We start from the raw sequence: 132,804 nt of genomic DNA, 5'->3' as shown, positions 1-132,804 counted from the left end.
CTCAAAGTTGAGCACCATGGAAACCATGCATCGTTTTTAGATTTAGATATCACCGTTGAAAACAATATTTTTAGATATAAACTTTTTGATAAGAGAGATGCCTTTCCCTTCTTCATTGTAAGGATGCCACATGCCGACAGTAACATCCCATCGTGCATTTTTTATGGATCCGTCTTTTCAGAAATTTTACGGATAGCACGTAGCACACTCATGTTTGAAGATCTGACTCCTAGAGTCATTGAGCTTTTCATTCGAATGCGAAACCAGGGTGCTTCAAACGCTTTCTTGAAGAAGCAAGTTGTCAAATGTTTTTCCAGGTTTCCTGACTGTTTTATGAAGTATGGGAAAACCGTCGAAGAATTTTTACATATTTTCAAATTGTGAAATTGTTTCTTGTGTATTGTATGTGTGAATGTTTTTTTGTTTTTGTTTTTTTTTTTTTTTTTCTGTCTAAAGAATTAGCATTAGCATCGGAAGTATTCATTTCCTACTTTTCTTTGCCCTGTGCAGTTCTCCCGTCGCGGCACGCCGAACCGGGTTCTCGGCCAACTTACAATTCTATTCTTTTCAGTTTTTGTGTGATTTTTTCTATTTTTATGTAAGATTGTGTTTGTTGTAGTGTCTGTTTGTTGTCTGTTATTTATTTGGAAGCTGGTGGTCAGTTCCCTTTTCTACTATGTTTTCCGAAGGCGACTGAGTGTGGGCCCTTAAACACGTGGAAAGTCACTATGCCAGTCACAAGTCTGGGACTTCGGGTTTTGTTTTGTTTATGTATCCTTTTTTTTTTAATTTATTTGATGTGTTTGCTTTTGTATTTGTCCCCATTTTGTATGTATTTTGATGAACTTACGGAAGTGTGTTTATCAAAAAAGTTTTTTGCAATTCATTGTTTCTCCACTATTACTTTTCTTCTATCTTCATTTGGATTAGGTTTTTCTTTCACATACCACTATTTAAATTCCCTTTAACTTTTTGCTAAATTACCCTCTGTTTCGGAATGATTAAAAAATAAAAAATACCAAAAAAATCGTAAATACACACAATTAACAAAAATATTCTTAACTTTTTTCGTTTTTATCAGTTTGAGTTATTTATATATCAATACTTTTCTTTTTCTAAAATGACAGATATTACATATCTTCACTATATATATATAGTATATATGCTGCTCTGCCACCCAAATCTCCTGAAAGAAGATAGTTGGACAGAAATTCTTTGAATTTCTTCACATATATATATACCATTCGACGCATTTTTCAATCTAGATTCTAAATCACATCAGTCTCAATAGGTAAAAAGTTAGATTTCAAAAGACTTAAACCTTTCCGGACGCATGATTTCACGGCTATATGACGCGAACAAAAATTTGATTTTTGACTGGCTTCACTAAAAATATTGCAATAGAAAGTGATTGATAAAAGATATCATGATAAGTAACACCTCGTTTTTTTCACATGTACAGTAATAGGGGTTTTGAAATACCAAAAAAAAATTTTTAAATATGGCTGACACTTTGTCACGTGACCGAAAAATCAGCAGATTTTTTTTCGGAAAGGCAAAATTTTTGACTTTGAATAAAGAAATAGAGTAATAAAAGGCATTTGCTTTACGCCTTGAACTTTGAATATGATTTAGAGAATTGAATTACTAACCGGGTAAAAAAAATTTCATGTCATAAGCTTTCCAAGAATCTGAGTAAAGTGATTTTTTGTCCAAAATTTTGAGCAATTTTTCCCTTACAGATTTAGCCTGAGTAAATTTACAACAAACATTGAAAATTTATAATTCTAGTTGTAAACAAGATATCGAAAAGCGGTTTTTTGCAGGTTACGGGAAACTTATCTCAAAATCATTATTCAAAACCGTGTTATTGTATTTTGGCGCGAAAACTGTTAAAATCTTTTACAAAGCTATGGGCCACCCGGTGGCCCGTGCGTCATATAGGAACACGATTCATGGGCCACCCGGTGGCCCGTGCGTCCGGAAAGGGTTAAATTTGACATGTGATTTTGGTGATTTTGACTCAAAATGTCAAATTTCAACGTCATCAAAACGAAAAACAATTTACACCATTCGAAAGCTCGTCAAAAACTATACAGTTTAAGACAATTAAACGGGTATATTCGATTTCTCAGCCTTGCTTGAGAAAATTGAGATCGTAATTCCTTATAAAATGAGGCATTTTTTCAAAAATGACGTCATAGAAGAGGCCCCCCTGCGGCACCCCTAATCACGCCATCACGCAAAAAATTTTCTCCATCACGCATCATGAAAATCGCTAAAATTTGTCATCACGCAAAAAATAGCAAAAAATAGCCCAAATCACACATCACGCCTCAAATTTTTGCCCTATCACGCATCACGCCAAAATCTTGATCACGCCATCACTCAAGAAGAAAGTCCCAATCACGCCATCACGCAAACCGCTGGGGGGGGCCTCATAGAAGAGCTACGGACCTCAATAACTTTTCATATTCAACTTTTACTTATTGAGATTGATGTGATTTGAAATACATCAAAAAACCCTTCGAATGGTATATAAAACTTTAAAATTTTGCAACATCAATTTTTCACTTTTGCTTGTGACGTCATCAATTAATAAATTATTCTCGGACACGTCCAGTAAAGATTTTTAAACACGCCGAGTAAATTTTTCTGACTCTCTAAACTATAAAGATTTCAAAATAAGTACTCAATATTTGTCCCTTGAGTTTTCAACTATTCACTTTTTTTGATGTCATCAGCTGCCTGTCTATTATTTTTTTCAGTCCGTGATTCTAAGGCTTAGTAGGTTTTTTCAATTTATCTTCAATTTACTGAAGAAAGCGGGAATTTGATGCATGAGTTAGATTGTGTTCTTGTGAGTGTTCTTGAAAAGCTTTGACTTATGCCAATATCTTACCGTGAGATCAGGTAACTTGCATCATTAAAATACAACTACGCAGCTCCGCTTGCCGCTCTACTCTACCATTTTTGTTTTGATTTAACTTTGTATTTTAATGACCAGCCAGGTCTTTCATTTGAGGGCTAGGCGGCAATCACAAATATCTTCATTTCGCGTCCTCGTTGGATCTAAAAAGTGAGTCGGTCGGTCAGTCGGTTGGTCGTAAAAATTTTAGGGTTTCCATTTTTCCATCCATTTTTGGAGTGCATTTTTGGAGGAAACTGCCAGCCAGCCAGCCAGCACGCAGCAGCCAAAACAACCGCGTGTAATGGGTGGTTTAAAATTATGACCTTTGAACACTGTGACCTCCGACCCCAAAAAGGCGCATGTAATGATAAACAAAGTCAAAATGCTACGAATGCGCTAGAAATTGCTCGCAAAAAATTGGCAGAATAAAGTTTTTGAACAAAGGAAAGGTCATTGACATAAAAAGTCCGACAAATTTACCGACTCACCAACAGTCAGGATTAACCGCCTAAATAGGAACAAATTTTTTGATTTCACAAATATTCTTATCTAGGATATAGGTACTTATCTAGGAATAATTTTTATTCTAAGCTAGGAACATTTTCTTTCTTCTCCAAATTTTTCCTTTCAAAACAAAGTCGCATGTTCAAGTTATGACTAACAGATGTAATAATACAAAGTGGTTTCTTCTTCCAAAAATCAGCACTTTTGGTGGGTGGAAGGGTGGAAAATCTTAGCTTTTGTAAAAAATATCTTAAATAGGAACATTTTAAGGCTCTCTTTCGACACTGTCAAAAAGAAGGTACAAAAAATGGCTGTTTTTGCACCATCTTTACACCCCTGACTAGTTTTGAAAATTACAGACTCATAAATGTCTACTAGGACCTTCAGTGATACCCATGGTTAAGTTAAAAGGTCCGTCTTCGGACCCATGCTGGTCCCGTAACTGTAAAAGGTTTACTTAAAGAGATAAAGCTTTTGAACTGCGGTCCTAAAAAGGACAATGAATTGTCCTAACTGAAAGGATAATGAGTTATCCAAGATCAATAAGTCTTGATAGGGTGCTCCGATCGAGTCAAAATTTGGTACACATCTAGAACATTATCCTACAACAAGATTCCAATTCTAAAATCTTGTAAAAAGGTCCAAAAATGGACAATAAATTGTCCTAAATGTTGTAAGGTATGGGCAATTAATTGTCATGAAAATCAACTTTAAAACAAAAATTCATTCAAGATCCTTACAGATCAGGCTCAAAATACCTCAAACATAAGATAATTAAAATTAAAATCGTTGAACGGCCCCTCTCGTGGACAATCTGTTGTCCTAAAGGCAAATGTATTTTAATTAACCACTTTTTGTGCTTTAATTAACCACTTTTTGTGCTTTAACACTAGGGATTCAACCATTTTTATCTTTTCCAAAATAGTGCCAAAACTATCAGCTTATTTAAGCTAAAATTTTGCACAAAACTGTATGAATGGTTCACAATTAATTTTCAGGTAGCAAATTTTGGTTATTCGGTCCCAAAGAGGACAATAAATTGTCCTTTTTGTAAAATATCACAGTTAAAATTAAGGACAACTTTATTGTCCTTTTTTGGAACCCAAGAGCGTAAAAAGTGGGCCATTTTACTATTAGGAGTTAAAACAACCATTCAGCTTTAGTTTAAACTAGGTTTGGTATAGACTAAGCTTAAATGGCCCTTTTTAGGACAATCTTTTTGTCTGGACAACAAATTAGCCATATTTGGGCCATTTAACCCCCTGGGGTGATTTTAACCATCTTTTACCCTTTCTAATGTTAATATAGAGGTTTTCTGAGATTTTCCCTAATTTTTTTTATGTAATTTGGGCAAGTTATTACAAAAACCTTATTTTAAGCCATTTTTGGCATGGTGCATGATTTGTACCTTCTTGATGACAGTGTCCCTTTACCAAAAAACGGGATTTGATGTGTAAATAGACCATTAATAAGCAGTGGAATCTGCCTGGAAACTTTAAAATGCAATAACTCAATACTGCATTGATGAATCTTTCTGAAATTTGGAACACAGTTAGAAAATACCTAAATGAAAACATAGATAATAATTGATACATGCGACGTTTTTTAGTTTTAGTATAAAATAAAAATTTCTAAAATATTCTAACCTTAGAATAAAAATTATTCCTAGATAAGTACGTCTACCGTGAGATTGGGTAACTTGCATCAGTGGAGGCTAATATCAGTCTGGGAAATCCTCTCAATTGCACGCTTATGTTCTGAGGCCGTAAGCGCGCAATTGCAGGGTTATAAAAATGGCAGAATTTTTAAGCCTGTAATTACACGCTTATCGAAATTGTTCTGAAACGGGCAGTAAGCGTTAAGCAAGATTGACGGGTGACGGCCGGGTGACGGCTTTTGCGGTAAGCGTGCAATTGCACGCTTTAAAATTTCCTATATTTTTGACACGCAATTCCTTCTGAAAGCTCTGTTGAATTTCAAAAGCCTAGGACAGTTTTAGTCAAAATTTATCGTAGAAGAAGATTCCGTAAAAATGGATTGCCCGTTAAACCATGCCTTCGCCCGAATTAGAGAATTCTGAACCCCTTGAAATCCCTAAGCAATTTCAACCAGGGCGGGAGCGGGCGTAAATTGTAACCATGCAATTGCACGCTTACGCCCTCGGAACATAAGCGTGCACAATTGAGAGGATTTTTTTTTTTTTTCTTTTTTTTTTAATATAATGAAAATATATCTTTAAAAGATTAATCCTAGAATAAGATACAAAAAGTATTCTTTTAGGCGAAAAAACAAAAGTGGACAAAAGTACTTCAAAAAGTATTGAAAAAATTGACTTCAAAATACTGTTGGAATAATAAGAAAAAAAAACAAAAAAAAACAAAAACAACAACTCAAATGTAGCTTATAGCTTCAGTTATTTTAATGTCCTGATTTTCAACCATTGTGATGCTGTTCTTTGGAATTCTGCTGCCACGGATGCATAGGACAGTTGACCTTGCCAATGCAAAAGAAATCTTTGTTCTCTGAAAATTTAAAGGAGGAGAAAATTGAGAGGATTTCCCAGACTGAATATGCATAGCCCTCAATCAAATGAATGACCTGGCTGGTCATATTAAAATAAACTACATTCAGCTCCGCTCGCAGCTCTACTCTACCATTTTTGTTTTGATTTAACTTTGTATTTTAATGACCAGACGGGTCATCGCTATGCATGTTAGCCTCCACTGTGCACTGATCTGATGCAAGTTACCCACTCTCACGGTTATATAATGAATTCCATATGTGACTAACGGACATTTCCACTGCTTTAGCAGGCTAGAAGTTAAGCTTGAAATTAGGAATAAAACTTCTTTTGGTGTGGTAACTATCAGTGGGGGTCAAAGTTTCAAGAACCATATAAAACTTTTTCTCTTGACTTTCACTTGGTCAGAAATTGCAATTAATAGGCCCGTGACTAACCTTCACAAAAATTAACATCTAAAATGGGACACTTTTACAAACAGCTGTAAAGTGCTGTTCCTAAAGCTACAGTTTGGGTTTTTTGCCTAAATTCACTAGAGCAAAGGTTGAATTTTATGTTTCAAAATTAATTTTGAAAAAAAAATGTCAAAGTAAGAAAATTTGACAAAAATTGGGCAAAAAATGCTGTGACTAACGGACATTTAAAAACGTGACTAACGGACAAAACGGTTTTTTAATGATTCTGACGAGGCAATCCAACCATTCCTATATTTGGTGCTTTAGGGGTGAAATGTTATATCAGTAGAATGACAAAAGCCTAAAAGAATGGAAGAATTCTCATTTTGCTCTGTGTGGTACCATTCCTGTCAAGTTCATAGATCCCGAAAATTTGAAAATTTTGAAATATAAAGATCTGTTGAGTTTTTATGGGTGTTTTTTGCACTGCATTGTTTCTTTGTTGAATCAGGACAAAGACAGACAAATTGGGTAAGGGTATTTTATTTATTTACTTTGGAAAAGGATTATTCTTCCTATTATGACAACTAGTCCGTTAGTCACGAAAATGTAAAATGCACACACAAAGAAAGGATTGACTATTTAACATATATCTATGGGTAAAATGGGTAAATATAGTCAAAATAGCTTTAATAAGAACAAAATACATGGTTTTTTAAGCGAGTGCCGTCTATTATATTCTCCGAACTCTGAATTTTAAATCTATTTCGTGACTAACGGACAATTGCCATGTTTACTAACAGAAAACAACTTTTAGTGAAAAAATACTTCATTTTTGGTAAGTTTAGCCTCAATTTGTTTGCAATAAGGTGTTGATCGTGTTCAAAAAAGAATGACATAATTCAACTTTTTTAGTGATGATTTTAAAAAGCCTATAAAATGTGATATTTTGTGGCTACAGTTAAAAAAATTAATTCCCACGTCCCAAAATGACAAAAATTTCTTTTGCATTTGAAATGAAATTTCTAGTGATCTTCAGTTGCTAGTAATTAGCCTTTAAAGTGTGTGAAAGATTGTGGCTAATTCTACCAACTAATTTCAAAAAGGTGTAGCAACTTCAATTTAAAAGATCAGTCACCCAAATTTTGCACAGGTTATATTGATTAATAAAGTTTTGAGATAATGTGAAAAAATGAGGGCTATTGATCCTTGAAAGTGAAATAATGTGGTTAATAGACTTAAAATGCACCCAGAGACAAAAGTATTGAATAAAAAAGTATAATCGTGGAATTTGAAATTTTTTTGCTTGAGATGAAACTTATTGAATGGTTTTGTTTTCATTTTCTAAGGATACAGCATCAGAAATGTGAATTTAAGTGGCTAAATACTCCTTGCAATTGTGATGTTTGACTTGAGAAAAAACGTTTCAACAGGCATTTTACGTACTGACTTTATTCACCATGTAAAAAAGCTGTAGTTATGAAATTTTGGGATATTGTGCTAAATATGTGGCTAATTCCATAGAAACACTTTTTGTAATACTTCCTGTATGATTTTGTGTTAAAATGTGTGGTTATTTGCATACTTAGTAACTAGTAGTTTTTCTTCATTTTAAGCCTAATTTATAGATTTTCCCTGTCGTTTATTGCCACAATTAATCACATATCAATTTTAAAGAAAGGCATGCAAGGTATCAAAAGAAAGCCAATGAAATTTTCAAAAGTTTCAACAAGGTTATTTTTTTCACTCACGATGTGAAAAAATGTGGGTAGCCTTTTTAACAATCCGAAAATTTTAGTAAGTCTTTTTAGCCACGTAGAATCACAGGGCAACTATTAGTTGATACTTTTGAATTCAGAAAGTGAAAATTTGATCATCAAGCTATAGTCTCATACAATTCAGGTCTTTGGAATTCTTTTGTGAATGGGTGTGGCTACCATTTAAAATAAGGACCTTTTTTCAAAAAAGTGTGAATATTAGCCGCATGATTTCACAAATTAGTAAGTAAATACTTCAAATATGTTCTATTTTTTACTAATTTTTCAAGAACACCAGATTCATTATTTTCATCACTAGTATTTATTTTCTATATTGTATTTTTAATTATTGAAAAAATATCAATACAGCGAGTTCGAGCCACAATTTTTCACATTTATCACTTGAAATTCTTTCACATAAGTATATCTTAGAAAAATTCAATCTGTGATCTTCAACTTTGAACCAGTTCCAAATGTGGATATTCAATATGTGCTTAATTGAGGCTATCTCAAAAAATGATAGAAAAAGGGTAATATTAGCCTCAAAACTACACATTTTGATAAAAAAGAAATTCCAGTGAATTCCTAGAGTCCTAATCCACAATCCTGTATTTTCCTCTCTCTCATGAAACATTTGCTAAGAAGTTACAAGACATTATCCAAAATCAACAAAAATTGCATTTTTCCAATGTGTCATTCTTTTTTGAACAGAATCTGTTAGAAACCAACCATTTTGAAAAAGTGATCTTATGAAAATTTCATCTCAGGTAAAATGAGTTTCGTGACTAACGGACACTTTTTGATGAGCCTCTTGTGAGCTACCCACTCAACCTTTAGGGCTAAAATTTTGCACTTATTTTATGGTCATAGTACTTCTGTTTTTAAGACAAAAATAAAAGAAACATGCAGCTTCCCTTGGCTTTCATTGGAACTTTTCTTCTTATAAGTGTGACTAACGGACAGTCGAGTAGGCATGCATAACAGCCAGAAAAAAAACAAATAGGAGTTAAGCAAAGCAGATTTTGAATATTGATATGTTTTCTATAATGGTTGTCAGTACTCTATCACAGATTTATGTACTGATACAATCATATTTGGATAAAAAAAGTTTCTGGCAAAGTTCTTGGTTTTTTGAAGCAATTTTGTATTTTTTGGTATTAAAGGCTTCACCCCAGCACAGAAGCGTGAAAAATGGACTTTAAAGAAAAATTTTCTGGATTCTCACACTTCAACATATTTATATTCAAGAGAAAATGAAAACTTATGTTATTTCTGAATTTGAAATTTTGACCTAGATGTTAATTTTCTCATGGAATTCATGATATATATCCTAGATAAGAATATTTGTGAAATCAAAAAATTTGTTCCTATTTAGGCGGTTAGTCCTGACTGACCAACTCAATTCTACTCAATTTTCGAGAGTCGGTTGGGCAACGCGAAACGAAGGTATTTGTGATTGCCGCCTTAGGGGTCGTCGACATTCGACTTTCGAATTTTTTAACGGCATTTGGCCGTTATGGTTCTGACCCCCTCCCCCCCTCTACGTTAACGGCCATCAAATTCTCTAAAGTTAAAAAATTGTCCAAAATCGATGAAACTCTAAATTTTCTCCTTCACTTTCCTTCTCGTTGTTTCGTATCGTCAGCCATCTTTAATATTGCTACGGCTTCGCTCAGTTTACATTTTAAAAATAACGGAGATAATTTCTAAACTTTTTTCCGAAAGTTGCGCGAATTAATTATCTCCGTAATCATAATCAAAAGAATAGCGCATTTCAAAGAAAAAAGACCAACCGTCTGCGAAATTCAAGGGCCGCGCGGACCGTCTAAACAAATGGAGCACGAGACATAAAATTATTCTAAAAAATAGCGAAGTGAATACTTTAGGTATGTGACTTTAGCAGATCTTAGTTGATAAAGGGAGGAAAAGAAATATGGAAAGTAACATTTGTATGGAATAAACGTCTCAAAAATCAATATTTTCAGGTGAAAAGAATTGATATGTGGTGAGTTGACCCCTAAAGAGATTTTCGGCCTTCCCTTAACGGCACATGGTCGACCCCCTCCCCCCCTTAACGGCCAAATGCCGTTAAAAAATTCGAAAGTCGAATGTCGACGGCCCCTTATGCATATGTTATAGCCTCCACTGATGCAAGCAAGTTACCCATAATCGCACGGTACTTTATATATGCTCCTCACATCAAATATACTAATCTATACTAATTCCCAGGCGGGCTGAAAGCTCCTATCCTCTACTCAGCACACTGTATATAGTCAGACAGTTACATCAATATGCCTTCTTACCTGTCTTTAAAAATATAAATAAAAGTAATCACGGAAAAGGACGTGAAAAAAAAAGACATAAGTGTGAGAACAGAGTAATCAAACTCGTTAGAAAAAGTACCATTAGAAGTCATAAAAAATCAACCTGAATAAATGCAATCAAAATCCCAGAGAACTTCATAATTCCCCAAACAACATTATATTACTATGTCAAACTCCCATTACATAAATTTTACAATTACGTCAGAGTAGACTACGCTCGCCACCGAAGAGGTTTATTTGGAAAGGGTAATTACATTTTATTATTCGCTTCTTTTTTAAAGATTGGCCGGGTTGGAAAAGTATGAATTTCTTTGTGCATATTTTACCTATTCCAAATATTTAGGAGGCTGAGTTTTAAACAAATGGTCAAGTTGAAACAAACGATAAATGTATCAAGGTCTGTTTTATTTACCCCCTGGTGACTTAACAAAAGAGACTTAACTCGATGTTACAATCCAATTACTGAAAGTTTGTCTCGGCCTTTTTATAATGAGCGAGACATACGTTCTCTGATTACGCAATTTTCATATTGACATTTTCGAGGCATTTTGATGTAACTGTCAGAAAATCTGCCGTACGTCCGTATACTATCTTTGCTTTCTGATTTGAATGATGGCGCTACTTTTTCTCCCATCAGAATTAGTAAAGGCAAAAAGTAGTTGAGCTCAAGGTCCTCCTGGACTACACACTGTACTGGCCTAAAAAAAGGTAAATAAAATAGCAAAAATAAAAAAATAAAACCTGAAATTTCCACCACTTCCATTTGCTCCTGTTTTCTTTTCATAACCCTACTACCCTATCTTCCATTTGGATTTCTGGTTAACTTAAAAGTAATTAGACTGAGCTAACATTTTATATTAATTTACTTTTGATGGTTTTGATTAATAACCTGTCATCAAAAGTAGATTATAGACTTTTTCTTATCCTGAGACCCTAAGTAGGCGCGTGGCTCACACGAAAAGATTTGTCTTTACAGACAAACATCTGCAAAGTCCGACAGCCCTTCACAGTTTAAGAAACTAGACTAGGACGTAGGTGACTTAAATCCATGATGGGAGAACTTGTTGCACATTTTCAGTGGGGTCGAGCTGTTGTATAAATCACATTACAAGGTATATAATTAGATTATTGAAGTATTCATGATATGCATCACTGCAATGTCTTCTCACATTACATCACGGACCCAATAGCTGATTGGTTGTAAGTGACGTAAAATCAGTCAATACGTCACTTTCAACCAATCAGCTGTTGGGTTCTTGGAAGACATTGCAATGGTGCATATCATGGATAGCAGAAAAGTATCGCCGGTCCTGTGCACAGATATCTAAGCCCGAAGGGCTAGATTTGCAACTTTAAGCTTTCTCCAGCAAAAAAAAGTGAAGCAAAAATTTGACTTTTTAAATTTCGTGCCGATGGATAGGATCTAGCATTTTAATTGTTTTCGGAGCGCGAGATCAAAAAACGTAGACGGCAAACGCTATTTCACATCTCTCAAACTGGTGAAATTGCATATTTTAGTCACGTGACTCTGGTAGGAAATCCTTCCAAAGATGAGCTTCACTTTTTGATAAAAGCCGCAAATCTAGCCCTTCGGGCTTTACAGATATCTGTGGTCCTGTGGTACCTACCAATGAAGTATAAGCCCGAAGGGCTAGAAGTCAATCTCTTTGGTAGGATTTGAAGCCAACAAATCCTACCAAGGCTGCGCGGCCTTGAGCGACCCGCCTGGTTTTTACACAAATGACAGATTGAAACTAAAATTTACCGCTTAATTTTGAAAAATATATCACTCGAAAACAAAGGAATTGCTAGATTCAATCCGTCATCAAAAATACGGCGCATATTTTAAGGCTTCAATTTTTCTTGCCTGAGAAAGGTTAGAGATTGACCTCTACCCCTTCGGGCTTGAAGCTCAATGGTACCTACATAGTTGGCTCCCATATGTTGAAACATCTCCCTCCAACTGGATTTCCCTCGAACAGGAAAAGACTTTTTAAAAGTAAAAGTCAACCATCAGGACATCAGGCTGTGTCAGGTCATCACCACAAACACTCGCACTGTGAGCATTAAACTTTTACTGCCGATGACCTACACTACCTGCTGCTGCAAAAGAAATCTGTCTGACAGTCTGAGGATATTATAGGTAAATTTCTTATTCACTCTACTCTATCAATTTTACAGTTTTTATTTTTTGACCTAGCTACGGGGTACCGTGCGTGTTGTGAGATATTGGGTAACTTGCATCATCACACATCAGTGACAGTGGAGGGAAACTTGCATAGCCATCAAATGCCTGACCAATCGAAACAGCAAAACTTCCAAAACAAATGAACTATATGCAGCTCCGCTGCTCGCAGTTCTTCTTTTATCAGTATAGACTTAAGAGCCATTTTTTTTTAAATCTTCAGAATAAAGAAAGTCTGATACCTCACCCTCTTAGATTTTGATGAAATTTTGACCAAATTATCTATCACACACGAGACGTAATTAATCGAACAGTTCGATTACCGAACTAATCGAACTTTGTCCAACTTAATCAAACGACAAAAGTTCGATTAAATTCTTTAATCAAACTTTTTAAAAGTCGCTAAAATTGTGAGTATTCGATAAGTTCGACAAAACTTATAAAGTTCGACAAAGTTCGACAACGAGAAATGTTTGACAAATTTGACAAAAAACTCCGTTCCATAATAAAGTTCGACAACAAGAAAGGTTCGACAAATTCGACAAAAAGCTCTGTTCGAAAAAGTTTGGCAACAAAAAATGACCTCCTTTGGGTTTGGTGCCCACTGGTCAGGGGGATGTGAGGGTACACGTCTGCACTGTTGGGTGTTCTTCAAAATTCCTCAATGTGTTGTCAAAAGCCGGCAAAAATTGCGAAAAATGACCTCCTTTAGGTACTGGTGAAACCAATCGAGGCCTCTACAGCCCTCCACAGCCCTTCATACCGCTTCGGATACCCTCTGCCTTGCTTTTCCTCAAAGCCAGCACCCTCCATCAGTCATCCGAAGCCTTTAAAAGGCTTGAAAAGGCGGAAAGGCTTGAAAATTGGTCAAAATTGGAAAAAAAATGATCTCCTTTGGGTACAACCGCGGATGGCCCCTGGGGGTCCCAGCCGGTGTGCCAGGGGGTCCGATCGGTGCTCACTGGTCAGAACGGATGTGAAAGTACACGTCTGCACCGTTGGGAAAGTTCCTAAGAGTGACGTCAAAAGCTTGGCAAAAATTTCCAAAAATGACCTCCTCAATTGAGGCTGCTACACCCCTTTCTCACCAGGAAAAATCGTCGGTGAGAGGGAGAAGACATAACTTGGACCCCCCAATATGGACCCCCTCAAAAATTTCAAATTGCCACGACACCACGCGGTCGAATTGTATCATGGTTACCACATGTTTAATTTCATAGACTGGCTATTTATTTGTATTTCTTGAAATAAAATCATTTCATTATCAAAAATAACTTTGAAATTATGTTTTAGAACATTTAAAGGTCACACGTGTCTTAGACACAGGGCACAGGTCATACAAATTACAGACCAGAAAAATTGTAACGCGCTTGTATCATATAATTTATAACATGAAAATAATATATGCAATGTAAATTATGTATACAAAATATGCTATTCAGAAGATTTCAATGACAAATCATCAATCCCAAATATTGACAAAAATGACACTTAAGAGCCATTTTTTTTAAGAGTCTTCAGGGTGTGATACCTCATCCTCTTGGATTTTGATGAAATTTTGACCAAATGATCCATCACACAAGAAAATAAGACCCTGAAAATTTCACCTTGATATCTCAAGTAGTTTTGAAGATACAGCGTCTCAAAGATAGGCTACTAAGCGGAAATTGACCCCTAAAAATCATGAACTCTGGTGGGGAGCAGATTTTGAAAGCCAATGAATTTTTATTCAAGTACATTAGAAAGCTGATTTACAGTGGATTCCAAGAACTTTTTGTAGGGAATCAGAAAAAATCAAATTGAGTCTCCAAAATTTTCCCCAAAAATCTCTAGCACCTCCTGTAGAGGGCTTCAAACTTTGTGTAATCTGGGTTTGGAAGCACTTTTAGCTGTCTGCTGATGGTCCTTGGAGACTTTTTTGAAGCAAACTTTTGACCTGGAGTGGTTTACTGGTGGGTTTTGGCCACAAAAATAACATTTTCAGGATTTCTATTTTTGCGTAACCGTCAAAAATGGCCGAAAAAATTGCTATTTTGGCTGATCTGGAGCAAAATTCAAGATGGCGTATCTTTTTGAACCCCCTACAAATTTTTTTGAAACTTTCAGTAATGCTTCCTTAGTAGGTCTAGTTTATAACCTCAAAAAATCTCAGTGGGGCCTGGAAGTCTCTTAAAGATATGATCAATTGAAAATTAGCTTAACTTCGTTGTTTTTTCCCTCCTAAAATGCTAAATCAGGCCCACTTAAGGGCTCTAAAGGTAAATTTTTGTCAAAATATTGGTTGATCTTCTCTAGCCAACTAATCATTGGCATTAAGGGAACAACTGTAAAAAAATTCAGGTCATTTACATTAACAGATGACATTTTATGACTGTTTCTTTATTTTTAAGTATAGAATATGTAAAAAAATGGGACTGATATCTGGCCTTTCCTACCATTCCAGGGCCTTTATTTTCAGGAAAAGCCTCAACCTTTCACAGTTTGGTGAATATTATTCTTAAATATAAGCAGGTTACTTCAACTAAATGGGTTTAACAGTACTTAATTCCTATTCAAAAACTTTTTAGACTCATTCAGAAATCCTACTTTGACAATAATTTGCGCTTTACCGCAAAATTTCTAAGTCCAAGTGTCGTGATTAACTTTAGACTGTCCAATATTTCTTGTCCAGAAGATTTAAACATCATTGTTTGCAGTATCTCATAAAATATCACCCTAGTAATGTTGCTTAGTTATTTAAGAATCAACAAGTAAGGCTGTCAGTGTACACAAATATAGAGATATTGGACAGTCTAAAGTTAATCACGACACTTGGACTTAGAAATTTTGCGGTAAAGCGCAAATTATTGTCAAAGTAGGATTTCTGAATGAGTCTAAAAAGTTTTTGAATAGGAATTAAGTACTGTTAAACCCATTTAGTTGAAGTAACCTGCTTATATTTAAGAATAATATTCACCAAACTGTGAAAGGTTGAGGCTTTTCCTGAAAATAAAGGCCCTGGAATGGTAGGAAAGGCCAGATGTCAGTCTCATTTTTTTACATATTCTATACTTAAAAATAAAGAAACAGTCATAAAATGTCATCTGTTAATGGAAATGACCTGAATTTTTTTACAGTTGTTCCCTTAATGCCAATGATTAGTTGGCTAGAGAAGATCAACCAATATTTTGACAAAAATTTACCTTTAGAGCCCTTAAGTGGGCCTGATTTAGCATTTTAGGAGGGAAAAAACAACGAAGTTAAGCAAATTTTCAATTGATCATATCTTTAAGAGACTTCCAGGCCCCACTGAGATTTTTTGAGGTTATAAACTAGACCTACTAAGGAAGCATTACTGAAAGTTTCAAAAAAATTTGTAGGGGGTTCAAAAAGATACGCCATCTTGAATTTTGCTCCAGATCAGCCAAAATAGCAATTTTTTCGGCCATTTTTGACGGTTACGCAAAAATAGAAATCCTGAAAATGTTATTTTTGTGGCCAAAACCCACCAGTAAACCACTCCAGGTCAAAAGTTTGCTTCAAAAAAGTCTCCAAGGACCATCAGCAGACAGCTAAAAGTGCTTCCAAACCAAGATTACACAAAGTTTGAAGCCCTCTACAGGAGGTGCTAGAGATTTTCGGGGAAAATTTTGGAGACTCAATTTGATTTTTTCTGATTCCCTACAAAAAGTTCTTGAAATCCACTGTAAATCAGCTTTCTAATGTACTTGAATAAAAATTCATTGGCTTTCAAAATCTGCTCCCCACCAGAGTTCATGATTTTTAGGGGTCAATTTCCGCTTAGTAGCCTATCTTTGAGACTCTGTATCTTCAAAACTACTTGAGATATCAAGGTGAAATTTTCATGGTCTTATTTTCTTGTGTGATGGATCATTTGGTCAAAATTTCATTAAAATCTAAGAGGGTGAGGTATCACACTTTCTTTATTCTGAAGATTTTTAAAAAAAATGGCTCTTAAGTTATGTAAATAAGGACATTATCAAAAAATATGAGGTGTATACACCAATTTACGACAAGTGTTTTTTTTTCATGCTCAATAGGATGCTGGCGGTGCAAATGGATATAGATTGTGATGCAATGAAAACATTAAATGCTCCAAGAGAGCTGTTTTAGAGATATGAAAATAGTACTTTTATTACTATTTTTATTTTTATTTTCGTATGAACAGAGCATTACATAACTTCAAGTTTTGAAAGGACGTGTTTCTTCCACGAGAAAGACGTTAACTGTCATTTTCCTGACAAAGTGACACTTTTCAACAAAAATATTGACAGGGCACTTAAGTGGGATACCTGCAAGCTTTATTTACACCAAATATTTTAATTGTACCGAATGAGATGCCTTTGATATAAATAGATAAATATTGTCAAGAGGCAAACACTGGGAAGCGCAGTTTTAGAGATACCATTTTCATCAATTATTCTATTGTCCTTATGTTGACAAAATGACCTATTTTTACAAAATAAGGATCAGATGGTCAAATATAAAGCTTCTTTAATCAACCAAAATGCTTTCCCGCCATTTTTGAGGGGGTCCATAATGTGGTCCATATTGGGGTCCATAATGTGGTCCATATTGGGGTCCATAATGGGGTCCATATTGGGGTCCATATAGGGGGGTCCAAGCTATGTCTTCTCCCTCGGTGAGAGCATGCAATTGAGGCCTCTATAACCCTCCACAGCCCCCATAGCCCTTTGGACCCCTTCGGATACCCTCTGCCTTGCTCTCCCTCAAAAAGCCAGCACCCTCCACCAGTGCTCCGAAGCCTTTAAAAGGCTTGGAAAGGCTTGAAAACTTTTGGAAAAAAAATTGGAAAAAATGACCTCCTTTGGGTACCACCGTGGACGGCCCCTGGAGGTCCCAGCCGTGGCTCCAGGAAGTTCAATTGGTGCCCACTGGTCAGGGGAATGCAAGGGTACAGTCATGCCTGCACCAGCGGGGGCACTTCAAAGTTCCTCAAAGTGTCCTCAAAGGCCGGCAAAAAGTGCGATTGGGTTTTCTCAAATTTTTGTTCGATTAAACTTGACAAAGTTTGATTAAGCTCGATTAGTTGGGTTAAGTTCGATTAATGTAATCGAATCGTTGAGGTCTCTGTAAAAAAAGTTCAATTAAGTTCGAACTTAATCGAACTTTGTATTTTGAGAAATTTGTGAGTATTCGACTAAAGTTCGACAACCGAACTTAGTCGAACATTAATCGGCCAACAAAGTTTGATTAAGTTCGACAAAGTTCGATTAAAAATACCGTTCGATTGGTTCGATTAGTTACGTCTGGATCACACAAGAAAATAAGCATAGTTTGCAGAGGGGTATGAACCCCCCTAGGTTTATTTCATCCCCCCTATATACCCATCCCCCCCCCCTTTTGTAATGAAATCTTATCCCCCCTTTTTTTTTACAGAAAATCCGTTTCGAAGGAAACTCGCTTTCCCACCTACCAGCAAAATTATCAACAAGAAAGAGTATGAAGTATTATAGTCACGAGCCAACAATGACAGAATATAACTAGCGTTTTTCATTAATCTTTTACTTTAAAACACAAACTGTGACAATTTGTATTTGATTAGAAAATTGACCAAAATTTCCAACCCCCCCCCTTATTTATTTGATCCCCCCCCTACATTCCCATCCCCCCTAGTTTTTTCGGCAGATCTCGGTACCCCCCCTACAAAGGCCCTCCAGAAAGTTGGCATCCCCCCCTATTAAAAAGGGGGGGGGTGCAAACTATGATAAGACTCTGAAAATTTCACCTTGATATCTCAGGTAGTTTTGCAGATATAGTGTCTCAAAGATAGGCTACTAAGCGAAAATTGACCCCTAAAAATCATGAACTCTTGTGGGGAGCAGATTTTGAAAGCCAATGAATTTTTATTCAAGTACATTAGAAAGCTGATTTACAGTGGATTTCAAGAACTTTTTGTAGGGAATCAGAAAAAATCAAATTGAGTCTCCAAAATTTTCCCCGAAAATCTCTAGCACCTCCTGTAGAGGGCTTCAAACTTTGCGTAATCTGGGTTTGGAAGCAATTTTAGCTGGCTGCTGATGGTCCTTGGGACTTTTTTGAAGTAAACTTTTGACCTGGAGTGGTTTACTGGTGGGTTTTGGCCACAAAAATAACATTTTCAGGATTTCCATCTTTGCGTAACCGTCAAAAATGGCCGAAAAAATTGCTATTTTGGCAGACCTGGAGCAAAAATCAAGATGGCATATCTTTTTTAAATATAAGCAGGTTACTTCAACTTAATGGGTTTAACAGTACTCAATTCCTATTCAAAAACTTTTTAGACTCATTCAGAAATCCTTCTTTGACAATAATTTGCGCTTTACCGCAAAATTTCTAAGTCCAAGTGTCGTGATTAGCTTTTAGACTGTCCAATATCTCTATAATAGCGTACACTAACAGTCTTACTTTTTGATTCTTAAATAACTAAGCAACATTACTAGGGTGATAATTTATGGGATACTACAAACAATGCTGTTTAAATCTTCTGGACAAGAAATATTGGACAGTCTAAAGCTAATCACAACACTCGGACTTAGAAATTTAGCGGTAAAGTGCAAATTATTGTTAAAGTAGGATTTCTGAATGAGTCTAAAAAGTTTTCGAATAGGAATTAAGTACTGTTAAACCCATTCAGTTGAAGTAACCTGTTTATATTTAAGATTATTATTCACCAAACTGTGAATGGTTGAGGCGTTTCCTGGAAATATGGGCTCTGGAATGGTAGGAAAGGCCAGATGCCAGTCTCATTTTTTTACATATTTTGTACTTAAAAATAAAGAAACAGTAATAAAATGTCATCTGTTGATGGAAATGACCTGAAATCTTTTTCAGTTGTTCCCCTAATGCCAATGATTAGTTGGCTAGAGAAGATCAACCAATATTTTGACAGACATTATCCTGTTAGAGAGCCCTTAAGTGGGCCTGGTTTAGCATTTTAAGAGGGAGAAAACAACGAAATTAAGCAAATTTTCAATCGATCATATCTTTAAGAGACTTCAAAAGCCCACTGAGATTTTTTGAGGCTATAAACTAGACCTACTAAGGAAGCCTTGCTGAAAGTTTCAAAAAAGTTTGGTGTTGCCTTAGAAAGATACGCCATCTTGAATTTTGCTCTAGGTCTGCCAAAATAGCAATTTTTTCGGCCATTTTTGACTGTTACGCAAAGATGGAAATCCTGAAAATGTTATTTTTGTGGCCAAAACCCACCAGTAAACCACTCCAGGTCAAAAGTTTACTTCAAAAAAGTCCCAAGGACCATCAGCAGCCAGCTAAAATTGCTTCCAAACCCAGATTACGCAAAGTTTGAAGCCCTCTTCAGGAGGTGCTAGAGATTTTCGGGGAAAACTTTGGAGACTCGATTTGATTTTTTCTGATTCCCTACAAAAAGTTCTTGAAATCCACTATAAATCAGCTTTCTAATGTACTTGAATAAAAACTCATTGGCTTTCAAAATCTGCTCCCCATAAGTTTTCATGATTTTTAGGGGTCGATTTTCGCTTAGTAGCCTATCTTTGAGACACTATATCTTCAAAACTACTTGAGATATCAAGGTGAAATTTTCAGAGTCTTATTTTCTTGTGTGATAGATCATTTGGTCAAAATTTCATAAAAATCTAAGAGGGTGAGGTATCACACCCTGATAACTCTTTAAAAAAATGGCTCTTAAAACTCGTATATCAAGATTACTTACAGGATTTCGAGTACGGGCCGATTTTACTTTTGTTGGACCTACCCCGGTGGAGGTCCTATAAATTAACCTATGTTTGTTCGTCCGTTCGTCCGTTCGTCCGTCCGTTTGTCTGTTACCAACTTTTCTCAGGATTGAATCATAGGAATCTTTTGATTTTTGGTATAAAGGTGCAAAATGGTGGTGGCCAAAATGTGACGGAGCCCGATTTTCGAAAAAAAAATTTGGGGGGCAAATTTGGGCCAAAAAGCGGCTAAAAAACGGGTTTTTTGTACTTTGTGAAAAATTGGATCATTAATTTTTTCTGAATTTTTGCATGGAAGAAGGGTACCATCATAGGTAAAAGATGGCTCAAGCAGATTTTTGCAAAAAAATTTTGTTGGCTCAAAAAACGCATGTTTATCTATAAGAATCACTATTAATAAGCATACATCAATGTTCTTATTCAAATTACTCAATTTTTTTATGAGATAGATGTTTTTTTTTTTGCTCACGAGGGGCTTACTTTTGAAAATATGTGTGTTAAACATGCAATTTTGGTTGCTTGGCGTGTTTTTATAGAAAAACTGGCCAAATTCGATATTTTTTATAAGCACATTATCAATTACTTAGGTATTAGCTTTTCTCGAGATTAGCTCTTTCATTCTTTATGATTTTTTGCACAAAGATGCATAACTATAAACCCTTGAATGCGTCGAAGCCCGATTTTCGGAAAAAAAAATTTTGGTCCAATTTGAGCCAAAAAACGGCTAAAAAACGGGTTTTTTGGACTTTGTGAAAAATTCGATCATTAATTTTTTCCAATTTTTTGCATGAAAGTAGGGTACCATCATAGGTAAAAGATGGTTCAAGCAGATTTTTGCAAAAACATTTTGTTGGCTCAAAAAAACTCATGTTTATCTATAAGAATCACTATTAATAAGCATACATCAATGTTCTTAGTCAAATTACTCAATTTTTTTATGAGATATATGTTTTTTTTTGCTCATGAGGGCTGAATATGTGTGTTTAGAGACGAAATTTTGGTTGCTTGGCGTGTTTTTATAAAAAAACTGGCTAAATTCGATATTTTTTTATAAGCACATTATCAATTACTTAGGTATTAGCTTTTCTCGAGATTGGCTCTTTCATTCTTTATGATTTTTGCACAAAGATGCATAATTATAAACCCTCGAATGTAACGGACCCTGATATTTGAAAAAAAATGTTTTTGGGCAAATTTGGGCCAAAAAACAGCTAAAAAGGGTTTTTGGACTTTGTGAAATATTGGTTCGTTGTTTTTTTTCTGAATTTTTGCATGAAAGTAGGTAAAAGATGGCTCGAGCAGATTTTTGTAAAAAAATAATTTTTTAGCTCAAAAAACGCATGTTTATCTATAAGAATCGCTATTAATAAGGATACATCAATGTTCTTAGCCAAAGCAAATTACTCAATTTTTTGATTAGATAGATGTATTTCTTGCTCACGAAGTCTTGAATATGAAAGAATATTTCAAGGGCATGAAATTTTGGTTTCTAAACGTTTTTTTTATTAGAAACAAATGATTAATTTTAATAGATCGTCACTATTTGTTTTGAATGATTGTTTAACGGTCATACTCACGTAGATATCAATTATATGTGTTAAATGCATAACCAGGTAGGTCCATAAAAGTATCACTTGTTTTGAGTGGTTTCATTTTCGATTTCAAGCCAACATCTTAGCAACAGGGTGCTGGCCCATAGTTACAGGGGTTTGTGCAAAAAACTAAACATAAAAAAATTTTCCAAATCCCCCATTTCGATTACAGTAAAGCAATTAAAAATGAGACTTTTCTATGTTTCACTTTTTTGCACGTATTCTTCAAAATGACAATATTTAAGATTTTAAATTCTTCTTTTATTCAAATGATTTTTTACAGCGCTTTGTTAACAATCTAACTCTCGCGTCAAATTCCCACCTTCTTCAGTAAATTGAAGATGGGAAAAAAAACCTAAGCAACGGATCACGGATTGAAACAAATATATGAAGGGTGGAATTTTACAGCCGCCCGTCGTGCAAGGCACTGAGCACGTGCGTTTGGTTTGGGAATGCGAAACACGAACGCGAACTACCCATGTCTAAACTTTTCAATATATCTCCAGAACTAACAGATTTTTTGAAATTCTGTAAAAAGGTCTAAGTTCCTGAATAGTTTTACTATGTTCTGTGAACGAATCATAACCATCAATCAAATACTCATTCATCTATTTAAGATTGAAGACAAAAATTTGCGAAGAAAAATAATGCTTTTTTAAACACTTTTTCCACCGAAAAACAAATAACTTTTACAGACTTACCTTCCCCAAACATTGAAGAAGCCTCTACTAATTAAAGTAAATGAGATAATATAAGATAAAACCTTAAAATCAATCAGGATTTACAACCTTTCGTCCAAAGCAAAAGACGTGCTTTTGTCGCCGCCATCTTGTTTTAGAATGAGAATTCTAGAGAATTCCATTCGTTTCCAGCCCCCGCGGTCTTTTTTTCATCCAATCAGATCGCGCGATTTCACTTTCGCTTTCTCTAGTCCAATAAGACTGCGGGATTTGAGTCATATGTGACATCTCTATTAAAAAACCCGCGTGAATTAAAACAGAAATACAGGGGGTCACACTACTGGCTACAGAAACTGAAAGCAAGCAAGGCCAATATTTTTGGTTTTTCTGAAGGACAAAAGGTGTAGGAAGCTTTGCTGAAAGAGGGATAAGGCTGGAACAATCTATTTAAAAGATATGGACAAAAAAAGGCACTTTTTTGGGTGATAATTAAAATTCTAATTGGAAACTTTAATTCTCTTACCCCCGTCTCGGTCCCCCCTGATATGAGCAAGGGAACCATGTTGGCCACCCCTACTGAAAATTTCAGATCAAAACAAACAAGGAATTAATTCCTGTAACTCGATGTAAATTGGAAAAAGCTGGTTTTTGACTGTTTCTGATCCTAAAGTGCTATTTTTTGGTAAAAGCTATGCAATTTATGTTTGGATTTCTAGAAAGCTTACCCATTCATTGTCAATATATTTTTTATTTGAAAGTAATCTCTTCATGGAATAAAAAGATATAGTCAAATCTTGTAGGGTCATTTTTCAAAATTTTTTTGCCAAATTCGATTTTCGCATTTCGCCATTTTACCCTACGCAAACGCACGTGTGAGAGGCCACGGGTGTCAAAAAGAAGGGCCTTTTGAAATGTGGCAACCTCATTGGTTAAAATTTGATAAACAGCTGCGAAGGAGCGCTGGGAAGCAATCAGTAGAAGAGACCACTTTCGTTTTTGTTGCAGATTTCGATATAAACTTCATGTGTTGTGTCAACTTGTCAGCATTGTATTGTTTTAAAGGAAAAGATAAAAGAGGTAAGACTAGCCAAGTTTCTAATCCTGATGTGATATAGGAGTTTAAGTTTAGACTGTTAGGAGAATGGCGCTGTGGTGGTCATTGACCTTGGCTGCTGCACAGGCGTCTGAGGTTCAATTCCCACTCGCAGTGGTTCACTCGGCAAGTAAATGAACCTTAGACCCCAGGGTCAACCCATGCCATGTGAGGACCCTCCTGACGCCTCGGAAACTTCTGGAGTTTTCGGAGCAGCTAAAAAAACACTATTTCTGTCTCTGGAAAGTTCCTGAGCTCTTCCGGTGCTTTCGGAGCAAATGATTTTTAACACATTCTAAAGTCTAAAAAACCGTTTTTAAAAACATGGTTACAAAAAAATATTTGTCACTTCCCTTCCGTGTCATTTCCTACGTAAAAGGCAATGGACTTTGGTCAAAAACAAGAAATTAGCGCATGTTAAAAACGTTGTTGATTACATTATATTGATCACATTAATTATATTCGAAAGAAATATATAAAATATACCAAAAAATGTGAGGTTTCCCTACCATGAGTTACTATCGTAATTATATCGCAGATATCTTGCTCTGGAACACCGGAAAGGCTCTGGAATCTTCTGGTGTTCCGGAGCGCGAAAAAAACCAGTACTTTTTGCTCCAGACCTTTTTGGAGCGCCGGGAGGGTCCTGCCATGTGAGGGGAATTGGGCAGGGTAGTTAGTTCAAGGTGCTGATGGGGGTGTTAATTGAAAGCACCTACTACAGTACAGTTGCGAAAATAGGCCTCAAAGCCTCCCGCGACTCAACCAAATAGAAATAAAAATAGAGAGAATTTGTTTGATTTTTTAAAACTTTGTATTTTAATGACATTCAATTGAGGGCTATGCATGGTAGCTTCGACTGATGCAAGTTACCTGACTTCACGGTATGCAGGCATAATGTATTCATGAAATAAAAATGGGGGGTTTAGACCCCTCTGCACACTATGGTAGAACGGTTGATGTCAATCTCAACTTCATCAAGAGTCAGGTTCTTGTCAGGTGATGCCAGTTTTTGTTGAAATTTGTTTTTGTTTTTTCATTTTTTGAAATTTCATTGATCATTACGCATACAGTAAATAATTTCTTTCTTTAAATTTCTAAGCCAATGAAAATATGAGCAAAGAAAACTGTGCTAGTGCGCTTTTCTTGCATCTTGGCTACCAAGTCTGTTGCTGAAGCTGTTCACTTTAGGGTATATATTTTTTTGAAGTCTTAAGTCCAAAGAAATTCAGCCCAATGGGTATTTTAAAGATTTTGAGTTGCAGAGCTTGAATCTCTGGGAAGGGTCTTTTAAATATATTAATCCATAATGTGACGTTTTTGAGAATATCTCCCTTTCACTTTGATACACCCATTACCTTTTTCCTTTTTGTAACCAAACTAGCAATCGCAACAGTACCCTGTGGTCAAAAATTAAAACACTGTTCACCTTTTTGAAACAGATTTTTTTTTGCAATCACTTTTCCATTATTTTTCAGACATATTTTGAGGTCTGAAAAAAGATCAAAATGGATAGATTTCTGGACTTATTAAACACTGTTAAGAAGAAAAGCAATTCACGTTTTCACTCTTGTGAACCAGAATTGATTGAGTTGATGCGTCAGATTGATGAAATGATTGAACTCAAAAAAGAGGAGTGGAAGAGCGACATAGAATCTCTTGAAACCAGACTTCATGAGGCACACAATGAAAATCGAATACTCATCAAAGAAATTCAATTGTTAAAAACTGACTTGAAAGATGAAAAGAAATCACATGCATGTACGCTAACCCAATATGAAAAAGATGTGAAATTATTGAAGGATGACATGGCTAGATTGAAAAAGAAATATGTGGAACTTCAAAAGAAAATTGAGTACACAAAGAAAAAGAATGCAAAGGTTATAAACCAAAATGAAAAATTGGAAAATGTCAAAAATGGGGAAGGTGGTAATCCATTGAATTGTGAGATTTATCAGAATGAAATCTTGATTTTGAGATTGAAGCTGGAGTCTTTGTCTTTAGAGAATAATAACATGAGAGTGTTAATGCAAGAACAATCCAAACAAATCACCGAAAGAAATCATTATTCTGAATTAAGTGTTCCAGAAGTAGCAATGTACCGAGAATCTGTTGAACAAGTTTCCAGGGAGAGTGCTTTTGAAGCACCAACTCATGATATTGCATCCTCTTATGTTTTTGAAGCTAACTCATCAGAAAGTTCTGAAGAAGGTGTTGACGTTCTTTCTAACGAGATAGAAAGTATTGTTTTTCAACCAAACTCAGCAGAAAGCTCAAAGACAAATAATATCAATAATGCTCGATCACGTAATAAGGGAAGTTATGTTTTTCAACCAAATTCAGTTGCAAACTCAATGGAAAGCAATGTCAATAATGCTCAATCAAGGAAAAAGAAAAGCTACGTTTTTGAACCGAACTCAGTTGAAAGTTCCAAAGAAAATATTATCAATAATGCCAGATCACATGTTAAGAACAGCTATGTTTTTGAACCAAATTCAGTTGCAAGCTCGAAAGAAAACAATATCAACAAAGCCCGACCTTATGATAAGAAAAGCTATGTTTTTGAACCGAACTCAGCAGCAAGCTCAAAGGCAAATAATATCAATAATATTCGATCACGTGAAGAGAAAAGCTATGTTTTTCAACCAAATTCAGTTCCAAGTTTGAAAGAAAACAATATCAATGATATTCGATCACGTGATAAGAAGAGTTATGTTTTTGAACCAGCTTTACCAGCTATGCCAAAGATTTCTGAAGAAGACTTTGTTGAAACTTCCAAAAGTTATTTGTTTGAAGCAACCAAAGCAGAATCTTCAGAAATCGTTCTAGTGACCAAAGAGGTCAGTTCCCATGCACAACCTGGGCCCTCTGGAATGAAGAAAGACCGCATTGATAGAGATCGTCGTTCAACCATCCTTGAATCACCACAATTGTTGAACATCCAAACACTCGATGATGAGCAAACACGACAAAGAAACAACTCTATGATTAAATACAAATTTGGAGGTCATTCTCATGAGACTGGGTTGGAATACTTAGACCCTGATAACACTTTAGAGGATAAACTCCATAAAATCTTCTCTCAATTTGAATCGGTTACAAGTAGCATGTTACTATGATTTTTATGGGTCGGGGGTATATCAACTTTAATTTTGCTTATCAGGGGGGGGGGCACGCAGTTACTGCAAGACATGATGTGTAGTAAGTGCTTTTTCAACACTTTTTTTCAGGACCACCACCCTTTGCAGTTACTACACCTTGGTAGTAACTGTTTTCTGAAAAGATTTCCAGGTACCACCCCTGTTTTTGAGTGATATCATCAAAAACGTGCTCGAAATTACCCTAAATTGCGATTATTTTTCAACCTAAAGCCATTTTGTGCTAGATTTTCTATTAATTTACTTGGATAACAGCTGTTGAGAACATTTTAATGATAATTACGGAAAGCATAATTTCAAAGTTGGGTCTGAGAAAAATTTCAATTTTTTTTTTGAAAAATTTTGAAAGTTCTTTAAAAAGAATTAAAATATAAGCACTTACTACACCAAAAGACCTAGTTTTAGTGTTTGGCACCACCCCAAACAGCAGTTACTACACTGTGTAGTAACTGTTTTCATAACTTCTGAATACAGTACCACCACGGTATTAAGTGTCATACTGTTTTGTAGTAACTGCGTGCCCCCCCCTGTGTTTATAGCATTTTCTTGGTTCGGCCAACATACATGTTTTTGAAATCTTGAATATTCGTAATTTTCAAATACTTCAAATACATCCTTTGACCAATGGTCTTTGCTGGAGAAATTGTCCCAGAGAAATATTCAATATCTTATTTTGTTTAATTTTGTTGTTGCATCTGGTTGCATAATATATTTTAGTTTATGTAGTTTGTTGATAATGTCTAACATTTAAGTAGGATGGTTTTTAATGAGAAATTAATGTATTGAAAAGTTCTAATATTTTTAGTAATTTTGGAGGCAAAATGAATTTAAAGATCCTTTTTATTTATTTCTTATAATTTCATTTTTGAGTGTTTTGAAGTGTATTTGGAATCTAAGATTTTGTGTGTTCAAATTTTATGAATTTGGATTGAAGTCGCATTATTGGAGTATCATTGCATCCTAAATCAGGCCGCACTTAAGAGATTGTTGGTGTGCTATCACCCGACCCTAGATTTTTGAGCTTGAAAAGTTTTTGAAAAATTTGAAGATCTATGAAATTTCGAAAAACAACAGTTTGTTTACATTTAGGTAATTTTAAAAGGGAATTGGACAAGCTAGAAGGGCATTTATGATTCTTAAACTAAAGATAGAATGGGACGGACAAGATACGGCTTTTGACTTCGCGAAAAAAATAGCAATATTTTATTTTGGTTCGACATTTGAAGGGAGGGTCGGTCGGGTGACGGCAAACCAACAAGTCCAGCCTTAGGAAACCGAAAAAAAAAATCTGGCAAATTCTCTGGTACGTAGTGCATTTTCACTCCGGAAAAAAGTCATTTGAAATTTTAGGAAAATAATTTTGTTATTCTTATTTATTATTTTCTTTCAGCTAGAAATAAATAGCAAAAAAATACCTTAAAATGGCTCTACCAATGGCTGGACAACAACAATTTCAAGTGGACCAGGTATGAAATTCATGTTGATGATCGAAAATTTGTTACAGAAGTTTTCCTTCCATACCACTCTTTAATAAGTAAAGGATTTCTGCGGCGAAAAACCTGTCTTGTTAACTTCAAGAAGATGGTGACAAAGGAATCATGCAGGAATCATAGATAACCTGTCTTGTTAACTTCAAGAAGATGGTGACAAAGGAATCATAGATAAAATTTGAATTAGGAGAAATCTAGAAGCTGACTATTTGCTAAGATTCAAGAGCCTGAACTTTTCTGAGCTCTTTTTTTGCGTTCTTTTTGGACCTACCTCCGGGTGCCCCGGTGGAGGTTCTATAAATTAACCCATGTCCGTTCGTCCGTTCGTCCGTTCGTTCGTCCGTCTGTTACCAGCTTTTCTCAGGATTGGCTCATTAGTTTTTTCTGATTTTTTGCACAATGATGTAAAACGGCAATGCCTAAAATATGACGGAGCCAGATTTTTGAAAAAAAATATATTTGGGCAAATTTGGGCCAAAAACTGCCTAAAATAGGGTTTTTTGGACTTTGTGCAAAATCCTGTCGTTACTTTTTTCTGATTTTTTGTACAAAGATGGAGGGCAAGATTCTCTAAAGAATGGCTGAAGTGGTTTTTCCCGGGAAATTCTTATTCGCCTTAAAAGACGGATTTTCGTATTTTGGGGAAATTCCCTTTAACCAAATAAGAAAATATAGCTTTTCTCAATGTTGACTCATAATTTTTTCTGATTTTTTGCACAATGATGCAAAATGGCAATGCCCAAAATGTGACGGAGCCAGATTATTAAGGAAAATTATTTTGGGCAAATTTGGGCCAAAAACAGCTTAAAAGGTTTTTTGGGCCTGAATGGTTTAAGTGATTTTCGTATTTGGGGAAATTCCTTTTTACCATTTTACATTATTCAACACACAAGCTTTATTTTTCCATTCTGAATTTTTGTACAATTATTGTCACTTTTTTCTTATTTTCATCTGATGTTAATCATTAAGTAGGTCCATTCAGCATGTTGCTTGTTTTGTTTAAAGTCAACTTGGCTTTTTTTAACAATGCACGAAAATTAACAGTTGTCCTTTGCCTATTGTCTTATCCGAAATTTTACCATTAATCTACCGATTTTTTTTCTTCAGTTGAAGACATTTCTGACAACATACAATAAATTATCAGAAACATGTTTCTCAGATTGTATTCAAGATTTCACCACCAGAACAATTTCGTCAAACGAGGTATGATCTTTTAAACAGGTACTTTTTCTTCGACTCTGCTAATTTGGCACTGTTATTGTGAATCAACACTAAACTATTTCACTCGAATATGATTTTCGATTGCTGTCTTTCTTCATCCTCTGTCAAATCCTTTTTTCTAACCCCTTCAATATTTTTCAGAATACTTGCGCAATGAATTGTACTGAGAAGTTTTTAAAGATGGCACAACGGATCGGGATCAGATTCCAAGAGCTACAAGAATTAAACATGGGTGGAGCTGCGGCAAAATGATTTCCTTATACTTGATGGCATTATCTTGGCGTTTATTTTACAAAAAAGAGGTTTTATATTATTATGGAGTGTTTGTAACAAAATAATCTTGGACTGAACAATATAGAGTACAGATGAATGAAAGCTAAGCGCAGTCATGATCTTTGGAAACTTTTCCAACGGACAAAGCCCTGTGGTGCGTGTTTTTTTCAAAGACTATTGATGAAATGACGCAATGGTAATAATTGTGATGTATAACTCTTTATACAGTACTTGAAACTTGAAAAAAAGGTAAATGAAACTATTTTCCTGAGCAATGGAAAGCTACACGGTTAGAATTTTGCTAGTTTCTTTAGATTCTTTATTTAGCGGTGTCTAACGCAACTTGTTGGAATCTATTTGTTAATTGAATGTTTGGATATTACAAACCGACTCAAATTTATCCGTTCTTTTAGTCAACTTTTTATCGCCGTCCAGATTATGACGTCTTCTAAAAGCAGTCTAAAAGCAGTCCATGATTTTCAAGCAGATACTATTTCTAAAAGGGGAATGATTCGCAAATTTTCCAAAGCCTGGCCTCATAAACTGAGATGAAATTTATATGATTTGATTTTGTAGAAATTGAGAATCCCTGGTTTTCAAAGCTGCATTAAACCGAGGCTCCTTATTTTGAATTAGGTCTCATTTCTCATGTGTGTTAAAAATATATTTTTTTCTATACCCTTGTAAAAATGTATACGGACTTTGTTTTTGTGGAATTCCGAAAGCAAGTGTAAATGCATAAGATAAATTTATATTCGAAAATAGTAAATTTTTGAGTAAATAAACAAGGCCTGTGATATTCACAAGTAATATACAATATTTGAAAGTTACTTACTTCCTTTTTATCTCTCAGACTTATTCTCTGTAAAGGTTAGTATAGAATGATTTTTAAGTTTCGTAGATTTTGACAATGGTTGATGGAACATGTACTCCAAAAATTTTTGGATTTTAGATAAGTTCGATACGTTTGATATTTCTCATTTCATGACCTATGGTAAGAACTTTTGAAGGGAAAAATACTTTTAATAAAATGAGAGAATATTGATGAAAATCACATGGATGATAAAGTACTATATCATCAATTGAAATAGGAAAAAAAACTAATCTTCTTCTGAAGATAACACAGGTATGTGAAAAATGAATTTCGAATGTGCTATTCCCATTTATCCTGTACCTATCATTTTCTCTTCCTTCATGATTATTGCTTTGTTCTTTGTGATATTTCTTTGTTGTTTATAAAAACTGGTTTTAATTTTTTACCCAACACTTTTATACATATTCTTCTTTCAATACAAATCAACTTCATCACCTTTTTGTTTTGATATGAGGGTATAGATTTAGAGGAGTTTATTCTGATTTCCTTCATGAAAATTAATATCACTTTTATTGTTGGCTGGACACGTAAAAATTGATTTTCTTTGTTTTTCTTTTTTTCAGCTTATGGAGAACTTACCCAATTATTGAAATTAGCTAATAAAATTATTCATGATTAATTGACATAAAATCTTTTTCAGTGAGGTATTACTTAATCGTATATCGTGTATATCGTATTTTTCAAAGTTTATAAAAACTGCAAATATATTTTTTGAACAGACTTAAATTTTACCCATATATCAGCCTTGACTTAAAATTATAATTCATTTAGTTTTGGTTGCAGTTTTGGTTGTGGATTTTTGAAGAAAGAAAGATATCAAGTATTTAGCCTTTCAAAATCTCACGCGGTCTTTGTTTTTTCTTTTCAAGCTGGTGATTTTTTCTTCTGTTGATTTGATAGTTTGAATTTTGAACACTCTCAAATAATGGTTAGCGTGAATGAAGCGTTTGTAAAGGAGCAAGGGCTTTTAAGTTCCAGATTTATTAATATGTTATACCTTAAACTTGAGTTTTTTCTTATCAAAGACATAATATAGTTTGTAAGAGCTTTGTTGAGATGGGTTCTTCCTTTATTTCTAAAGTTGAAAGAAATAAGTGAGATTTATCAAATGGACGCCATTCAAATTAAGAGTAGGGCTATGTCGAAGAACAAAAAACTTTCCCATACCAATATTACCCCTTGTCACTTCTCTTTTATTGTATTTGATCGTCTTTTTCTATTGTTTAATAAAGATGTTTTTACTTAAGAACTTCAGGACATCCGTCTAAAATAAGAGTCTTTTGAGTTTCATTTTCTCCTTCTAAGTTTATTTTTCATGATTTCAGACTGTGATAAACTGTTTCAATCTTTGGTGAGAAACAGTAAGGCAAAAGATTCTTTAAAATAATGGTATGGTCAACCAGTAGAGAGGTGGGCAAAAAATCGCAAAAAATCCTTGGTGTCATTGAATGTTATTATTCTTATAAAAAGAAAAATATATAGAAATTGGGATATTGTATTTGTCTTCGATTTAATGTAGTTGAAAGTAGGATTTGTTTTTAATGTTCTTCTCAGAGGTTTTCATTCACATTTTTTTCTTCAACTCCTTGTTTTTCTTTTTCAATTGGGTACAACATTTCTTTTTCTTATACCTGTGTTAGTTTGGAAGATATGCAATTTCTTTTTATCCGCCTGTTCTTTTTATCTCTATGTAAGATGAGATTTTTGAACTTGTTAGCTCCTTGATACTTATGAGATGAAACTGATAGCTTCTTATTTTTCCACATTTTCTTCCTTTTTCATCTTTATAAAAATTATCAAAAATGTTTTTAAATTAACCTAGCGATTGCTTTGGTCAATATCTTTGATTGGATGGTCATAGTCGAATTTTTGATATTCTCTAGCTTTGGCTTATATACACTTTGAATTTTGCCATCAATTTACGTAAACTGTTTTCTTCAAAGTTAATTTTTCAACAGGGTATAATTTTCACATAAAATGACCACATCGAAAGGTCGTGAGCGAAAGATTACAATAGTCTCGCTCTCCCAGTCCAAAATCAATTTTGAAGGTAGAACAAGTTTGGATGATGAAGACCAAGAAAGCCTTGATGATTCAGTCTCCACAATCGATGAAGCATTATCGTGTATTGACCTCGAGAAAGAACTTGTTTTCATTAAAAAATGTATCAAAGGACAATGCAAGCAGTTGGTGAAATTATTTCTCATATTCTGTATTTACATTATTTTTGGAATGTTTGTATTCTTTTATATTGAAGAGTGTTCCGGGGCTACAAAGCCAGACGATAACTCTTACATCCTTAAAGACCGGAGTGTAGATCCGGAATTAACTAATTCTACACACAGCTGCATAGAACTTATCGATACTTTCGATAATGATCGAAATGAAACGAATAATTCAACATTTGAATCGACGGAAATTTTATCGTACTGTCAGATGGAGTTTCAAGGCTCTATGCACCCGGTTATTACGAAATTTGCTACAAAAGGCCTTTGTCATATCGATGCTTTCCTTTTACTGAAGTATGCAGAATTCACAATATTTACTTGTTTAACGATAGGTAAGTGAGGGTCTTTGCGTACACCCCTGTCTCAAGGTATTTTCCATTGGAAACGGATTTTTCCAGTGGGTAAAGATAGTCCAATCGGATCTGACGTGGGAGTATTTCCTTCGACTAAGTACGAAAAGGAGTATGCATGAAGTTAGCAATCAACATTTATTAATGAGCTTTTGGAATCATCTTCTTATTTTCTTGAGCTTTGGCAAAGAAAATAAGCAGCATTATGCAGAACTTCCTTTTAGTTTGAGTTCTTTCTCAAACCAAACCTATACGAATGTATGGCGTAGATTTCAGAATATATTGATTACATCATTTTACAACTTTTGAATTTCCAGGATATGGTAACACAACACCGGAGACGATTGTAGGTCGGATCATTTTGATTTTCTACGCTATCGTTGGTATGCCTCTTGCACTTACTATGTACAGTGTGGCGGGCAAATTGGTGGTTCAAATCATTACTTATATCCTTAATATGATCCAATCAAGAGTCCGTAAAAAGCCTACAGAGGAAGTTAAACATCTTCAATTAAAGAATCTAGTCATCAGTGTTGTTTTGTTTATATTGATTATTCTAGCAGGATCTGGTGTGACCAGTGCACCAAATATGGAGAATCTAGCTTACTCTTCAAGCTTTTATTTTTGGTTTATTAGTCTCTCTACGATTGGTTATGGTGATATTACTTTCAAACGTGATCAACATTTAAAATCTCCTCACATGATGATGGTTGCTGTGTTAATCCTTTTGTTTGGTATTGGTATCTTAGCAGCCATTATTGCTGCAATTTCATTGGTTCTTGAGAAACGTGACTTGAAAATGAGCACTATTATCATTGACAATGATGAAGAAAATTTAGTGGAAAATGAAGAAAGTAACCAATCGAGTGATGTCAATGAGAATTTCTTCCCTCATAAGGTTTTAGAAGGGCTTCGAAACCGAGAGGAAAGAGTTTCAAGACAAATTGTCGATGACGACGAACAGACTTGTATTACGCAACTTTCCAGTGAAGAAAGTCTCAATGATGAACCAAATCGGAATCATCGGGAAAAACGGGTTACATCAAGCATTGTTATCACACCAAAGTTTACTGAAGACACATTGATGTTATTGAAAAGACGGAAAACAATAAAAGAATCAAAAACGCATTCGAATGGATATGATCGGGCGTTCGTATTTACGGACAACGATAGATTTGATATGAACGGACATACTAACAATAACAACGACGTTCTTCTTTAGGTTGAATGACTGGTGTTTTCTTTCTTCCTGGTGTTTATTCATGTATTTTGTTTGAAGCGTAACTTGCCCTGGCTCTTTTCTGACAGCCAATAATCTGAAAATTTATTTCCTCAATTTTGTAGAACGTTGTTAATAATATTTGTGTAATTTTTCCAGATAATGTTGTTTTTGATAAAACTTTTCCCTGCGTGTCCTCGTGTGTTCCATAGATGATGACTTTCACACCAACTTTGAGATTCTGGCCGTTGTGCTTTTTTTTTGTTACTTTTCTGTTTTTTTTCATTTCGATTTTGAAGGAAATTCCCAATTTTGCAAAAATTTAGTTTTGTTTCCTTTATTTTTTTTTTAAGAAAAAAAAACGAGAAAAGACGAATTGCGACTCTAACAAACAGCTTCTGGTAATGGGCGTTAAAGATTTCTGGCCTTTTTGGAAAAAGGAGAAAAAAAGTGACCAAACGCCCACGCCAAACACGCCCAAGATGAAGCCGAGTGATCTTTCGCAATCCACAACTTCAGCCTCGTTCCGGAGGAGCCGTCCAGCTACTGCTGCAAGTAGAAGCGTGCGTGGTCGTGATAGAAAAGTAAGCCTGTCGAATTTTTTTTATCTATTAATAATCTTTGAAGTAAATTTGCTTTTATGTGGCCTAAGCTCACTTGTTCAAGAAACGACTTATGGATATAATGATGGCAAATATCTTGTTCTAAACAAAGAAGCCCACAATGCAATTTAAATGCTCCTTAAACTTTACGGTCATAATCGCTCCTTTCCCATTCGCGAATTTAAAAAGGCCAAAACTTCTTTCAACTTTTGGTTCTATTCAGCTACATATTCTGAAAGTTTTTTTCCCCAAATTATCGATCTAACGCTATTTGTGATTTCATATTTGATGACGTAAAGCTATATGAAATAAAATATAAGGGTGTTGTGTAAATTTGTTCTGTTTGAAATTTTGATCTATATAACACCTCTATGTGACTGTGCTAGGTGCTCTGTTTTTCTTGCCTGGAATTTCAATTCGATAAAGTATATGAATATTTTAAAACAGACCCGACTTCTTTAAAATTTAACTCTCACCACAGAATTTCACTAGGCGTATTATTATAATACAATTTTAGGTGACGATTATCTCAGTGCGTGCTCCCGTCAATGCAAACGGCAACGACCCCTCAAAATCGAAGAAAATTTCGGACGTCCGATTACAAAGAGTGATTTCAGAAATCCAAGAATTTCAAACACGTTCCGATGACCATCTCATGAAAGACACTACGAAAAAAGCCAAAGAATTATTATGGTTTTTCTCCATTTTTGTCGTTTATGTTATGTTTGGGCTCTTTCTTTTCTTCTATATCGAAGAATGTTCAGGCGCCAGTAAACCTCCTGACGATAGTGTCTTACATGAGGATGTTGTCGCATATCCAAAATTCAAGAATGCCACTCAGAACTGTATCAATATCTATAAAGGAATTGTAGTGTCCAGGCGGATAAATAACCTGACTGACGTCGCTGATGTTCGAATTGAAGATTTTGTGAACGAAACGTTTAATTTTGAGAAATTTCACGAAGGATGTTTGAAGATTATGGGGCGAGCTTTGAAACCGGTTGTTATTCATAAAGCGAAAGTTCCAAAATGTGAAGTCAATGAGTATGAACTTTTAAAGTATGCTGAATTCGTCATCTTTACAATTCTACTTATCGGTGAGTGTCTAGGCTAGTGCCTAGTCTAGTGCCTAGGGTCTACCTTTTTATGATGGCTAGTATACTGAAATAATTGTACCATCCAGTCTATCAAGTGGATCCCGGGCTTATCAGTTTCATACATCACTAACATTACAGTAAAGTCTCCATAACTCGAATGTTTCTTTAATTTGAAGTCCCTTCAGGCAGAAACTCCCTTTAATATGGGGGCCCCTAATATCTTTATCACACTCGAATTTGTTATATAACTCGAGCAATTTTAGCTCCCCGTGCGATATCGAGTTATGGAAACTGTAATTTGATGTTATTTATCGCTAAATTTTTCGAGATACATAATGTGATTCTTTTTGACAAGTTATATTTTGATTGAAAGTTTAGATCTAGGAGGAGTGAAAACTAAAGTTAAACTGATAGGGAGTGTTTTCCACGTGAAAGAAAAAAACAGTGTACTCATTTCTAATCAAATGCTAGACTTGCATGTCAGAATTTGTTTTATGATCTCCCGGTTTCCTTTTTTAGAAACTTCTCGCAAGAATCGATTTTTTCGTTTTTTAAAGCTCTATAATTCCTATAGCTTCTTTTTATTCGTACTTTCAGGGTATGGTAACACGACACCGCAAACAGTGATCGGGCGTTACGCCACAATTTTTTACGCCATAATCGGCATTCCACTTGGTTTGACCATGTATAGCGTTGCCGGAAAATTATTGGTCCAACTCATTACATTCCTCATTCGAAAGTTTGAATCGAATGTTTTGAAGAATAAAGAATGCGTCAAGTATTTGTATGTGAAAACTGTCGTTGTTGGTATATGTTTCTTATTGGTGTTAATGTTTCTTGGTAGTTGTGTCACCACAGCCTCAAATATGGAAGATCTGGATATCTCATCCAGTATTTATTTCTGGTTTGTCACTTGGTCCACAATTGGTTATGGTGATATTACATTTCAACGTGATCAACATTTAAAATCTCCTCACCTCCTATTTATTGCTGTTGTGACACTCTTATTCGGGCTAGGAATGTATGTTGCAATCATCGAAGCATTCTCTTCAGCTATGGTCAAAGAGAATGATTCGACCGCTAATGCAAGCACATTTTTTGTCGATAAGGAAGGAAATGTGAACGCGGAAGAGGGAGATGAGCTATCAGGTAACCAACAGCTCCGTTTGCAAGATGCCTTGAAAAAATATCGAATGATTAAAGAGAATTCAACCTCAACACCGTCATCTCCTGGTGTCTTTAACAAAGATCTGGGAATTTCCAATAAAGCTTTTGATTCACCGCAAACGTCAACAACAAGAAAAATAAACGGAAGGAAAACGAACGATTTCGACACGGCCATTCGACCGTTCTCTCCTTTATCGTATGAACAAGTTAATGAAGCCTTCGAAAGTGAGACCACAGATGTTTGAAACAAGAAGAGTTTTCATGGAAATGTTTACTTCATCCAAGGATATCCGTCAAAGTATGCCAATACTGTAAAATTATATTAATGCAGTTAAAACATGTGATTACTTGAAAAAGTTCACGTGATTTTATTCCCATGTTACTTGCTTTACAAATTACAGCTGATAACTTTATTAGTGTCAATGAATTCGAACCGATCAGAAATAAATGTCATGTAACATGCACATAAAAATTTCGAGTGAAAGCGTAATTTGTCTTCAGACTTCAATCATGGAAAGAACAAGTTGTTGTTTATAAAAAACTTTTAATTATCCTGTTTCGAATATAATATTTTTGTATAACACTAATATCATGTACAGTGGAGTCTATTTAACTCGAACCTCTATAACTCGGATGTCTCCCTTAACTCGAACAAGTGAATACGGTCCCTTCAGTTAACAATGCCTTATAAACATCAAAATATTCTTAACTCGAACAAATTTGTGTTCCCCGTGCTTCCCCGAGTTATGAAGATTGTATTTCATGGATTATAAACTGAAATATACGTGAAATAGTCGTTTCAGCTGATCATATGATTCGATGTTTTATTTTAACCCTTAATCACCCTCCAACCAATCAAAGAACTTAAATATATCAAAACTCGCACCATCCCCTTTTATGTTAAACGACATATTTTATAATTTGGCTAGCGTCTTTCTATTTGTCAGAAACCAAAATGTATAAATAGTTTCTCATTATAAATCCATTTAGTCCGCATATAATTAAACAAAAAAAGCTGCGTTTTTGAGGTCAAAAACATCTTGCAGCCCATTTCATCCAGAAATATCCTTTAAAGTACCTGATTGTCTGATGCTCTGATACATTGGCAAAAAAACATGTCGAGCTACGATTTCATAAAATGGTCGAAAAGCTCACCAGTCAGGTGTAGATTAGCGTTAAGTTAGTAGATGATGCAAAATATCAATTCACAAAATTCTTTTTCTAATTCATCCTTTTCGTCTTAAAAATGGCGTCAGCAGAGGATTTTTATAACCAGTCTGACCTGTGCTACTCCTGCTGTTAATGCGGAAAAAAATTATAGTCTGACAATTGAACCCTTACAGTGTAGAGAAAATGTACGCGAGAAATCGACCCTAACGGTCCAATCTTGAAATTTATTTTATCTAAATTTAATGATCAAGTTTTCCAAAATTTTGTACCTAAAACTTTTTTCTCACTTTTTACACCCCTACAGTGCACAAGAAGCCTGAAAACGTACCGTTTAAGGGCTGCATCTACAGTATATGGCCCCCAAAACGGAGGTTTTCATTATAATGAAGATTCTGACTTGTAGATTTATCAGAATTAAACGGTTTTTGTTTATTTTGAAAGAATGATGGTTATACTTAAAAATGAGCATGTTTTTGCTGGTTTGAGACAGATTCAAAATAACATATTTGCGTCTAAAGGAAATATTTTAACACCAAAATTAGACAAAAATTGCATATAACTCACTCTAGCTCCTTGGATATTGAAAATAAGTTATGAAAACGGGGTATAGGAAACTTTCTACACCTAATGCCGTTCAGAAAATGCAAATACATCTGTGACTTTAGAGGCTGGGTAAAAGATATAGCATCTTGAAGGTCAACCAGTATTTTGGAGCCCTAGAATCAGCATTGACAAAACCGAAAATTCTAAATATGAGATAAAGCAAAAATTCTGGGAATTCTATTCCTATCACCTTGAGTTAATAGTTCATAACAAAAAATTAACATTATATATAAAAATTTTCGCTGAATCAGCAAAAACGGCAAATTCAGTATTTTTTTTTGTAAAATATAGGACAAAAATATCTTTAAAGTCTAATATTTTCAGTTTCAGTTAAGCTTTTTTTCTAAAATTTTCACAGCTTATTCCATACATTAATAGAACTATTTTCAAAAGAGATTTGTTTTCAAAAACTTGATTAAGACGTTGTTAAATCAATTTGTCATTTTGAAAATTTCTAAATTTTCAGTTTGGACTTTGCAATATCGAAAATCTTGAAATATTTCATAAAAATCATAAATTTTACATCCATCGGGTCGTAAATTTAAGGGAAAACACAAATATTTTCATAGTTTTTGCCCCTATTACCAATGGGCTTAATAATTTGATTTTAACTCCACCTCCGTTTTCGGGGCTCCAAACCTGCATTTTGACAACCAAGGGTATACTGTAAAAATTTTATCAAATAAATTTATGCCCAAAACCCTCTAAATCATATTTCAAAACTATGGTCAAAATTTTGTATTCATATCTTAAAGATATCTCGAGAAATCGCTAAGATTTCAAACCTACGTTTTGGGGGCCATTAGAAAAAAGTTACCTATCTTTAAGCGATTGAAAAATATTGTTGAAATTGAAAATTTTGAAAAAGATTTTCCAGGAAATAAAGTAGAGATGTTAAAGGTTTTCATGCAGCAAAAATTTTTGTAAATTCTCTTTTCCTCTAGATTTGAGAGAAATTTCAAATTTGATCGCCGTTTTGGGGGCCACATACTGTACCTACTTACGGTAGATCGCATAACTTTTTTTTCTGATCTCAGCACAGTTTGCTGGCCCATTTCTATGAGTTTTATTTGAAAAAACTAAGTAATATTCTTTGATTAAGAAGAGCTGTACAACCAGCCGAATGTCCTTGGTGGTAGCAATCGTCAAATCAACGTCCATGTGATGCCCCTTCATCATAAGAATAACGTTGCATGGATATGTTAAATCGACGTTGTTAGTCATTTTTCTGCCATATGAACTCTTAGCTAACTCTTAGAGTTCAGCATTTTTAATATCATTTACTTAAACTCTTATTAATCCCATTTAAAATAACACGAGAAGAGGAAATATAGAAATTGATGTTCCCCAATTTCTCAAATGTAGGAAGTTATATTTTCCAACACCGTCGTGTCAAGATTCCGCCCGCCAACCATTAGACTTTTCAACATCTAACGAAATGGTTTCTTTATAGAAAGCATAGAGTTCTGCAAATCAGACTATAGCCAATTATCAGTCAAATAGCAAATCTTAATTTGCAGTATTAATCACTGAGTTTGAGCAACTTGGTCATTCATCGTCGTAAGCATGGATATGTTACAACACAATATAAAGGTACCGAGCTGTCTTTTAATCCGGATCAAAATTATTGGATTAGAAATTCTAGGAAATTAAAATTTAGTATGATTATACCAAATTTTGAATTTGTAATTATGATCTGATTTAATTCTGCATGCGATTTTAAAAATCTTAATTTTTCGCGTAGGATTTCGAAAAAACGTCAAAAAAGTTAGGCTATAAATTCTAGAGATTTATCCCCTTGTCTTTTAGATCGCTTAGGCCATTCAAGGCACAAAGATGAAGCTTTCTATCTTTCTGTTAGTAGGTCTGGTAACCTACATTGCTTGTCTTCAAGATATTCCTGACGAACTAAACTTGAACGACGATGAAAAAGATTTATTCTCGCGGATCTCTAAAGGTAAGACGTTAATGTCAATGTTTCACCCTCGTGCAACACATGTAACAAACCCCCTAGAACCCTCTACCCACCAAGAAAATTACCTAGATGTTTGTTCTTATCAAGAAGTTGCCATGAATTCTTTTTCCCACAAAGCAGAACAATATCGAACTTTTAAAATCCTCAGAGGATAGTTAACCTCTACTAAAATACATAAGAAATCTTTAACCAATGACTTGCAATATTCTCACAAGGTCAGTGGAACAGGGGTGTCCTTTCTCAAAACTAAGAAACTAGTTTTTATGACAATGAAAAAACAATTCATTTCTTGTAAAATGTCCTTTCTTTTAACAAAATGTCGACCAACTAGTTAAAACTCTAAAGTGGTGAGCAATCCTAATGTTGAACGAACCCTACTGCAAAAAGCTCAAAATCAAATGCCTTCAGTGACCGGACATACATCTCTTATTTCCCTTTAACGAACACAGTTCGAAGGTAGAGCATCGGTGTGGTTTCCTTTCAAAATATCTCTGTTTGGCGTTCTTCAAATGAAGAGACGGATCAAGAGTAAGTGGAGAAATCCAGAGAAAAGAATGGCGCCATCGCCTACCTTCGGGTAAACAAAAGAATAAGGGAGCCTTCGACCCTTACTCAAACTTATCTCCCGATTCCGATGGGTTCTTGATATCAGGGATGGTTATTTGAGAATGAGTAAAGCATTCCATCTCTTTCATTTTCTTTTTCAGATGAATTAAGGAAATTAATCAATGAATTCTCCGAAGAAAATGGTAAAGCAGATGAAAAAGATACAGACAACGTACCGGTGTGTTGAAATGAAAATTGAATTTTATCCAGTTTAAAACCCCTTCTCACAGACCCACTGAATTTTCTGACTTGAAAACAAAAGAATTGAAATCCCCAGTCATAAAAGTTATTGGAATATCAATCCCAATCGATTTTCAGACCGATATTTTTATCCCCACTAGTTGAAAAAATCATACCGGGTCTGTGTAGAGGGGGACATTTGAAAAATCACGATTATCAATGCTTAACCTAAATTTGGAGAAATATGAGTCGTCTTTTGGAGATTCAATTTCTCTCCAATATAATTTTGATTTCAAACTTGATACAATACCGGTTTCTTTCATCAATTTTAGACAAGTTTTTGTGTTTTGATGAACAAGAGTCAACATATTTCAGAAATTTTGCATGCAGATTATATTTTGTCACGTTTTTGAATTCACTTATCCGACTCTTATACCAAAATCTTCTTTCAAATTGTCAAGGTCGATGAAGTACCAATGGAAGATTTACCGAGCGGTCAAACAGCTGTCGATGAAGATAATGATAACGACGATGAAGCTGTTCCAAATGACACTGGAGATCAAGATGCTAGTGAAAATGATGTTGCCGGGGCAGTTCCAGTTGACAAAGAAGATGATGCTCCAAATGACGATAGCAACGCAAATATCCAAGCACAACCTGAATCCAGCGACTTGGAACCACTTTCGATTCCCGAGCAAGTTCGAGATGAAGACGAACCCATCCCTCTTGTTGAAGCAGAAGATACACCTGTCAAATCCAATGATAACAATCCTGAAGAAGTCGTGAAGGATTCTCAAGACCAAGCAACGAATGATGTTACCAATGATAATCCGTCAGTCAACGAACCCTTTGATGTCCCAGAACAAACAGCTGGAGAAACTTCACAGGACACTTTTGCTAATCCTGAAACTGACTTGAACAATCAAGCTGATATCCAAGATGCTAGTGTTATCGCATCCAAAACTAACGGTGAAAATGTTCCATCGGTCAATGAACCATTTGATGTTCCTGAATTAACACCGGAAGAAATTCCACAAGCTGATGCGAATCAAAATGCTGAATTTATTGCTCAAAACGATGTGAACCCAATCCCTGAAAACAACGCTGAAGCCGTCCCACAAGATGCACGCAATCATCATATAACTGTGTATTCGGAGACGGGAAACACACCAGGCGAATTCCAATCTGCTCCTGCCGAAAAAGTAAATGATGAATTTTCGATGGAAGATGAAAATGAAAATGACGATGACTCAGACACAAAAGAAAATTATGGTAAAATCTATTTTCCTCATTTTTCAGTTTTGCACTTTTCAGACACTAATAATCTGATGCTATGAACTTATTTACAAAACCATCGTAAGTAGACTAAGCTTATCTTACATTTATCTAGAAATCACTGCAAATCCTACAAATTTCCATTCTACTCAATTGAGTGTATTAATTCCTATATACACGTTTTCATTTTCAGATGAAGATCGACAAAACGTCCGTGCTTTGGGTAACCTAAACCAAGACATGCTATACGATGCGTTGAAATATGAAAGTTTGAAAGATCACATCGACTTAGATGAAGATGAACACGAAACTGTGGCAAAAATTTCAAAAGGTAAAATGTTATCTAAAGACTTTACTACTATAAATTTTCTTAGGATTTTTACAGGCTCTCCAATTAAGTTCAAACTGACACAACTTCTATGAATTTTTCTCTAGAACTTCTTTCTTTTTTCTATAGATGTCCTGTTGAGGTTAGTCAAAAAGTTTTCTGAGCAAGAAGATGATAAAGATGATAAGGAAAACGACGGAGGTAAATAATTCTAACATCTTTGCCAATTGGATGACTGGTCTTGTTTTTTAATATGGGATTCGTCAAGGCACTTAGTAATTAAAAGAACATCCTCGTATTGAGCAAGTGGAAAAGCCAGTGAGTAATAGCTTCTTTGCGATCCGAATATGTCTTCAAGCAGCTCGAAGTAGCACCATTCAAAACAAAACTCGAGCTTTGCCTTTTCAATCATCTGATAGAATTCAGATTATAGTAAAACAAATATTGTAACGCTTTTTTTTATTGCATTCTTCAGACGATACAGATGAGGATGAATATGATGAGTTGACTGCACAAAACGTAGAGGGCGATAACAAACAGGACGATGAAATCAATGACCCGAGAGGAAGAGGGCGTTGGTGGCGAAGACGTCATGGGCGTCGTAGACGAAACCTCCAACGACGCCGTACCACTCGCGTTTACCCGATTGTCACTGCCCGTAAAGCAGAGGTGATTGCGTTCTTACAGAAGAATGGTCAAACAGTCGAAATTGGAGTCAGGAGTCTAATTCAAAAGCTTAAGATATGCTGTAAGGCTAAGAAATGCTCTGCCGAACACGAGTTTTGTAAACTGGTTTTGCCGCCGGTTATTCAACCCACTGTTCCACCCACTGTTCAACCCACTGTTCCAGCCACTGTTCCAGCCACTGTTCAACCCTCTGTTCAACCTAAAACAGATTCAGCCTAAATTCTTTTTTTAATTAATAAGATATTGTAAAGTTTTGTATTTTTCAGTTACTGTTTGGGATCTATGTATCTTTATTTTTCGATTTTTACACAATATTGTGATATTCTTGGACCGGGTATCAATTTTGTAAATATATGGGGTTTAGTCAACATCTTTCGTAGAGATCATTTATTAATCATCTTTTTCCTGAAATCGAAACATCCTTTTCATAAATAACATAAATTTGAGACAAGAAATCGAGGTAAATTTCAGCAAATTTGCCTTACCTAACCTTCCATTAAGCTTAATACGTTTTACCAAACTATTCGTGTTTTTTATAAGAACATCCACAATTTTTTAAGCCTTAAAATATGTTGTTAACATATTCTTAATTTCACCATTTTGTGAGTATTTCGGTCTATTTTCCAAAGAAATTGGGTGTTTTAGAGTCCGCAAAGCCTCAAAATGTTCTTACCCTGTTCTTAAGATTTTGGCTAACGAAGCCTTATAAAAAAAACTCGTATCAAAGGTTATCATGGAACGATTATCATAAATGATTTTATTTTTGCGAAAAACACCTTTCACTTGTTACTTATCGCCTAACCAATCTACTGTCATTTTGAACACGTGGATCTTACCAGAAGAGTAAATGTAAACAAGGAGGTGGGTTTTTGATGGGAATTTCTTTTAATTTTGCAAATGAAAACTGGAACTAGCTTTGATTTTAACTTCATTAAATCTGGATTCCGTTTTAGCAAAACTTTAAGTTAAAACATTTTTTTAAGATAGACCTTAAGAAAGGCTGTTATAAAGCCATCAGGGTTTAGATCAGGGCAATAAGACCTAAATCCTTTAATATCTTTTCTCGGTTGCATACATCCCGTCTAATCTAGAAATTTAATTATTTAAAATGGCAATAATATTTTATACAAAAGAAATTTCCCAGCAAAATTTTAAAACCGGCAAGTAGGGTTGGGAATGAATGGAAAGTAGAGTTTCAACACTGAGTTTTAACATAAGACTTAAATCTGCGGATCCAAAAGCTGGTCCAACTCGGCTGAGAATACAGCCTGAATAAAGCCTCCAGAATGAAATATCCGTTTAAAGTATAATCCTGAAAATATCGTTAAAACTGTAAAGCAACAAGCTAAGAGAGTAGTTTGCTCAATGAGTACTCATCCTTTTTCAAGTAGGAATAGTAGTGATTCAAGTAGTGATTTTCAGAAACTGTTGGTCCTGTGCACACGAGATACATATACCATGATGTATAGTGATGGCACTCGATTTACGCTGGATAGCATATTGATCGTCCCAAGCGAAGAACGGGATGGCTGCCAACACACATCACAAAATCTGATATCTTCACTTAGTACTCATATTACCGAATAGTCTAATTACCGAATTGAAATGATAATGAGGAAATGATGGCGTCAATTAACCCTTTAAGTGTCAATGTTGTATATATCAGTGTGTCTTTTCAGCGAGATTTTAAGCTAAAAAGTAAAAAAAAACAACGTTTTTTGACCATTTTTGGTCAACGAGCCAAGAACCTCCAAATTTGGCTCTGATTTACTTGATTCTATCCACCAGCGAATTAATTTGAAGTTTTACCACTGGGCCCCTTTCTATAATTCAAGCAGGTCCGTGCAGCTTTAATTTCCCTTACCTACCATCCCCCTTGGCCACTACCGCATCCCACCCTTCCTAAAACGGGCAGCGCTGAAGGGGCTTAAAAGAAAGAAGAGACTCTATGCTATCCAACGGACTATAAACAAGCTTCTAACTTCTTCTAGATCCGGAAATATAAGCCTTTAAAGTTTGGACTATCGATTTTCTTTAAAAAACTTAGAAAAAAATTACCATTAAAGGGTTAAATGAAAACTGAAGATAACTTTTCCTTGAAAAGAAACAAGTACATCCATGTATCTAAATCAACCACGCTGTTAATTGTTGATTCTTATCAAAATTTGCTAATTTCATATCTTTATCATAAAATTGCAAGTGTTTAAAAACCATGAGCTTGATGCTATCTCCTTTCAACCTCGTGGTAAGATGCGCTATAAGAAGGGTGTTATTTTCCAACCAAAATCACAGTTCAACTTGATCACAACCTTGGTCAAAAGTAACAAAGAAGATGGAATTTAAAATTCTGCTTCTAGCCCTGGTGGCTATAACAGGTAGAGTATTTGACTTATTTGACTATTTATAATGACTTACTAATAAGTTAACATAACTTTAAGCTGAACTTAAACACTTATCTTCATCTGTAAAAGTCTTTCCCTAGATTTTATGCTATTTTACCTGTTTTGGGTAAAATTTTGTCTGCTGTAACTCCTTCCAGTCGTGAAGAAGACTTTTAAACACCACAAATGAATTTTAAGCGCGTTAAACTACAGTTGGAAAGTGGAGTTTTAAATCTGAGTTTTAACACTTAGGACCTTAGGATCTCAGGATTTAAAAGCTCTAATAGCTCCAATAAACCATATAAAGCTTGGAATATATATATTTTTTAATTTTAGTACCTTTTGTATTTCTTAGCCACTGTTCATGGGGACTTTCAAGACGACGTTCGTGAAATGCGAAAACTCGACCAAGAGAAGTTGCTAACTGCATTGAAACACGAAAATTTGAAAGATCATGTCGAACTTGATGAACAAGATCAAGAATTTTTGTCAAAAGTTTCAAAAGGTAAAGAAACCGGAATCGTATTATGTTGGTTTTTTGTACAATCTTTCAGCTGGGTATTCTATCATTTTCCAAATTTCAAAACCGTATTAACCAAATCCCAATCCCTCACACCCATAGGTTTTTTTATACCCTTACATTGATCGATATTCTTCTTCCTCCTCTGCTTAATTACAACAGACGAATTGAGAGAACTGATGAGTGGAATGTCAGATGACGTCGTGGAAGATAAAGATGTCGATGAAGATGAATATGAAGAAAACGACGCAGATGTCCCCGATGGAGGTGATGATTTTTTACCTCTTTTAGGAAAACTCAAAATTTTTGACATTTTCTTCATACAGTATGGAGTCAAGACTTAGAGCTGCCTAAACAATCTATTCACAATTACGAGTTGAAAAACTTTATGCAAAACACATTCTAAGAAAATTTATAAATTCAGATTCTTTAGAGCTTGCTGAAGCTGTGGATGAAGAAATGGAAGATCTTGATAAAATGGAAAGCAAACGTCGAGACCCAAAGGCGGACCCATGGGGGCGAAGAAGACGCCGACGTCGTCGGTGGTTCCCAAGAATCAATCTCATTCCTCAACCATTCAGAGGCATTAAAAGCTGGTTGCAAAGACATCGTGTCGCAGTTGGAAAAACGATCCGAGCTGTTCGTCATGCAATCTATATCTGTTGCAGACGTATTCGAAAATGTCGGGGAAAATGGTGGTGTCGACTTGGAAAAGCATGGGGAAAATAAATAACCAGTCATTCAATTTATAGCGTATTTTGAGTTTAGTTTTTAGTTTGGTGAATTGTATCATTTTTTATCTTTTAATGACACTTTGTTATTCTTAGGGGTTAATTTTTGATGAAATATATAAGCTTTCGCATAAAAATAACTAAACTTCTTCATTTGAAAATTAATAAGCCAAGATGGCTCAAAGTCGGTAAATCTATCAGAGCTGTTCGCCATGCAATCTTTTTATGTTGCCGTCACATCTGAGAAAGTCGAGGAAAATGTCCGTGATGGTGCATTTGATTTCCAAACGACGGCATGTGCCGCTAAAAAATGGCTCTCAAAATTGGACCCTTACAGTGCAGCCCTTGAGCAGTGGAAAAGTACCCTTACAATGCATTTTACCAAACGTTTCTGATCCTCACAGTGCAGTTTGATTTTATATCTTATTCTGCTAGAGCCATCTGAAAATGAGCATGAGATAAAGATAAATTATGCAAAACAAAACGAAATGGGTGCGAGTCAAAACTATAAAGATCTTAAAAGACTCTCTTACCCCTTTAACAGGTGTTCCAATACCGACAATAATTTTTTCATTGTTGCTATGCAATCACCGTGTTTAGCTTACCAAGCCAAACGCTGTGACTGAAAATCATTTATCAGGCCTTTTAACCCCTATTGTCGGCCTTAGAACATCGCCAAATCGCTCATTTTTTGTTATGCAATAACTGTGTTTATCCTACCAAGCCAAACGCACTGACTAAAATTTGTTTATCATTGGGCCTTCTGACCCCCAATTGCAGCCTCAGAAAAATCGACAACTCGCTCATTTTTTGCTCACAAAATCGCTCACACCGTTTACTGTACCAAAATAAACGTAGTGACTTAAATTTTCTTGTCGTGCTTTTGTGATCATTGTGTCCCGCTTACAAAGCCAACAGTTGTGCCTCGGATTTGTTTGTCAAGCCGTGTGCCACCATTTACAGGCCTTCAAACACCACACAATTAGACCTTTTTGCTATGCAATCAACGCATTTAGCCTACTAAGCCAAACGCGGTGAATCAAATTTGGTTGTCAGGCTTTCTGACCCCTATTAAAGTCCCTAGTACACCGGTCAATCGCTCATTTTTGCCATGCGATTGCACTGCGTTTACCTTAACAAGCCAAACAATTTGACTCAAAGTTCTTTGAATAGGTAATCTGACCCCATTTCGGTCACCACCAAATCGCTCATTTTTGCTATGCTATCACCACGCCTATCTTACCAAGCCAAACGCACTGACTAAAATTCGTACATAGGGACTTTTGACCCCTATTAAAGGCCTTAGAACGCCACACAATCGCTTATTTTTGCTATAAAATCACTACATTTAGCCTAACAAGCCAAACGTGGTGACTCAAATTAATTTGTCAGGAGTTGTGACTCCTTACAGGCCTTAGAACACCACCCAATCGCTCATTGTTTCTTTAGAATCACAGCGTTCAGCCTAACAAGCCAAATGAAGTGACTCAAATTTTGTCGGGCCTTTTGACCCCTATTAAAGGCCTTAGAACATAGTCTAATTGCTCTTTCTTGCTATGTGATCACTGCGATCAGCCTACCAAGACAAACACGGTGACTCAAAGTAGGTTGTCAGGCTTTCTGACCCCTATTAAAGGCCTTAGAAGATCACCCAATTGCTCATTTTGCTATGCAGTCATTGCGTTTAGCCTACCAAGACAAACACGGTGACTCAAATCCTTTTGTCGGGCGTTGTGACTCCTTACAGGCCTTGGAACACCACCCACTCGCTCATTTTTGCTATTCACAAACATAAAACCTGATCTAGAAAACTTATGACCCCCAAAAATAGGGTAAAAGGGTTAAGAGCGGAAAAGTGACGAAATTTCCATTCTAGTAACGTACTTTTTCACGTACAAAATAATTGTTTCAGTTATTTTTCAGGGTATAGACAGAATTGGCACAAATACTTTCCACACTAGATAAAAAGCTATCTTTCAGATGTTTCCAAAATATGCGGAATGTCTATTTAGCTCTGCTTTTTTCCTATTGTAAAATTAGTATTACCAATTGGTTTGTCGCTTCGTCCCTTAAGTAAAGCAAAAATATTATAACCACTCAAGTGAACACCGACTTGTAGGAAAAGTCTAAAAGTGATAAATTATATTATTTATATGACATCTAAGGAAATTTCAAAATTGATGTACTACGCTACTATGGTGTAGAGTACAGAAATTGTGATCCTGTTCTACAAGGAAATATTGCTGAATCACATTTGATGCTTAAATTACTTTCCTATTTACTGATTGAATGAGATCCAGGACATTGGTAATTGTTATCATGCCAGTTTTTTAATTTCTTTATCATAAAATTGCAAGTGTTTAAAAACCATGTGCATGATGCTATCTGTAATCTACCTCGTGGTAAGATGGACTATAAAAGTGGGAAAGTCTCTTACCAAAATCACAATCCAAGTCGACATTCAAAATAGTTACAGCAAAGGTAACAAAGAAGATGGGATCTAAACTTCTCCTTCTAGCCCTGGTGGCTATAACAGGTAGAGTATTTTACTTAATTTTAAAAGTTTTAAAGGAATATCCTTTTGGTGGAAAGAAAGTAGATCTCATTTTCTGTTTTTTCCCTTGTTCTTTTAATCATTTTCTACTGCTTCAAAACTAACTAATATGAATTTACATTGGATCACTTGCATTGCTGTCTTATTAATATCCTTCGGAGTCCCCCCCTAGAGCTAAAAAAACTTTTCATGGTTTGTATCATTTTTCTTCCTTAGCCACTGTCAATGGGGACTATCAAGATGACGTTCATGAAATGCGAAAACTCGACCAAGAGAAGTTGCTTACTGCATTGAAGCATGAAAATTTGAAAGATCACGTCGAACTTGGAGAAGAAGATCAAGAATTTTTGTCAAAAGTTTCAAAAGGTAAAATCACCAACCGTTTTCTTGAAATTGATTTGCAATTCTAGAGAATTTTTTGACCGACTCTAATCCAATTCACTCACATGCGTGGGAAAAAAACCCTTTCAAATCTGCCACCACAAATCGATTGACAGTCGTCGCAACATAAATATAGAGCAACCAGCTATAGTACGTAAGGCTGTAGTTTCGACCCCAAGCTGGGTCAAAACAAAGACTCCAAAATTGGTACTTAATGCCTATCTACTTAATACTTATCAACTAAGGAAACGGATTAAGGAAAAGAAGTCGTGCCTTTCCCTACTTTCTGTTAGAAAGCTAAAGAAAAGGGAGCTTTAGGCTTCCCTCGTCTGTGGTCACATATTTACTTTTTTACATTGATTCTCTAACTTCTTCTTCTGTTATTTCTCTACAACTTACAAACAGACGAATTGAAAGAAATGATGAATGGATTGCCAGATGACGTCGCGAACGATAAAGATGAAAATGAAGGTGCAGAAAATGAAGTAGATATCCATGAAGGTAACGAGTCTTTACTTTTTGTGAATTTTAGAGAACTGAAAAGCTTTGCAATTTGTTTATCTAAGGTTAGAAATTTCGGAGTTGAAGATTATACATTTAAAAGTTAGATGAATCTCATAAGTAGAACACTGCATGCAAATTATTACTTCACGAAAAACCAAACAGAACATACTCAATATGATGAGTATAACAAATTATTTTACAGATTCCCCAGCACTCGCTGGAGTTCAAGATGAAGAGCTGGAAGATCTCGATGAAATCGAAATCAAGCGTCGAGACCCAAAGGCGGATCCATGGGGTCGAAGAAGACGCCGACGTCGTCGGTGGTTCCCAAGAATCCGTCTCATTCCTCAACCGTTTAGAGGCATTAAAAGCTGGTTGCAAAGACATCGTGTTGCAGTTGGAAAAACCATCCGAGCTGTTCGCCATGCAATCTATATCTGTTGCAGACGTATTCGAAAATGCCGAGGAAAATGGTGGTGCCGACTTGGAAAGGCATGGGGAAAATAAATAAACAGTCATTCAATTTATAACGACCATATTTTTATTTAAGTTTGGTGAATTATATCATTTCTTATGTTTTGATAACACTTTGTTATTCTTAGGGGTTTATCCCGGGGTGGGTACTTAGGCAAAATGGGTGCCGGGTATGTGCGAGCCATAAGGGTACCTCTTCTCAATCCTCAAAAGTCTCTCAAAGGGGTTCAAATTCAAAAGTTAGTCTCTGAAAGGGTCCCAAAATCACAAAAATAAAAAATTTCTCTCTCAAAGGGTCACGATTTCCAAGAATTTTGACCAAAATTTGGTGAAAATCAAACCAAAATTTGGAAAAAATGGACCAAAATTTAGGAAAAAGTCTCTCAAAGGGTCCCAAAATGACCAAAATTTTGTCTCTCAAAGGGTCCAATTTCGATTTTCGGCTCGGACATACCCGTCACCTCGCAAAACTAGTACCCCCCCGGGGGGTTTATTTTCTATGAAATATAAGTTTTTGCACAAAAGTAACTGAATTTCTTCATTTAAAGATTTTCTTCGTCACTGTGGAAAGATTGGAGTGCTTCCAATGCTTGATCAATAACACCGTTGGTATCAGGGATAAAAATACTTTGTACTGGAATCTTTGAAAACCAAGCAAAGAGAATGGAATTTGTATCGCCAGTATTATAATTGGCGGAATAAGATTACTGAATAATGCATTCGTTTTGTATTTATATAAAAACGTCTATATGTTATCCTGTTGGATGATCAAAAGATACTAGGGCAGTGCGGGAGTTTTAACAATAGAAGCCTTTCGTTTTTTAGAATCGGTAGATTTTGTTTCGTGTATTTTACAGACCAGCGCGCTTTATACTAAAGCGTAGGTCTGCAGATTATATTATTCATTTTCCAGCTACTGAGATACAACCTGCGGATTACTTTTATAATATTTTTCAACATGTCGGCAAGAACATGTGTATTTCTCTGTGGTTTCTTTCACTTTAATTGAATGGTCTAGTAGTTGTCTTTTATTTTACCAATTTCTTTGGGAATGTATGGAGTTGAAAGGAGACTTATCAAAGTTGGTGTCTGCCGAGTTTCGATCCAGGATTTTAAGTATTTCGTCAGCAATCATAAAGGTTTCTGTAATGCAATGCAATCATATTATTTGGATTTCATAGAAATATAAAATAGGTGTTTGATCTTCCCTTGGCTTCCACTACTACTTTCACACTTTGTACTCTTTAAAATGTGGATTATTATGCTTTTTAAATTGGAAATTGTACCTATAACTTGCCTTTATAATCTCATACAGGATAGGCTCTTCTTTTTCTTTTCCCACAAGAACACTTTTCTGTGCATTTGACACCCCTTGTTTTGCAGGGACATCCTTTTCTGAGATTGGAATCTTTTCTACAACAGGTATTTTTACAATTGCAAAATAAATCATCCATTTTTCTTTTCCTTCTTCTTCTGTCTACTTTCTCTCATGATAACAAAGACGTATTTGCCAAAAAAGGGTAAAAATATCATTAGATTTCAAAGTATTACGTATAATCGTAGCGCACTTACCGTTGTGTCTTATTTCTTTTTTATAATTTCAATTTTTAGCTGCGGAGGAGAGAGAGCAATGAAATCGATTAACTCGACGTTCGAAAATTTGCAATAAACCCGGGGGGGGGGGGGGACATCTAAAACGTAAAGCGACCCACCAGCCCCCCAGACGTTTGACGATATAGGGAAACTTTTTGTGGGGACATTTTTTGGGAGTTCAGGAAGTGCATTTTAATGGTCAAGGATCCCATTTTCGAAGCAAATTTTTTTTGGCAAAGGCATTACCCTTTTCCCTTTACAAGAGCGATAGAGAAACACACCAGGAACCCCCTCCAGAGAAATAAAAAAGTAAAACAAAAACAAAATGACAAGAAATGAATCAAAGATTTTTTGGAAATGAAAATATCACTTCGTTAGCTAGTATCACAAGAAAGATTTGAACGATTCATATGCAGAAGGCTTCCTGCGCCTTTTCGCCCATAGGAAATTTCTTATCTACCATGTTTGTTATGGTTTTTCTGTTTTCACACGTGACTTTTGTTTTGATTTTGTATGTTTTTTTTTGACTTGAAAGCGCGACAATGTTACATCACAACACCCGCAATGTCCCTTTAAAAGTTTTGCTTAAATTTGCATTTTCTATAAATTTTTTAATCAGTAAGGTACGTTTTTCAGATAGAAATTACTAAATTTTGGTCCTTTTTCCCTCTATATACTACTTGTTTGGGTCAACCAAGACCGTTTCAGGGTTATAGTTTCAAAATCAGTAATATTATCTATCGATCCAAATACATAAAAAATATTTGCTTGATTTGTATTCGAAAAACAGAAAAATATTTTATATTTTTAAATTCCTGCGCAACGGAATGAATTAAACAAGCTATGTCACGTGCAATACACGAGGACCAATAGATATTTATCCTTACCATACCAATTTTACTGTGAATTCACTTCACCATGTGCACGTGACCATGGAGATTTCAAATTTGAACAACTTTCAAAGCGTTCAGCCTCAAGAAGTATATATCAAGACAAAACACAAATTCACTTATAAGTCGCACGAGAACTTGAAGAGTTGAGATGTAAAAATTTGAACAGAAAAATATCTTAGTGATGAAGTATTTCAAAATTTTGATTTTGTTTTTATTAGCTATCACTATTTCAAGTAAGTTAAAACTTTCTACTTTTATGGGAACGAAGACTAGAAACTATTTTGTCGTATCTCGCAAATCAAAATTGCCTCGTTATAAATTCAAGAAACAATTAGTGCAGTAGATGAAAAGTGTCCATAAAAAGGTCTCGTTATGTAATTGTCATGATGTAATGATTTATCTGATATTCCGATGGCGTATTGGCGGCCGCCCACACTAAAGCTCTAAAGGAGCGGACCAATATACCATCGGAGAGGTTTAGTAGTGGCCCTTTGATGTGCCGACAACAGTCGGGTTCAATGGCTATATCTTCGCTTGCTCAAGAATTTTGTTCGTCCCGACTGAACAAAATTTAGCATGAAAATGTCGGCTGCGCCGACCGTCAAAAACTAATTTTATTTACAGTTTTGGCGCTTCAATGACAAAGCAAATTTCGGATTCAAGAGGGGCAAGTAAAGTGAAGAACTTTTGTTAGATTTTGGTTGTTTTTGGTTTGTTTTGGTGGAGTTTTTTTACAATATAAATGTCTTTATACTTTCTTAGTATTACTTTTAGTATTCAGTGTAATTTCTGTAAATGCACCAACCTTTTAAAGATTGTTTTTTGCACACAAATGTTGATTATTTTTTGTTTGTTTTGGTGGACTGATTTTTACTGATTTTTCTCAAATCCAAACTCAAAGATCATAAAGAAACAGTAACAGGTATGTTCCTTATGCTTTTTCAGTAAGTTTCATGTTGGTAATGTATAATCTTGTGCGGTCCTATCAAAACGACTGTTGACCGCCAGACAACTGAACACAACCGACTGACCGACAACAGTCAAAGTCAGTCAAAGTCTCTAGCAGCAGTACAAATATGTGTAAAATACAGATAATTTTGTCTTCAGAAAGATCTACAGACTTCTGTATAGGTAGTTTGTATCTTACTAACGATTAACCTCACTTTTTGTGTACCAACAGAACAGCCCAATTTTGTAATTTTACAGAGCACATTGAAAATTCACTTTTGAGGTCCTGAAAACTATGAAGGTTAGTGTAATATTTACCGAGTATGTCTAGGTAAGTAGGAAAAAGCAATAAATTCATGTTTTAAGTTGTATTTTCATGTAAATGAAGCTAAATTAGGGACTGTTTATGTTTGTTTACTAGTACATGAATATGGTTCCGAACCATATCGAATATGGTGCTAATACGAATATGGTGCTAGCCTAGAGAATATAACAAATCTGATGCGAATCAGATTTGTTATTATTTTCTGCTTAGCACTCGCATCCGACAGGAATCAGATGCTAACTTGTTATGTTGATCGTTTCCAAGCTCCTCACAAAATGTTTAAACGCGGTCAAGTCAAATCCCGTAATGCAAACCTTCCAGATGTTAAAATATGCCCGACCTTCAGAGCAGTGCGTGTCGTAGCATATTTCCATATCTGGTACCAGATAATGTAATGATGTGAGTTTGATTCTTTGTAATTTATTCTCGTAAAACTTCTGAATATTTTTTCAGTCACAGAACAATATTCTTCTAAAGAAAGTGCGGAGAATGACATCGAACATACAGGACAAATCGATTCTTATGCCGATGATAACGTTGAAGCTGAGGGAGACCCAGGTTAGAGACAAAATACTTTACATTGAGATTCTAATTTCGGTTAAAGGATGCATTATCTTCCATAATCTAGCCCTCTATGGTCCCTATCTCTTTGAAAAAAGAGTATTTGTCTATCTTTTTTTATTTTGCACCCAATGTAGAAAGTCACCTCCTCATGCTAAGGCTCTAAAAGTTGAGAAAATGTTCAGCATCTGGAGAGTTTCAATTACGGAATTTCGCACAAAGACAGTTAAATCCAACTGAGATTCCCACATCAAAGGCCGACTATCATTCCTGTCTAATAGGAAATCATTCCATTTCTGTGGAATGAAATGGAATGAACACCAGAGGCTAAGATCCTAAGCCCTAGTTTCCTGTTTAAGTGAATAATTTAGCTCATGGAGAGGCAGGGTTATTGGAGAACCTGATATTTCGAAAGGGGTTATTTTAGCTAAGCTGCCATTATGTTTCCTCTCAAAGTCGTTCATCCTTTTGTTATTTTTTTCGTAATATCAAAGGTAATGACCAAGATGAGGTTGAGGAATATGACGGAGAAACGCTGATTCAGCACAAATCGAGAGAACAAAATCAACAAGATCCTCGTTGGCTTCGACGAAGAAAAAGGCGAAGAAGAAGAAGATCAAAACATTAGAAAGATGAAATTGAGCTTATTTGGTTATGTATTAAATTGAGATCTATGATATTTATTTACGACATGATATTCACATGTGTATATATTCATCCCAATTCTTTTGTTTGATGAGCAGTAGCATAGACAAGGGGGTGCAAAATTTGTGTAGGAGTGCAGTTTTTATGACACAGTAATTATCTTTTTATAATACAAATAGATAATAATAGGGTCATAAAATATGCTCTCCTACACAAATATTTCGCCCCTTCTGTCTACGCTACTGGATAAGGATATTAATGAGGTTCAGTGAATCGGTATGATTACGACGACAGACGAATTAATAGGCTAGTGAGTTTCGACCAATCAAATTTCTTATTTTGACCAGCATATTACAATTCACAGACCCGGTAGGAGTTTTTCAGCCAACTGAAACTCGATGGTGATTGATATTCCCATATTTTTTATGGCTGGAAATTTAAATTATTTTGTTTTCAAGTCAGAAAATTCACGAGGGATGTGAAAAATAGCATAATATTTTGCAGTGAGCACTGGTTCATTCGATTATTTTCAGTGGGGAAAAAAATTGTTGTATAATTTTACACCGGGGGAGACATTTTAACCAATTCTTCCAGTTGGAAGGGTCCCAGTGGGTCGGTGAGAAGGAGGTGTATATTTGATAAAAGTAAAACATATAGGGTGTCCGAAAAAAGGTCCTAGCTTGAAATAAGCCTTGAGTAAAGCTAAGTGTGGGAAAGTACTCACTTAATACTCATGAGCCTGATTAAATTTTGTATTTTGTTCGGGTACTTTGGAATTCAAACAACACAGCTTTTTTGAGACGAGCTCGTTTCTAATGATAAGGAAAATGACATAAACCTTTCAAGATAATAACATAGAAATATATCGAGGGTAACATCAAGAATTACAATTAGAAGTCTTTAAAAAAATTATATACATGTAGTGTCTTTCTGTGATTATAGTGTTGATACTTTATCAAAAAATGCAGAATATTCTTTGGAAAAAAAATTTCGTAAATTTCTCGAAGGCAATTTCACAGTTAAAAATTCTTAATTTTGAAAGCAAAAACTTTGTAACTTGACAGTGGCAAAACAGATTGTTATGAAATGAAACTTAGGAATCGTGAAACTTTCCGTTCATTTTCTTTCTAGCTCTTGATTATAAAATATGAAAATCCCCAAAAGAAACAGTTAGATAATATGTGGATTGGGCCGTTGTCGACGGTTCTCGCAGCGTATGTTTTACTTATGCTTTACCAAATTTGCAAAACCATTTTCCAAGGCATTTTTTCGACACGTAGCAACAATGGTAAATTCCCTTTCTGACGGCTTTGATTCCCTTCTTAATCTTTTCACCGTGTTTCTTGATAAATTTCACAATGCCTTTAAAAGCCTTTCCAACTTTTTTCAACCATCGACGTCTTCCACTTCGTCTTCGTCGGCGACGTCGACGTCTCCTTCTTCTACGACGTCCACCAAACAATAACGGATCTCTTTCAACTTCAGCTTCATCAAGGTCGAAGTCAAAGTCGTCAATTTCTTCATCTTCCTTATCGTTTTTCACCAATGCAGTGTCTTCTTCATCTTTTTGTTCTAAACAAAGAAGGAAAGCTGTTTGAAACAAACTGCCAATGACAATTTAAATATAACAGGGAAGTTTATACTAATCCCTCTTTTTTAGATAATTTTGACACACATCAATTCCTGACAGTTTTTGACCAAGACTTCGTTTAAAACTTTATCTTGAAAAATGATATTCTTCGGTTTACCATCTTTTTCAGCTTGGTCGTCTTCTTGTTCTTCAAGAGATTTCAAATTTTCGTCATTTTCATCCAACATTTTCGAATCTTCATTTTCATCTTTGCTCATTTCTTCGTCGTTTCCTTCTTCATTATTTTTGTCTTCAGAAAACTTTTGGACCAAGTCCCGCAATTCGTCTGAATAAAGAGAAAAAGTGAATCAAATATATACATAGAAAGAAAAATTTCTGTTTGTAGTGGCATTTAAATGGCATACATAACCTCTTGAATCCTTTTTTGTATAATTGTGTTTGAGGCCGGTGTGAAAACTCCAGACAAAATTTTATTCTAATGCTTCACATAGAAAAAAATCATAGCCTACCTTTAGAGACTTGAGAAATAAATTCGTGATCTTCATCATCAAGTTCAACATGATCTCTCAAATTTTCATGTTTCAATGCGTCGTACAATTGATTTTGATCCAATTTACCCAACTCGCGAATGTCATCTCGGAAGTCTGGCTCTGCCGCTGTAAGAAGAAGTAAAAATAGATATTTCAGCTAGGGACTTACCATCTTTTCATATCATGTCACAAAATTTATACTATTAGAAGTGGTTGAAAAAGCGCAATGAAGGATATGAAATAAATCATATCAACACTAAGAAAGTACGTCATGTTTCTTACCTATTAGAGCAGCAAAAGCCAAGATTAAAATCTTGAACTTCATCTTCAGTTGTTTGTTTGTTTTGTTTGAGTTGTAACTGATTATCTTCCAAAAGATAAGCCTTTTTATAGGATTAGTTACACGTGCTTAATTGAAAAGTTGCAATTATGTTAATTGCATGCTATCGAACACGAGGCTTAATTAGTAATGAATCGATCCCCGGGAATGCTGAAACTATGAGCGAAAACTCATTACAGCGTGCCAAACCATGTTGAGTAAACACGTTTTTCGTAAGAGGATGTTCAATTATGCATAATTTTTGCTTTGTTCTAACGCAGGAACGGTTTATGAAAACAACATTTTCTAGATAGAAATGCTCATTATTCTTGTTCTGGCAACAAGCCAGGTCGTTAAAATAATTGTGACACATAACTTGCTTTTGATAATTATAACCATACGATGTAGGAGTGATCTGGTTTTCAAATTGCTGCTTTTTTTTCCGGATTCCTTTTTAAGAACACGAGGAAAAACTTAATTACTGTAGCAGTAAGATTTGCGAACTTTCTATCCTCTAAACAACTCCGTGGATTAGTTTCTACCACACACACGAGGCTTTGAAATGACTGCATTTTTCTCCGTTTGAGAGTTCATTAATAGAAATGATAACAATGACTCTTCCAAGCTTATCTGATATTCCGATGGCGTATTGGCGGCCGCCCATGCTAAAGCTCTAAAGGAGGACCAATATACCATCGGAGAGGTTTAGTAGTGGCCCTTTGATGTGCCGACAACAGTCGGGTTCAATGGCTATATCTTCGCTTGCTCAAGAATTTTGTTCGTCCCGACTGAACAAAATTTAGCATGAAAATGTCTGCTGCGCCGACCGTCAAAAACTAATTTTATTTACAGTTTTGGCGCTTCAATGGCAAAGCAAATTTCAGATTCAAGAGGGGCAAGTAGTGAAGAACTTTTGTTAGATTGTTTTTTGCACACAAATGTTGATTATTTTTTGTTTGTTTTGGTGGACTGATTTTTATTGATTTTTCTCAAATCCAAACTCAAAGATCATAAAGAAACAGTAACAGGTATGTTCCTTATGCTTTTTCAGTAAGTTTCATGTTGGTATAATCTTGTGCGGTCCTATCAAAACGACTGTTGACCGCCAGACAACTGAACACAACCAACTGACCGACAACAGTCAAAGTCAGTCAAAGTCTCTAGCAGCAGCAGTACAAATATGTGTACAAAACAGATAATTTTGTCTTCAGAAAGATCTACAGACTTCTGTATAGGTAGTTTGTATCTTACTAACGATTTACCTCACTTTTTGTGTACCAACAGAACAGCCCAATTTTGTAATTTCGGTAATTTTACAGAGCACATTGAAAATTCACTTTTGAGGGTCCTGAAAACTATGAAGGTTAGTGAAATATTTATCGAGTATGTCTAGGTAAGTAGGAAAAAGCAATAAATTCATGTTTTAAGTTGTATTTTCATGTAAATGAAGCTAAATTAGGGACTGTTTATGTTTGTTTACTAGTACATGAATATGATTCCGAACCATATCAAATATGGTGCTAATACGAATATGGTGCTAGCCTAGAGAATATAACAAATCTGATGCGAATCAGATTTGTTATTATTTTCTGCTTAGCACTCGCATCCGACAGGAATCAGATGCTAACTTGTTATGTTGATCGTTTCCAAGCTCCTCACAAAATGTTTAAACGCGGTCAAGTCAAATCCCGTAATGCAAACCTTCCAGATGTTAAAATATGCCCGACCTTTAGAGCAAAGCGTGTCGTAGCAATTTCCACATCTGGTACCAGATAACTTCCAAGCTGGCATACAACGTTGTTTCGAAGTCCGTTTTATGTTTACAACGTCCATATAACGTTAGATGAGCGTTGAAACAACGTTGTGTGCCAGCTGGGTTTGAATCTTTTTAACCAATGATGTCCCTTTGCAAAAGAGCCAAATTAAATAATTCGAAATTCAGAAGTCGATTTTAATTGGTTTTGCTCACTCGAATAAAAAGAGTATCCATGCTGGTTTCACCACAACAAATGTATTCGAAAAGGAAAGAGCCAGATAAAAATAAAAGTAAATGGGAAGTATTCTTTCAAGTGAAATATTTAGACATTTAAGAAAAATCAAGAGTTACAAAATAATACAGTAAAGTGAAGTACAAAAATGAAATATCCCAAAGAAATATTTAGAAAAATTATTTATATGCTATCCTTTCAACGTTTTTTGGCTTTACCAAATTTACAAAACCATTTGCCGGAGCATTTTTTCGTCACGTTACAACAATGGTGAATTCCTCGTCTGAGAGCTTTGACTCCCTTCTTGATTATCTCACCATGTTTCTTCAAAAACTTTGCGATGCTTTTGAAAGCTCTTCTGAACCAACCTCCGACTCTTCTCCACCATCGACGTCTTCCACTTCGTCTTCGTCGTCGACGTCTTCTCCTTCGACGTCCGAACAATAACGGATCTCTTTCAACTTCGGCTTCATCATGGTCGAAGTCAAAGTCGTCAATTTCTTCATCTACCTTATCGTTTTTCGCCAATTCAGTGTCTTCTTCATCTTTTTGTTCTAAAAGAAATAAAAGACTTGACTTTACCAAAATAGAGCTAAAGTCTCGCAGTAATAATAGTTTTTTAGGTTTGATTTGATCTCAAATCAGCTTAAAATAGTAACTCTTAAAAACGTATGACATGGTCTACCAAAAAGTGGGGGGCCATGGACCCCCGCCCCCCCCCTTGACGGGGCCTATGTAATTGCTTTCTTACCATCGCTCTGAATTTTATCATCTTCTTGTTCTTCAAGAGATCTCAAATTTTCGTCATTTTCATCCAACATCTTCGAATCTTCATTTTCATCTTGGCTCATTTCTTGGTCTTTCAGGTCATCATTTTCGGCCCCTTCGGAAAATTGCTGGATCATGTCTTGCAATTCGTCTGGGTATAAGAAGAAAATTGAATTGAAAATCAAGTACTTTTTTTTTATTTTATTTTTTATTTCAGCTCCATTTTAGGCACTCTTTATTGTTTAAAGAGCCTATACCAAGAACAAAGCCATAATAAACGTCCTTAACATACCTTTAGATAATTTAGAGAGAAATTCATGATCTTCTTCATCAAGTTCAACATGATCTCTCAAATTTTCATGTTTCAAAACTTTGTATAAAGTATTTTGGTCCAATTTTCCCAACTCTCGAATGTCATCTCGAAAGTCATCTTGCTCAGCCGCTAAAAGAAAAGAAAGTATTTTACAACAATTAAGCTTATATAAAAAACCTTCCCTGAGATGCTTAGTATCTTATTTTGCATTGGACCTTAAGACTCGCATTTATCTAAAAACGGTGTCGATGTTAATACTTTGGGACAAGCTTGAGTTTTTACAAGCTCTTATTTGATTTGGTTGGTCGTTAAGATGTAATAAAAGAATCTTATTACTTTTTCTAAAGAACGCGTCATCTCTATCACTTTAAATGACCAATTAGTGAAGTATCTTGTAAAAACTCCAAGGTATCTCAATACTTTACCTGCTAGAGCAAAAACCAATGTCAAGACCAGAATCTTGAACTTCATAATTCGTTTTTTGCTCGAGTTTTAATAACTCATTATGTTTTCAATGCTTAGCCTTTTATAGGGCATTTTATCAAGAAATGTTATCGCGATATCATATCAACATCGATGGATATCTTACACGAGGTTTAATTGAGTGGGAACAAGACCCGGAGGTTTAAAAGTTCTTTTACAAAGGTAATGAATCAAACACTGCAGAACTTCATTTCAAAGACTGTATATACGTAATAATACCAGGAAAAAAAATGAAGATTAAGTTATTGAAAATCACATTTCGGGGTGTTCGGGGGGAAGTTATCGGTATTGGTGGCCCAAAAAACAACATTTTTCTTTTTTCAAGCAACCCCAAAATATCGACTCAAAAAAGTTAATATTAAAAAAATGGTACTTGATACTTTTCTGCTATCAATTAAAGAGAAGCGCATATAAAGGGTAAGTGGGCCAATCGAGGGAGACATATATGGCGGCCTCCCCTACCTTTGAGTGGATAGTTATCGAAAGAGGTGCCGTCGGGTCATCTTCAACTGCTACACTCTTTTAAGAAAACAATTCAGGATTATGATCTGTATTTTATCAACATTTACATAATATATTTTAGAAATTATTCGTGGATTCTGTTTCTACTAAATCGAGCTAGAGAATAGAGAATTTGGAGCTAGCTGATTCCAAAATAGCAAAAACAAGCAAAGACGAAACAGGGAGGTCATTTTCGTAATTAACCACGTGCTTTATGGCTATTTACGTTTAATCTTAGAAACGAAACTTGGCAAGGAATCATAAATTAGATAAAAAAGAGATGGTTATCAGCTCATAGCTGACTCAAAAGGACTTAGTATATAACAACATTTTTCTTTTAAGTTGCACGAACTGAAGGTTGTACTTTTTCCCTAAAAAACTTCTGAATGGTACTCTAAACTTGTCTAGATTTTTATGTGTCATGGAGAAAGGACTTTCAAAGTGTTGATGATTTTCATTGTTATTTTGAGGTCGTTGCATATTTACTAAAGTTCCTTCGGCTATACCTTTACTGATCATATCTAGCGCCCTTCTAACGCCTTCCACGCTCCACTGGGTAGCAACTTAGCAATTGCTGTTCAGCCCTCCTAAACTTTAGTGTTGTTTCGGCAGCGATCGGCGGCGGACCTCGGTCCCTCGAAGCTGCCGAGACCTTAGCAAAAAAGTGTTACTCCACCATATGTAAATACGAGGGATGAAGCAGGAAGTTTAATTCGTGATTTAATCGCTCAATTATCAGTTAAGATAAAATAATAATAATAATAATAATGTTTTACAGATTTCCAGGCCACCGTGCAAGCACATGGGCCTCTATAAATCGCTCATACATTGGTTTGGTTTATTACAAAGGTTAACTTCAAACAGATATGCGACAATAGTGACAATTTCAATCATACTCAAACATTTTCTCTTTCCAAGCTAGACTGAGGTTTTCTTTAAACTCTTGTATTGTAGATGATTTAACTACTTTTTCAGGTAGGCTATTCCACTGTTGAATGCCCCGATAGTAAAGGGAGTTGCTCTGGGGTCCACGGACACCATCGTTCCCGAAAATTCTTACCAGTTCAGAATTATGTGTTCTCATTGGTCTTATTCGTTGGTTAAATTTCTTAGGAACACACAATTTTTCATAGTGATTTAAATGTTTAAAGATCTCAACCATATCACTTACCGCACACCTATATTTTAGACTTGGGATTCCAATTCTTTGTAGTCTGCTTTCATAACATAGTCGTCCACATGTTTCAACCGTTTTTGTAGCGCGCCGCTGAACACCTTCTATAAGTTTTTTGTGTCTTTTCAGTTTTGGTGACCAAATGACTGGTGCATATTCTAGGTGGGGCCTTACAAATGTTATGTAAAGTTTACGGAATAATTCAGGAGTGAGATACGTGAAGGTTCTTCTAATTAGACCAGCCATTGAGTTTGCCTTTTTTACTTGGTTTGATATATGTTGGTCGAATGAGAGATTTTGGTCAAAGATAACTCCGAGATCATTTTCGAATTGTACATGTTTCAGTAAATTTCCTCCGAGTGTGTATTGATGTACATGTTTAATTATATTCGGCTTACCTAACGTTAGTACATGACATTTGTCGGGATGAAATTTTAAAAGCCACGTATCTGACCATTGCTGTAGTCGATCGATGTTTTCCTGGATTATAAGTGCATCTTCAATTGATTCTACTTTATTGACAAGTTTAGTGTCGTCAGCAAATAGAAAGAGTTGTGATTTAATTGAATCCGGTAAATCGTTGATGTATAGAACAAAAAGGGTAGGCCCTAGGACACTACCTTGGGGTACTCCACTAAGAACTAATTGTTTTTCGGATTCAGCTCCATTTACTTTAACTGTCTGAAATCGATCCTTCAGGAAGTATCTGATCCATTCAAGCAACTTATTTCTTATTCCGTAGGCTTCTAATTTGATTAAGAGCCTTTGGTGGGGAACTGAGTCGAATGCCTTTGCAAAGTCAAAGTATACTGCGTCAACAGCTTTACCGTTAGCAATGTCTTCGGTACACACATCTAGATAGTTTAGCAGTTGTGTTACTGTTGATCGGCGATTGATAAACCCATGTTGCTTGTTAGAAAGTAGTTTCTCTTGCTCTAGATGTGACATAATATGTCTTTTAAGAATCTTTTCCATCATTCGACACACAATGGATGTCAGGCTAATCGGACGGTAGTTTTCAGCTATATTTTTGTTTCCTTTTTTGTAAACAGGTGATACATTAGCATGCTTCCAGTCGTTTGGGAGACAACTTTCGTTGAGAGATTTTGTCATTATAAGGAAAAGCGGTTCTGCAATATATTCAGCGAGCTCCTTGAGCATCCTTGGGTGAAGTTCATCTGGCCCCATGGATTTGTTTGGATTTAACGCCTTGAGCTCCTTTTTAATAGTTTCAGTTAGTATATTTATCTCTACTTCTTTATCCGTCCTGGAATGGAATTCAGGGAGTTGTTCAAGTGGCTCACGTGTAAAGACACGAATTGGCTCTGGAGTATGTTGGCTTTACTTTTGTCATCATATTTGATCGAATTTTCATTATTAGGGTTTTCGAGGAGAGGATGTATTCCCGTTCTTGCTTTCAGATTGCTGCGTACATATTTCCAGAATCTTTTTGGATTTGTTTTTGATTGTTCGCTGATCTTTTTTTCGAACTCTCTCTTGGAGCGAGTCAAGGCTCTATTAGCGGTGTTGCGCAATCTTACGTACTCCCTTCTACGTCTCTCAGTGTCGTCATTTTGAAGTGAGATGATCCATTTTCTATGCGCCTTACGTTTCTCTTTAATTATCTGACAAATTTTTGGATCTAAGGGATGCTTCCCTTTCCTTCTTTGATTTGACAGGTTGTTCCTATTATGGGTAAGTGGCACATAGAGGTTTGTTTTAGGAATAGGTCCCAACTCTCATTCACATCTGATTCAATCGAATTTTGGATGAATTCGATAGACCAATTGATATGGCTTAGATGAGATCTCATAAACTGGTAGTTCGCTTTGCTGTATTGAAATCTATCAAGCTCATTTTTAATTGTGAAATAGCCATAGAATTTAAAGGAGAGGACACTGTGATCACTGAGATGGAGTGGGGCTAGGTATTTTATCTCGGAAATTTGATTTTCTTCTCCTGTAAGGATGAGATCGAGTATTGATGGTTTGTCGGTGCCTAGTCGCCGTGTTGGCTCAAGGACATGTTGGTATAAAAAACAGTCTCTTAAAGCATCAAGGAATTTCTCCTCGTCGCTATCTTCTTCACAAGGTGAGGACCAATGGACCCAATCGATTTTCTTATAGTTAAAGTCACCTATAAGACATATATGAGTGTATTTTGGATTTAGGCAGAGATCTTTTATGAGCTTATTCATGCTCTTGTTATTTTCATCGAAGATATTTGTTTCAGTTTTTGCCGGGCTTCTATAAAGACATCCGAGTAACATGGTGTCTTTGTTCTCCATTGCAATTTCTAACAGACAAGTCTCTTCAAATTCAACTTTCGTTTGTATTTGTAGGATGAGGTGATCAATAGACTTGTGGACTAGAATGATGATTCCTCTAGCTCTTTTTTTGTATTCCTTGTTAGTTTTATATGGTGTAGAATAATTCTCAATTGAGTAGTCTTGATCTTTTCTCTCAGAGATCCGTTTGGTGTTGACTTCGGTGATCGCAATTATATGAGGTTGTTCAGTAGCAACGTGCTTTAAAAGTTCGTTTTTCTTCTTAGATGTCATTTGGTCTGCATTTGTGTAGATAGTAAGTTCACTAATTGCTGTGGTTTTGTTTTTTGAATCGTTTTTGTTAGGTGGGTTTTCATTCAAGCTGTCGTTATCGTTATCGATCGGTTTTATTGATTGATTGGGTTGTTGTATCGTTTTTGTGTTTTGTTGTACACCTTCTTTATGTCGAAGCCGTTTTTTGACGATCCTCGAACCCGATAAATAAATTCATCGGTTTCTAGGTCATCATTTAGGTCTTTCGCCTGTTGTGATAGCTCTTTATACTTTTCACGTTGGGACCTACATAGGTCTTCTGTGATACTTATGCCTTTATAAGTATCGTTACCTTTAAATGGGAGATTTCCCATGATCTTAAGTTTATCATCTTCACTATCGAGGCAAATTAACAGTGGACGATTTGGTTTCTTACCTATTCTAAATATTTTTTTGATCTTAGAAGAAACATGTAGATCCTTAATTAATTGATCATCCCATTCACAGTCCCTAGTATGATTATTTTTGTCACTATTATCGCATACCTGTTCTTCTTCTTTTATTCCGTGAACGATGATGTTTCGTGGCTCTTCTCCTCTTCTCCATCTCAAGAGCGATCTCTTCGTCTCTGGCTTGTTTAATAGCAAGTTTGATTCCGCTCGTGTCACTCGTCGGTTGTTGAGTGAGACCAGATTTTGTGGCTTCTGAATACGATTTCATAGCTTGTTGGCATTCGTTCTTTATTGTTGACAGGATACTGTCCTTGAATTCGTCAAGCTTTCGTTCGAATTTCTTTTCAGCAAACTCGAGTGTATGCAGGCCGGGGTCAGCTTTCAAATCATTTTTCAAGAGTTGGAGATCTGCGTCCTTATCTTCAAGCTGTTTCTTAAGGTGATCTTCAAAGTCACGACTACTTTTTATAATTCCTTCGCATGCGTCGATTTCTCTGCAAAGGCGTTTAATTTCATTTTGGGTTTGAAGCGATGGTTGAGCCTTTTCCTTCTTGGGGACGGGCGTTGAGGGATGAGGAATGAGAGAAGAATTTTTAAATTTGATCTTTTCTCAGTATCTTCGCAGGTATTTTTTAGGAAAAAAGAGCAATGACATACAAGGTAAATTACGCAAACTCCGTAAGTATTCTAAATGTACCGCAGGCATCATTCCACCTGGCCTGCCTTGCCTGTCTGTCTTTTTTTTAATCTCCAAAATCACAATCAGTTTTCAGCTTTTTTTTTAGAATCAGATTTCACTGTAACAAAGATCAACTTTCTTTCTTCCTTAATCTTTTTTTCTTGTTAAACTTTCATTTTTAAAGGAGAGAGAGAGGAAGGAAACGAGAAATTCGTGACTGCACAAATACACCGTTTAGGAGTCTCGCTATCTTCACGGTACTCCATTGCAGAGGCCGGTAAAAATGGTAGGTAAAAATGCGCACTTTAGTACTGTGAAAGGTTAGAGGGATGTAAACATTGTGAATTTTTTTCTCTCCTTTAAAGAAAATGATTTAGATATTTGAACATGATATCAATGATAACTTTATAAGTCTCTCCTGAAAATTTCACAAAAATTCATCAAGAGGAAAAGAAGTTATGATTAAAAGGAGTTCTTTACCTACCGTTTTTCTGCTATGTTTCCTTATGAGAACCAGATGTTTACCTACCGTTTTTTTACGGAGGAGAGTGAATTTTCCGTGGTCGCTAAAATCAAAACAATGGAAAATTGGATTGACGCGTGCGCAGTCGACACTCCTAAACGGTGTATTATGACTACTATGACTGCACTCCGTATTAAATTTTTATTTTTAATTTCTAGGTTGAATTAACGATTTGTTTATATATATTTAACCGTACATCCTGTGCCCAAGTTCAGGAGTTGCCATAAAGCCATTATGGTAATAACCGGGAGGGCACATTGCTATACATTGTATATATATTTATAGTATTTGCATAGGGATTGAAGAAGACACCACAAGAAACACCACAAACCAAACCTAAGCCTCCTGAAACCAAACCTAAATCCCCTAAAACCAAAACCCGAAAGACCTATGCCCCTCCCTGCGTTAGCCACTCATCTTCACTAATCCAACCAACACTTCTACCAACACCTGACATCCCTAAATGGCAACCAACAGATAAAAGCCACCAACACCAAGTTAAACCTGAACCTGCTGGCCTACTTGTCAAATGAGAAATTCAAAGAGACTGGTGGCTGAGAAGACACACCAAATAACATCAGAATCAAAAAATGAATCACTTGTAACACCTGCTAAACCACCACCACAGGCAGCTGGGGATGACACCACTAAACCAGTCATCCCCTATCATCAAGCCACCAGTGTTAACTGCTACCATTCAAGCACTCCAGAAAGTATCCCAAGGAAAACAGAAGATGATCCATCCACCAAAAGCTGAGAAGTACAAGACCTGTCCTGAAGAGTGGCTACCCCCCGACCAATCTCCAATCCCTCCAAGCAACAAGATGGAAGGGAGGGGGTTTGTACTTTTACGGTATGACGGGATTGGCCTTTTTTTAGTACGGTATTACGGGATTTGACGAAAAAAAAGACGGGAAAACGGTATTTTAAAATCAGACGGTGACGGTATTTGGTCTTATTTTTTGTAATTTTGCCGGTATTTGAACCTATACAAACCGGTGTGACGGTGTTATGATATTTTTCAATTTTCGGGATTCCGGGATTCAGCAAAAATTTTGACGGGAAAACGGTATTTCGAAACCCTACAACCCCCCCCCATGGAAGAAGTGTCAAGATTAGGAAATTTTTATTATTTTTATTATTTTATTAGTCACCCCTGAGCAGGCAACGCCTCCAAAGAAAACGCGACCCAACGTAGCCATTTAAGGTCGGAGGAATGTACTAAAGTTCCTTCAGCTATACCTTTACTGATCGTTCTAACGACTCTTCTAACGCCCAACTGCGCCTTCCACGCTCCACTGGGCAGCAACTTAGCAATTGCTATTCAGCCCTCCTAAACTTTAGTGTTGTTTTGGCAGCGATCGGCGGTGGACCTGCTCAGGACATAGGTTTGTAAGTATCCTTTTCATATTTGTAGCACGATTGTAGAGCGTTGTCATTATTAAATATTAGTTTTATTGTAACTGCATAGTCTCCCGTTCCTGTCTACAAATAGGATTAGCCTAGGTTCCTCTAGCCCGTCCCTTTCGTAGTCTAGACTCACTCACCCACTGCGTCTTATTCGTCTGCTAGGCAAGCACCCGGATAAGGCTCCAGTACACATAAGTATAATTGTAAATGGAACCACCCTCAATCCCAGAATTTTTGTTCTATATTTTTTTTCATTACACATACCTGCACTTTACAAACGTCCAAGGCTAATCTCCTCATCAATCGAAAGAGAGGAAATGAGGGACAAAGGTTATAATAAGTTTTAATAATAAATTTTCTCAGCAATAGAATTTTCATCTTTTTAAACGCCTTAGCAAATAGATCGAGGTGCTAAAATGAGGTATCGGCACGGAAAGGGTTTAAACGTACACCTTTGGCATACTTGGATAACCTCTCGGCCAATACCAGTATGGTTAGAGCCCCAGAAAATAACATTGGGTTAACTACGTTGAATTGTCATGTTCACCAGGAAACAAAACAATTCAAGAACTTACTTAACCAAAAGGTAGAGTAGAGATTTTCACTCGTCACTGAAACAGGAGTGTGTTATTCTATTGCTACTGTGTTAGTGTTACTGTATTTCATTTCTTTCATTATTACTGAATAATAGCAAAAGAACACTGTTAATACCGAGTTTATATATCGGAGAATATCGAGGGCGACGGTAAGTAAGTTCGATACAAAAAAAAGTCGATAGTTGATGTACGGCTCTATGTCGCCTTTGCTCACCTAAACAGACGACAATATTTTGGTGTTTTTACCGTCGTAGAACAAAGTGATTTCGGAGACATGTCGTCAAATTTGCTTTATACCGTCCCCCTCAATTTACCTCGAATACATAAACTCGCTAATGTACTTGATTTGATTTGACAGGATCCGGGAAATGTACAGCAGTATGTAGAAAGAAAACAATTAGATTTAATAAAAGCATTTAAGGGATTAATAAGCTCGTGTTATTTCTCAAAAGACCACACGTTAAAGATGATCTGCAATTAGCTCTAATTGGCTCTATGCATTAAAGTATGCATCTTTCAAGTGCAACTCAGTACTAGGTCATCAAGTTTAGCCCACTGAAATGGAGGATTTTACTGTCAGCTCAACAAACCGAAACAAATAGTTTGGGATCGATCTGAAGTGTCTAATCTTCCCATCATTGTAAAGGATTACAATGATGGGAGGATACCCAGGCACTTAAAAGGGACCGGATGCGTGCCATCCAATGGTACCTCTTTGGACTTAACAGTCCCACTAAGGGTCGGAAAAATACGAAAACTTTTTGCACCTGAAAAGTCCCAAAAAGGGTCTGAAATTTCACAAAAATGCGGGTCCGAGGGTTGTAAGTCGGACGGCATAGTCTCGTCCAGATCCTAAACAAAGAAGCCTGGATACTTGAAATGGTGAGAATTTAGCTGAAATAAAGATAATAACCCACGCAAAAAAAATTGACTCACGCAAAAAATATGACCCACGCAAGAAATTTGATCCACGCAAAATTTTTGACCCACGCAAAAAATATTTTGACGCACGCACCCACGTAAAAAAATGACCCACGCAAAAATATTGACCCAAGCACCCATGCACCCACGCACCCACGCAACCCACGCAATTTAGCAGACTCTGAAGACCAATAATAGAAATTTTATCGTGCATGTGTCAATCTAATCACTGTAGAGAGAATCAAAGATGAAGAGCAAATATTACCATATTTATGTCTAGCAGACTGTATCAGTATGCAGTTTACTATTTACGAATTCCCCAGAAACCTCCAAGTGTAATTGAAATGAGTTTCTTTCAAAAGAAATCTTCTACATGATTCCCAAATGTATAACAGTAATTACTAAACTATTAATTATGATAATGTTACTTCAATGGAATCGAAATAATAGGCATCTTTATGTTATGATTCTCTATCACTGACTCTTTTTAAAAAGCATTGATAACATTCTTAAGTTGTGTTTTCATCAACGACGGAAATAAAAATATCAATTTTAAACTTCATCCAAGATGGTCGTCATAGTTACTTTTCTCTGCCTTGATTGCGCACTGAATAGAATCTTGATTGGTCGGCACAGGTCAATATATGATTTTGGCCTGTGCTTTTCACGGTATAAGTGTGTAGCTTCTTTATCAGCATTTTTTGTCTTTTTGACATATTGAAAGGCGTTTCAGCAATATTTTCCGTCTTTTTATTTAGGTTGTTGTAAATGTGTGCAAGTTCAAATTGAACTCTTGCTGTTCCTTAACTTGACTTTTTATTCTCAGCCTGAGCAGTTCCTTAACAATTCTTTATTTCTCAGACTATTTTCAGCCTCAAGTTCCTTATGAACGTGTTCCTTATTAAAAAAACGTGTATGCTTTCTACAACGTTGTGGCAGAAACGGGTGAACGGCCCGGGGGGGGGGGGTACTACCCTTGTCGACCGACGGGGCGGGGTGCTCCGCTGAGGTTAGAAAAATGGACCCTACGTGGGACTGAAAATTTGCGAAAAAAGTGACCCTGAATGGGACTGAAATTCCAAAATTTTCTCAAATTTTCTACTTTTTCCCGAAATTTTCCAAAAATAGGCACCCTACGAGGGACTGATTTTTCTATTTTGGTGTTTTTGCGACCCTACCTGGGACTCGTGGAGGTCAAAAAAGGTACCCTGACCAGTGGAGCATCCCCGTAACCCATCTTGCCCTAGTACCCCCCCCGGATGAACGGCAACTTTGTCTAGTAGAAAGTTTCCTGTTTTTTTTTACAGTTATTTACTTTCTTTGGCTGGTTCCGTAGATTTTCTTGTTTTAGTTTATTTCATATTATTGCGCACGTTTTATATTTCATAAAACACATCTTTTTACAATCTTTTATCTGTGGTGGTGTCTGATTAACACTGCTTAGCCTACCTGCACAAATTCACAAATTTTATACTTTGATGGATCTCGATTTCATCATATTTCACAAACCTGATTGCTTTTTTGTGGATATTCATTCTAGATATTTCTTGTGATTTGCCTTGTCCTTTTGTTTTGTTGGTTTTGTTCTCTGCGTTTCCATTAGAATACACGCTTTTTTTATAAGAATGGTGTAAATCCATTTCATCATGGATATTCTTAACTTTTTTGGGAAAGTCATCCTAAAATATTCTTACAGCATTCTTAGGTTCGTATCCTAATTCAGACTAGATTTAACATTTAGTACATACGTTTCAAAATTCCATGATGGTGATATTCTTAGCATATTCTTAATTTTTCGGCCATTTTCATCATGGACATTCTTATAAAGTGTATTCTTATAAAAAAAAGCGTGTAGTTGAAGATTTTATACTTCTAGACTATAGCACCTGCGTACACCCCAGAAACAAAAATATTTCGGTTATGCCTCACCATGATTTGTATTATATACAAAAATTTATATTCTATATCTATTTGTATATTATACAGTCTTGATAAGTGTGAATTTATGAATTTCTAGTACTATTTGATCCATTTCAAGCTGAATTAAATGGAAAGGGTTAATTTTAGATACATACAAAGTTCAAGAAACTTTTGATGAATTAGTTTTATAAGACCGGTTACTGGTCGATCCATGTTTTTTCCCGATTATCTGCCCATAGAACGATGAATTTAATTTGTTTTTTTCTTGTTATTAAAAATTAAAGACAAATGGAAGATGAAAATTTTAATTTTGATAGAAACAAATAGGAAAACTGGAGAATGGAGATTCTATTTTTTTACTATATAAATTAGCGTATTTTGAATGTATATTTTCTAGGCGCTGTACAGGAAAAGAATTCTGACATACAGAAGGACTCAAGGAGTGAATTTATCCACGAGCTACTAGAATCAAGCTAGCTAAACTGGTAAAAATACATCTCTGAAATCATCTATGTGATTTTACATTCAAAGTGAAACTTAAACCACGAATATTAAAAAACTACTACATGATTAAGTTCAGTCAAAAGCATGGAGGAAAAAATATTTAAATATTATACAATCAGTGAGTCTTCAGGCACAATACTTATGGTATTTGGTATTCTCATGGTGATTTTAAACGTCTTGGAAATCCGATTTATCGTTAAAGGATCGAAAAATAAAAAACTCCACAAATCACAAATCTATCTTTCGAATCTTGCACTGTCAGATGTCATGTTCGGAGTTATTATTATACTTCTGTTTGCTGTTTCAGAATATACAAAGAATGTTTCCAAACGTGAGAACTGGCTACGTGCGATGCATGTCTATTTAAAACTTGTCGGCATTAGAATAACTTTTACAATGTCGATTTTTAGTTTATTAGCATTAACTCTGGATAGGCTTCTTGGAGTTTTGAAACCTCTTTATCATCGAAAAATTGAAAACAAGTACTGTGTTTGTATCTGTGTTTTGACTTGGGTTGTAGTGATTACAATATCCGTATTAAATATCGTTTTGATGGCTAGGGCGTCACATGACAGCCTTGACTTGATTTTTGGCAGACTTATTGACTCACAAAATACAACAGCAGAAATACAGCATGTCAGGCAAGATATCTATGGTTATGTTCATGAATTCAAAATTCTCAGAACAGAAATTGTAAATTTAACAAATCCGTACCCTGACTGGCTCAACAACGTTTTAGAAAAAATTAATTCTACCCATAATGGGTATATCAAAAGCCCTTACGGTCTTCGTTCAATGGAACAAGGAGATGTTGAATATTTAATTATTCAAGTTACGATTTACACCACCGTTTTTATCTTGTTGTCGGTTTATACATTGATATGGTATCGATTGCGGAAAAGTCATCTATTTATTCGAGGAAGCGCAAAAACCCCAGAAATCGTTGAAAACGTTCAAAAAAAAAAGGAAAAGAAATTTGTCAAATTAGCAATCGCTATTGTTTTAGCTTTTGCTTTTTGTTGGTTACCATTTGCGATTCATTGTACCATTTTCTTTTATTGGGGAAAGTACAAAGGATATGATGTGAGCAAAGAGGAACTATATGTATTGATTCCAGTATTATTAAATTCGATAATTAATCCGTTTTTATACTTCAAAATGATGAGCAAAGTGGGTTTTTGCACAAAGTTTAAAAATAGAAATAGATGAGTGAGATGAATTTTTGGATTTAACACAGGTTAAATCGCGGTTTAACTTTTATTTGATAAGCGCCACATACAGTATTCGAATGGCTGGGTGGCCGCCCTCCGCCAACTGAGTCTACTTTGCTAATAGCCACGTGACGTCATGTTCATAATGGCCATCGCATCTCCCTGTTCAAGTCGACGCTCTAACTGAAAGCTGACAGGAGTGCAATAGTGCATGGATGTTGTAAATGAAAAAGTGAGCATACCAGCAGGACTTGGTGGTTCTGGTGAATCTGCCACAGGCCTTAGTGGTTCTGGTGATTTTGCAGCAGGAGTTGGTGGTTCTGGTAAATCTGCAGCAGGACTTGGTGGTTCTGGTGATTCTGTAGCAGCTCCAAATGCCGATTGTCCACGTCATTAAGAAAAGACGCTTGTCATGGTTCGGCCATATTGCAAGACTACCAGAGGAAAGCCTTGTAAAAAGGTGATTGAAAAGAGAGTTCCAAGGCACAAGGAGGAGAGGTAGACCAGCGAAAATATGGCAAGATGTCATTAGGGAAGGGAAGACACCGGCCTTCCCTTAGCAACGGCTGAACGCACGTGGCAGAGTCAGATGGTGAGAGAAAGTCAACAAGTGGACGAATCCTCAACCAGAGGTGTGCAGATAAGTCAAGTCAAGTCAAAAAATTAAATTTGAAGTAAATTACTCTGTAAAGGATTTGTGTTCAAACATGAATTTGAGTCTGTAAAAAAGCCTTCGGCTTATAAAACTATCTTCTAAACATAAGTCAAATTTTCCACATCAAAACACTATGTTCCTCTCATAAGTCTTCATAAATAACAGTGACGAGTATCAAATTAGCTACGTTTCAATATGCTGTTTATAAATCAAAGTTTGATTCCCGAAGGACAATAAAATGTGACGTCATAGAAAATTACAAAAGCCTCGAGGGACGTATAATAAAGATAACTATCCTCCAAATGATGCTGGTGATTAAGTAATTGTTTACACTCCCCTCCTTGAGATAATACATCTCAACAGAATGCAATTTTGCTTCACAGCGCAACGCACAGTTCTTCAATATATGTACTTCACATTCAATAGTATACCATATTATGACAGTTATGTTTTCATGTAGTGTTCGTGTAACGTAGTTCTAATCAGTAACGTTTTCAGGTGTAATCAATACATTTCATTACGTGAGTTCAATGTAATGTTCCGTGGAAGTAAGTTCAAATTTAATGAATACCAATACGTTGGTTAGGTCATTCCTTTATTTTGTCGTAGAGTTGACAGTTGGAGAGTGTAGAGTTGATGAGTTGATCTTCTTTCTTCGTGCCCAGGAAGCACACAAGGTGTTTTCTTCGCACCCCAGAGGTACGCAAAGTGTTTTCTTCATGCCTCAGTGGCACACAAGGCGTTTTCTTCGTGCCCAGGAAGCACACAAGGCGTTTTCTTCGTGCCCAGGAAGCACACAAGGCGTTTTCTTCGTGCCCAGAAAGCACACAAGCTGTTTTCTTCGTGCCCAGGAAGCACACAAGACGTTTTCTTCGTGTCCAGGAAGCACACAAGTTGAAACAGGATTGGGAAATTGATACACGTTGATGAACAATTGATTGAGTTGATGTAGATTATCTTCTTTTATGGTGAGCAGAGGAATTCCGATGCAGTTGATCTTCTTTCTTCATGCCCAGGAAGCACACAAATTAAACAGTATGAACGCAAACATTGGTTAGTTGACTTCAGCAGCTGGTTGATTCCAGCTCCAATCTTGAAATCTTTGTAGTTGGTCGAGTGTATGTACCGTCCTTTGTGGTGACTTCAACCTTTCGTACTTCTCCATCTGAACTTTTGAATACTTCTTTGATTCGTCCAAGGGTCCATTGACTTCGGACAAGATTCTTCTCAAGCATCATCACCAAGTCACCTTCCTTCAGTGCAGGAGTACTTGTCTTTCGCCATTTTGTTCTAGTGGTCAATGTCGCAAGATACTCTTTCGACCATCTATCCCAAAATTGGTTCGTTATTGATTGTACCTGCTTCCACTTCTTTCGAGGAGCTGATCGAATTTCGTAATCCACGCTTGTGATGGGTTTTGAAGAAGGTCTTCCCAAAAGGAAGTGATTGGGAGTCAATGGTTCAAGATCGTTTGGGTCATTGCTAACATAAGTTAGTGGTCGACTGTTGAGTACAGCTTCAACTTCTGTCATTACAGTTTGAAGAGTGAAATCGTTTAATATTGCTGAATCGTTCAGGATGACACTCAGCGTTATCTTGACACTTTGAATCAGACGTTCCCAAACACCTCCCATATGAGGTGCTTCTGGTGGATTGAAAAGCCACTTGATCTCCTTTCTCTGCAACGACTTGGCAATCTTGAGTTGATCCATTCGTTCGATTTCTTTCTTTAACTCGTTTGAAGCGCCCTTGAAATTAGTACCACAATCAGAACGGATTATCTCTGGATTTCCTCTTCTGTTGATAAATCGGTCCAGAACATTAATGAAATCGTCAGCTTCTAATGATGGTGAAACTTCAATATGCACAGCTCTAGTGACAAGGCATGTAAACAGACATCCCCATCGTTTGACTTTGCTTCTCAGGACCCTCACTTGAATTGGTCCAAAGAAATCTACTCCGGTGTGGAAGAACGTTGGGGCTCCCACAGTTATTCTGTCGACAGGTAGGTCTGCCATCTTGACTTGGCCTGGTTTAGGTCTCCTCTTCTGGCACTTGACACAGCTTCGAATAACTCTTTTGACGATGCTTCGGACAGCGATGATCCAGTACTGTTGTCTCAGGAGTGATATGAGGTGTTCTGTGCCAACATGATGATTTTGCTCGTGGTAATATCTCACAAGCAAGCGTACAGCATGATGATCTTTCGGCAAAATGATTTGATGCTTGGCAGCGTATGGAAGCATTCCTCGTTTCAGTCTGCCGCCAACTCTCATCAGCCCGTCATTTGTGTCGATGTAAGGGTCTAGTTTGGAGAGTTTTCCCAGGAGTTCTTTGGATGAGTCATCATTGAATGTTTCTTTCTGGATGATCTTTAATGTCTTTGTAAATCCAGCCCTTTCTTCGTTGATTGAGAGGTCGCTTCCTTTCTCTTTGCGGCTCATCTTGGGTTGCAGAAGAACAATCACCCAAGCAACTGCTCGGATCAGTCTTTTCCAATTTGAAAATCTGTCGAACTTCACAATCGGTGTGATGGATGATAGTTTACACACTAGCGTCTGCTTTTTGATTTCTGTATTGTCAGGAGACAGGGGTGTCACAGATGTTGTTGGCCAGTCTGTCTTGTTTTTGAACAGGAAGTCTGGTCCGTCGAACCAGCATCTGATGGCTTCATTGTCATCGATATCTCCTCTTGTTGCAATGTCGACTGGGTTGATTTTTCCTGGTATGAAGTTCCATTGATCGACTTTAGAATGGTTTCGTATCTCAGCAACTCGGTTTGCAACAAAAACCTTGAAACGTTTACTTTCGTTGTTGATGTACTGGAGATTGAGTGACGAGTCTGTCCAGAATCGAATAGACGAGAAATGAACATCAATCTCATCTACGATGGTTTCTTTCATTCTCACTGCAATGACAGCTCCTTGCAATTCAAGTCTTGGCAACGTCAATCTTTTCAGTGGAGCAACTCTTGACTTAGACAGTAGGATATGGCATGATACAGTTCCTTCACTCTCGATCCTGACATAAGCTAACGCAGCAAATGCCTTCTCGGAAGCGTCACAAAAGATATGTAGTTGCACGTCTTGGTCACCTTCAAGGTTGAGACTTCGTGGGACAGCAACAGTGGATGCAATGTCAGACATTCGACAAAGCCAATCTTCATAACGATTTTTGAGAGATTTGGAAACTTCCTCGTCCCATTCAAATTTGTCTCTCCATAGTTCTTGCATGAAAAGTTTGGCGACAAGTGTGATTGGTGTCAAGAGGCCAAGTGGATCGTAGATAGTCGCTGTCTTCTTGAGGATGGATCTCTTGGTACATGGCTTTGATCGATCAACTTCAATATTGACCTTGTAAACAAAACAATCTGTTTCAAGGTCCCAGTGAACGCCTAGTGCTCTCGACATGACCTTGTCGTCCAGTTTGATCCCAGTAGATTGAGTAGCAAGCTTTTCTGTTGGTAAGTCCTTCAAAACGGATTCGTCGTTACTTTGGAACTTCGTCAGGTTGAAGCCTTTGTTGTTGAGAAGACTGATAACACCATGACTGGTCTCCTTGGCTGATGTAGCATTTGAATATGACATGAGTAAGTCATCGACATAGAAATTTCTCAAGACAGCTTTGATGACTTCGGGTGGATAGTCGTTAGCTTGATCTCTTGCAGCTCGTTGTAGGGCATAGGTTGCAGCACAGGGAGAATCCGTCAGCCCAAAAATGTGTACGAGTAATTTATAGTGATCAGGAGGTTTGTGAGACTTTGGATCGTCTCTCCACAGGAATCTGTTTGCATCCATGTCAGCCTTTTTCAATCTCACTTGACAAAACATAGCTTCGATATCAGCAACCACAGCAACTCTATGGCGTCTAAATCGAAGCAAAACGCCAAGAAGGCTGTTCAGTAGATCAGGACCACTGTACAGGTTGGAATTCAAGCTTTCTCCATGTGACTGAGCAGCAGCGTCGAACACCATACGTACTTTGCCTGGTTTATTCACACTGGTGACTCCATGATGAGGGATGTACCAAGTAGTGGCTGTGCGACATAATGCTTCTTCGTCTGAGAGTTTTCTGATGTATCCTTTCTCAAGGTAGGACGATATGTTCTTAGTATACATTTCAAAGAAGTCAGGATTGGATTGGAACTTCTTGCAAATTTGGTTGAGGCGTCTCTCAGCCAGGATTTTGCTTTCAGGAAGGTTGACGTCCTTCTTCCAAAGCATTGGTACGATGTAGTGACCATCTTTGAATTCAGTTTCTTTGTCAAGAATTTCTTGGTTACGTTGATCGTCGATAGAGCGTGATTTGCTTTCTTTGACCTCAGTACCAAATGATTCAGTCTCCCAGAAACTGCTGTATTCAACCTCAGAGAGTTCACTTCTGATCCCCAAATTTCTGGTCAGTGCAACAAGTCGACTTTCAATCGGATCTGAAGTACCATCATACACTCCAAGCAGAGTCCAACCGAGTCGAGTCTTTGAAGCATATGGGTAGCCTTTCTCTGACTTCCTGAAATCATGGCTGATGAGAACATCTGGAACATCAGCACCAATCAGTAGTTGTACTTGGCTGCTGTCGATATCTTTAAGACCGAGATCTCTGATGTAATCCCAGCTAGAATCAGTTGTTACTGGAACTTCTTGTCCTGGTACATTGAAATCCGAATCATTGAGGGAGTACACATTTTTAACTTTAGTCTGGTAACTGCCGTCAACAGCTGCGATGGTGAGATCAACCAGCTTTGTCGGTAAAATAGTACTATCTTTGATTGTACCAAAGTTGATTTTGGTCTTTCTTCCTTGAAGATTTAGTTCCTTGCAAAGTGATTTGGTAATAAGGGTACATTGGCTGCCAGTATCTAGCATGGCGTATGTATCAACCCACATACCCCGAGCATTCTTCACCCGAACAGGGACAACCTGCAGATAGACATGACTTCTTCCCTTTACAAGTCTATTTATGGTGGTTTCGATCTTCTCTCCATCAGGTAAGTTGGCTGGTGGGATTGAAGGATCTTCAGACTTTACCTCGTCAACCTTTGGAGAGTTCTGCTGCTCCTTTGGTGCGGAAGATTTAAGCTTTGGTTGATGAGACTTGTCTGGCTTATCTGGGCCTTTCTTTAGACCTTGATGCAGGGTTGTATGATGTCTAATCTTGCACCCATCAATGAAGCAATGCCTTTTGGACTTGCAAGCCTTTACGTTGTGTTTCGGGCTGAGACAGTTGAAGCATAACCTTTTCTTTCTAACGAAAGAAACCTTTTCTGTGTCACCTTTGGATTTGTAGATGGGACAGCGATACAACCAATGATCTTTGTTGCATAAGGAACAACGGCGTTTCTGCTCTTGATAATCATCATCAGGAGAAGTTCGGTTGTGCATGTTTGACAATTTTTTGTAACCGTCGTTGTTAAGGTATGGATCCCTAGCTGCCATGACTCTATCTTGCAGCCACTTTTCAAGATGATACAGATTGGGTTCTTGGTTCCTTCGCAATACAAATGAGTATTCAGACCATTTCCTTTGGAGGTATACAGGAAGCTTCGACAAGGTCTGACGTAGTAGATCAGTGCTATAGATATCAGCAACATAGTTCATCTTTAGCAGTGTGTTTAGACAAGTCGAGATTTCGAAATACAGGTTTGCAAGAGCCTTCGGATCAGAATCGTGGACTTGTTTGCGTTTAGTTATCCTTTGGATCACAGATTGAGCAACGACCACCTTGTTTCCAAACAGATACTTCAGTTTCTTTAAGGAACTGACATAACCTTGGTCATCATTGGTGAAACCTTCAATCGATTTCAGGGCTTCGCCTTTCAGGTGTTGTGACAAGTAAGTGTGCTTTTGGAAGGAATCGAGATACGGTTGCTTATGGACTATGTCATAGAACTTTGATACGAATTCGATCCATTTGTCAGCTTCTCCTGCAAACACTATCAACTCCTGTCTGGGTAACCTTTGTTGAATGAGTAACTCCATTTGGATATTCCTTGAATGATTGGTATCCGGGATAGTCAAATTATTTGGATCTAATTCATCTATCCATTGGTCTAGAGATCTGCGTTCCGCGATGGGATGAGTGCCTTGAATCGGGCGATTTGAATCAACAAACTGCACTGATTTGAGATATCTCTTTGAAGCTTCGGTTGGTAAAGATGAAGTGACAACATTTTTCATCTGAGGAGGCAATGTTGTCGAAGGGTTGACATTCACGAGGGGATTCAATGTCGTAGAAGGGTTGGCATTCACGAAGGGATCTAATGCCGTTGAAGTGTTGACATTCACGAGGGGATTCAATGTCGTAGAAGGGTTGGCATTCACGAAGGGATCTAATGCCGTTGAAGTGTAGACATTCATTTGAGGAATCAATGTCTTTGAAGGTTTGACATTCACGAGGGGATTCAATGTCTTTGAGATAACATTAGCCTGACGAGGTAATGTATGTTGGACAGTAACATGCGGAGTTAAAGTCGGTTGAGTGTACGTAGCCTGAGGCGGCTTGATCATTTGGTTGACATTGCCATGCGGAGACAATGCCATTTTTGAAGCAACATTTGCATGAGGAGCTGGTAATGTTGTCGACAAACGAACGGTTGGGTTTGGATTAGGAAGATTTAATTCATCGTCGGAAAGAATTAAGGTTGGATATACGGTAGACACATTTGGTATTGTGTAGGTACTTTGTAATTGATCGTTGAAGTTTGATTGGTAACCCGGATTTCTTGGTAATTTCGGAGTAAATTCATCGGTATTAGGATTCAAATAGGTTTCGACTAAGTTTTTCATGGGTGATACGGGACTATTTAGTAATCCGGTGTTGGGTGGTATTGGGTTGCGGGCGCGCGCACCGCCGTGTTGGCTTGTACTGGCGATAGCAAAAGGGTTGATGTTAGTTTGCGTATTTAAATTTGTATCATGCGTTGAGGTAACGAAAGGTTCAGTATAATCCTGCATTGAGGTCTCGATAAATTCCGTATGTTTTGAATTGCGTGAGTATTGCTTGCGCTGTCGCTTAGATTTTGTATTGATCGAGTTTCGGTATTTGTGTGATTGATAACCGTTTGTACTGATTGAATTTCGCTTGCGCTTGATATTATTGGCGATTGTGGTGATTCAATACCCTCATTTAGAGACGCGGGGTCAGGTAAGGAACGCAATTCTCCGAGTAACTGTGATTCATTTACGTATAGTTTAGAGAACGCACCGCACATGTCGCTCATTGACGGATTAGAACCAGAGCCAGAACCCTCCTGGTCACGTGATTTTTCGCGCCATTTTTGAATATCTTCGCGCTTTTTGGAAGATAGTAACGATGATGGCGGATCATCCTTACGGCTATCAAGGTAACGTTCGATTCTTCCGAAACAAGAATTTACGTTGAGAGCGAGTTCATCGATCCATTCATCGCCGAATCGAGAATCTCCTTCAGGTAGAATAAGCATTAACGCTTCATGATGATTGATAGCGCCTTTAAGGGTTTGATCAAGAGTCGTTCGCAGGAAACGGATTTCAGTTCTACTCCCCCTTTGGTCTACAAGCCCCAAGATTTCAGGAATCATTTTTGTGATTCGATGTTTAGCGCCGTTTCGTTTACGCATTGTCTGAGAGATTTCCTTTTTCAATTGAATTTCTCTGGCTCTATCGCTTTGAGACATTTTGATATGATAGTTAGATGCAGTTTGATACGATAACCTTTGATATGCAGACGCGTAAAGCTATTGATAAGTCAGCCCGTGATAGATTGCGATTTCAAAGTCGTTTGCAGTAAATGCGGTATATGACGAACAACGATATGAAACGGGAGTTACAGATAACGAGAAATTCAAACGTTCGGAATGGGAACAGGCAGAATGCGGTATTCCTAAATACGGTAAGAACTTGACGGTAAAAGGGTGGTTACTCAAACTTTAGAAGTTGAAACTGAAAACAAGCGGGATTTCCGGAATGCGGTCAGGTAAGTTTGCGGAAACGGTGAAAACTCAAATTTTCAGACGGAAAATTGCGGTATACGGAAATCTCGAGAATACGGTAAGGTTCACAATTTTACCGGTACAAACACGGAAAGGGGCGTCAATTCGACAAAAAACGTAGGTTTTGTTGAATTTCTGTTTTTCCGATGGCAATGAACAATTTTTCCAAATTGCAGAATTTGAGGATCAAACGCAGGTTATCCTCAAATAACTCAATTTTCAGTAGAAAAATTCGATATGGTTAAAGATCAATATGGAGTCTCCCGGTAAGGTAAGGATACGGACGGAAACAGGCGTGCAAACTAGTAAACGTGGACGAGATCCTGGAACAATTACGGAACTGGGTATGATTTCGAGAAACAAGCGTGGGTTGTCCTCAAATGTGAATTTTCTGGAATACAAACACGTGGGGTCGGAATTCCAGACTCGATTTCCCAGACGGAGTAACAGACAATCAAAAACAACAGAATTTAGAGCAAATGTCGTAGTGATTCTTTGTCTTTGTCTTTGCCTTTCCTTTATCTTTGTCTTTGCCTTTGTCTTTAGTTTACACCACAACCATAGAAATTCCACAACCATAAATAAATTCAAAAAACCACAAAATAAAAAAAACAAGTCAACCAGATAAATCAACTCAAATCAACCAGATAAATCAAATCTTTAATCCATATGATAATCTTGTTATTTATTGTAAAGGATTTGTGTTCAAACATGAATTTGAGTCTGTAAAAAAGCCTTCGGCTTATAAAACTATCTTCTAAACATAAGTCAAATTTTCCACATCAAAACACTATGTTCCTCTCATAAGTCTTCATAAATAACAGTGACGAGTATCAAATTAGCTACGTTTCAATATGCTGTTTATAAATCAAAGTTTGATTCCCGAAGGACAATAAAATGTGACGTCATAGAAAATTACAAAAGCCTCGAGGGACGTATAATAAAGATAACTATCCTCCAAATGATGCTGGTGATTAAGTAATTGTTTACATACTCAAAGGTAATATAGCTCATATGATTATAATATGTTCCCTATAAATCTTACTTAATAAAATATGATTTTCGGGCGAGTGGTTATAAGCTACATCTTTCCAAAAGTATGAAATATTTCTAATGATTAAATCTTGATCTTGGTGATGAGAATCGAAATTTTTAATAACATTCGTATTTATAAAATTTTATTTATAAAATTATTATTCTTAACATAGCTAATTCAATAGATTGGGATTTGATTGGAGAATTTTTTTAGAATCCAATGCCTTAGTGATAATGGTTAAATATTTCAACATCTTGGTATCATTTTCTCGCGAATTTCTATCAGGACATCCCACTTTGCGACTCTCTGGTATGAGGGGGGATTTGGCTCATAATGCCGGTCCGGACTAGTCGTCGTGGGTCGGGTCGCCGACTTTCGAAGGTTGTCGTGGGTCGGGGCGGCGCCCTTCGAAAGTCGTCGTCCGACCAGGAAGTCGTTGGGAGGGACATCGTGGGAGCCTCTCTTTCATTTTATTCGTCCTCAATTTAATCTAATTAATTAGATCTTTAAAATATCTGTCATATCCTTCGAGAGTCGTCGTTGGCCCGCCGTCCCTCGAGAGTCATCGTTGGTCCGCTGTCCTTCGAGAATCGTCGTTGGTCCACCATCCTTCGAGAGTCTTCGTCGGTCCGCCGTCCTTCGAGAGTCGTCGTTGGCCCGCCGTCCCTCGAGAGTCGTCGTTGGTCCGCCGTCCTTCGAAAGTCGTCGTTGATCCGCCATCCTTCGAGAGTCATCGTCGGTCTGCCGTCCTTCGAGAGTCGTCGTTGGTCCGCCATCCTTCGAGAGTCGTCGTCGGTCTGCCGTCCTTCGAGAGTCGTCGTTGGTCCGCCATCCTTCGAGAGTCGTCGTCGGTCTGCCGTCCTTCGAGAGTCGTCGTTGGTCCGCCATCCTTCGAGAGTCGTCGTCGGTCCGCCGTCCTTCGAGAGTCGTCGTTGGTCCGCCGTCCTTCGAGAGTCGTCGTTGATCCGCCATCCTTCGAGAGTCGTCGTCGGTCTGCCGTCCTTCGAGAGTCGTCGTTGGTCCGCCATCCTTCGAGAGTCGTCGTCGGTCTGCCGTCCTTCGAGAGTCGTCGTTGGTCCGCCATCCTTCGAGAGTCGTCGTCGGTCCGCCGTCCTTCGAGAGTCGTCGTTGGTCCGCCGTCCTTCGAGAGTCGTCGTTGGCCCACCGTCCTTCGAGAGTTGTCGTCGGTCCACCGTCCTTCGAGAGTTGTCGTTGGTCCGCCATCCTTAGAGAGTCGTCGTCGGTCTGCCGTCCTTCGAGAGTCGTCGTTGGTCCGCCATCCTTCGAGAGTCGTCGTCGGTCCGCCGTCCTTCGAGAGTCGTCGTTGGTCCACCGTCCTTCGAGAGTCGTCGTTGGCCCACCGTCCTTCGAGAGTTGTCGTCGGTCCACCGTCCTTCGAGAGTTGTCGTTGGCCCACTGTCCTTCGAGAGTTGTCGTTGGTCCGCCATCCTTCGAGAGTCGTTGTCTGTCCGCCGTCCTTCGAGAGTCGTCATCGGTCTGCCGTCCTTCGAGAGTCGTCGGGTTAAAAAGAGGGATGTTTCATTTTTAGAGTGTTTTTTAGATGACAGATTGATTGAATCTAGCGGTTTCTTTGTTTTTGGTAAATTTTAATTCTCATCCGGCGTCTTTATGTAAACCATGTGGACCGTGCCAAGCCGAACAATTTACCTTAAGATTGAAACCAAAGGTTTAAAAAAGGAAACCCTTATATATGACTTGTTTTTTTAAGTAATATAAATGATTTCTTTTGAGGGGGTTGTAAGTATGTATTTAAAGAAGAAGAATAAAAGAAGTTTTGATTCAATTTGAACTGTCGCCCGCCTTATATATTGACATTCCAAAATATTTTCTGGGTTATACTTTGTACTTTATTCCCCAATAAGCTCTTTACGATGTCTTGTGAATTTAGCAGTTTCTGTCCGTCTATTTTTGTCTTGTCCCGTGGTTGCTCAGATTTGAAAGAAAGAAGTGTGATAAACTAGCTTGTAAGACTCATTTAGCCTCTGAAAAAAGCATAAAACACTCGCATCACAATTTTTCACCGGACGACTCTCGAGGGACGGCAGATCGACGACGACTCTCGAAGGACGGCGGACCAACGACGACTCTCGAAGGACGGCGGACCAACGACGACTCTCGAAGGATATGACAGATATTTTAAAGACCAGATCTAATTAATTAGATTAAATTGAGGACGAATAAAAATGAAAGAGAGGCTCCCATGATGTCCCTCCCAACGAATTCCTGGTCGGACGACGACTCTCGAAGGACGCCGCCCCGACCCACGACGACTTTCGAAGGGCGCCGCCTCGACCCACGACAACCTTCGAAAGTCGGCGACCCGGCCCACGACGACTAGTCCGGACCGGCATTATGAGCCGAATCCCCCCTCATACTCTGGCCTCATTGAAATTCTTTTACTGTCAATGTTCCTAGCGTCGTAGTGAATTTCCAAAATCAACGACTTCGGCCTAAATATTTATGCTCTTTTACGACTATACACCCTTAGATTCCAAAAAAAAAAAAAAAATTTAAGCATGAAACGAAAATATATGTTCATATGTATAAAAAAGACCTATGTTAAAGTTCGTAAGCAAATGACAATCCAGTGTCCTTGAGCCATTTTTCTTCCCACTTTTGAAACCTCTCAATTGTTTCTTCATTTAGTTTATTTTTCCATCCTCCAGTTTTCCCTTTGTTGATGAGACTTCCTTTTTGCTCATTTTGCATTAATTTAATCACAGTCTGAAAAAAAGAGATAATTTGATTGCATTTTTGTGCTTTAACTACCCTACCATAGAAGTGGGGGGCTATTGGCCAAAGATTACTTTAATACCGGTCAAAATCTATTTTCTTCTAAGAGATATTTCACGAAAAGGCTTGAATAGAGGCGTTTTGTCCCTACAGTGGATAGAAAGAATGGATTCAGTAGCTCGATTAATTCTTATCTCATTGACATGGTACAAATCTATTCCATAGAAGTTATACCTCTAAAAAAATAAATGGAATTCGTACGAAAATATCCAAAACCAAAATTTAGTTTCTACAAAATGTTTTTTTTTTCGATTTTTTTTTTCGACCTCCATAATTATTTCCAGCAAAAATTAGATCCAATAAGTAAGCTATATTTGGTTTAATTTTTTTTCTTTCTAAAATCTCTTTCCCTCAAAATTAGTTCCAATAATGTATAAATTTTGTCATGTGAGTCAAAATTTCTAGAATAATATTGGTAAATTCATGTGAAATGAAGAAGATCAAAGAAATAATTTTCTATTCATATCTTTTATAACACAACGGTATATCTGTATTACTAAGCAAGTTCATCTCCCCATCACCCTTGAATTTACAAACAAACAAAACATTCGAAAATGTAGGAATTCGCTTTTAGTTAGCGAAGTCATTTTCCATCGGGAAAATAGGACTCTTCTACCTTTAAAAACGCTTTTTATTTCGAGTCTTATTTTACCGCTTCGATCTAAATTTCCCGGGAGATTACGACTCGTGAAGTCATTATATCCCGGGAAATCAGGACTTTGAAGTCCTCTAATCTCCCAGAGTCTTAATTTGCCGCTACACCGGGTGCCCCAAAAATAAGTATGCAGGTTCATCGAGGTATTGTGAGCTTTAGAATTTAAATTATTTGTCAATTTTTATCGTATAGAGGAAGCTCTAACTTGATTTTTGGGCTATCGTACATTAAATATGAAAAAGTAGTAGTTCAAAAGTTATTTAAAAAAAAACTGACTTTTTCTAATGTCGAAATTTCAAAAAATCAGCAAAAACAGCGAGAAAATTTCTTTTAACAATCACGCTATTAAGTTATTAAGAAGACAAAATGAATGACAAAAGCACAATTTTTTCTAACAGTAAAAGGTTTAATAGTTTGCCAACGGTTTCTCCATCTCCTTTGCACTTCGTGAGCATTTCCAACATGAGCAAACTCAATGCAGACCCAAGTTCTTGAGCTTGAGTTCTTTGAGCAACTGTAATCGAGGCATAGTGATCTGTTTTTCGAAAAGTTTTCTCACACAACACACACATATTATCAAAACCTCTCTTGGAGATTTCTAAAGCTTTTTTCAGCTTTTCTAAAAATAATATCTCACATGGGAATAGCTTTTTTTTCCATATTTTTTAATTTCCTAATGAGTTTTGATGGACACAGTTGTTTTTTGTGGTATTTTTATGTCTAATGAAGGTAAGTGGCAAGATAAGATTAAAAAAATTAAGAAAAATTTTAAATCCTAAAGCTGACAAACCTGTATACTTATTTTTGGCGCACCCGATATATTGACAGAAAATTGTAATATATCAACATGAACCGTCAATATTTTCTCATAGTCTACGCAGTAGTTCTGGATAATACTTACATCAACAGTACCAGTTCCGTTAACTGATGTGTTGACTTTCATTTTATCAAGAGGTGTGTGCTCAATGAGCTTTTCTATTTGATCATCTGAATATTCCTTTGCATTAATGAACTTTGCCACTCGCTTAATAATACCTTAAAGAAATAAAAGTAAATGCTTTTTTTGTTGGTGCAATCTACAGTATGAATTGAGGATTACCATAAATAAAGACAACTTGATTAATTGACTACACTCTTTTTTCTATTTGAAGAACTTTATAAAAACAATATACATAGAAGAATTTTAGAATCAAATTTAGAATTGAATTGATAAAAATAGAGTATAGAGCCAAAATTAGCCCAATCTTTGCCCTAGAAATAAGAGCCCATGATAGGAACAATTTGAGGCTAAAATTACCAAAAAAATAAGAACATAACAAAAGCTTATTCTTATAAAAAAGAGTGCATATTGAAATATATGACTGAACAAGTGAATACAAAAAAAAGGAAATACCAGCAATATCTTTTTGCATTTCTTCATAGTGTACAATAAGTAGATTAGGATCTTCACGTTGCTTCCAATAACTCAAAATGTGAGTGAAGAAAGGAGCGTAAAAAGGTCCGATGTCTTTGAGCATGATGTCAGCAATCAATTCCACATCTCCAGTGAAATTTTCAGTCAAGTAAAAGTGATTTAGAAGAGATACACAAACATCTCGGGGGTTTCGTATCACACAAATAATCTGAAAATAGTTGAAAAATTACCCACAAGACTGCAAACAGACTTTCTTACAAGAATTTATAGTTCAACTTTCTTGAATTTATATGGAGAATTTATCCTTGAATTATAGACAATGTTTTTAAGTTACTAATTCGGCTCTCTCCAATTTTGAATGTCACATTATGCATCATTGTAAAAATCAGGAAAAACCAGTCACCAGTTCCAGAGAAAAGGACAGAAACAAGTCTAGTTTTACCTTCAAATATGTCCAAGAAAAATATTTTCCTGATTTTTCCTAACTTTGCAAATTTGGAAAATCAGATTTATCTGCAATTTTGTTGTCTCTCAAAGACCCGGAAGGACCCCTAACCCACTAGAAAATTTGGCGATAAAATCATCCCCGGTGGGGAAAATACCCCAAAATTATCTCAACTCAATTGTGGAATTTCCTAACAATATCATCCCCATCAGAAATAGAATTGGAGAAATTGCATTCCAAAATCATTCCTCTCTGGCTTTTTTAATCTGAAAACAATAGATTCTATTCTCATTGACATTGGAATTTAGATGGAAATCTTCATTTCCATACTGAGTGAAAGGTTTCACTGGGTCACTGATACAGGGTGTTTGGTTGACATTTAAGATATCAGAATTACCTTAGCACCTGTTTCATGAATCTTGGGAGGTAACATGTCGTAGCTGAGATGAGTTTTTATTGTTCGTGGTCGAGGGGTGTGATGAACTAATTCAGATCCTGATTTGCAAGGTTTACCAAGAGCTTTGTAAATTTGTTCCGTCTGATCGGCCATTGTCACTGATGAGAAGCTTTATATGAAAAAATTATTTGGTTTACAGAATGACTATAGTCTACACGTTCTTTTATATTAACAACAAGGTACCATTGTTGAAAACAAATGTTGAAACAGTGCTCGATACACTGGGTAGAGCGTTGATACATATATTTTCATTTGTTAAAATTTAAAATCCATATATTACTGTCAGTTTCACGACTCGTGCGATCATTAGATATACTATACTACCACGAGGCGTGAAACTGACAGTAATATATGGATTTTCAATTTTAACAAATGAAAATATATGTATAACAACAAGGTATATAAGAACATAAGGCTTCAAGGCCAAAACTTTAAGAACAATGAAAGACTCTAGAACATGCAATTTCTTAGGAAATTACACCAAAATACACAATAAATGCTTAAAAAAGAACATTTTAAGAACATTTTTAGTCTTAAAAACTCAAAAAGTTTCAAAAATTCTTAACTTTCTTTTGAACGCTTATAAGCATATCCAGGTTCAAATATTAGAAAAAACTTAAGCATTGCCTAATCATATGCTGAGCCTTTGTTTACAAAATTTCAAAGCATTTGGTCTCCCAAATTACAAAAAACATGCATAATGTGTACTTTAATCAGATTAAATTTCGCGAGATTAAATTTCGCGTGGATCTAATTTCGCGAATTGATGATTGTTAAGAAAAAATAACGACATGAATGGACATGAATCTTTCAAACACTTTACTTCATAAACTAAATAAACTTAACAAACTAAAGTAAGCCAAAAATAGGCAAATATTGAAAATTCGCGAAATCACGAAATTTTATCTCGCGAAAATTAATCCGATTAAAGTATATTATTCCATTATTACATAAACATAGCATAAGCATATTCGAGGCTCAAAAATTTATTTTGCTAAGCATAATGAGGCTCACAAAAATTTACCCTATGCTTATTAAAAAACGTGCAGTTCGAGAGAAATGAGGATAAAATATAAATTACTCAAAAAATGGAACTCTGAGGGTGAGACTAGATGATTTGGCTTTCTCAAAATCCATTCCATTTCTTAAACAATAAACAATCTCTTGCATCCAATGTGTGCCTGTGGAATTTAAAAAAAATCAAGTGAAAGCAAAGATAAATGGTTAGTCCTAATGTTACTAGTTAAAACAAAAACAAACGAAATTTGATTGAATGAAAAAATCGGTCTTTTCAGCAGGATATTTTGACCATAAGTGAAAAGCCAAGGAGTTTGGTCTCGTTTTAATAGACTTTGTTTTCCAGCAAATTGAATTTGAATTTAACAAAACCGTCAATCCATCAAGGATCCATCAGCATTGTTATCATACCAGATTTCGGGAAAGTGCAAATCCAAACATCATCTTCATAAACTTCAGATTCTTGAAACGATTTATGTTGGTTCAAATACAAAGTAGAAGGGAAGATCTGATGATAAGGTTCCAGCATGATCAATGGATGCTCCTTGAAAGTGTAACATTGACTGTTGAATTTTTGTAATTGTCCATCATCTATTGGCATCTCTTTCAATTCCATAACTTTTTCTTACATTACTGAGAGGCAAAAAATGTACCATAAGGAATTGTATCAATCATTTGTTTGAACAAGTAAACACGAAAAGTTGCTCAATACTGTCAGCTGGAGCTTAAAGCCAGCTGGCCACCCCATCAGAAAGTGGCTCTACCAAGACCAATATCTCATAACGATCGATGATTAAAACTTACGCAAATGCTGAAACATGCTGAAATTATACCTTACATAACGATCGATGATTAAACCATAGAGGTATAAAGAAAGACAGGAGATGAATTTGTCGGTAATTGGTCGTTAAAGTCTTTTGATTTCTTTTAATAAATCAAAAGAAATTCTAGGCTCGCCCGAAGAAATACGACTTTTTAGTAGAACTCAAGTTTGCTCTGAACACTCTTACTATCAGCATCGAAGATTTCTAGCCTTCTAATATACGAGAATAAAATAAAATTTAGCTCCACGAAATAAGTTTACGTTCAATTTTGTCATCCATTAAATTTTGTTTTGAAAAGATATTTTCTCCAGCCAGAAAATAAAAAGTTATGTATAAGCACACACAATTTCAGACCCAATTTGTAGACAAAAAGTCGCTGGAGAATTTTGGAGGAAAGTATTAAGCAATAGAGTTCACCTTGAAGAAAATGTTGATCGAAAAATCTTGTCATTTGATGAAGGATCGCAAATTTTACAGGCCTTTTTTTAATCCAAATATTTTCTTACACCAATGTCAGAAACAATGAATCTCGTCTCATCTTATTTCCAACACTTAAGTTAGCCAATAAGATTTCACCTATCAACAAAAGAGCTCATTAAAAATGCACGATATATGAGATTATGAGCATGCATACCTCGTAATTTTTCTAATCGTAGGGCGAGCATGGTTACAATAGCATACTTCTCCTGTTTCTTTATACCTCCATGATTAAACCTAAACAAATGCTGAAACATGCTCGAACCGCAACAAACATACAAATGAGATTCATGCGGCCCAAGACCAATATCTGTTACTTAATTTAAATCTAACGACATTCCATTGCGTTCCGTTGACAGCTATAAAAGCTGCAACTTAAACGATGAAAGACGGAGATTGAAAGAGACACGAATAGAGTATAACCTATTTTATAAGATATTTCATGTAAACTAAATGCTGTCAAATTATTATAAGTTGAAATTGAGAATATAAGTTAATCGATGGTACGAAACCATATACAGTCTTAAATTACTGATCTCTCCGCTGAGCCCCCCCCCCTTTGTTAGCCCAGTCTACAATATATTTCTTAGACGAAGTTAAAAGCTCCACATTACTCAGAGCACCGCCATAAATAGATGGACTTGCAATGCTATTGTATTGAGAAAGCCAAGCGCGTTATGACGGGGGTTATTATCTGTTGTTTAAGAAAAGAAAATAATTTCATGTCCCAAGGGAATTACTAGCTAAAACACGACAGAATTCGTCAAAAAAATTTTTTTTGATGTGTGCTTTTTGATAAGAAAAGAATGAATGAGACAAATTTTCCGTCACTTGTGAAAATGTTCGACTAGAATTAACAAACTTTACCCCAAAAGTACACAAAGATTTCCAAGAGTGTCACTATAATTACATATATTTCTGTGTTGTAAAATCCTTCATCTTTAACACATATATTTTTTCTAAGCTCAAAAAAATTATTTTGAACTTAAAAAAGGCAGCACTTCAAGGCATGTAGGTGCACGTTATTTCGACAAGATCAGATTTTCAAAATGCAATATCTTTATGCAATATCTCAAAGTTTTGCTTAAAAGTTGAGATTCTTTTTTAGCAAATTTTTATTTTGAATAGGTGATATTGTGACAATGCTTTCAATAAAGGTATGATACAATTTAAAAGCATGACGGAATTTTGGTCTCTTTGTCGGATTTTTTCATCCCGCAATTGCAGAATTGGCGGTAACGCGCATAGACATTAAAGAGAGAATAAGCTTGCTACTTTCTATTGTTCGTTGACTGTCCATCTATTTATGCCGTTGCTCAGAGTTTCATGGCTCCCGTCCTCCGAGGTCAACTTTTGAGTATGAAAAAGTTCTTTTATTTTATGCAGCTACTTTTATTATATGGTGGATGATAGATAAATGACAATTTGATTAACACTTTTTCCTTTTTTATGGAATTGAAAATACTTTTGGGAATAGAGAAATCATTATGTTATTTTCAAAAGGGACATTTAAGTAATGTTTGCACTCTGATGATTAAGCATAAGAAATCATATAGCATGCAGTTGACCGCTTTATACCTTTATGAAACGCATTTTCGACCGCCGGAGGCGGTTTCTTTCTTAGTGGTACGCTAATCTCGTTTTGCCTTGGCTCATTACTTTGCCAACCATCTACTTTCGGTTTTTTTAACTAGATTACCCAGGTCTTTCTATTTTTTTTCCCTGAATGTCTTTTATTCTGAATTGAATAATCGAGACATGAAAAATGACTATATTGTAATCTGTTTCCAATGAATAATCTAAAATGTACTGAAGATGACATGTTTATCTGGTACATGACATGTAAGCGTTAATAATGCGTGCGCACTCCTTCGCGAGCGTGATGCGTGATTGCGTGATGGAAGGCGGTCGTTTCAGTGTGGTTTGCATCCACACTGTGATCTAGTATTGTATATACAGCAGATATATAGAGATTACCAAATCTCTTCTAAAATTGGTATTGAGACAAAAGAACGGTCTTTCGGTTATCTTTCGTAGAATAAGAAGAACTCTGTTTACAATGAGGTAAGTATAACGACAAACCAATAAAATTTACAATTAAAGATTTACATTACTTTTTTCTTGATCAACAAATAGTCATCAAATACGACAGATATAGAACAACAGAAATTCTGATGTTATCATTCCAGCCGCGGCTTTCTTATACTATGCATTAACAATGCAAGATTGTTATAAGATGTAAAACATTCGAAAAGTCGCAAAGTGAATATAGACGTTACTGTGTAATGAAAAAGCCGTAACATCTAGTACTATATGTTACTTTATCGGTAAAGGATTTTGTCCGAGGGGTAAATCACTCGAAAAAATCTCGTACACTTTTCCAAAAATGCCATAAAAAATTCCAAAAAATCCCGAAAATCACAAAAAAATCACAAAAAATCACAAAAAATCACAAAAATCACAAAAATCACAAAAATCCCAAAAGAATCCCAAAAAAATCCCAAAAAAATCCCTAAAATCCCAAGTCACAAGTGGAAGTGATTTTGGAAGTGATTGACCTCTTGGATTTGTTGGTAAAAAGTGCATAAAGTGACGAAATTTATTGCAGATAAAGTCTTACAAATAATCAATCTAAACGAGATGGCGACAAAAAAAATATCTGGTCTCTATCTGGTCTGGTCTGATAACATGTGCAAAAATGTTAAACATCTATCGATCGATCCCTTGGACTATGACTATCGTACTGTGGATGCGACATAGGGTGTATAAGTAGGTCACGAAATGACAAAATAAAAAAGGATATAGAGAGATTGAAACGCTTGCAAGTAAAATATCTAAGTATTTTGCACGCTTTTCGCATCTTTGCGAATCTACTTACTGTTTCTTTGACAACAATCTATTTTATTCTCAAAGTCAAATATTCTGTTCAGCATAACTAATGTCGAACACAACACCACTGTTATGATTCCGATCCAGGAATAAGGATTTGGAGCCTCGTGTGCAAGCCACAAATCGTAACAATAAGCAAAAAGAATTTCTGTTGATGCCACGAAAGCCACAATACTAACGTTTTCATGTTTCAAAGCAATTACACTAAACAAATTACCAAGAAATCCAGATATTCCAATAACGATTAATATCAACCAACTTGATAGTGGCAATTCAGTTGTGATCAAATAGTCTTGCTGAATTAACATCGTCAATGGTGACAGAACCAACATAGCAACACTTGGATACAGGACAAACAATTTATAGTCCATAGTTTTCATCATTAGAATTCTACTTACAGTCTTGAATGTACACCGAAGTAAAACACCAGCAAAAGCAGATGCTGCACCAAATAAATATCGCTCCACAGAGCTAGTATAGCCTTTGATATAATTGGTTTTGACAGGGAAGATGATATTCGGAACCATAACAATAACGATACCAACAAATGTAAGAAGGCCCAAAATACCATTAAACCAGCTACACTTTTCTTTAAGGAATACGAATCCAAATAAAGTTGCAACAGCAGGGGTAGTCGATTCAATGATACATACGGTGCCTACGCTAACACCTTTTAATGCAGTAAAACAAAATATAGAGGCTGTAGCTTTTATACATCCAGACAGAAATAGTGGTAATAAATCTTTTGGGTTTTCAAAAGGGAATGTTTTGGTAAAGGCCATCACTACACCAATCATTATCAGTTGCACAAATCCACGAATGAAGGTTAATTGTGGACCAGACAACGGGACTGTAGGATTCTTTGTATAAACATACCTTGCACAGCAAGAAAGGAAATTAAAGAAAAAAGCTGTCAAAAATGCTGACGTAATACCAACTACACGATCAAATTTTTCGGGTTTCGAAGTTTCACCATTTTTTTGATTTGTATTTTTCATGTTGATGGTCGCCATTTTGGTTATTTTTTTCTTTCAATTTTTTACTCTAAAAATATAAAAAGTAGGTTTTAAAAAAGCAAAGTGCTAATACAAAGAAAAAAATAGTTTCTTCCTGGGTGCACTAGTCTGAATCGCTGCTTCAAGAATGCTAAGCTTGCAAAAACATGCAGTTAATCAAACCATAGTCACTAAAGTCTGTCCAGATATAATTGGCAGTGGAAACAAGAATGCCTGTAACATTTGATAGTCAAATATAATTATGGAAATTCTTTTTGCTTGTTTTAGAGAATCAAAAGCGCTATATTTGAATGTATTTTTGGTTGAAAAATTCGCGATTTTAAGCTGTTAAATTTGCGATTGAAAAAAATTGGCTTCTTTTTTAAATTAGATTTTAACGACCCAAAAGTTTGCCAAGTTTTGACTTCAAAATGTTGAGTATAAGAATTGGAATGGTAAGTTCAACGATCGAGCGCAGCTAAAAGTTTCCCGACTCTGGGTTGACAATAATCATCTAGGTAGACCAAGCTGTAAGCTACCCCCTTCTCACAGCCCCACTTGAAAAATTGTCCCCGGTGGAAAATTTTACTCTAATTTTTGTCCCCGCTGAAAATAATCAGATAAGCCAATCTTTTCATCCCCACTGAATTCCCTTGTTCAAAAACAATGAAATTCAAATCCCCAGTCATGAGCAAAATGGGAATATCAATCCCCATTGGCCCGCTATTTTTACCCCCGCTTACTGAAAAAATCTCACCAGGTCTGTGAGAAGGGGGTTTTGTAAACATCAAAAAAAGAAAATAAATTTACAACCAAGACTGGGAACTTACTAACAATTTCTTGGATCTTATAAAAATGTATATTTCTTTCTTTAAAATAACTTCTTCTCTCGATTCTGAAGTGACCCAAAGTAACATTCCTCCCAAACTTTTATGTACAGTGGACTTTCCCTAATTTGACCTCCCATAATTCGAACCTTTTTATAACTCAATTTAAATTCTCATACCTCCTCATCTTTGTCGCTCACACAAATTATATTTCTCGTTCAAATTCTAAATAGCAAGAGTAAACTGTATCATATACACATCTATATGTTCGCTTTATCCATTGATGTACTCTCTCACTCTCTCTCTCTCTTTCTCTCTTTATCATATTGTCTAAAGCGATGCATCATGATTACAAGCACGGTATTAAAAACCACGAATCTAATTTGGAAGTTTCAATGGTTAACTTTTGTTCTCTTTTAAATTGAATACTGTAGAAGCTTTTCCTGTGAGTATTCGCAATTTTGGTAAATTTTTTTATACACGTTTTTTTTATAAAAAACAAGTTTAAAGAACTTGAGGCACTTGAGGCTTAGACTTAGATTGCAGATTTCGAGGAAAAATCTTTTATCTAAAATTAGGGTCCTGGGTACCCTGGGTACCTGACAAACTCCACTTGAACAAGGAAGGAAGGTCACTCGTCAATATTTCAAGTGCTTAATAATTGAGAGTTATTATCAGTAATTACTGATATACATTTGGGAATCATGTAGAAAATTTCTTTTGAAAGAAACTCATCTCATTTATATTCATGAATTACAAGTTACAAATTCTATATCAATATAAAGTAAGATATGTCAAATTATTGACCATACTTTTGAAATTATATCATTTTACGAACAAGCGAGGTTCACTTTCGGATTGAGTTGTTTCACTAATTTTGACGTCATATTTCCTCTAATATTTACTCCTGAGATAAAATTAACAAGACGACTTTTAAAGTCGAAAATTTCGCATAATACTTGAACATCAACGACGAAGACGCGTGAAACGTGACTCCTGCAGCATTATGCATTTTGAATGAAGCGTTACACAAAATATACACAATGTATTGTACACACAGGTCATAGATACCCTGTTTTTTTTCAATGAAAAATCTCAATCCATTAAAAAGAAAATTCCTTAAAAAATGCGACTAAAGAATAGTTTTAAATTTTTTTGAAAATGAAGAAGAAAAAATGAACTTTTCATTCTTTGATGCCAGAAACCTCATTTTGTGCTTTGAAGGAACTTGTGATATAAAGACTTCTTTCACTTGCGCAAAGTTTATATCAACTTCTTTCTATAAACAGTAGAATTTATCTAAAATTGAGAAATATTCGCTTTCTGATATGAATGATGGCCCACCACCATCAAAATCATTGGACTTTTCAGAAAAAAATTGAATATGAGGGGGGGGGGACGAAGGATATAAAATTTTTTGGAAATTTACCCCCCCCCCCTGGACATTGTGACTTTTGATCCCCCGGACAGCAGGTCTAACCCCCTGCCCCGGACAAGCATCAGTTGACCCCTTTGAGAGCAAGTTTACCCCCCCCCAGGACAAGGCAAATTTTGTAGATCTTTCAAAAAGGTTTTCACTACCTCCCCCCTCCGGATATATATCCTCCAGTCCCATGTACGGACATTTTCTGGAAGAGCCCATTAATAGCAAAAAGCAGTAGAGTAGTTGAGCTCCAGCTTCTGGACTAGAAAATGGCAGGGTAAAAACTAGCCAACTTTAAGCTTTAAAGAAATAATACTTTTTGAGATTAAACTTTGATTCCTTTATAACTGCTTTAAACTGCATCCCATTAAACAAACCCTCCCCAATCTCTTGTCGTTTATCCCGTGAAAAATATATAGGAGAAAGATTCCAGAAAAGTAACAAGAATCTTAGTGCAGAAATGGGAATCTTATACAAACAACGGTACCATGATTCAAAATGAAAATCCTAATTAGCAAAAGGTGTATCAAGATGGGTGAAGTTTGATTGAAGCTCGATTAGTTTGATTTATTACCTTGTTGTCCATTCTTTTTACATTCCGATGGCTTATTAGCAGACGCCCACGCTAAAGCTTAAAGAGCGAGCCAATTATCTATCATCCCATCGAGGAGGAAAAGCTGGAACTTTTACTAACCAAACTCATCGAACACCAATCAAACTTCATCGGATAAAAAACTGTCATCATTAACGAGGGACATTGTGTGGTGGTGTACGATGGGGCTGGATCTAAATGTCCTTTGTACGGCGGTGAAAATAGGTTAATTTGAAATCTGCTGTATATCCCAATGTACGGCAGTGTCTAGGCAGGGTCGTTTCGATTATATACAAAAATGATTGCTGAATTTCAATTGACATGATGTCTAAGAAATACTTGCTAAAACTGACTGTTTGTCACAACTGGATTCACTATTAACACATAACTATCTGGTGAAAAAAGGAAAAAAAGATCATACCTGTGCTGTTTGTAGTTTTAGTGAAGAAGAGAAGAAAGGGTATAATAATGTTGCTGTGGAAAATTAACTCTTTTTGTACTACTTACTGACCATGATCAATTTATTGGTGCATTCACTAACTACACAAATATAAAATACTTAGTAGTAAACGAATATTAAACCTCTTTAAACACTCTCAAAAAGACCAGAAAACATGATAAAAATTTATACAGCAGCAGCAGTTTCAAAAGCATGTGCAATCAAGCAGCGAAAGCATCCAACGAGGACCTTTTTTTAAACATCTGTTTCCCAGGCATAGCCTTCCTGGAAAATTTGATCTGTTGGTCAAAAGTTTCAAAAATCTTATTCCTAGAAATTAAGATCTGTTTCTCCTCAAAACCTAAATTTTTAATCTCAAAGTATCTTCCCTAGAAAATTTGGTCTGTTTCCACAGTTTTCAGAATCAAAATTTTGATCTGTTCTCCCAGCTTATAAGAAATAGGATATCTGTTTCCCTCTCCTGGAAATTTTCATCTGTTTCCCTTGCTTTTTGTGATTGATATCTGTTTTCCCACCGAAAGTTCAATCTGTTTCCAATGCAATATCATCTTTTTGGAAACAGATATCTGTTTCCCATTTATTATATGTCATCTCCTAGAAATATTGATCTGTTTCTCTCTGATGACGTCATCAGCTGGAGCGGGGAAACAGATAGTTTTAAGAAAATGGTCTCTCCTAGAAAATCGGATCTGTTTCCACATTTTTCAAAAAAAGCTCTCTCCTGGAAAAGGGAAACAGATATTTCGGGGAAATGGGCTCGTTGGCTGCTTCTGAAGCAGTCATTAAAAAGTTCTCACGATGGATGTTTACAAAGGGTTGGTTACACTTCTTGCACTAGCTTATTTTATTTATTAAGAAAGGCCCTGTTTTTTATCGCTTTTTATCTTTGTGAGTGAGTCCACCTTTAGAATATTGGCCGTAGTACGCCCGCAGTCAAACGCACACGCCATAATTTGCGCCCTAAAAATTTTCTCGATACATAGAAAGACTATCGTAATACTTTCGCTATGCGAAATTAATAAATTGCATTAACAATAAATGATGGGATAAAAATTCATAAAAATGAATATAAAGATAAGAAAGTTTTTCTTCATTAGGCGCCTTTCTTGTTCTTTTATTTCAGGTGCAAGAACATGACCTATTCGTTTATTCAATTTGATGTTACCAGAATTTAAGCCTTGCAATAATTGGTCATCAAATTTGATTTTAACTTCCCCTCTAAAAACCAACAGGAAGTTCGATCCTCCATAATGAAACATTCCATTTTCGTGACCCTTGTGCACGTGATCTCCAACTTTTACTGCCATTTCAAATGTTGATACTTCAGTCATTCTAACTGCTATAAACGCAATCAAACCAATATTTGGATTGTCGGCTTTGATGTAAACGATTCCTCTTGTTGCGACATGCGCTAAGTATGGTAGTACGTTTCTCAAGATTGGATATCCACCTTCTATGTACGGTTGTGAAAAATAACTTCCTTCAACCAAATCGAGATAGTGGATAATGCCATTAACAGGGTTATGAAATCTATGACAATTGGTAGCGCATAATAAGCCTTGATAAATTGTTCCCCCATTAAAAGCAGCCGCCAATGGGTTCTTGTCCAAGACGAACTCCATAGACTAATTTTGTTCCTTTATCCAAAATTGATCATACTTTTTGACGTTCCATGTAACTTTGTAAGGGATTGCTTCACATGGATTAACAATTATGCAATCATCTTCTTCATCATTCACTGATCTTGCTCCATCTTTAAACTTGCGAACAAAAAAATCGTCCCAAGAAGTGAAACCCCAAAAAGGCTTTGATGGATCGCAGACATATGTTTTTTGAAATTTGGCATGGCTTCTAGGGCTTCAATGCTGAACCAACCTTTAGGTGCATCAGTTAATACGTAACAAGAAGATTTGCTTGTTAAGTACTTAACCCATTCAATCAAAATTTCCTTCATCAAAGCATTCAATTTCCAACTGGCGTTGCTATTGGGCTACTGAAAATACAATACAGTGGTGCAGTGATTGGATTTTCATGATCAAATTCATTTATACATTCGTGTTGATCACAATTAATGCCTCTTGCCAGGACTTGATGCACAGTTTTCCTGGTGGTAGATGAACTGTTTGTTCTTCATACATGTGATGAAAAGCATGTGTATGATTGGATCCGTTTGAATTGCTACTAGAAGTTCAGTAATTGATGGATGGAAACCACATTCTTTTGCTGCGTCTTTGATATCATCATCTGTCATCTTTTCCATACTTTCTGCCATAGTCTTCTCAACTGGAAAATACTTTTTCATTACGTCGAAACTTTTTTGGTAAGTTTGTTTCAATTTTCGTAACTTTTGGTCTATCCATTGATGGAAATTTTTCTGATTTTGTGGCTGATATTTGATTTCTTGCCATCTTTCCTCTCCCATTGGTAGACATGATCAAAAGTCTTTTTAATCTTTTCATGCAATTTTACTTTTCACTAAAATGAAATTATTCATAAAAGTGAGAACTAGAAAAAAACCTTTGAAAAAAAAAAAATACCTTTGGGAAAGTCTCGTGTTAATAAAGAGAGTGTGTCACAAAATTTGCTTAACCCTTCGCGCGTTTTCCCTGAAGGAAATTTTTTTATAACTTTTGATTAGATTTAATAATTTTCTCATAAAATTTTCGCAGTGTGTTTATAATATGTATTGACACCTGCTATTGATAACGCTCGAGGAAATCAATGAGCGGGAAAAAAGTGTCTTTGGCATTACCACGGGTTTCAATAAATGATATTTTCGCCCCGGGTTTAACTTGACTCGATTATATGCGATATGAGCGCAATTTTTGCCTGATAAGGCGTTTGTAGATCGAGAATTTTAAACTTGTCAGTAAAATAATTGATGCACGAAACGTTGGACCGCTCATTTCAGAAAATCGAGAAGTTTTGTCAGGAAAGAAGAAGATGTCTACAAGGTATGTTTATAAATTCTCTCAATATGAATAATCTGACTATGATGATCTTTACTAGAGGGATATCAAAGAAACAATGTGAGGTTTATTATTGGGTTGATCATCAATTGGGTCTCACTTAGCCTTCAGATACCTGTTTCTAACTGGGTGGAATCTAAATGATAATTAAGTTTGACCTTTTTTTCGTCTTCATATTGATAGCTTTAGGCAGTTCTTTGGTGGTGGAAAAACTGTGTGATTTTGAGGGCAGCCTTGAGACCTGGAGATCTTATTCAAGACTCTCCTACTCGATACAATCAATAAATTTTTCCACTCGATGACTAATCGATTTCGATCGATAACCAGAATATAATCAACTGATATCAAATCCATCGATTGGACTGATTGGAAATATCAATTGTATCGAGTGGGAAAGTCTGGAAATAGAAGATCAGAATTAGAATACACCTTATCTGAAACTCAGCCAACCAGACGGCCGTAATCAATTTAAATCGATATTAATCGATTAATGTAATGATGATCAGCTTTTAAACCAGACGTCGCGCTCGATAGGATCGATCATCGGAACAGCTCGATGACGGATCGATATGTGATCGATGGATTACTTAACGATCCGGATAGGAGATCGATGGAAGATTCAGCCATTAAAAAGTCTTGAGTATCATCGATCCTTCGTTGATCCATTATCGAGCTAGTATTTCAAAGCGAGTATATCGATTCGTCATCGATCGTTAATCGATTTGTTATCAATCGTAAATCGAGTACGAGTCGATAGGGTTGATAAGATCGATAAAAGATCAACGATAGATCGATAAATAATCGATAACTAATCATAAGCTTAAAAAAATCTTGAGTATTGATCCTCTATCGATCTCCTATCCGGATCGTTAAGTAATCCATCGATCACATATCGATCCGTCATCGAGCCGTTCTGATGATCGATCCTATCGAGCGCGGACGTCTGGTTTAAATCAATTTTAAAAATCTATTACGATAGCTAATCAAGGACAAAAAAATTTACATTTTTAAGTAAATTCAGTTATGAAAATACTTTCTCTCTGATTTAAAAAAGTTGATAGAAAATAACTGATGTATATGGAACAATTAAATAATGAAGATATTATATCACAAGCATAATAAATTAATCCCTTTCATGGACTGAACCAGTTAGATTGAGCACATACTGAAAGCTACCTTTATGGTAAAATAAAGTATTATATAAAACCTAAGAATACACTATTTACTTTATTACACAAACATTACTAGTATTTTTATTAACAGGAATTGAAATTCCGTGTTAATAAAAACCTTTTAAATCAATAACCAGTCACTGTTTCCTTGAAAAAGAAGAAAAAGTTGTGTTTTAGATCGTGGGAATTTTAAGGCCATTGAATTTCTCTAGTAATATTCTTGTAATAACATTAATAAAATCTTGTATTTGGAAGGTTATATTTAAGATAAATTAATTTTTTAATCATTATATATAATAGAATTCTAGCTACTAGTAGTAATATATTACGAAATTAATAAGAATATTATATGCACATTAAAATATCATAAAACAAAAGTAATTAATAATTTCTCCTACTGTACTACATCCACATAGTACGTACACACTAAAATGTCGAAAATGGAATACCCCCTACCCCTGTACGCAAATGGCCTATACCCCCTCCTGGTAAGTACGTACTTTTTCATTCACCCCTCAGTTGATTTTTAATTCAAATCGTTTGTTTTGGATCTTTATTTCATACATGAAACTCAATGTTTATTAAGACACTTTTTCATTTCTCTGATGCGTATAAGTAGCGTAAAAGTCGACAAAAAACAAGCAAAAAAGGCTATGAAAAATTTTTCTCTGGGTACGTACATTTTCCTTTGACCCCTCCCCTCCCCCTGTACGCAAGAATACGCATTATTAAAATTGGTATGAAAAGTATTAGAATAATATTTAAAAAAATTAAAACTTGAATTGTGCACGTAATTTTTCAAATAAAGATAACTTTGAAAGTACTTCTTGATAAGATCCATCATCTTTTGGTCTCGTGCATATTATCGACGAGGTTTCTTTAAACGCCACATTTTGAAGTTCATTAAACTTTGAAATAACTTTTTCATATTCCCCTGTTAGCTTGACTTCCAACTGAGCCGAAAGTTTGAACAATGTTTTGTCATCCATTTTCCCATTCGATGCTTTATAGAGGAACCTCTCTTTACAATATTGGTCAATTAACAAATCTTCACCAATAAGAATTTTTTTCAAAATGATTGACGTTTTTGTTTCTACCTTTCTGAAGCTAGTTTTTACATCCCTTCGTGCTAAAAGAAAAATGAAAAGCATGGTTTGATAGTTTGATTAATCACAAACCCAATCTTGTCCAATCTTATAAGCTGTTAGTTTTTTATGCTGTTATTCTTATGTGGCTCTTCTCAAACAATGACATGAGGATATATCAATTTACAGAAAAGATAGTGTGTATATGCCTACCTTTTTCAGGTTTTCCATTGTCATTTTTTACTATGGGTGTTGACATTGCAACAGGTGGTGGAATATCTAAAAGCAAACCAAAGTTTTTAGCCTCATCGTTTACAATAAATATTCTTCTTTTCTGTAGCGTTTCTGCCTTTCTCCCTTACAGGATGGCTGACTCGAATTCAATTGTTGAAATGGTCAAACACCGGACCCCACGGGTTGAGTGAGCAGAGAATTTGCTGAAACACATCAAAGGTAATCAAAGGTAGGTTGAAAAAGAGTATTTTAATTTTGTTCATTTTATTAACATTTGATGAAATTGAATAAATATAAAAAATGCTACCTTTGCTTGAAGACTGATGAGAGATATTTGTTATTGATGTCAGTGTGCTGGATGAGTCTGAAAATTGAAAACCAAATTACATGATTTAATAAATTACATTTACGTTTAAATGAATGGTCAATGGTCAATTTTATGAAACACTATAAAACAGTTTTTTAGAATTGGTTTCTGATTCTTGGTGCTTGCAAAAGCAGCTGTGCCTTTGTTCTATTGTGGATATAGTATGTGTTGACATGTCATAGAGTATTGGTTAGTATACATACATCTAGTGCGCTTTTCTGAAGGGATGCTCATAATTGTTGTCATTGGTGATGCTGCACCTACATTTAGAGTTTTAAAATAAATTTGAGACTTTGAGAAAATTTAATAAATTTTACGTAGATTTGTTTTACGCATTAACCTGCATTAACCTGAGCCCAAAACAATTATTTTAAATTAGTAATTTTATTAATCTACTATAATAAACAAATACCTGATTCTTGAGATCTTCTCTTAGAAGGGGTTTTCATGAGGGGTGTAGCCAGTATTTCGTCTTCCGGTGTTTCAAGGCTTATGGATGAACAATCTGTATAGAACAATTTTTAAGTACAATGTATAGTCACTTGTAAAACCGTAGCCGTACAATAATTTTAAGGCTCGTCATTTATTTGTTATAATATTGACCGTATATATTTACCATTGATTTTTAGGTTACCAATTGGCGTAACTGGAGTTCCCAAGCTATTTTCTAAATCAACATTCATGTCTTCAAGCAATGGCGTTTGGTTGAGTGACCGGCTCTATAATACAAAGAAAATTTTGGTAGGTAGCCTTCTTATTCTTGTTTGATATGAATAACTTTTTCTAAAAGCATGTTCTAGTGACATAAACAATCCGACCAGATAAGTAGTTGCCTTGGTTTCTATAGTTATTTTCAAACGTGATTTTAATTTGAATATACCTTCGCTTTGAATGGGTTTTTATGGTTGAGTGAATCGAGTATGGTTCTTTTCCCTTCCACATCTTTTATAACGAATGCGGGAATCACTTTAGGGTCCAGGCTTTTCCAACAATTTGCAACATAACTCATTTCTCTTTCATAAGTCCATGTTCTGAAGTGGTGTAGAGCCTTAGTGAATAGAGAGGAAGGATAAAATATAACTAGAATCGAGAGTCAAAATTTAGGTCTGGAGCTGGAAAAGCCTTAGAGGACTCAAAAATCTTTAACAGAATAATCCAGGGGAGATGAGAATGTCCTTAGAAATCCTTTGAAAAAAAAGCTAATTTATAACAACAAAAGATAATTCTTGAAAGTTCTATAATACTTTTTGAAATTTGCCTGTAACGTCGTGGAATAAGATTCCCTGGGTGACTTCTTCCCAAACGCCAGGAACGCTCAAAAAGTCAGCAATAGTCTCCAGATGGGCTTGCCATTCGAAGGGCTTCGTTTCCAAGATTTGGAAAGGGACTAGTGTGTCCACAACGGCTGGGAGCTTGTCGAGGTTCTTTTGCACGATTTTCATACTTTCACATTCTTTATTGTAGCTTGTTTTCTCAACATACTCTCTGTGGACTTGCAACCTGACGAAACACGTTTGGATCACGTTGTCCGGATGATGGTTCGTCGCATGTTTTGCAACAACTTTTAGAAAGTTGAAAGCCCTCTCTTCATCCTCCGTGTTTGCTGAAGCCAATGGCATGATGCGCTGTTGGTTCGCCGCGTGGTCCATCATAGCGTGGAAATACTGACCCTCCATCCTCCTGCTGGTCATCTTTTTCTTCTTGGATGGATCGAGATGTTGTTTTGACTTGATCCTCGTCATAAATGTCACATTGAACAAGCGTAGAATGCTAATCGGTGATCTTTTGGCTTCTTTGGCGTACAATGTCCCTTGGATTTCGCAAAAATTTCGCAACACTGAAAAGACGTCGTTGTTGATCTTATTTCTTAAGGCGACTGTACAATCGATCAAGGATTTTCTGTAATCAACGCCACGCTTGGCTTCTTTTAATGAAAACGATGCATCTTTCGTTATTTCAAAGACAGCTCGATCGCGTTTCTCCAAATTGAATGGAAGCAACTCGTACACGTTCTTCAAATGTCCAAGTGTTGTATGGAGTGGCTCGACGGCTAAGATCTCATAGTTTTCGAGATGGCATTTCTCTAAAACAGATTTTTTTTTTAATTTATTTTCCAATGAATAACTATTACATCAAAAGGAAGACTTGGCAATTTCATATTTTAAATTATTAAAATTTTATCATTGCTGTGTAGGGATTAAGATATTGTATTTCCAAACTCAAAATGAATATCAGAACTTTTTTTACCTGGAGTCAATAGCGGATCATGAAAAAGCAAAGCCGGTAGTCGAACTGACCCAGCGATTTTTTGCCTTAGTTTCTCCAAAAGGTCTTTTCTATCCTCAGATCTACCATAATATTTTTCTCCTCGTAATCGTAGCTCCTCGGTGATTTCAATTTTAGCTATTCCATCTAGCAAACTAGTCGATCCTTTAAGTGCGCATTGTTCACCATATCTTAAAAAGAACATAGTATGCCAGCTTTGAATATATAATAATTGGTTTTTAATGATAAAAACTGGAATTTTTTTCTCACAAAATCATAGATAGTAGAGATAAAAAAGAGTACATACGTTGTTAACTTTAATCTTTCAATTGTGGAGGCAAGAGTTTTCTGAGGACAATATTTCACGTAAGCTGTATCGCTCATTCTCTTTGCGTCGACATCACAGGCCCAGCAAAAAAAATCGCCACCTTTCTGATTTCCTGCCTCAAGCTGACAGGCTGGAGCGTCACCTAGTAGTAAAAATGTATGTTAAATTTTTTATCGCAAGAAAAAAAAATGGTTTTCTATGCCGAAAATGTAGTGCTGAGATATAAAATATTTCAGTGGGAATTGATTTAGCCAGATAAGTTACCTACCTTTAAAAAATCTCATTATGTCCCGGATCTCCTTGCCATCATGTTTTAAGGGTTTTGTTGAAAGTTCGATGATGTCTTTATGCATCGTAAACAATACTGAACATGATCAGTAAGTGTGATGCATTGGATATTGTTGAACCATCGTGCCAACAATCCAGGAATCTTTGTCTCTGTAAAGACTTAAGTAGGGCCGATGATTCCTCTATGGTTTTTGACCGGTCAAATTCTTCTCCCATCCGATCGAATTCAATTTCAAGTTGTTCTCTTGTTACAGTGTTGTAAAACTCACAGTCGTGTAATCTCATGAACTGAGCCGTCTTCCTTGCCAGCTTTTCACGAACCTGTTGGATTGTAAATTTCCGGCCTGTAAGCAAAAAAAAAAAAAAACAGTTCCAAAATTTATTAGAAATCCAATCTATCCATCTATCTAATACCACTTTTTTATTTCATTGATGGCGGACGTCAATCAAACCTTTCGTGAGAATCATCAAAAAACGAGCTAAGGGACTGGATACGGGTATTATTGAAATTATTACCTGATGTTGTGAAGGTTTTCACAGTCACGTCTGTGCCGTTCAGGACTAGTTTTTCGTACTCTTGAGGGACAATCAATTCACCAAACGTATATTTACCCTGAAATTTATAGTTGAGATTCTTTGATTTTCATTTTTAAGTATTTTTTAAAGTTTAATTTATCATTGAAATAGTGAATCCAATATTGATAGGCAACTCAATTCAATGAAAGATACCTTCTCTACGTCCTTCCTCAATTCTTCCATAAGCTTTTTATCCGTCATTTCCATTGGTACTGGCACGTTTGTATCCAAGGTTCTTTTAACAAATAATACAGCAAAGCATTAAACAAGGTTTTGGCTTCGGAAAGACAAGGTCAATTCTACCCTAATAAAAAACTCAACAAAGGTGCGCAAATCAAGCCTAAATAAAAATGTATTATTTGAAGTTTAATGATAATCGAATGACAAAGTGATAAGAACCTTCGCTTTGCTCGACGGAAGTTTTCACTCTTCGGCTCAGTCTCGAACCTCTCCAAATTTACGTCGTTTTTCTTTAGAAGTGCTTTCATTATCTGGCCATCGTTACCTGGGGTATTACCTGTAACGAACAATATATAGTATATAAGTCTACTAAGTTTTAAGGTTGGACATGATTTAAATAGTTCCTTTAACAAGTTTCAGAGTGGCAAAGATTCCATTATAACATACCATTTTTATGCTTCAGATTATATTTGCGGGCCAGCTCTGCGTAATTAGGAGACGTCTGGTCAGGTAAAGAATTCACCTAAATACAAACGAAAGACTGTAACGTTTACAAAATTTCGAAATTCGATCAATTTAAACACACGGCACCTATCTAATATTAAGGGCCTGTTAAGCAAAGAAAGTAAAATGCTATCATGGGCTTAATTGTCGAAATTCGAAAAATTAAGCCCATGGCACTTTTGTTATTCGAATTCGAATATGAAAAAGGTGCTTCGATGTATTAATACTTTGATTTTATTTACTAAAATACGAACAAAAGTAAAACGCAAAAAAATACTCCTACAAACCTGCGCAATGCAGTTTTCACGGTCCCAATTATAATTATCCAAATTTCCGAAAGGTTTATGTGGTTGTTTTTCTCCGCTTTCAATTTTCTTCCGCACTTCTTTAGTTCTTTCAATAGCTTTTTCAATTGGTTCCAAGGATTTTAGTTTACGTAACTCCTCTCTCTTACGCCTTGATGTGATACCACCTAAACTCCTGAAATAATATTTAACATATCAAATTGAAATAGGGATCATCCATAGCTTTAAGCTTTCTCAACTTGTACACTCGAATCTAGTCTTGATTAGATAAATTTTACGCATTAAAAATAGATCTGATTGTTTGTTTGATTCGACTAATTTTCAAATGAACTACTGTATGTCAGATTTCAATCGCTACCTGATTACGCTCGTTTCCGCATCCTGTCTTTCAATGTCCTCTTTTGCTTCCTTTACGATTTTCTCTCTTTCTGCTTTTGTTACTTTCACCTTTCTCTCCTTTCTCTCCTTTCTCTTCTTCTTTTGCGGCCTTTCTTGTTCGATAGCTTGTTCGGTTATTCGAAATAGTCCGATACGCTCAGCTTTTTTAACTGCGACAAGGTCTTTCCTGTTTACTAAACGTGCCAAAACTACACGAAGCTCATCATTAGTTGTACACCCAAAACAGTCAAACATACAATGGGCTTTCTGTTCACTATCAGTCAAGGCTAACCAATTTTCTTCACTGAAGACTGTTAAAACACTTTCTTTGTCTGCAGCATTGTTTCTCAATTTGTGTATCTGATCTTTGATCTTTACAAAGTTTCTGGAAAATACACCGTAATCAAGCTCTCCTATACCTCTGATTGACTTGAATATCACGTTAAACCTAGAATAGAACAACCAAAAAAATATGCAATCAAAACTGAAAAAGAGTGTGTATAATTTTAGAACCTGAAATTAGTAAAAAAATTGAAATTTGCATCAACAAAAATTAGAAAAAAACGAATATTTAATAAATAACCTGTCATATTTGCGTTCATCGACGGCTGCGTTTTTGAATAGCGTAAAAGACACGACTTTCACAAAGCCACATGTAGCCGGGTCGAGGATTGATGTCGTTGTCATACCTAATATAAGAAAGAACAGCTTCGATTCAAGATCAAGATTCAAGACACGTTTTTTTTAAGAACATCGTACATTTTTAAAGCCTTCGGATGTTCTTAACTTTTTGAGTTGAGTTGCAAGCCTAAAAATGTTCTTGCCATATTCTTATTTTTGCCATTTTGAAAACATATTTGGCCATTTTCATAACAAATGGGATGTTTTCGAGTCCCCAAAGCCTTAAAATGTTCTTAACTATTTTGCCATCGAAAACTTATGTTCCTATATAGTTTGTTCTTATAGGATAAAAAAAATGTACGCCTTAAATCGATTATCCACCGGTATTTGTCCACATTCTAAACCTTGCCATACGGATTGAATATAGCACTTTCTTTATTTTCACTCGGTACATTTTTATCAAAAACATTATTCGAAACATTTTCTCTGGCGTTTTAAAAACCGCGCGGGTGTCGTTATTTTCCATCCAAGAGTCTAATATCGAGTGGGAAATAAAGCGGTCATCGTAGCCGAAAAGATTTTTGGGGGTAAACATCGGGACTTGATTTTGGGAACTACCAAGCATTTGGAGATATCGCACTCTATAGAACGTGAAATGAAGTATGTCAACCGGGTTGTTGAGTCAAAATTGAATTTTCATTATTAAAACCTGCTCAAAAACGAAAAAATAAAGACAAAAAGTTGGTTTTTTAAACATCCTAAAGTGATCATTTTTGACGTAATGCAAAATAGAAGATGTGAAAAGTAAAACAATGGAGTAAATATGAAATTCTTGGATGCTTGGTAATTAGCAAAAACAGAACGGAGTGAAAAGTCCCTTGAGGGACAATCAATAGAAACTCGTAATATCGGGAAATTCCCAAAAGACAGCCTTACGAACGATTTCCCGTAAAAGTAAGATTTCTGCCTGCATGTGAAGATCTATAAAGTGGAAATCAATTTTTCTTGAAGTGTAAAAAAAAGTTAATTGCCACTGATCACATAGACTTAAATAATTTCACACTCGTTTTGACTTTTATTTCAAAAGGTACTTACATTTCCATCAGGGACAGTAACGTCGAAACTACAGTATGTCCCAAAAAACGGATATTCAAAAAAAGTAAAATCCTCATAATTTATGCCAAATTTCATGACTTTAATATATATAGTGATATTGACTGAACTTTTTTTCAATTATTAGATAATGCATTGTGAAGGCGGGTCTGTTACGTCAGATTTGTCCAACGGAATTATTTCATTTTTCAACTAACAAATGACCTTACAAAAGCGTTAAAAAGTTTTCGCTCAAAAGTGGAGACCGGCATTGAGGGTTTTAATTTATATAGAAAATTTTCCGAGTTTTTTGGGACACACTGCACGGAATATTCGGGAAAGGTGGGATATTGAAGAAAAATTTCAGAATTTATTAAACTTGATAACTCTGTTCCTCTTGTACAAATTTTTTTTATAAAAATCTTCAAAATTAGCTTCTAACTTTCAAATTAAACAAATTTCGTGGTTAATTGTTCTTTCCGATCATACATAAAGAATTACCGACAAACCCGATGGTTGACGCATTTAAAACATGACCATCGCAAAGTCTCGATCTAGTAAATTTATCACGATGAGGGTTACAAGGTTTCATTACATAGATTTCATCTCCAATGTGCAAACTAATTTCAGTTCTATTACAATTTTGTTTGTCATTAGCTGGATAAATTTCTCATGGTATTATGTTACCATAGAGCAGTAATTTGTATAATCGTTAAACGGGTTTAAGATACATTTCGCCTTCCATTGCCAGCTATTTTTCATCCCTGAAAGTAGAAAGTAATATATAGTATACAACCATAAAAAAAATTGAAATAGTAATTCATTTTGTAAGAGGGAAAGTCTTTAATAAGAATCGCAAGGCTTAAATCTTTTGAGAAAACAGTACCATTTCTTCAGTTAGAAATTTTTCAGTTTCTAAAAAATTCTTCATAAACTGAAGTTGAAGCTGACAAAGGATTTCTCTCGAAGAATAGGAGGTAAAGATATGAAAAAGACTGACCTTGATTAGTTGTACATAGAGAACCATCATTAGGGGATAGAAGAACAAGCAAGCGAACCTTATTATCCTGAAATGTAGAAAAAAATAATCAGAACAATCTACACTTAAAGCCACCGCGATATTTTAAAAGCTTAAGCTCGTCACCAGTCCCCAATATAGGAAAATCGAATAAGGGCCGAGATACACCCGCCGAAGTATCAAGTGTAAAATTCAAGTTTTCAGGAGTATATCAAAGTGTCTGATTGGTAAAAATAAAGATGGTTATGTTCAGTATACGATTTTGGAGCGTTTTTAGCGACCATATTCACATGGTTACATCATTTATTGTAACTAAGTGAATATATTTAGGATCAATGAAAATGGGAAGGGACAAACGTACCATATGACATCAAATACATACCTCATCCTTGAAGACATCTCCTCGAATATTATCAATACTTTGCATCCTAATTTTGTAACTTTTAAATGATATATTTATGTTTTTGCTTTTTAATATTTTAATAATATTTTAATAACAGTTCTTTGTACATAATAGGCCGTGGCCAGCCCCCTCGAAACGTTTTACTTTTACAGTTTTAAACTAGCTAAAAACTCAGAAACAAAAATTCAGTCAATATGAGTACTTCATCATTAAAAGCTTTGCTCACTGTAAAGGAATCAAAATACATACCTTTAAAAATCAAACATGATACCAAATGGAGTTAAACCAGATTGAAGGCTGCTTTAGAGCCACATGCTTTGATAGTTTGAATTCCTAAAAATTAAAAATATAATACAGATAATAAAAAAATTTGATCACGGTTTAGAAGCTCCATGAAAGCTTTTTAGGTCTGAGTAGCTTAATTTTGAATGGTTTTGCACTTTTATTTTTATTACTTTGAACTTTTGATGTCTGATGCTGCATGATAAATTTTAGCATACATCTGATTGATCAGAGGGAGAGTCGGAACTAAAATCTTTGACATACATGTATATTACTAAAAGGGTACATGTTTGTTTTTTATAAGCATAACGTTTATAAGCATACCAAGACCTGAATTTGTCTAAAAATAAGCATATTACAAGCATATTACTGAGCTTGCTTTTGAGGTGTGTAAGTGAAAATGTTTAATACAGTGCACAGCCTGCATTAAATTAACAAAACGTTTCTTCAAACGGCATTTTAATTTAAAAAAATACAAGCGTAAACGTGGCAATTGTTCACAACTTTCCTGAAAAATCTTATAAATATCCTCATGTATAGCAATGACAGATTTTGAAAAAATTGGAGACTCAAATTTTTCGGTAAAATAAGCCTGAAACAGTTTAACCCTCACAGTCACAAAGTCAATATCAAAGATACTTAGTAAAAAAATCAAAGATTCTTAGTAAAAAGAAAGATTCTTAGTAAAAGAAACAAAGATTCTTAATAAAGCACCAAACAGCACCAAAAACTCCTAATAAAAAAATAAAGATTCTTAGTAAAAGAAAGAAAGATTCTTAGTGAAGAACAATGCGCTCTGAGCATAAGTTTGTTCAGGTGACAAAAATCATCAAGCACGCAAGCTGCAATGTGATTATTTTACATATGGTGACCACACAAAAAGCAGTTGCGTTGTGTTTTTCAACACAATTTTTGAAAAATTGCGGATAAAAATCTTACAAACACTTGAGGATCAAAACGCTGGCTACGCTGAATCTACAAAATTCTTTGAATAATATTGCTAAAAATCCGACAAATTTTCTGACTAGAAAAGAGTCGGATTTTTAAGATGGAAAGTGAGTCGGTCGGAGCACGTAAACACAACTTATTTGTGACCGTGGCCTTATAATGGTCATCAATTCTACACTCTCCAAATACAAATGACTGGTTACTGAGGGCAGTACTAAGAAATATTGGCTGAGGTCAAGTACGACCAACCTTGTGAGGTTGTTGCATTGACAGAGGTCAATATTCCAGTACAGTACAGCCCTCACTTATTGGTCATAATTGTATTTGTTTAACAATTGCCTTTTAAAGCTTGCCCATACTCTTACTTTTTAGCAAACTTGGAGTTATCCTGAGTAACCTGATAACAACTGGTCATAATTTTCTTACAAGGACAGTGAAACCTCTACTGTCTGCTACTGTAAAGGCACTTGAAAATTATAAGCATCTGAAGTTAAAAGTCCTCCCACAAAATTTCCACAAAGTCAAAAACTGAATTTTCCTGCTGCGGTACCCTTATTTCAACTTTGTCTCTACTTTGTTGTTGTTCCCAGCCTACCCTAACAGAGCCCACTCTTGGCGATACGTGGATCTCAAGAAAATGAGATTAGTCAGATTATTTGTTTTCGCCCATCCTTTTAGAGATCTAGCGTCTTGGGCAGAAAATAATCACAATATGATCTCAGGTTAACTTGGAGCGTACTTGGAGAGACGCTGATTTAAAATTATCACTGGTTTATCAAGCTCTCCATACTTACTTTCTTTCTACCATTTCTTTTCTTAAAGCAAATAGTCTTCTGAATTGATTTATTATTCTTTACTAATGATGTTGCTATAATAAATGGTAACAAAACTATAGTTGTTTAGGAGAACGCAACAGTCTATAACTAACTATATGGTTATTGAATATAATAACAAATTACTCCACATACATTAATTACTTTCTCTCCGCCATATCATCCAGCAGCCAGTTAGAACGTCATAAGTTATCTTGCCTTTAAGGTAACAGCTGTGGAGTAATTAAGTATTTAAAAGACTTACTTGTTGTTGTTGTGGTGTAATTATTTGCTGTCTCTGAAGTCTGAACTTATAAAAGCTATCACTGTGTGACGATTTTCCTCAAAAGTGCTAGTCAAACTACTAGACTTTCCCCAGACTTTCCATTATTAACAAACAAACAATCAAAACACCAAAATCTTTCACCAAAATTCTATAAAAAAGTTTTAATATTGCTCAAGAGATCAGTCCCTTACCACTGACAGTATCCTGAGTTTGATAAAAGTTACATAAACTCCTATATTACAGTAGGGCACTTGGGCTCATACTTAAGAACGGTTCAATTTAGATTTTTTTTTGGCTATTATTCGCGCACCTTCTGCTACGGGACTTGGATGTCGTCACGAAAATAGTGCCGTACCGATACATTTGCCGTGCTTTTATATTATTAAGAGTGCCGTACTGTTCCCCGCTTCAAAAATAAAATTTCAATTTTTGTTTTGGCGGGAGAATTTTCATCTGGTCTGTGAATTGTATTTCTTGATATTTCCGGGGGGAAACAAGTGTTTTTTTAAGGAAAGGTAGGTGGTAGCACTAATTTGATTGTTGCAGAAGAATGAACAATAGAAGGAAAGCAACTTTGTACTTTCTAAAAAGAAGATAAAATTGCGGACCGAATGGTGGGTCGGGGCTATTTTTCCTTGTTGCTGAGGCGCCGTAGAAGCGCGCCAAAGTTGGAAGATGAGTTTTCTTTGAGAAATAAAGTGAAATCACTTTTTTTTATCAGGCTTATAAAATTAGCCCCGACCCTGGGCTTGATTCCACATGTATAGGCCCACATTTTTCAACAGTTGTTTTCCGTCAAGATCTTCTCAAATCGTTGCTTTTTTAGATAAACTGAGATTTTAGGAGCCGTCTTTGAACTCGAATTTCAAAAAATTCAAGGCACTTAAAAGGATGATTTTTCTTGAAAAAGTAAGAAAAAAGGTTATATTTACTAGAAAAACTTATTTGACGCTCGTATTGTTTACAGTTATTTCAAAAATACATTAACAAGTCAAGCTTTACAAAGATACCGAATCTTGGTTTATTTTGCGGACCCGCATTTTCCAGCTCATTGACGCACTCGAGCGTCATCGCCATCGGTGACGTCAAATTTTGCCACCGCTCAAAATAATGAATATCACTTTGAAATTTTGTGCTTAAATTTTGTATGAGAGCTCCCCTCAAAAAAAGGTTCAGGGGCATGGGGTAAAATTTCTGCCAGATTCGTGTAATTTACAGACCAGACTGAAAATGGCCATTTTGCCATTCTAGGGGTTTTCGATAAATATCAACCCAAAGCCTTGATTTCAACCAAAAGATTACAATAATTATGGATTATTAACCAAAAAGCCGGTCTCTGTGGCAAAAATATTAAACGTGTGCCCGGCTACTTGGGTTAATAATCCGTTAATAGCCCTGCAAGCACGCGCCTGCAAAAATAAACCAATGAAAGTAATTAACAAGTATATTCTATTGTTTTACATCGTAAAAACTCTATAACTGGTCTCTACGGTAAAATATTGACCGGCCACGTGACATCAATTATCCAATCAGTTTTCTTAAAAATGATTGACAGTTGTATTGCAGGGCTATGAATAATCTTGCTGACCAGTAAATGACAATTTGGGAGTTTAATAGTAGTAGTAAAAAAAAGGAAAACGCGTGATTAACAAGGACGAATAAAAGAAAACATGGAAGTCAAACAGAGAGTGATCTTATAATATCTGAAATAGCTAATTGAGAACAATGCTGGGTGATTTGCATGAAATTGTTACGAAATCAATTTTTGGATGGTTTTTCAAATACTTCAAGCTCACTGATGTCTAGATAAGCCATTTTTGGTCCTAAAGTAGCACTGGAGGGTCCTTTTGCTGGAGCAAGTAAAAAAAGAACCTGGGAGGATTGTTTTCCAGAATTTTTTGGGATTTCATTCAAAATTTGTCCCGTGCGCGACACGGTTTAGTAATGTGACCATCTTGGGAAAATTTAATAGAGGCTTAGTGGATTGAATTTCATCCAAATTGTTATGTTTTCCTTTCAACATATAGATTGAAATTTAATAAAAATCATACAAGAGCGAGTTTTGTCTTCACAAAGAATTCATTGCTATTGGAAACTGTGTTAGAAAAATTTGTCCCGTACCCGACATCTCAAAGCTATATGGCTCTTTCTGTATGGAAAACCCTAAGAAATTTCTATTCTTACTATTTCAGATTATCATTTGCATATGAAAGACGATTTCCAAATACTTTGATTTCAAAAGCCAAATCATTTTCAAGTCTCACCTTGGCTTTAGCGTTTTCACAGGAAATAAATATCACACTTGTCCCGTACGCGACACTCAAAGATTTTAAAACACCAGTCAACATCTGAAAACTTACTTACCCCTATTTAATTTGTCTACCTATATGTATCAAAAGACACTATTGTTTGTTATTAGTTGCTTTTTCGAGTTTTTTTTTGATTTGTCTGTCGCGTACGGGACAAAACTGAAATTTTTCTTGTCCCGTACGCGACAAAATTTGAAAAAGTCTTAAAATTCACAAAAAATCTTATTTCCACCAAATTTTTTACATTGATTGGATAATCTAGACTAGATTGCTTCCCAAAATCCCAAATATTTTTAAAGTTTTTTGCCATAATGAAAAATATTGAGGTTGAAATTGCAGATTTTTGTTAAAGTTAAAAGGTTCATGAAGATTTCTCAAAAGTTATTTTGTTCTGAAATGAAGTTTTTTCTTCAAATTGGAAAGCTGTTAATATTGCTACAATTTTGTCGCGTACGGGACAAATTTTTGGCTGGGAAGCCCATGGAAAAATTTGAAAATAGTAAAACGCTCTATAAAGTGTGATGAAACTATTTTTTTCTGCCCAAGTCTTTCAAAAAACGCCCACCGCCCTAGAATTGATACAGCGCAGTGCTCAACTATATCACGTTTTTCAGTAAAATAAAAAAAATGGTGGATGGGTCTGGGTACGAGATTGACGGATTCAAAAATAAAGCATTTTGGTCTCCCTACACAAACGTTGTAATAAAAAATAATTTGATTAAATACACTTCAAAATTCATAAACAAATTTAAGATCAGTATCTTTCAACCATTTCTCTTCCCACTGTTCAAATCGTTCAACCATTTCATCGGTTAGATATTCTTTCCACGTTCCACTTTTACCTTTGTTAATAAATTTGCCAGCATAACCATTATTCATCGCTTTTTTCCTTTCCTAAAAGTATATGGAAGATTTGTAGAATGACTACAACTATGCGAGATTAGTTTCGAAATTAAACCTTTTCGACTGTGATTATGCGGTCAGGGGTCGTTTGTATCCGAACGGGAAAGAGATCGGCTTTTTTGGGAACAGAATTTGCTTTTAGACCAAGTGGGCTTTTCTAGAAAAAACTACACTCTCCACTGTTACAGGGGGTAGGGTTTGAAATGAGGTAGAATTCCACATAGGGGTCTACAAAAATCCGTCAAAAAATAAGCAGAATTCCATTGAGGTAGTGTTTCAACTCCTGTAAAAATCCGGAATCCCAGAAAGGTTTGGACTGGAAATTTAAGGGGGGTTACAGTATATCCGGTTGGAATTCTAATGGGGTAGGTCACAAAAGGTTGGAACTCCTAAACAGGGGCTGTAGAGTTTCTTTCTGGAAAAGCCCGATATGATTCCTAAAATAAGCATTAACGAAATCAACTTACCTCAAAATATTCGTCCTTGTTAACCATAGGATTAGCTTTCATTTTTTCAAAAGATACATGGTCACACAATCTCAGTACATCTTCATCTGATATTGTAACTTCTAGGAAGCTGGCAATTCTTTTAATAACTTTTGGTAAATCTGCTTGCATCTCTTCATACCTTGTAATCAACAAATTTGGTAGCTCTGATTTCTTGTTCCAATAACTTAAAACATGTTTGAAATAAGGACCCCAATGCGGTCCTAAATCTTTTAAGAATAAATCAAGCAGTGTTAGCAAATCTCCCATGCAATATTCTCAAATGGTTGAGATAAGATATGATTACATCTCTTGGATTTCGAATAACGTTGATCATCTAAAGGTAGAAATCAGTAAGAATTAAAATGGTAAAGCTCCTGGGAGTACTTAGACAAAAATATGTGTTGGAACGTGCGGACGGTAAAGGTAGGCTTTTTCACCTTCCAAAGTCTCTAAGGGTTACAAAAATAACATTAAGCCGAAATAGTCTCTCTGAGGGTCGGGTTTTTTACGTTTCACAGTCTCTCTAAGGAAGCGAAAAGCACGAAAACTTTAAAGTCTCATAAGGTCAAGAGAATTTTCGAAACAGTTTCTGAGGGTCACTTTTTCACCAATTTTGTCTCTCTAAGGTTCACTTTTTCGCCAAAATTTAGTCTCTCTAAGTGTCGGTTTTCGGTCTGCATATACCCGATTCTCCAGCCCTAATACAGGGGGTAAAATAGGCCAACTATTAGGATTCGTCACATACGATGCAATCACCCCTTTGCTCTTTTTCAAATAGTAACCCATCAGAAATATATTTCGCCTTGGGTTCACGAATAAAACCTTCGAAAAACCCAAGAAACTGATATCACAGGCTAAACCCCTGAAACTCCAAAATTTGATGAGAAATTCAATACAAGTCAGTAGATACCCCTTAAAAGCAACAATACTAGTATGTTTAATCTACCAAAATGGCCCAAAACCACAAAATTAAGTTCCCGCAAAAGTTTTCAAACGCGAAAAACAAAGGTCGAATTATATACAGAACGGCTCTAATTTTCTTTCAAGTCATAAATCCGCAAAATTAAGTTCCGCAAAACTACGCACCCATAAAAAATAGTTCCCTTAATGTAATGAAAGGCTCAATTTGTGTCTCAACCTAAACTCTAGAAAGTCGATCAGAAATTGGCGTCAAAATGCAGCTGACGTTACTTCCTCCAAGAAATTAACAGTATAGTATCCTTTATATAAATATCAAAGACTTTTACCCAGCCTGATCTAATTGTCTGGTTTTTGTTATACTTAAGAAAAATTTTCTGGGTAGTGTTTTAACAAATAAACAAATCGAACATACCTTGATTTTTTTCTCTAGTAAATCTCTCGGTAACATATCGTACATTAGATGAGTGTGCACAATTCTTGGTCTTTCCATATTCTTTACAAATTCAAATGAGCTGGCTTGTGGATCAACGTAGTCGTTAGCAAAAAAGTCATCACTAGAAAAACAAAAATTTCTAATGAGGATTTTAGACCGTAAGTTGGGACGGCATCAAAACCTAGTTTGCCTTATCGAGAAGAAGCTCAGTGTGGGTTACTCACTGGCCGACTTTATGGTGTCTAAGCATGGCGATTTAAAACACCATTCGCCAAAGCTATTTTGAGTTGTCTATTGGTTTTCAGAAGTACTAAAGCTAATTCACAACATATTCATGTTTAAGAGCATAAAGTTAACTAAACTTAAACTTAACTTAAGAATATAAATCTTATTAATTTGACATACCATAACATTGGAACTCGGACGTTCAGATTTGTAGATAAGGCTTTTTCAAGGTCCATGTTGTTTTTTAAGCACCATACTATTTCCTGTGTCCATCTTGTACCTAGAATAAGAATATTACGTTTGAATATGGGGGGTACTAGGGTTGGGGGATGTCGGGTACCATAGACCCGCTAGGACCCTCTATCCATTGAAAAGGAGCCGTCCCGGTAAGAATAATTCCCTGAAAATTTACATTTCACCCCCTTCGCAACAGTATACTGAACTCTTATTCCCCACTGTGAAAAATACTGAAATTTTGGCCATACCCACTGTACTGAAATTTTATGAGCTGTAAACAATTAGAATTTGAATTCCTCCACATATTAAAAGCCAGGGGGTAAGTAAGTAAAATTCAGCTAATCCAAAACTCATTCAGTACCCAGCTGGCACACAACACTGTTTCAATGTCCATCTAAAGTTCATAACTTCCATATAACGTTATGTGAACGTCGAAAGGACGCCGTGTGCCAGCTGGGTAGATACTAGTAGTAGCTTACCAGATTTTGGATGGCTTGTAATCCATACATCGTCTTCATAGCAGGTAACATTTTGAATCTTCTGATGAAAATTAGCTACATATCCCTCTCTGAAAATTTGCCCATACGGTTTTGCAATGACTAAATGTTCGTTCTTCCAGGAATGCGATTCGTTACAAAATCTTTTGGCATCTTTGTCTTTGATCAACTCTTCGATAACCTCCATTATCTTAATTTATTTTACTGTAACAGAGAAAATATTTATGAAATATATGAGTAAAAACAAAATTAATATTTCAGATGAATTCAAATTGTTCAGATTTCGGATTGCCTAAAATCATTCGTCGTTAACCTACAACCCCGTATAAAGATTAACAGCAAAACCATGGCGTTCAGATAAATGTAATCTTAACTAACTCAAAATTAAGTAAATAATACACCTTTTGAAAAAATAAACATTAAAGCATCACAAATAAAAAAATTAAACAACTTTTTTGGGTGGGATGATTTGAGAATAAGAATCTTCGAGTGGTATTAAATTCTGCACTTCCACCAAATCAGATGGTTGTTAATTTTGTCTCTGTATCAAGTGGTGTCAACCTAGCAATAGTTCCCTCCTGCTTACTGCTAGCTGTTTAGATAGTAAAAGGGAGTTCATAGTTAGAAATTTAAGTAATAAAATTTTAGTAAAGAAATACGTCAACAGATATATAATCAAAAAAATTTCTTGTATAAATCAACCACCACCATCGACCACGAGGAAATGACTTCTATGAAATAAAGTCAGATTGATACACTTTAAGAGTAATACCCGTGATATTATATTTCCTATTATATTATACTATTTATATTTATTATATTTTGTATATTTTTATAATTTTTAACAAAGAATAATAGAGTTTTCAATCCAATTTCTATTTGTTCACTATCGGTATCGATACCGTAGAAGACTGAAGACGTTCCCATGCTGTGGCATCATGAAAAGAATTAATTGGTATTACATGGTATGATGATAGCCATCGGTTTCTTCTTATACATCTCGTTTTGTAAGAATTACTTTGTACAAGGGTGTCATGTATTGGTTAACACCTATGGTGACATCAGTTAGACTTGGCAGCAATCCAGGTTCTGGTTCGATATAAAAATCAACCAATAATCTTGTTAGAGCTATAAATAACTCTGTTCTTGCAATTTGCTCACCAAAGCACACGCGCTTGCCCATCAAAAACGGTAAGTAACTTTTACAAATTTTTGGTGAAAAATTTCCATTTTCATCTATCCAACGCTCTGGCTTAAAGATTTCTGGATCATTCAGTTACCGCTCGTCCGATGAATATTCCAAATGAAACAACACTTGAGTACCCTTTTTGATGATTTTCCATTCAGTGAATATCTTCGTTGATTTATGTGGTAACTTAAAGGGCTATTGCCAAACGTAAAGTCTCTTTATGATAGACTGAACAAGTGGTAGTGAGGATTGATCGCTCATTTTTGGGTATTTTTTTGCACCAACCATGTGTTTGATCTCATTGTAAGCCTCTCTCATGTATTTTGGATGATTAATAAGTACAAAATTATCCAAGAAAGACTTACAGCTGTATTGTCAACACTCGCATCAAGAAGGTCCATCATCACCATTTCAATCGTGTCACGTGTTAATTCGCTTATTCCATTTTTTTGAAGAAACTCTTCATCACTAGATGTATGGATAAACAAGTCCAACATATTTTTCAACATTTCCGGTTTCAAGTTCGTCTTATGTTTGTTAAAAACATTTCTGAAATGTTCATCTCTCTTTGCTAAGTAGCTTGATAACATTCTAGTCGAGTGAATAGGAAGATATTTCTGCCATCTCAAGGGGATTAAGGCGGGGTCAAAATGCTTGCAACGTTACAAATCATTTTCAGAAGCTCATTTTGGGCTCAAACAAAGCGTATGACTAAGTAGAATAGAATTCAGTCTAGGCAGATGTTTTTTCACTTTGAAATTTTGCGTAATTCGCAAAAATCCTCAATTTTGCGCTATTTTGATGACGTCATAATAATTAAAATCCCAATAACTTTTGATACAATTACCAAAATAATTTCAAATTTTGACCAAAGATGCATATCAATAATGTTCTCAGAATTAAATAAAAAAAATTATGAAATTTGATGACGTCATCATTTTTAAGGCAAAAAAACTAAAATCCTCAAAAAATGCTGACGTCATCAAGATTTGAAAATTTTGAAATTTTTTTGAGAATTTGCATTGAAATGCATCTTTGGTGAAGTTTGCAAATTATTGCTGATTCTATCAAGTTATTGAATTTCAATTTTTATGACGTCATCAAAATAGCGCAAAATTGAGGATTTTTGCGAATTACGCAAAATTTCGAAATGAAAAAACATCTGCCTAGACTGAATCTTATTTCAATTAGTTATACGCTTCGTTTGAGCCCAAAAGGAGCTTCTGAAAATGATTTGTAACGTTGCAAGAATTTTGACCTCCACGAACCCGCCTTATTCCCGTGGAGATTTTGAAATTGAAATTGGATCACCATGATATACAGCATAATGTAAATAGTTATTTAATTCTAATATCTTTTGAAATGTGGGGTTTTCTATATTTTCGTATCTTTCACCAAGTACTATTGTGGAGATAATATTTGTCATGAACAACCCTAAAAGTGGGAAAAAATTAAACCATTCATTACTGTAAGCCCTTCTACCAGGAGTTTATTTTTTCTTATTCATTTTTCATCTTCATTTTCGACTTTTTTTAAAGACTTTTGACATGATGACATCCCACTCACAATTATTATAATTAAATCTCATAAGAAGGATGGAGCCAAAACGCCAAAATATACTAAGGTTATCAGTTCTATAGTTTGAACTCAGGGAAAATATTTCTCCCTATCCCGGTGAAGGTAAAAATTTCAACCCCAGTGAGTTTTTTTATCTCAAATTTTGATTTTATTCAGAGTCACCTCACAGGGGTGTTCAAGTAGTAGATATTGTCAGAAAAATGAGACAGGGGCGTTCAAGTATTAGACGTACAAACTTTCGCTAGCAGAAACTTTCAAGATTTTTGCGAATTTTGACCTTTTTCGCGAAAGAAAATGTCTTTGAAAATTCTTAACAAGGCGATTCGCGAAAGTTTATGCTCACAAAAAATTCTTGAAAAAGTTGAAAATCTGTAAAGTTTTGAAATCAGAATAACAAAATAGTAATTATAGCATTTTTATTCCTTGAAAGCCTCATTCAAGTCATATATTACCAGTTTTTAATCGAATTCAAGAAGCATTTGTCACTTTTAAGCTATTTTTGGTGTGAAAATTTTCATTTTTGATCACCCAATTCACAAAAGTTTATGCTCGCGAAAAATATTTTTTCCTTAAATTCGCGAAAGTAAATGTCGTAAATTTCGCGAATTTTCGACCTCTCATTTGGATCACCCAATTCACGAAGGTTTATGCTCGCGAAAAATATTTGTTCCTTAAATTCGCGAAAGTAAATGTCGTAAATTTCGCGAAAGTTTGTACGCTTAAAGTAGATAGTGTCAGAAAAATGAGGAGCACTTACAAATCGATTGTGGTTCAAAAACTTCCCAGTAGATTTCCCTTTTTTCTCAAATATTATGGCTTTGATTGCAGATATCTTTACTTTTGACAGAGGAAATTAGAGACGTTCGGTAGATAATTTCTAAAGAAACTGTCTGAAAAAACTTACTTATTTCCACGTTAAGATTGACAGGTTCATTAATTTTCTCCATTAATCGTCCATTCATTTGTTCAACTTCTTGTGCAACTTTCACTTCAAGTTTTCCATCTAGATTAGCATACATTTTTAAGGATCTGATTGCTAATTTTCGAAGCATTAACCAGTGTGAACCATAATCAGCAAAGACTAAATCTTGATAATTTCTTGTTATCATAGCAAATGCATGGTGGTTTGATGGCCTACCTGCGAATTCAGCAGATTTTGTCACGAGCGCCTCTTTGGCTTGTTCTATTGTATTCACCATGACGATTCTCTCCATACCAAAGCTGATCGAGAATACATCTCCATAAACTTTTGTCAGTTTTTGATATGTTTTGTGAGGCCTTTTAAAATCAATACAATGCAAGTTCCCGATTAAAGGGAGAGGAAAAGGGCCTGGGGGATAGTCTTTCAAATGATATACATGGTTTAGGTAAACTATCAAATTGTATACAACAACAGCCAACAGGAGATATGTTATCCATTCTAATATCATTGGTATCATTTTCCATGGAATGTTTTATAGTTGTATTGCCTTCAAACTGTTCATAGAACAAAAAAGAAAGAGATTAAATTTAGCTTGCACCAGACGAACAAGGATTTTCCCTAACACAAAGTGATAAAAGATCGCGTGGTGGGCTATTCGCTTTTAATTGTGCACGTTTTTTTCCTACCATGTGGAAACCACTCTCAAGGGAACTACTCTAACTACACTGGCATGGTTTCCTTATGGTAGCAAAAAAGAGAGCAAATGGACTTTAGTATATTACATTAAATATCAATATTTCGTGAATATTTGGGTACGGATTAAAACATGGTCGTTTTTTATTTATACTTGCACTTGAAACCCATTAAATTGAGAAAAATTGGTCCAAAAATAATGCCGCTTTTCAGTGAAATATGGAAAATGTTGAGCCTTATTACGCCGACCCTTATTATACACCACCAGCCAAAGAATAACACCATGAAGGTCCAGTGTAAAAAGGGCCGATGAGGTAATCAATGATAATTGTTTTAAAGGATTCGGTACTTAGAATCTTGGAGCAATGCTGAATATGCATTCATTGTGTCATTTTTAGGTTTTGAACCGTTATTCACTCAGGCAAGTAGCGGCCTGTGCAAAAAAATCGATGAATCGTGACGGCCGTGACGGCCAGTTGTTCCACCCCTTTTTATCAAAAAGTGTTTGTTTTTTTCACTCTTCATATTAATACCTTTCCAAAAAGTCCTGGGCCAAAAATTCTTTTTCAGCCATTTTGGGAAAATTAAGGCATAACTCTTTTTGCTGACGTCACCAAAAATTTGAAATACTATTAACTCCTGGATTATTTATTGAAATGAGCTCAAATTTTATGCGAAGGTAGGGTGGATAGATGTCTTTCATTTCCAAAAATTTTTTGCTGATGTAAAAAATTGACCTAAAAATTGATGACGTCAGCTTTTTTTGAGGAAAACGAAAATTGTTGATTTTTGCTGACGTCATCAATTTTGAGAAAATTTCTTTTTGAGAAACGAAAGGTATTTGTGAATCCTACATTCGTACCAAATTTGAGCTCATTTCGACAAATATTCCAGGAGTTATTAGCATTTTAAATTTTTGCTGACGTCAGCAATAGTGTTTTTCCTTAATTTTATCAAAATCGCTGAAACAGAATTTTTTACCCAGGACTTTTTGAAAAGGCATTAATATGACGATTGAAAATAACCAAAAATTTTTCCCGAAAAAGTGGTGGAACAACGCGTTATTTGATTGATTCGTTAATTTTTCGCACAGGCCGTAACTTGCCCGAGCAGGGGTGCCTGAACCTTTTTCGATTTAATTATTAGAAAAGTCCGTGTTTTACAAATTTGTATTATAAAAACTTTTTTAGTCCGTATTAAATGTTGTCCGTATGGACTTTTTAGTCCGTGAAATACAGTAAGTTTGAACGATCTTGATGACATATACATAATGCAGGTTAAAAAATAAAGTACACAAATTTGCTTAGAAAAAAGGTTTGACAAGGCCTGAAAATTAGCTTTCAAGACATCAAGAAATCTAAGGCTAGAGTCAGAAAGTCCAAAACAACAACGCTAATAATTCTACAATCATGGACGAAATATATTGAGAATTCTGTGTATTTCACCGTTATCCAGAAATTAAAGTTCGGGCGAGAATGACGATTTCGGGCTTGCCATTTGACCTCATCGAATATTTCAATTTTGGAGGGGTTGACCAGCTTCTAGGCTATATTCTCAGCCTTTTTGGAGCATCTTTGGACTCAGAATTAAAACTCCACATTCGCACCTTAAATTAAGGTACTTCCAAATCATTTGTGGTTTCACTGGGGATTTCCCTTTTGTCCCAAATATTATGTCCATGATTGTAGGTGGAAAAATATACTTACTAAAACACTTGATAGTGCTTTAAAACTTCACCTCAAATGCAAGAAATTCTTTACCATTAGCAAAAAAATGCTTTAAGTTTCGAACATAAAAATCCCTTCTTGAAAGATATCAAATTCTCTTCTCACTCATACTCTTCAAGAGCGACTTTGCGAATAATACAAAAAAGACATGAAAGACAACGCTGTCAAACGCCTTTAAAATGCTACGTCATAAAAGGCTACACTAAATTATACAATAGGAAAACAGTATCAAAAGTCTCAAGGGACTACGCGAAACATTAATGTGTTAAGACACTACGCTGGAAAACAAAATAGAGAGCTAATTATTAATTAGTACCGACATCAAAACAATTCAAATTGCGACCATATAATGCACCGACCATCGAGTTTAAAGCTCCGAAGGGGCTAGAGGAGAAACCTATGGATGGGAAATGAAGATACTCAATTTCATATCCATAATTAGTTTCCCATCCAGAGAACGCGCCTTAATCATGACGACGGGTTGTATCTAGTGGTTTCTTTGTTTTTGAGTACTACGTTTTTCGAAATCTAGCGGTATATTTTATTTTCAATCCTGCGTTTGTGTGAAAACCACGTGCGTGGGTGTTCTGGATGGGAAATCAAGTGTCTTCACTTTTCTTGCCTGAGAAAGGTTAAAGATTCTCCTCTAGCTCTTCGGGTTTAACCCTTTTTTTACCCTTGTTGCCATATAGTAACAAATTAAAAAAAAATGAAAATTAAAATTTTTCTTAAACGGCTGGATTATTTCGTTCGAAATTTTCAGAAAAATTCTAGCAACAAAATGGGTTAATTTAAACCATATTTTACAGGGGGTGGTAAGCATTTTCAAGAATTATTTTCAAAAATCTGAAAAAAAAATTATTTTATTTTTGAATCCTGCTCATCGAGAGAGTTTGTTTGGTATATAAAACGTAGGGGATGCAAAGTGTTACCAAAATATGGTAAAGAAAAGGTTTTAAACTCAATGGCACCGACAGTAAGCAGTATCTTTTCTTCAGTTTTCTTCCTACGTGTAAGATTTCAAAATTCCCATTTTTTCAATTGCGCATAATAGACCTTATCGGAGTTTTTTATATTTCTAAAAAAGCGATGCATTGTGGGATTGTTTCGAGTGTATTACAATAAAATTCCCTCGAAGAATTCCTAAGAGATTTCTATTGTAATACACTCGAAACAATCCCACAATGCATCGCTTTTTTTTAAATATAAAAAACTCCGATAAAGTCTATTTGAAGTGTCTTAAGGGCTCTGCCCATACAGGGTGTCCCTAATTAAAGTATCGAGTCGAAACACAACTATGAGTAGAAAGTTTTATGTGCGTGTTTACAAAATTGTATTTTAAGCTCTCCCTCTTTTTTCTTTGTCATTACGATTAATTTATACGTTGTAACTACCTTTTGTAATAAGCCTGTGCGATGGAGAACGTTCTTATATTTTAGCGATAACACACACAAACTTTTCTACTCAATCGCATGTTCAAACTCGATACTTTAATTAGGGACACCCTGTAGTGAAAAATCAATTTCAGAATTTGAAGATAAAACCTTATATTTTTGCTTATTTGACATGTTTAAGAACAAACTGCTTTTGAAAAGATAAATTTAAGTAAATACATCATGAGTAATTGAGGAATAAGTGTGGCATGGACCTTGATAAAACATCATAACGACGTAATTCATATACTTTTCACAAAAAAGCCTAATCTCCTTCGGGAAATCATTTTGTTGTTTTAGACTTTTTTTAAGTTAATGACAAATAATTTCCTTATTCAGATTTTTTCGGAAAGATTTTCTATTTGGCTACATCCCAAGTTATAGCTGTTTTCGTATGGAAATTTAGTGGAGAAAATTGCCAAAAATGAGGTTTTTTGGAGATTTTAAAGGAAAGATACTTCCACAAAAATTTTCCGAAATAACATTTTTAGATACTAAATAGCTACATCACCTTAACCAAAAAAAAATTCAAAATGTTTCATTTTTACCGAAATTAGGGCTTTGAAAGGTGAAATACTCTTCTTCGAAAAACTCTTCGTTTTCTTCTTCATTTAATTTTTTCATTTCTATTTTTCGATTTTTAAATTCTATAAGTAAGTAAGTAAGTTTGCGACCGCAGTCGAGGGCGACCCGAAGGCTCCCTTTTCGTATAGCTGTCTACCCGAAGGTAGGGGAAGGCGCCACTCCTTTCCCTGGATTTCTCCACTTACCCTTGACCCGTCTCTTTAGTTGCTGAGCATCAAGCAGAGAGGCATCAAGTACCATTTTGGGAATCTTTGGTATGATCCGGCTGGGGTTCGAACCCACAACCTTGTGCACCGTAGCTGGATGCTCTACCTTTATGCTACGGTTTCTATAAAGGTAGGTTTAACAGGACATATATAAAAAGTTATACATTAATTAATCTTTTTAAAATGCAGAAATTGCCGTTTAAGTTGGTGTACAATCGAAAAATTGTCCAGAGCCCTTATGTACGGAAAACAACTGGACTTTCATGGCGAAAAACTAGTTGTGTAAATAAGAAAAAGAAATTTTTCTATCGCAATTTTTCTTTTAATTTTGAGTCTATGACAGTTTTTCAACCAGTAACGCGGTGGTTTGAACAACACTGGGGAGGCAAAATGGAAAATTTGGCAATTCGGGGCCCCTTACGAGGAAAATTGAGTGTATACATATAAACTACGCGAGCGTAGTGGGCGTGAAAATTACTCGAAAATTTCTTCTCTTTTTAGGGTTGAAAACTGCTATTTGCGAGGTAAAAAAGGGAGAAGGGAATTTGGTTTGTCTTTTTGGATTGCCTTTTTTTTCGGCGCCCCCTAAAATAAACCACTAGTAAAATAACTAGGGCTACTTTCCGCCTCTGCCCTCTGCCACTACGCTACTGTTTGTAACATAGAGGAGGCCCACCAGCGGTTAGTGTGATGGAGTGATTGGGGTTATTTTTTGGTGTGATCGCGTGATTTAGAATATTTTTTGGCGTGATGGCGTGATCAAGCGTGATCGTGATAAGACAAAATTTTGACGCGCGATGCATGATTTCAACTTTAGAAATGCGAGAAATGCTAAAAGTTGGACAGTCACATTTTCACAACTAAAAACACTTTTGTAATTCACGCATTCACGCATTCTTTTTTCAATTTTCATGCATTCATGCAAGCCGCTGGGGGGGCCCTATTAACATTTTTATTAATCAAAAGATTGCTCTTGGGAAAAAATGCAACTATCTTTTAGTTGTAGAAATTGCTTTTCTAAAATTGTAATCTTACGATAAATCTTGAATTGATGACATCGAAGGCATCTAATTAAAAGGTTAAAGAATTTGATTAACTTTTGTTTCTTTTCGTATAGTAGCATCAGAATTAAAGCATGAAACTACCAACCAAGTTTCATGGTTAAAAGCCATACTGTAAATAAATCTACGAAAAAATCGAAGCTCCTCCTTTGAAGACTTTGAAATATTATCTTATTTTAATGGCCTTTTTAAAGGCATATAAAGGTTTTCACGTGGGGGCACCCTATAACGTAAGTTAAAACTACAATCATGGTCGTAATATTTGAGAAAAAGGGAAATCCACCGGGAAGTTTTGAAACCACAATCGATTTGTAAGCGCTCTAAAGTAGGTTTGAAGGATAGAGTTTTAACTCTGAGTTTTAACACTAGACTTAAGACCTTAGGATCTCAGGATCCAAAAATTCAAAAATAGTCCAATAAGGCTCAGAATATAGCCTGGAAGTCTGCAAACCCCTCCCAAATTGAAATATTCGATTAAGTTAAAGAGATAGCCCAAAATCGACTTTCTCGCCAGAACTTTAAATCTTGAAAAACGTTAAAATAACCGGAATTCTCATTCTATTTCGACCATGATTGTAGTTCTAGCTATATGAGAGGGCCCGAGATGTAAAATTTTCGCGCTCGCTCCCGTTTGCTTTATTTTAGAACAAAATTCCTATAGTAAGGGTGCACCTAATTGGCATTTTTGTCGATTTGCTTCACAATTCCCGTTTTGATTGAGTGCCATATCAATCCACTATAAAAATCTGAATTATACCACTTAATAAGGTGTAAAGTTTCATAAATTGATTTACTTTTTTTCCAAAAATCGCCTCCTCACACCCTCATGGAATCAGGGGGTTGGTCTTAGTGAAACACAATGCAAAAAAAGTTTCACCTTCGGCTTACATTTTCTCCTTTTCCTCCAAATACGTAAACTTGTAGCTACTCTTTTCTAAAACGGTAGCCGGAAGTTTGAAGAATCAAGAACTTTTGCGTGATGCGTGATGGGAGAAAAATTTGGCGTGATGGCGTGATTGGCGACCCCGCTGGGGGGGGGGGCCTCATAAAGTGTGTCATATCCCTTCATACAAAATAACCTCCATAAAAAATCGTCAGAAAAACCCTATCATACCTTGAAAATCTAAGTGGTTGATACCATTTTTTCAAACAAACCGATAAAAATAAAAACTGGTACTTGGCTGCCGCCTCAAGACTTTAGGACTTTGAAAAATTCAAATCTT

The 132,804-nt window shown here is 35.8% G+C and overlaps 11 protein-coding genes and 3 long non-coding RNA genes across 14 annotated transcripts; 5 read left to right on the top strand and 9 right to left on the bottom strand.

The window, feature by feature from the left end:
* Positions 1–12,102: 12,102 nt before the first annotated feature.
* Positions 12,103–27,149, top strand: LOC136819867 (centrosomal protein of 63 kDa-like). Its single transcript, XM_067076117.1, has 2 exons — positions 12,103–12,555; positions 25,156–27,149. The coding sequence occupies exon 2, from the start codon at positions 25,186–25,188 to the stop codon at positions 26,794–26,796; it is 1,611 nt and encodes a 536-aa protein (XP_066932218.1). The 5' UTR covers positions 12,103–12,555; positions 25,156–25,185; the 3' UTR covers positions 26,797–27,149.
* Positions 27,150–28,200: 1,051 nt separating this feature from the next.
* On the top strand, positions 28,201–30,636 carry LOC136819866 (mitochondrial import inner membrane translocase subunit Tim9-like). The gene is made up of 3 exons (XM_067076116.1): positions 28,201–28,301; positions 29,433–29,528; positions 29,688–30,636. Exons 1-3 carry the CDS (start codon positions 28,257–28,259, stop codon positions 29,796–29,798), a joined length of 252 nt encoding a protein of 83 aa, XP_066932217.1. The 5' UTR covers positions 28,201–28,256; the 3' UTR covers positions 29,799–30,636.
* Positions 30,637–32,627: 1,991 nt separating this feature from the next.
* Positions 32,628–37,648, top strand: LOC136819799 (uncharacterized). The gene is made up of 5 exons (XM_067076040.1): positions 32,628–33,253; positions 33,589–34,481; positions 34,844–35,074; positions 35,610–36,189; positions 36,787–37,648. Exons 1-5 carry the CDS (start codon positions 32,671–32,673, stop codon positions 37,599–37,601), a joined length of 3,102 nt encoding a protein of 1,033 aa, XP_066932141.1. The 5' UTR covers positions 32,628–32,670; the 3' UTR covers positions 37,602–37,648.
* Positions 37,649–42,357: 4,709 nt separating this feature from the next.
* On the top strand, positions 42,358–44,548 carry LOC136819774 (otolith matrix protein OMM-64-like). The gene is made up of 4 exons (XM_067076016.1): positions 42,358–43,162; positions 43,359–43,496; positions 43,623–43,694; positions 43,969–44,548. Exons 1-4 carry the CDS (start codon positions 42,367–42,369, stop codon positions 44,397–44,399), a joined length of 1,437 nt encoding a protein of 478 aa, XP_066932117.1. The 5' UTR covers positions 42,358–42,366; the 3' UTR covers positions 44,400–44,548.
* A 9,756-nt stretch (positions 44,549–54,304) lies between these two features.
* On the top strand, positions 54,305–56,768 carry LOC136819756 (uncharacterized). The gene is made up of 3 exons (XR_010848480.1): positions 54,305–54,444; positions 55,938–56,042; positions 56,540–56,768. It is a non-coding gene; the product is annotated as an uncharacterized lncRNA (long non-coding RNA).
* A 1,022-nt stretch (positions 56,769–57,790) lies between these two features.
* Positions 57,791–59,194, bottom strand: LOC136819753 (glutamic acid-rich protein-like). Its single transcript, XM_067075997.1, has 4 exons — positions 59,094–59,194; positions 58,791–58,937; positions 58,439–58,606; positions 57,791–58,262 (listed from the first exon to the last, which is right to left on the bottom strand). Exons 1-4 carry the CDS (start codon positions 59,134–59,136, stop codon positions 57,916–57,918), a joined length of 705 nt encoding a protein of 234 aa, XP_066932098.1. The 5' UTR covers positions 59,137–59,194; the 3' UTR covers positions 57,791–57,915.
* Positions 59,195–61,171: 1,977 nt separating this feature from the next.
* LOC136819752 (glutamic acid-rich protein-like) lies at positions 61,172–62,701 on the bottom strand. The gene is made up of 4 exons (XM_067075996.1): positions 62,625–62,701; positions 62,179–62,328; positions 61,870–62,037; positions 61,172–61,672 (listed from the first exon to the last, which is right to left on the bottom strand). Exons 1-4 carry the CDS (start codon positions 62,668–62,670, stop codon positions 61,317–61,319), a joined length of 720 nt encoding a protein of 239 aa, XP_066932097.1. The 5' UTR covers positions 62,671–62,701; the 3' UTR covers positions 61,172–61,316.
* Positions 62,702–76,831: 14,130 nt separating this feature from the next.
* LOC136819798 (uncharacterized) lies at positions 76,832–82,552 on the bottom strand. The gene has a single exon (XM_067076039.1). The coding sequence runs from the start codon at positions 82,550–82,552 to the stop codon at positions 76,832–76,834; it is 5,721 nt and encodes a 1,906-aa protein (XP_066932140.1).
* Positions 82,553–86,522: 3,970 nt separating this feature from the next.
* Positions 86,523–92,436, bottom strand: LOC136819794 (luciferin sulfotransferase-like). The gene is made up of 6 exons (XM_067076034.1): positions 91,986–92,436; positions 91,639–91,738; positions 90,498–90,666; positions 89,635–89,863; positions 89,143–89,276; positions 86,523–87,517 (listed from the first exon to the last, which is right to left on the bottom strand). The coding sequence occupies exons 1-6, from the start codon at positions 92,188–92,190 to the stop codon at positions 87,353–87,355; spliced, it is 1,002 nt and encodes a 333-aa protein (XP_066932135.1). The 5' UTR covers positions 92,191–92,436; the 3' UTR covers positions 86,523–87,352.
* A 3,309-nt stretch (positions 92,437–95,745) lies between these two features.
* On the bottom strand, positions 95,746–96,777 carry LOC136819797 (solute carrier family 35 member G1-like). The gene has a single exon (XM_067076038.1). It carries the CDS (start codon positions 96,775–96,777, stop codon positions 95,746–95,748), a length of 1,032 nt encoding a protein of 343 aa, XP_066932139.1.
* A 4,312-nt stretch (positions 96,778–101,089) lies between these two features.
* LOC136819796 (uncharacterized) lies at positions 101,090–101,683 on the bottom strand. Its single transcript, XM_067076037.1, has one exon. It carries the CDS (start codon positions 101,681–101,683, stop codon positions 101,090–101,092), a length of 594 nt encoding a protein of 197 aa, XP_066932138.1.
* A 4,631-nt stretch (positions 101,684–106,314) lies between these two features.
* LOC136819837 (uncharacterized) lies at positions 106,315–106,866 on the bottom strand. The gene is made up of 3 exons (XR_010848485.1): positions 106,769–106,866; positions 106,505–106,607; positions 106,315–106,393 (listed from the first exon to the last, which is right to left on the bottom strand). It is a non-coding gene; the product is annotated as an uncharacterized lncRNA (long non-coding RNA).
* Positions 106,867–119,122: 12,256 nt separating this feature from the next.
* LOC136819671 (uncharacterized) lies at positions 119,123–120,132 on the bottom strand. Its single transcript, XR_010848469.1, has 2 exons — positions 119,854–120,132; positions 119,123–119,377 (listed from the first exon to the last, which is right to left on the bottom strand). It is a non-coding gene; the product is annotated as an uncharacterized lncRNA (long non-coding RNA).
* Positions 120,133–122,945: 2,813 nt separating this feature from the next.
* On the bottom strand, positions 122,946–126,437 carry LOC136819795 (cytochrome P450 2J5-like). Its single transcript, XM_067076036.1, has 4 exons — positions 125,859–126,437; positions 124,669–124,810; positions 123,742–123,967; positions 122,946–123,463 (listed from the first exon to the last, which is right to left on the bottom strand). The coding sequence occupies exons 1-4, from the start codon at positions 126,391–126,393 to the stop codon at positions 123,179–123,181; spliced, it is 1,188 nt and encodes a 395-aa protein (XP_066932137.1). The 5' UTR covers positions 126,394–126,437; the 3' UTR covers positions 122,946–123,178.
* Positions 126,438–132,804: the final 6,367 nt, after the last annotated feature.

This window comes from Clytia hemisphaerica, unplaced genomic scaffold, assembly GCF_902728285.1.
Source record: "Clytia hemisphaerica strain Z4C2 unplaced genomic scaffold, Clytia hemisphaerica genome assembly, whole genome shotgun sequence".
In the NCBI taxonomy this organism is placed as follows: Eukaryota; Metazoa; Cnidaria; class Hydrozoa; order Leptothecata; family Clytiidae; genus Clytia; species Clytia hemisphaerica.
This window is presented reverse-complemented; position numbering and strand designations above follow the sequence as displayed.

Excerpts from the sequence above, each read along its gene's own strand:
- LOC136819795 (XM_067076036.1), bottom strand. The coding sequence starts at position 126,393 with ATGATACCAATGATATTAGAATGGATAACATATCTCCTGTTGGCTGTT. Across the intron at positions 123,968-124,668 it reads GGTGATCCAATTTCAATTTC|AATGTTATCAAGCTACTTAG; the intron begins AAAATCTCCACG and ends TCACTCGACTAG. Across the intron at positions 123,464-123,741 it reads CGAGTGTTGACAATACAGCT|CTGAATGATCCAGAAATCTT; the intron begins GTAAGTCTTTCT and ends GACGAGCGGTAA.
- LOC136819798 (XM_067076039.1), bottom strand. The coding sequence starts at position 82,552 with ATGAAAAACTTAGTCGAAACCTATTTGAATCCTAATACCGATGAATTT.
- LOC136819866 (XM_067076116.1), top strand. The coding sequence starts at position 28,257 with ATGGCTCTACCAATGGCTGGACAACAACAATTTCAAGTGGACCAG. Across the intron at positions 28,302-29,432 it reads AACAATTTCAAGTGGACCAG|TTGAAGACATTTCTGACAAC; the intron begins GTATGAAATTCA and ends TTTTTTCTTCAG. Across the intron at positions 29,529-29,687 it reads GAACAATTTCGTCAAACGAG|AATACTTGCGCAATGAATTG; the intron begins GTATGATCTTTT and ends AATATTTTTCAG.
- LOC136819774 (XM_067076016.1), top strand. The coding sequence starts at position 42,367 with ATGGAAGATTTACCGAGCGGTCAAACAGCTGTCGATGAAGATAATGAT. Across the intron at positions 43,497-43,622 it reads TGTGGCAAAAATTTCAAAAG|ATGTCCTGTTGAGGTTAGTC; the intron begins GTAAAATGTTAT and ends TTTTTTCTATAG. Across the intron at positions 43,695-43,968 it reads TGATAAGGAAAACGACGGAG|ACGATACAGATGAGGATGAA; the intron begins GTAAATAATTCT and ends TGCATTCTTCAG.
- LOC136819867 (XM_067076117.1), top strand. The coding sequence starts at position 25,186 with ATGGATAGATTTCTGGACTTATTAAACACTGTTAAGAAGAAAAGCAAT.
- LOC136819796 (XM_067076037.1), bottom strand. The coding sequence starts at position 101,683 with ATGGAGTTCGTCTTGGACAAGAACCCATTGGCGGCTGCTTTTAATGGG.
- LOC136819797 (XM_067076038.1), bottom strand. The coding sequence starts at position 96,777 with ATGGCGACCATCAACATGAAAAATACAAATCAAAAAAATGGTGAAACT.
- LOC136819794 (XM_067076034.1), bottom strand. The coding sequence starts at position 92,190 with ATGGAATTGAAAGAGATGCCAATAGATGATGGACAATTACAAAAATTC. Across the intron at positions 89,864-90,497 it reads TTCATGAAACAGGTGCTAAG|ATTATTTGTGTGATACGAAA; the intron begins GTAATTCTGATA and ends AACTATTTTCAG. Across the intron at positions 89,277-89,634 it reads AATGCAAAAAGATATTGCTG|GTATTATTAAGCGAGTGGCA; the intron begins GTATTTCCTTTT and ends TATTTCTTTAAG.
- LOC136819799 (XM_067076040.1), top strand. The coding sequence starts at position 32,671 with ATGACCACATCGAAAGGTCGTGAGCGAAAGATTACAATAGTCTCGCTC. Across the intron at positions 34,482-34,843 it reads ATACTAACAATAACAACGAC|AAAAAAAAACGAGAAAAGAC; the intron begins GTTCTTCTTTAG and ends TTTTTTTTTAAG. Across the intron at positions 36,190-36,786 it reads CTTTACAATTCTACTTATCG|GGTATGGTAACACGACACCG; the intron begins GTGAGTGTCTAG and ends TCGTACTTTCAG.
- LOC136819752 (XM_067075996.1), bottom strand. The coding sequence starts at position 62,670 with ATGAAGTTCAAGATTCTGGTCTTGACATTGGTTTTTGCTCTAGCAG. Across the intron at positions 62,038-62,178 it reads TCTCTCTAAATTATCTAAAG|ACGAATTGCAAGACATGATC; the intron begins GTATGTTAAGGA and ends TCTTATACCCAG. Across the intron at positions 61,673-61,869 it reads TGATAAAATTCAGAGCGATG|AACAAAAAGATGAAGAAGAC; the intron begins GTAAGAAAGCAA and ends TATTTCTTTTAG.
- LOC136819753 (XM_067075997.1), bottom strand. The coding sequence starts at position 59,136 with ATGAAGTTCAAGATTTTAATCTTGGCTTTTGCTGCTCTAATAG. Across the intron at positions 58,607-58,790 it reads TATTTCTCAAGTCTCTAAAG|ACGAATTGCGGGACTTGGTC; the intron begins GTAGGCTATGAT and ends CTCTTTATTCAG. Across the intron at positions 58,263-58,438 it reads CGACCAAGCTGAAAAAGATG|AACAAAAAGATGAAGAAGAC; the intron begins GTAAACCGAAGA and ends TTCTTTGTTTAG.